Genomic DNA, 138336 nt, shown 5'->3' on the forward strand with positions numbered 1-138336 from the left:
CGAACTTGTAGCCAGCAGTGAATGAACTTCGTTATGTAGGTCCATTTTAGGCCATGCCCTATATCGCAATGTCAACAAAAGTGAAAAGAAATTCAATGGCTTCTTCCTTGGCCCATGCTATACCCTCCCACCAAGCATCATGAAAATCTGGCCTGTAGTTGTTATGTAGGTAACAATGATTTTAGATGCCAGAAGGGTTTTTGCCAACAGTGTCTTACTCTTCCACTTGCTCCTTTTTCAGGTAGACTTTGAGGACGTGATCGCCGAGCCTGCAGGGACCTACAGCTTTGACGGCGTGTGGAAAGCCAGCTTCACCACCTTCACTGTCACCAAGTACTGGTGCTACCGGCTGCTGACGGCGCTGGTCGGCATCCCCTTGGCGCTGATCTGGGGTATCTTCTTCGCCATCCTGTCCTTCATTCACATCTGGGCCGTGGTGCCGTGCGTCAAGAGCTACCTGATCGAGATCCACTGCGTCAGCCGCGTCTACTCCATCTGCGTGCACACCTTCTGCGACCCGCTGTTCGAGGCCATGGGCAAGTGCTTCAGCAGCATCCGAATCCGCACAACCAAGGAGGTGTAGCATCCACAAAGACGAGGAGGAGGATTAACGGAAAGAGGGGAGGGAAGATGGGAGGGCTAGAGCAACACAGATGGAGGGAAAAGTCAGAACAGGAAAGAAGAAGAAGAAAAATAGACCTCTGGAAAACGAGAGACTTTTCCAGAGCTGGGCGGGCTTGTTTGGAAGGGAAGGGGCGTGGTCACATGGCATCTGACCCCGCCTTTTTTTCCAACCAGCTGTTTTTTTCTCTCCGGTGTTGGTGTTACCAAACGGGTGGGCACAGGAAATCAAAGGGTCGATCTCCGGGGTTTTTGTTTGTTGTTTTGTTTGTGTGTTAGTTTTTTTAAATTTTTTTTTTATATTCCTCACTGTTAACTTTGTCCAGAAAGCAACCAAGCTCCGTATCTGTCTTCTGTTAGTTTTGCCACATGATGTAAATTCCTTCCATTCTTACCGTTTCAGTGGATTGCTTATCACTTCGATTGATTCATGTGAAGAGGGGATGTCAGGGTGTATCACCGTCTTCTCTCGCGCTTATTCCAGTTTGTTTTTTTTTGGAGCCATTGTGCAGGGCAGGATGGGTGGGTGTCGGGGGTTAGGAAGGTCAAAGCGGAGAGATAATGAGCGATGCCAAACTCAGCGAAAACAAAACAACCCCACAAGCCAAACAGCACAGCAACGCCCCTCCCTCTGCCCCCCATGACCTCCATAACCACACAACCCACCCCCCACCCCCTCCATGCGCCCGGCATCCCCGCAGTCTGACACTGAACCTGCCCTCGTTCCTGCATGCACCTGCGTCGCCTTGCCAGCAACTCGCCGTCCGCCACCGCCACGCCCCCGCCACACAGCCTTACAATGCAGAAAAGATCTGCAGCTCAGCTCACTCGCTCTGTGCCTCAGCTTCTTACTTCTCTTTTTCCAACAAAAAAAATTCCAGTGCAGGTTTCATCACCATTATCCTCCCGATTGCACGAGTGTGCCAGAGAATGTTAGCATTTGAATTTAGCATTCTTTCTGACCAATTTAGCCTTTCGTCTTTCAGTGAAGCTAAATGCTTTCAAATGCACATCATCATAGTTCCAAAGTGAATGTTTTTTGTTTCTACAGTATGAATATGAAGAACTTTGAGGGTTTACCTTCAATACCGTTGTTTTAATACCCTGTATGTACTGTATGTGTCGATGCAGAAAATGAGACTTTACAAGCTATGGCCTCATTCCAGTGCACTAATCTATGGGAAATTATTGTTAGTGAATAGCACTAATGAAGATCGCCTGTCTTTATTTGCAAAGGTAGTAGAGTACTAGCAGCTACTGTTGCACACACTGCACTTAGCATGTGCAGTTACAAGCTTGTGTGGAGTTTTATTTTTTACGCGCTGTGGTACTTACACAGGTTAATGCATTGGAATTAAGATAATGTGAGACGGAACGTGTGATTTTGAATGCATTTTAATGTGTTATTTGGTCATAAGTTTGCTCCATCCCCCTTTTTTGTCTTCCTAATTGTTGTTGTTGTTGTTGTTTTTAATTTCCCCAACTTGTTGGTTCTGCTGCCCTGCTTCTTGACTGTGGACACGATGCTGAAAAGCATCAAACTGATGCCTCCCAACCCAGAGATGGGTAAAGAGAGGGACGGTTGGGTGGGGGTTATGCAATGGGGTGGGTGTGGGTTATGTTTTATTGAGACACTAAACTCGCTTTGACTCCGTCACCTTCAGTCTACCTGCTGTCTTCTCACAGAGATGGTAATATCATAGCACCTGTTCCTTGAATTGAGTGTTTTTAAGCTCCAAAGGTGATATTTTTATAAGAAAATATGTTTTTCCTTCCTTGCTTTTAATGTACATTATCACGCCGCGCACATTAAAATTTAATATAATCCAATGTGCATTCGTTGTTGTTTTTTTTTATAATTTCTATTACCAAGATGGATAAAGTGATCAACAGCATGGGACTCTTATTAAAGTCAGATATTCAACGTAGATTTTTTTGTTATTTTTTACTTGTGATATTGAGTCATAGCAGATCTAATTGTGTAATGATTCACAGTAGATACTTGGTGACTGGTTTCTTTCATCTGTACTGCAGGAACCAGCCAGTTAAAGCTGGCTGGTCGCGGAAAAAATACACAAGAACGAAGTTAAAGCAAGAGCATCTGAACAAAAAATTCCAGCAGCAGCCCCCTCCAAACCCTCTGTAGTAGTTCTATCTGAGTCTGTGGAAGTAAAGCCTTTAGTGTTGCTCATGGGCTTCTTTTTTTTTTTTCCAGAGCCTGGCACAACATTTTCATGGTTACTCGATAAACAAATGAAAGTGTTGGGCAATGTTCATGGAGACTGGAGTCAAGTCACTTGGCTGCAGTCAAGTTCATTTCCAGCAAAGGCAGGCACGTAATTATGCCGCCTGAGGCAAGCCTGGACTCTCGCTGTAAACTATTGTTCAACAGTAACATGTTCAGGGATGATGTCAAGTCGACTTAACAGTGGTTCATTGTTTGAAACTTTCAAGGCTGATTTCAAGGATACGACGGATACAATAGAAAAGAGGAACAACGTGAGCTGTTAAATGCCGTCTCCAGTTTGCTGTTTTTTTAAAGTTTATTTTTAGGTCATTTTTAGGCCTTTACTGACAGGACAGCTGAAGAAATGAAAGGGGAGAGAGAGAGGGGGGAATGACATGAAGCAAGCGTTGAGGAGTAAACCTCTACATATGGGCGCCCGCTCTACCATCTGAGCTATCCGGGCTCCCACACCTCCAAGTTTTTGTTTCAATTCATGGATACATTAGTAGTAGCCAGTCCTCTCACATTTGAGTCACAGAGCTACACTAAATGGCCAAAAGTAAGTAAGGGCAGACAAACATCACAACCATGTGTGCCGGGTTCAAAATTAGCACCATCTACCAGTCATGGCTGGTAAAATTTGAACAATAACTCACTCGCCATTTAGTTGATGGACAAAAAAGTAAATTTTGAATCCTGCATATGTGACTGTTGAACATTTTCAAACCATTTATTCAACCATTAAGCTGCTGCTACAACATCATCCACTCTTCTGTGAAAACTTTCCACAAGATTTTGCAACCAGTCAGGTACCAATGTTGATTGACTGATGTTTAGTCCTGGAGTGTCCACATACTTTGGTTCTCAAAGACTCTTTGGATGAAAGCAAAAGTTCCATTAGCTGCACAATAAAAACATATTTTTAACCAGTCTCCTAAAATGTGACTATTAATCCAAGCAAAGATATTAGCCCAAAGTGCCCAGTTTTCATCGACAAAATGAAAAAGTTGATCATCATCATCATGTATGTTGATATGATATTTTTCCATTATGTTAGTTGATGTAATAACACATTTATATTTTTCTTGCATTGTCTAAAACGAGAGATACTACACTTATGATCATTATAATCTTTCACAATTTAGGAAACAGGGTGAAATCTGTTTTATTGTACAGCTGACGAAATAGTTTCTTTAAGAAATACCTTCAGAACTGTAATAAACACAGTACATGAGAAGCACAAACTGGGGCTAGATGTTGAACTTAAGTCACTAATAAGTTGACTAAACGAGACATATGCATGGACAGAAACAGTCTCAGTGGACTCCGACACTCAAGCATCATCGCAGTAACACATCCAAGCTGTGTCACAACAGAAAACTCCTGAGCAGGGTGCAAAAGGTCTTGGCTAGAGTAAAACCAGCACGGAAATTTCCAGTACTTCGCAGTGCTGGACCAAAGTAGACATAACAGGAGGATGAGAGAACACAGAGACGGCTCTGTTACCTCCATGCAGACGACAGGATTGGACAGTGGCACTTGTGAGCTAATGGCAATGACCTGATACAACCAGCGTGAGAAGTTACCACCAGCTGCTCAATGCTCCTCTGTGCGGTGGAGGTACGTTAACTTTGCCTGTTCTATCAGATATCATTTAGGGGTTCCGAATCTTTACTATAAACCTACGTGTCTGGTGAAATACTGAAGAATCAAAGGACCATAAGGCTTTTGTATGTTTTTACCAATTTGTCTACAAATCATGTAAAATGTATGTAATTTCCCTACCTTTCAGGTGGCTATTGGCTTCCATTCATTTATATACATTGGTGAAAAATTGAGTAAGACTTTACACACAGTTTAATAAAAAAAAAAAAAAAAAAAACACGTTTCAAGAGTGCAAATTGATTTTCAAACTGTACAGAATTTAAGGCAAATTCCTGGAATTAGAGACAAAAAAAATATCCAAAGCCCTATTTGCACAGGATTAGTATTACCTGGTGACCTCGAGTTATTTGTAATAATTACAGAGGTTGGCTGTGATCTTAATCCCGTGTGAATCGGCCATGTCTGTAATTTGTGAAGTAAAAAATTCCCTTGCAAATGACCTACCATATTGTAGTTACAGAGCAAAAGTTTGCAGAAACACTAATATTGTGTTTTTACTAGATATTGTGGCTCGTTGGTGGTTCAGCTGTCTGTACTAACTGTCCCCTCCTAAAAAAAGAAATCCTTCGGCTTGATCCTGTTCTCTACTATGTTTGCGTGTTCTCTCCAGCGGAGAAGGTGGATTAAAGACTCTAAACTACCAATAAATAAGAATATGATTGTGTGGATATCTGTGTTGAGCCTGAGCCTGGGGTGGAAAACTATCCTGGGTGTTATTTCGCCAAGTGCATGCTGGGAATGGCTCCTTCGTCCTGTGACTATGAATAGAAATGATAAGGTTGACAAAATAAATGCATGATCCCTGTGAATGAAAGTATAAAATAATGTTTGGGGTATTTTGTTATGATGTCTCCGGACTCTCCTCAGCTTTTACAATGCAACAGTTCCCTCTAGTGGGATAAATTGAAAAATGCAACAACCGGTATAAAATATATGGCCAAAAGTATGTGGACACCCATACTTTATATGTACTGTATATGTGATTGTTGAACATATCATTCCAAAACCATTATAGCCTTTAATACAATTTTATAACAGCCTCCAGTATTCTGGTGTCAGGCTCTACACCATAGTATTGAACCTGGCTGATGCACATGAGAATTAAAGTGAGGTCCAACACTGGTGTTGTGTGATCAGGTCTGGCTCACAGCCGAAGTTGGATGGAGTTGAGGTCAGGGTAGTCTAAATCCATGACGTTCCACTTCTGGTGCAGCCGGAAATTCGGATCCGGATGTCTCTCTTTTCGGCCAGATGTCCGTTACTTTCTGCTTTCTTTGGGTTGTAATTTTAAACTATGGTTTAGGACTTTGGTTAACTCCTCCTCAGATCTGTGTGGTCTAGACCTACTCTATCTGTAAAGTGTCTCAAGATAACTCGTTTATCTGTGTTTTTTGCCCCAACGGTGCCTTCCAGGCAGTGCTGCCTGGAAGGCACCATTGGGAGGCACTGGTTATCGTGAAGGTTAAGGTTAAGGTTAAGGTTAAGGTTAAGGTTAAGGTTAAAGTTAAGGTTAAGGTTAGGTGCCTTGAAGGCAGCGGTCGCAGCGCTGCCTGGAAGGAGCAGTTGGGGGCAAAAAACACCATCGAGCAGATAACTCTTGTTATGATTTGATACTATAAATAAAATTGAATTGAATTGAATCTGAATTTTCTATTGTCACGACTAAAACAACTTTTGAAGGTACACGCATTCCACCAAAAAGAAAGTTCCTTCCAGAGGCTATTTTGCAGAGGTGCTCTTGCTCTGTGCTAGTGCCTATAGCGCCGCTGAAGACAATTGTGATTGGTTTAAAGAAGTGCCAATAAACCAGAGCGATGTGTAGGTAGGTCTGGCAAAGCGTGACTAATTTCAGGACTCTGTGTGGGCCCAATGCAGTTGTTTATGGACGTGGCTGTGCACAGGGTCATTGTGGTGTTGAAACAAGAATGGGCTAAACCCATACTGATTCCTGGTGGTTGACTGTGATGACCCCTCCCACTCTGTGGGTGTCTCTTTGGTACTTTCCTTTCCCTGTCAGCTGTTTAGGAGGCAGGCTGAGTGGTAGACATGTGGCAGAAGGATCAGCAACACCGGAATCCACTCCTTCTGGTTGCCCTCCACATCAGGACGTCAGGACATGCAGTTCTCTCTATCTCTCTCTCTCTCTCTCTCTCTCTCTCTCTCTCTCTCTCTCTCTCTCTCTCTCTCTCTCTGTCCTCACAGCCAGCAGGGTTTGTTTTCGGTGCAGTTTTCCTTCGAGTTCTGTTAGCTTTGCTTTCCACACACAATACATTGGTTTTAATGTAATCCTTAGTGATGTGTGGTCTCCCTTATTTTTGTCTAGACTTTGAGCTGATAACACACACACACACTCACACACAAAGTGAAATCCAACTTTTGAAATCCCCACCATCTTGAATAGAATTCAACCCCCTGTGCAATATTCATTCTGTTTGCGATAGTTAATGTAAATAGGCTTTGAATGAATCAATCATACAGTATATATCAATAATATATCAATATCAAAATTGTATGTCTTTTTATGTGTACTGTTTTTCTTAATTGCCCCTTATATTTATTTACTTATTTTATTATATTTTAATATGTCCCTTACATTTTCTACTTACTGTTTTCCTTTAATGGAGCCTAATGAACTTGTATAACCCGGTGTGACAATAACCATCTTGAATCTTGTTTCTTGCCAGAAGGTTGGAAGCACACTGATGTCTAAAATATAAATGTGTGCTGTGGCATTTAGACATTTAGATGTCTTTCCACTTTAATCAGTCATGGAAGGGACAAGAGGTCCTAATAATATTGTTTGGTGCAAAGTAATTATTTGAATCGCTCTGGTTGTGCCGCGTTGTATCACATAACGCTGTGAGTGGCGGGAGGTTTGCATATTTAACATAAATAAATCAGTCATCAAAGTGTTGACTGTTTTATCTGCCCTCTTCAGATGATTTATTACATGTTTGGGATAAAATTCCTCTCCAAAGTGTGGCCGCAGTAGATTACACCAAAATGCTGTGGTTGTCAGCTGAACAAGCATCCTGTGGTTAAAGAGTGAGATACTGTAACAGCCAGATAACAGATGTAACAAACGTAAGGTAGACATGATGTTCGGTCTCTTCTGTCGATGAGGGAAAGGTGACACAACCATTGTGGCTTTTGAACCACCTGGAGCTGCAGGATCAGCAGCTGTTTCCTCTCTCTGCAGACACAGCAGTGATTAGACAGAGTTCTCGGGGATTCGGTGTGATTTGTTGCTGTCAAAATACATCAAGTCGAGACATTCACCTTCCCTGAAGATGGTGATTAAGGCCAGGTGCGGAGCTAGAAGGGGGACACGGGGTGGCACAGTTTTAAAATAAAAACAAGCGAAACTAATAATGAATGTGATGTTTTATTTGGCAGAATTGCATTGTGTTGTTCTATCCTCTCCAATATTTCCTATATTTCTAAGCAGATTTTCTATGCCTCAGCCCCCCCTTACTAATTGTAGTGCGTAGTTTCTGTCGTAATGACAACAAAACTGTTGACGTGATACAAGCGTGATCAATTTGCAATATTGCCCATAGTTAGTTGTGTTAGCCTTTATCTACTGAAGTTTCTTTGAGTTTAGTGGTCAGACTTTTGTGCCGGTTTTACGAAACCCTTTCCGATCTGAAGTTATACTTTCAGAATCCTGAAATTGTTTTGAAAAATTATCTGTTTCATCATTTAACCCTTGTATTATGTTAAGGGTCAATTTGTCCCATTTGCGTTTTTGTGTTGACCAAAATACTGGTTAACCTATCTTTTTCTTCATGAAATTTTATGACATTTCCTCATTTAGGGTCATGAAATCTGGACACACTGATGTGTAGTGGAATGTCTGTTCAGAGTTTGTACACAAAGATGATGTTTGCGGGTCATTTTGACCCGGAGACTTTCAACACCCATTTAGAACCAGGTGTGTGTCTGTGTGTGTGTGTCTGTGTGTGTGTGTGTGTGTGTGTGTGTGTGTGTGTGTGTGTGTGTGTGTGTGTGTGTGTGTGTGTGTGTGTGTGTAAAGTAGGAGGAGCTTTCTCGCGTTTGTCCTCTTCTCTGTTGTAATGTCATCTCTTTGACACGCACACTACAAAATTAGCTCCAAAAGGTTTGCAACTGAAGAAGTTTTAGCACAGTTTTTTGATGGTAATAGTGATGTAGAGGAAGAGGTTTCAGAATCAGAGGATCTTTCAGAGACCGAGAACAATGCTATTGATGATCCGGATTGTGAATTTTCCTATGATGAAGAGGATTCAGGGGACCAGTCTGGTGTAATATACATTAGCTAAAAACAATGGGCAGCAATCATCCTCAACATGGACAGCTAAAGATGGTAACATAAAATGGTCAACATCACCACACAGACTAACTGACTGTCATCAAAATGACTCCAAGCCCCACAAGATTTTCTGCCCCACTAGTTGATGATATTCAATCACCATTTCATCTCTTCATATCCCAACCAACAGATAGGATCATAGTGGACATAACCGACTTGTAGGGGAGGTGTGTATTTCAAGAGCCACTGGATCTTGCATGCATACATTGAAATCCTAGTCCTGCTGCATCAACCCATGCTCTGCAGTGCCACATTACATCCCGCAACGCCCTGCTGTGATGTTCATACGCACAGAGTAGTCAGGATCCAGTATTGGAGACTGCACTACTCAGTATGACACGATGTGCCCTGCTATGACATGAACTTCCACGATAACCTTCGAAGTCACTGTTCCATTATCTCTAATGTGACTATTATTGCCACTGTTCATCACATCAGCAACCGGCCCCGTCAGACACCACCTAACAAGAGTCTGGGTCTGCCGAGGTTTCTTCCTAAAAGGGAGTTTTTCCTCGCCACTGTCGCAACAGCCACTGCTAATGCTTGCTCTTGGGGGAGTTACTGTAATTGTTGGGGTTTTGGAATTTATAGAGTGTGGTCTAGACCTACTCTATCTGTAAAGTGTCTCGAGATAACTCTTGTTATGATTTGATACTATAAATAAAATTGAATTGAATTAAATTGAATAGTATTAGCTGGAGTGTACAAGTCAAAGGGAGAAGCAACTGCCAGTCTGTGGAATGACGAGAGTGGAAGGCCAATATTTCTAACAAAAATGTCTTTGGAGTCAATTCATACGAAAGCTTGGGTTCTCCGCAACACTAGAGCTGGTCGACGTGAAAGAGAAAAACTAGCTGAGATCAGAGATGTATGGGATAAATGGGTCAAAAATTTTACCTGTCTTGTAAAATCCTGGTGCCCATGTCACTGTAGATGAACACCTTGTTCCATTCAGGGGGCCCTGTCCCTTCTGACAGTACATGCCCAACAAGCCTGCCAAGTATGGCATCAAAATATGGGCATCCTAGGCCAAATCTAGCTATGCATGGAATATGCAAGTGTATACAGGAAATATTTTCACTAAATAATTGGTAAAAACAGTTTTGGGGGAAAAAATGTTTGTGATGAGGAAAAAAAGGTTGTTTTGAGTGTATTTACACTGTACGGGTCATTTTGACCCGTAACATCATCAATATAATTTTTTTTCAACATAATACGAGGGTTAAATGAGACAGCTACACTCAGTTAGCTGTCTCATTAACACAGACTGAAAAAAAAGACAGTGTCACAACCATGCAATCCACTTTACAGACTTTTGGTTTTGACCCAGATGTTCTTTTATTTTCTTTCTCTTGATTGAGTGAAATGGAAAGACTGAAAATATGATTTATATTTTACATCTTGTTCAATACCTACACATTTTCTCTGGATTACACAATCTTTCTTTTATTTTTTTTTGCAGGAGTGGATTTTTTTGCAGCCGGTTGCTGGTGACTCACAACTATCAGTGGGCGCTGACTGATTGCACATTCATCAGCAGAGCAGAGGAGCTGCAGCCGTCCTGATCTGTTAACAGACATCTGCGGCTGAAACACATTTCTGACAGTTTTTACAAAGCCAGCTTCTCGGGTCAAATCACACACACTGCCCTCTGTGTTCTCCAGCGTGTCCTCTTTATTTGGTTTCAACAAACAAACCCTCAGGGAAGCTGCTGCCCTGGTTTGCCCCGATCTCTCTCTCTCTCTCTCTCTCTCTCTCTCTCTCACTCAGACTCTCACACACTCACACACACACACACACACACACACTTTGCCTTCTGGACATCGAGTCTGAACTCATACAGAAATCAATAGAATTCATCATATTTGTCTTATCTTGTGTTTGTTGAATTTATAAAAAAAAACAGGAGTCATATACTGACAAATATGAACCTTAACTTGATACAAGGCATCTTTGATGATTTCCATTCGAGCAGAAAGGCACAGCATTTGCTTTTTTTGCTATGCTGCATTTTACTTTGTAATGGCTTGTACCAAAGTCTCTTTTCTCTCCAGTCTCTTAAATTTGCTCTGGTTATGATTTGATAGATTTACAGAAGCTCCTTTGTAACCATAGACTGTATGTTAATATTAACAGTCTATGTTTGTAACTAATGAAAACATGAACACACACACACAAAACACAAACACACAGACATTTTCACGCTCTGCCAGCTGTTACGGCAGTGAATGTTGAAAAATTATGAAGCGTACTACGACATCAAGTAAGAGGAAGGCTGGCACAGATCCATCCCATCAGGCTCAGCGTGCCCCCCCCTCCTCAGCACACCTGGTTCTCTGTAAGTCAGTCTTTGAAATCATACGTCACTTTTACCACATCTGTTTGAGACTATGTAATGTGACATCTTCCTTTGTTGATTCTGTCTCGAGTTTTGTTTCTGCACTGCATTTCCCAGAGATCACCCGTCAATCAACCGCTTTCCTCGGATAATGTCTTTATGACTTTGGCTTTTCTCCATCACTGCTCCTCTATTTGTTCAAAACAAACACATCACATCACTTTCATCACACAGGAGATTTTTTTCCCCAATGACAAACAACCCATTGTGTTCAGAACCGCTCAAAACGGCTTGTGTTGTAATTCTTAGTCTAATTGCCCATTAATGGTTTCTATTTTTGTTTTTAAATAAAACTATGAAAGCTGTTTTAAGGTTGAAATAGACACATAGTTTACCGATTTACATGTGAAGATATGTTGGCTATATACACGCTAAAACTTTTTTAAATGGAGTCTGGTGGGTTTAGCGCTAGCGACTTCAGAGCTGTTTCTGGTTAAACAGAAAGGTCACCAAGAGGTTGTAAAGGTCTATATGTGAAGGGATCCTTTCCATAATGTTGCCAGACACTTAGAATATTAATCTGAGCCTGTCAGTGGCGAAACCAGCACTTTTGTGAAGGTAAATATAAGCCGGACAATTGCCCTATTAACTTACATTGTAGCTTGTTTCACCGTTGCCAACTGCAGCGGTAATACTGGACCAATGTCAAAGATTGTGAGAGTGTGTGAGCGTATGTTTGCGGGTGTACACATGCATGTGTATGTAAGTGGGCGTGGATAAGTGTATTGCCTATTGTGATGTGATTTTACACATATTCTTGTAATGGAATGTCTGTGATGTAATGGTTTGTATTGTGTGTCTAATGTGGACCCCAGGAAGAGTAGCTGACTGCTACGGTATCAGCTAATGGGGATCCTTTTAATAAACAACAACAATAACTGTAACAACCACATCAAATAAATAATTTCATACTTACAGCAGATTACTATTTGCATTTAACCTTTGTGTTGTCCTCCCGGGTCAAAATTGGCCCAGTCTGTTTTTGCAGTTTGTTTTCAGTTAACATGGCTGATTGGACCTCTTCCCAGGACTTTGTGGGTGTGTCTAGGCTGATTGATCGACATATTCCTGACTCTCTTTTAGTTTTGTTGCTCCAGTTAGGGCAGGACAAATGACACCTTTATATTTCTTATTGATAGAAAATATTTGTGATCTAATAAATTCCCATCCAATCTCCAGCCCACTTTTAACCTGTGCAGAGTCTAATCAGCCAGATCAACTGAAGTCACATGTGTGGGTGTTTTAACAGATGTGGTAGATTGCAGGGAGAGGTGAGGGGAGTGGTAATCGAAGGGAGGTATATTGCGGCCCGTTGGCTCCACCCCCGAGCCTTTTATGGACTTCCTCTTCCAACAAGGAGAGGCTGGGATTAATTAGGTGATTGGGGTTTTGGAGGGAAAAGAGGAAAGCAGTAGCCTGGGTAAACCCTGACGAACTTCCGGCAAATTTGAGATTTGCTCTGCAGGTCAGTCTGGCGAAGAGCCCATTCAAACCCATTTCCAATGTCCTCAAAATTGAGGCACCAATCACAACCGTTGAGGCGGGCTTAACACCAATCACAACCGTTGAGGCGGGCTTTACGCGACGAGGATAGCGCAGCGACGGCTAGCAGCTTTTTGTTTACATTCAACATGACGGCTACCGAAGCCGTGCTTCACCAAGACCAGGGACCGGCAGGTCAGTCTGACATATGGCGATTTTATACCGGTCAATGCTATAATTAACTGACAACATAAGTTATACGAGTTACAGTTCTCAAGGACGCACGCACACACGGACAGAGACAGTCTCTTTTTCCTTTCTCTCAACTTCTCCGCCGTGTGTGGCGTGTACCCGCTCGCGGTGTGAAGCGCGTGTCCGCGCTATTCTTGCACATGTAGGGAGCCTCGTGAATTAACCTGCAACATATCAGCTGTTTGGAAATTCTTCAGCGTGTGTGCAGAAGATAACAAGTTAGCAATATGCAACACCTGCAAGGAGAAAGTAGGGCGTGGAGGGACCACACCAAAAACCAAAATCACATTTATTTTGTTGGATGTGAAAAGCGTCACCAGTATCGTTGGTCTGATTGGTTGAAGGACTATCCAATGAGCCCAGAGGCATTTGAGTGGCGTCCGTTGGTGACGCCCTTTTGGAAATGAACTGTCAATGAACCTTTCCCAGACCCACTCTCAGTTACAGCTGAGAAGGGTCTGGTGTTAACTACAAAAATCTAACCGCGGTCTAAGCTACCACGAGCTAATTTTAGCTAACGTTAGCTAGCATGTCAAACGGGGCTGTCAGTCTTTAAACGGCTCTGGAGCTAGTAAATCAGCACGTATACGTATAGGAGAATGGAAAGTCCCACGTCAATGTTAAAATAGCAAGGTGACCAGTAAAACTACAGCAGACGAATACCCTTGGCTAATTAAAAAAATAACTTAATTTAAGATGCTTCTTCAGGTTGGAGGTGGAGTAATAGGACGCTGAAAGAATGCTGGTTGCTGGCAAGCAGAGGCTGCACGGCACAGTTAGCTGTATTTCATTCTCCCTGTTCTTTCTTTAATGTGAAATGCTGTTTGAATTTCCAAGATAGAAACGTATTGCTGCCCTGGCTCTGTCGTGCCGGTTCCGACTCCATTGTGACTGATCACGGAGCTAATTTTTTCGATTTCATATCGGGGCTTCTGGAAAATGCGATAGAGTTGCCTTTTATTCAGAGTGAATAAACTTGTGAAACAGAGAAGTATCGTCAGGTAATCCATTGATTTCAACAATGTAACTTTATTCTAAATACCAACTATTTAAATTGTAACTGTAACGGAATACAGTTACTCATAATTTGTATTCTGAATACGTAACGCCGTTACATGTAATCCGTTACTCCCCAACACTGGACACCCACACCCCTGGGCTTGCCACACAGAGCATAAAGTATACGTTATCATTGCCATTAAAATGTTGTGTTACATCTTCTAAGCCAACTTCATTCCAATTTATCACCTCTCAGGTCGTCTGGGACAGGTCTGCTTTCTGTCCCCTGAGTCAGAAACATGGAGAAGCAGCGTTCAGTTTCTAAGCTCCACATATCTGGAACAAACTCCCAGAAAACTGCTGGTCCGCTGTAACTCTCAGTTCTTTTAAATCAAGGCTGAAGACCTTTCTTTTTGATGCTGCCTTTCTTTAAATAATTGTTCATTTCTTATACTGCACTGTAAGTTTTTAACATTTCATCTGTTTTAGATTTTTTTTTGTGGTTGTTTTTAACAGCTCTTTGGTGTTTTATGTAAAGCACTTTGAATTGCCCTGTTGCTGAAATCTGCTATACAAATAAAGCTGCCTTGCCTTGCCTTGCCTTGCCTTATTACAACTAGTTTTACACTTATTTTTAGAATTCATGGTCAATAAATCAAATTCATATGAAATTATACCTAATTTTTTAGTTAAAAAAGTTGACTAATAGTTAAGATAAGAGGAACATATGTGTTTCATGTAACCATTCATGATACTTTTGGGCAATTTAGTTAAAAGAAACCCATATTTTTTTATATCGAAACTGGAAAACAACATGAGGGTTAATTAAGGAGAATGAGAAAGAAGAGAATCAGTATACAGTACATACAGTATGGTAAGGGCAAATGTAAAAGCAGGATAAAGCCCAGACTGTGATTTCAGTGGTACTTAAAGGTGCAATATGTAATATTGTGTGTAATACTGGCAGCTAGCGGTTAAAATAGTTACTGCACTACCAATTCAAAATACTGGAGAGTCGTTTCCCCCGCCCCCTCCTGCTCAGTTCACGGGGGTTGCCAGGCTGAGACCGCAGCATTCACAACAATGTTGCTAGACGCTTTTCTCACATAGCCAGACATTACTCCACAGCACAGCGGAGTAGCTAACGGTAGATGCTAGTCTCACATAGCCAGACATTACTCCACAGCACAGCGGAGTAGCTAACGGTAGATGCTAGTCTCACATAGCCAGACATTACTCCACAGCACAGCGGAGTAGCTAACGGTAGATGCTGGCTATATTGACCGTCATAAAAGCCCGTGCTCACGCGGAGCTCTGTAACCAACTGACAGACACACTTTTTCGGCTTAAAATTACAGTATGAACCGCTAAAACATAACAACCTCACTGTCCTCTCCACACGCCAGTCAGGCACACTTCCTCGGCTTAGAATTACAATACGAAACGCTAAAAATACCAGTACCTTGCCGACGGAACACACTTCATTGGCTTAGAATTACGGCAACAATCGCTAAACACACCGCAAACTCACAGTCCTCTATTTCCGATTTACAGCCCCCCTCTGGTGGTTTAAAATAACTCACCGTTGTCGGCTCCAGCCGCTGAACTACACGTTGTAAACAGCCATGGGCTGCTTGCCTGGTCCTCCCGGTAACGTTAACAGTTAGCAGGGTTAGCATGGCGGCGTTAGCCAGGACCAGTCGGGATCACTTTACTGGCTGTGTCTCAATTGTTTTTGCGAGTAACCAACTCGCGTACTCTAGCTATATAATTCAATGTGAGTACACAAATGTTGAAATGACAAAAAATGCCCATCCCTAGTAGCTGTGATAAATTAGCCTGAAGCTAATGCTTACCTGTTCAGGAGAAAATAAACCAACTCTGCGTCCTTTTGGGCTCTAAGCTGTCTCCATCTTTCAAATACATCTCCAATATTTACCAGGGGGTTGTTACGTCTCTGGTCACGCAACTGTTAGAAACATGCTGTTTTCTTTTTTTTATGTCATGTAGAATCTATCTCCGTTGATCCTGTTCGTTTGTTTGCTGCTTTCATGGCTGTACTACCGTTACAGCTGTAGCGCGCTGGGTTTACGTTTTTACAGGTATTACTGGCAACCCGGCCTGCCTGTCAAACTGGGCCGTTGATAACAACACACAGATCAAAACATAAACATAAATTCCGTCACGGAATGTAAATTTCAAAAAGAAAAAATACTGACATTAGCATTGTTGTCAGAAAAGATAGTATTTCATTTTAACGTGTTTCCTAAATATCTGATGAGGCACTGGTGTCATTTTGGGATTTATTAAAGTACAAATATTACATATTGGACCTTTAACTGTGGTTTATTTCAGTCAAAGCTTCCACAGATAATCAACCAAGACGGGAGAGTTTACGAGCTCTTAAAGGCTTCCTATAAACTGAAAAAGACGAGGCAACACAGCCGAGGCAAATGGAAATGAAGCAATCTGGCACACGGAATACAGTCAAGACTTGAATCCATTGAATTTGCTTACATTACAGGAACAGGGAACTGATTTCACAGTAACTGATGTCAAAGAGCAAATACATTTGGTTTGTAAATCTTTAAATCTTTAACTGAGTTTCTTCACAAAACCAATGTCTTATTACAGCACATCAAAGTTTATCTGCTTTGAACGGCTGTTTTTTAATTTGATTTTCTGACATTTGAAACAAATGTCTACCAGTTTCTGAAATCCGTGGTGTCATTATCAGTCACTTATGACTCATGTAAATGTGTATCACGTCTTAAGAGCTGTCTAATAAACTGAAACATATCCACATTAATTCCACTGGGCTATATAATAATAATATTATTATTATTATTATATAGCCCAGTGGAACTTATTTATATAGCTCCTTTCTTGAAACCCAAGAACACTTTACAGAATGACTGTGGCTAAGCTAAAGGAGGTTGTAGGCTGTGGTAAGCAGGTGGGGTTTCAGGAGTTTTTTTTTTTTTTTAATGTCCAGGGATGTAGCATTTCGGATATCTGCAGGGAGGGTGTTTCCAGAGGGATGGGGCTGTAACACTAAAGGCCCTGTCTCTGAAGGGACAGAGTCTGGTGTGGGGAATGGAGAGCAGGCCAGCGTCTGAAGACCGCAGGTTTCGGGGTGGGGTGTATGGATGGAGGAGGTCGGAGGGGTACAGTGGGGCCAGGGCAAGGAGGGATTTGTAGTTGAGGAGGAGGATTTTATATGTGATGCTGGACTTAATTGGTAGCCAGTGAAGGTGGATGAGGGTTTATATCTCTTGTAAACCATGGCAGGGATACAGGGATATGAATGGACTATGGGATCTAAAAGCTATGTGTGAGCTTTTCTGAGCTGATACTGCTGCTTTTATCATATTTGTGCATACACCGATGGCTTTCGCCGAGTGTTGATACGCAACGTCACTCCATCTATCCCTGGACAGATTGGCAGATACAGACTTATTGACTGACAGTTTTCTTGCCTGTCTGCTGCAGTAACCATTTCCTGTAATGTATGAGATTATAATCTTTTGATTTCCTTTTTCATTCGGAGGGACTTCATCTGACACACAGGGAGTGGAAGAGGGGAGCACAATCTTTTTCTCCAGACGTCAAAATATGGAGTCTAGCCTTCCATCGTGGTGCTCTAATGGCTGCATGGCGAGCAGTAACCAAAAGGTGACAAAAGGTTCAATCAACAATATGAACATCAGTGAGCATGGCATGCGTACAAAAAAATAACAATGTTAAAAAGCAACATAGCACAAAATCTTCTATTTCTAATACAAAATAAAATCAACTTATTTCAAGAATTTCCCTTCTGTAGTTCAGTCCTTATTGTTCATATAGCTTCTAGATTTTACATCCAATTTAAAAAATTGGTCTCAGTCATTTTTGGCTGATATTCAACTGTCAATTTTGTCAACAAAACATGCAGAGATGCCAGTTTCTAACTCCCACCGTAGCAGAAAATCAAGGCAAAGCAGCTTTATTTGTACAGCACATTTCAGCAACAGGGCAATTCAAAGTCCTTTACATAAAAACGATTAAAAAAAATTAAAAACAGATCAAATACAAGAATAAAAGTTACAGTGCAGTGTAAGAAATTAAACATTGAAGAGCACTTTAAAACAAACATATAAAAGCAGATAAAATACGAGATTACTTTTAGTCTCCTTTTACATTCCACTATTGGTCCCCCTGGGACATGTGTCTTACTCTGTTTGCCACCCATTCTGGCGTGGAAAAAGTACTTTTATTATAAAATATAGTCATCACTATAAGTCTTTGTTTCTCTATTTGGAAAGGAAAAACTTTGCAAAACCCTTTTGGTTGAATTCACACTTTTTGTAATTAGATTTTGATTAGTGATCTCATGTCAACCGGTTGAAATTCACACTTTGTTGTAATTGGTGAGCTCTTCTCAACCCAAAACCCTATTGATTTGAAATTCACACTTATTTCATTTCAACCTTAAACCCTTTACTATTCGTAAAAGGCTGGTTTCTTAGTAAAACCCAGACAATGAAATCTGGAACCATAAAAGTAAAATAATACACAATAACAAACACACATCTGCACAAAAATTTCGTTGACTTTTGAATTTTGGTCAGGAAAAAAAACAACCATAATGCAATGCAGCTGCAGGGCAGGTAAAGATTTAATAAAAAGGTGCAACTTTTCCACAACAAGAAAATATCATTGTGGTATTATTTAGCTATCTTAGACATACTGGAGAGCACAGACATGAACTGAAATAACCATGTACACTCGCTATTTGTCAGAAGTCTTCTTTAACAGCCTCGACTCCTTGATGGTAGACACTAAACTGTCATCTGGTTGAGAGTTACTGCAGTATAGACAAGATAGCAAAAAAAAAAAACTCCATTGACCTATGTTTCATGTTACCTTTTGTGAAGTGCTCTGTCGTTATATTTCTCATGACCCGAAGTGAACCTGCTGAAGAAGCCTGTCTATGGAGATACACAGCTGAGTGATGAAGAGCACTTAAACGTACAAAATGTAACTTTCTGCCGCTAGGGGTCTCTCAACCAAAACAATGGACGGTAAAACTGGATTTTTGATGACGTTGGGAAGTTGCGTGGAATTATGGGAGTTTTTAGTGTTAAACACCTTCGCTGCCAGTTAGAATGCATCAGTTCACGGACGAGTTTACCCATTCAAGTTTATTCACGTTACGTTTTGTAACGTTTGTTCATGTTATTGTAATAAAATAGCTGCAGTTTCCCCAACATATTTACGTTTTTCTTGATTAGATTTTTATTTGTAGCTGACCAGTTAGCTAGTGAGCCAGCAAGCTAACAGTAGCCAGCAGCTAAAGCACAAAATATTTCACATATCAATGTCACCTTTTGGATGGTTTCAACACCGGGGCGGACGGGTTTTTTTTTAACGCTAGCTAGCTACTAAACGAGGCTGAGAGACGGGTGTGGGTGGGGATTGTCGGGGGAATCTCCGCGATAGCGAGCCAGGACGTTCGATGCCTGTTGTGCAGCAGCAGAACATCTCCCAGCTGACCGGAATTATCTCCCCTTCACTTTTCAGTAATGTTAACTTTTCGTTTTGGTGCTTAACCCACCTTTTGTCGGGTTAATTTAGCTAACCGTAAAGACAGCTAAACGCGAAGGGGGGAGAAATTCGGCAGGGACGAGATTTTCGGCACATACACCGGTAGCGCTACAGAGATGTAGCTAGCTACCGCTATGGATGGCCGCTGTTGTGACTCGGTGCTGGGTCTGATATAGTCTGTTTCCCGACGTTTAATTAAACTGCCGTTAGCGTCGTAAGCGCCAGGCACTGGAGATAAGTTCTGGCCGGGGGTTGCTGTAATGAAAGTAGCTGGCTGATAGCTGACTGGGGGCTAACGGTAACTAGCTAGCTTTATGTCCCGGGGCTGTTGTCAGTTGTCATCCCGACTGAGTCTCTCTGCGCCGGGGGAGTGAGGCAGACAGACCGGGGTGTGCTACTTTGGCTAAATTAGCATTAGATTAATCGTCTATCTACAGCTAACGTTAACGTTACTAGTGAAGTTATTCGTGGGTTAGCTCAGTCCTGTTAGCTGTGGTCGAAACAGTCCTACTAAAAATAACTTCATTAGTGTGTTGAACAATGTTGTAACCTCATAATGTTACCCACAAAGCTTTAGCATCAACATTAGCACATTGTAGTAAAGTCAAGGTGGTATCGATATTGAACTTTCAAAATAGATAAGATCTCTGTTGTATTACTGTGATAAAAAGTGGGATGTAATTAATCACAAAATGATGCTGTATGGCAAAAAAAAGCAGTATTGCGGTTACAAGTATTTTTTTTTCTGTGAAATTGTATGATTTACAATTACTCCTGAATGTATCATCTTGGTGCCAGTGTTCTGACGGAAGTTAGAGTAACTGGAGGGTGAAAGGTTATATGACGCGACTGACGGGCGACTAAAGGAAACGTGCCGTGTCTGAAAATAAAATAACAGATTTCTCTGGGTTTGACATTTGGTGGAAACATTTGGGATAGTGTAAGAACACAACTCATAAAAATATATAACATAGGTATGGTCATTTTTAGACATTTTAAAGCAGAAATGTTACATATTGTACCTTTAATCACTGCGCCGCCCATAGCGAGCTGAAAGAAGGTAAAGAGTCCATCCACAGGATGAAGCTGCGAGGGCCTCTGATGGGTCATGAGCATCAATCAGAGTTTACTGTCTCGGTCAGCAGTTAACCAGGGTTTGTATTGACCCTGCAGGTGATAAATAACCTCTGTTGGACTAGTTTTAGGGTTGACAGAAATGGGGAAATCAAGACTGAGTGCAGCCCTGCTCCTCCCTGATAATACCTGGAAATTAGCCTGACCTGAAGCTCCCCTCATGTCTCCAGAGACCAAAGAAATGCCTGTTCACCTAGTGCACCAGCAGATGGCGCCACAATGAGTCAGATTCCTGCCGTTGTGGTAGGATTTAAAGGGTCAGTTCAGCCAAATTATAAAAAATAAAAATAAAAAACATTGGTATTTAGTAATGCAGATAGTTTCGGTTTTAATGGCCCAGGTTTGGAGATACACTACATGGCCAAAAGTATGTGGACACTGAAATTTACAAACCCCTATGTGATTGTTACATATGTACTGTATGTATAATATATATATGTATATATGTTTATCTCATTCCAAAGCCACAGGCACCATTGCTATCTGCTTTTCTTGTTTCAGGCTTTTCAGCAGATTTTGGAACATGGCTGCAGGGATTTGGATGTTGGCGACAGATGTAGGGCGATAACACCCGGCTCGCAGTTATTGTTCCAGTTCATCCATTTAAAAAAATTAAATAAAATCAACAAGAACATGCATTTCCAGTAACAGTGTCCCTGTTTGTAATTTGGGTGCACTGTGCAATTTAATGCCACTTCACACACAAATTACTTCTTGATGTTTTTTTATGTCAGCTATGTGCAAAACATGCACAGAAAATAGGCATAGTTCTTGTGCTGCAGGTGTTGTGGTTGCAGGATTCAGATCATTCCTGCAGCGCATGTCATACTTTTAGGGTTGTGTGAGGTTCACAACCCAACCAACTTTTTCCTTTTTTCTTCTTCTTCTTCTTCTTCTTCTTCTTCTTCTTCTTCTTCTTCTTCTTCTTCTTCTTCTTCTTCTTCTCCTCCCCACCAAGAAATGGGGCCTGAGCCAAAATGGAGTTTACCACAACAGGAGCCACACAGACACACCCGTCGGCTATACAGTCAGACACACACACACACACACACCCTGTGTCAGACACACCCCTTGGCAACTGCGTCAGAACTGCCCCGAGGTAAGGCAAAACACAGTTGCTCTGGAAAAAAACAGACTACAAAGAGTGAAGGAGTGTGTTACTTCTCACTTCTTGCTCATCTCTAAGAAGTAAAAGAAGATTGAGCTTCAGGTGAAAGAGAGATACAGTAGAGGTTTTGTGTCATTTTTAGACAAAGTGGTTGCATAAAACAGCTTCTACAATTTCTGAGCTTCTGTTTGATCCTAATTATTAGCTTAGTTAGTCCGTGAGCCTAAAGGAATAATTCAACATTTGGGAAAATATGCGTATGCCGGGTGTCTCCACTGATTGCCTGGTAAACATCACGTTAACAACAAGACTCTTAAAAAGCCAATGCATCGTGGAAACCCATTTGTCCTGCACATAACCCCCCCCTGTAAAACCATGACTTGTTTGACTCTTCAATTTTTTTGTGCAGATTAAACAAACAAGATACAACACGTTAAAAGGTGCTGGCAGCTTGTTTTGACCTGTTTTCAGTCTTTACGCCAAGCGTAAGTAATCTAACTTTTGGCAGGAAAGTGAATAAATGTCCCAACTATTCCTTCTGTAAGCACTTATTTTTATAAATTCAGATCTTTGTTTTTTTCTGACATTTCCTCTGTCTTTCTGGTTTGTTTACTCAAAGTTAGTATTTTTGTGTTGCTCACCACCGAAGCTTCTTCTTCAGTGGTGCTTTGAGAAGAAAAAAGAAAAGGTTGATGATGTACAGTGACAGTTTGAGGGCTCTCTGGTGTTTTGTCAGAGGTTACAGTGTTTTCCTCTGGGAAATCAGGGAGCTGACAGTAGAAAAGGTTGATGAATTGGGTGGGAGGGAGGAAGGGGGGGTGGTTGTCCATCTCTATGTTTCAATTCTAAGAATGAATGTGGCAGACATGTAAAACTGGCCGTTCTATCATAAAAAACAGGAAAAAAGGGAAGAAGAGAGGAAACTGCCACTCTGTAGTGACACTTTAGCTCGCTGAAACCCTTATTTCATCCACATACAGAGTGATCTGTCTAGTTTTACAGAGAAGATGTGACCGATTCCATCACATCACTCATCACCCCACTTGAACACACTCGTCCCCCGGCTGTCTGTCTCATTAAACCCTCACATGTCACTGCGTCTGTCAGAAAGTGAGCGCAAACAGCCGTTGTGCTGCTCCTCGGAAGCTCTGTACCTAGTCATTCTCCGTCCACACTCTGTTATCAGGGTTTCCAGTTCTTCGTTCCTATTGCCCTCCTTTTCAGGAAGTGGGACAAAGGAATTTTTTGTGCCGGCCACTGTTGATTCATGAGCTGAGACACACACACACGCACACACACACACACACACACACACACACACACACACTCAGAGTTGGTTAAGTCTTTATAACTTAGCTCATTATGTATGGCTGAGTGAGCCGTTTTAACATGACAACCAGTAGTCTGACTCATAGGGCTGCTGGAGGAGAGTCAGGTGGAAGTTGGAGAAGAAAGAAAGTAATTCCTTTGTGTAGCCTATGCAACTTATTTTGGGGATTTTGTTGAATTTTGAACATTTATGGAGTTAAAATGGTCAGCCAGGGCATGTTGTGCTGTAAAAGATGCTTTATTAATGGTTTAAAGCCCCTACTTCAGAGTCCAGTTCAGTAATATTCAGATCTGCTGAATAAATCCCTCCAAACCAATTTTTGCTTTTAGGTAATTAAGAATGTACACGTAAAATATAATACTTTAGTACATAGCATGTGCTATCAAACTACAGAAAATAGTTACATCAAAGTCATTTGAGTTCTTTGAGGGCATTACACACAAACTTTTTGGCATTAAGTGATACATTAAAAAGCAGTACCTGGGACGTCTTTGGAAAAACTGGTTTTGTTGTAATTGGTGTTTCTGTGCCACATGATTACCACTAACTAGAGCTCATAATTCACTGTTTGCTCAGCTATCCTAGCTGTGTGGGTCTGTTTGGTCTCACCTGAACTCCACAGAGCGAGGAGCCGCAGCAGCACCTGGACGCGTCACAGAGTTTTGGAGAGAAAGAGGCGGAGCTTTTACGCGCCACGAGAGGAGCTGATGGGAGAGCGGTAGGAGCAGCAGCAGCGTGTTTCTGCTGGATGCAGTCAGTCAGTGTTGAGACTCACAGGTTTCAGCTGGCGATCAACGAACTAGAGTTGAACTACTTGGAAAACGGGCAAGGTCAGATTGAGGGAGTTAAAAAGCATCGGACTATTTTTTTTTTCTGGGAGTTTTATTTACGGAGAAGCGAAGAAAGATTCCACAGCGATCACTTTGGACTTGATGAAAAAGTCAAAGAAGTCCCGCTCTTGAAGACACCAGCGGAATATGATTTTGAATCAAGGGAACTTATAACACTGTTGCTCGCTAACAGGTGAGTTTATTATCCGCAAATGTTCTCACAGTTTCTTGATTTGACTTGCACTTTTTTTTCATTTCACTCAAACTGTAGTTCCATGCGTAAAAACGCAGAGACCCTGAAACTCCCAAGCCTCTCATTCTTCTCCTCCTCCTCTTCTGGATATCCCAGACTTTGAAATGTTTAGTTTTTTTTCTGGCTCCTATCATAATTTCACCAGCTTCCCATTTGTGTTTTCTGAGACCTTTCACCATGAGTCACTTTCCTCTCGAACTGAAAACATTTTCACTGTTTCCCACCGCCTTTTGTCCTTTAAAAACACAGCCGTGCGATGAGGAGGTCCATGTATTGTGTTTGGTGCAGGTGCGCAATAATATGCCCACTATTACTTATAATTGTAGACCAAAACAAGAAGATACTCACCTCACCATATCCTTCATAACAAAACTCTACTCTACTACTGCGTAATATTCTATAATGTGTGTTTTGGGTTCTTAATGTATACTCCTTTTATATATTTATTTTCGTCTATATTCCCTTTGTCCTCCTACAGTGTTGCCTCAGTCTCTTATATTATGTCTTTGGCACTTGTCAGTAATGGTATTTGCCTTAGACCTTCATAGGAGTTTGCCTATAAGCACCTGTTAGGTCTGTCTGTCTCTTCATAACACTGTGAGAATATAAAACCGAGCCTTCTCCCTCAGACTCGCTCTAAATACAAATGAGTTGCTATAACAGTGAGACATCAGTCATAAATCAGTCCAAAATGTGCACACAGGGGATCTCAGTGAGTTTATGCAACACTGCGGATATACATGCAAAAGCCAAACCCACTGTGCTGGAAGTTATTGCCTTGTTTTGGTTTACATCTGTTTAAACCACATGCAGATATAGGGGGCATGCAAATGCACCTTCTGCAAATTCTGTGGTGTTGCTCACCCACCCAACCCCCTCCCTCCGTCTGCTTAAAGCATCTCCCAGTGGATTACCATTTAGTTGCTGGGGTTATTTATCATTTTGCAGGATTGGTCCCCCTTGCCTTTACCCTCCAGCCTCTTTTGTTTTAATTGAGTTTATGTCCACTCCCTCGGGCCCCTTGCCGTCTAAACTTAGGCCCGTGGTCGCGTCGCCCTGCAGAGCGCGGGCTGCTCTCTGGGTGATTCACTGCTTCGCCTCTCGCTGTGGTCACTTGGGAACGGAGCTGAGCACCGCAGAAGTGCTCACCCAGGTCCCGCTGCTGGTTTGTCTAGGGTCAGTGGAGTCAGACGTAGGAGCACGGAGGATTAGGAGGCTGGTATTGAAGCATTGTGTCACCATAAAGCCTTCAGTCACTTCAGTATGAATGGTTTCACTGCTCGTGGTGAAGTGAGTAAACCCTGGTTTTATACCCTGACACAGTTCCATTTATGAGTCTCAAAAGGGATTTCGATGTCCCTCTATTTTCTCTTCAGTGGTCCCTATTCAGCGCAGACTGCGCCCTTTTTCCACACATTCACACTCCGGACAATCGAGGCCACCTATTCAGAGATATTTATGATTGATGTTTTGAGTTCTCTGTGTTCCAGCAGGAGTGTTTCACCAACTCATTTCTCATGTCTCTTATTTCTGGAACAGGATGAATCTCCGCTCGCTCCATGCCGTCATGCTGCTGTGGGCCTTGTGCCCCAGTGTGCAGTTCCAGTGTGATAAATCACCGGTGACCAACAAACTGAACCTCTCCGTCAACTACGAGCTGCCGACGTTCACTGCAGACTTCCCCATCCAGAACATGGTGACGCTTGACGGGATCATCTACGTCGGAGCCGTAAACCGAATCTACGCCCTGTCTCCGAACCTCACAAAGCTGTCGGAGTACCGCACGGGGCCGCTGCTTGCCAACGAGACCTGCGGCCAGAAACTGTCCAGCGCGAGCAGCAGCGGCGGCAGGGTGGACAACCACAACATCGCTTTGGTGGTGGAGAACATTTACGACAAGGGCTTGTACAGCTGCGGCTCGGCAGACAATGGCGTTTGCCGCCGCCACGTCCTGGACGACGACACTGGCCCGAAAACCGTAGACGAGCAGGTCTACTGCTTTGCTGACAGGGTGAGGCAACACAAGGGTCAACCCAGCGACTCAGATGTTGTGGTCAGCCCTTCCGGCTCTCAGGTACTCAACGTGGAAAGCAACGTCATCACGTTTTTCGTCGGGAACTCTGAGATCCCAGGCATGGGAAACACATCGGGCAGTGCGACACATCCTCATACCATTTCCCTGCGGAAGATGAAGACGAGCCAGAACGGCTTCACTTTCTTCTCCAGGCGCTCGTACATGGACTTAATTTCGCCTCTACGTGGAAACTACTACCTGCGATACGTTTACTCCTTCCACAGTGGACCTTTCACTTACTTCCTCACAGTGCAGCGGGTGAACAGGGACTCCCAGGCCTACCACACGCGCATTGTCCGTATGTGCTCCTCGGACCCCGTGATCCGCCGTTACGTGGAGATGCCCCTCGAATGCATCAGCACCGATAAAAGGCGGCGCCGCTCCGCGGAAGATGTGAAGGTATTCAACATCCTCCAGGCTGCCCACGTCACCAAAGTGGGCAATGACGTTGAGCTGCAGAAGCAGCTGAAAGTGGAGGAAGGCGATGACGTCCTGTTCGCCGCCTTTGCCCGGGGGAAGCCGAACTCTCCGGAGCCGACCCCTAACTCAGCCGTCTGCGTCATAACCCTGAAACACATCAACAACATGTTCAAGATGTACATGCAGAGGTGCAACACAGTAGACCCGTATCACTTCACTGGATCAGAGCAGAAGTCCTGCTACAATGTGGTAAGAGCTGGGAAGGGGTGGGGCTTACTGTGCATGGGTAGCCGTTGTAGAACTCCGACTTTGCATTTGTATTTTCTGAAAGGGAATATGGAAATGTTGCTCTTTCCTCAACTGTCAGAAAAGCACAAAAGAATATTTAAATCCAAAGCAAGATGGAAAGAAGACATTTGTCCTGCAGTTGTCTTCTTTCCTCAAGTTAAGTTTTTACCAAATTCTTCAACTAACGTAAGGAGAAATCAGTTATAAAAAGTGATTTCTCCTTACGTTAGTTATAAGTGTGCAGCTTGCACAAAGTTGTTTACAGTGCATTTGGTATAGTCTGTCTCGATGTCCAAGTCACTTGCTGTAAATTGCTAAATGCTTTGCTCGACAACTGTATATCAGACATTTACGCCATTACCTTTGCAGATGAGCAGAGCATCATCAGGATGCGGTTTTACGATGTCTTTCAGACACATAAAATAAGCCTCTATCAGTCATCTGTTGTAAATGCATGGCTTGGTTTTTATCTTTGAGAGTTATAGGCCCTGGCTGTTTATTCAGTAACTGGGTGGTCTCAGGTTTGGGCAGACAGTGTATTGAAGTCTACTGGACCTCTGTCCTTGTGTCCTTGTGTTCAAGTGTCCTTGAGCAAGACACTGAAGCTTGACCTCCTGACTTGTCCCCTGGCCTATGACCCCTCTGGTTAAGAGCATACATGCAGGTCTGCATAATAGCAACATGTGGAGAAACAAATCCCTGACGATAGTGTGTTGAATCCGTTTTAAAGATCCTTATGTGCCTGTTGATTGATTACCAGAAAGTGGAAAATGTTTCGAAGTTTTGGCTCTGTACAGCAGCACATTGGATTTGAAATGAAACAATGATGATGGTGTTAAAGGGCAGACTCTCTGTTTTAATTTGAGGCTTTTTACAACCATATTTGAAGAACAGTGTAGGACTCTTAGCCAGGTATCAAGACAATGATCCCAAACGTACAGAAAAGACCAGTGGAAACATCTTGACTGATAACTGGTTGGGTCAAAAGCCAGTTAAACGTGCAAAAGGACGATTGATTCCAGGTCTGGCAGAGCATCACAAGGGGAGATACCAAGTGTCTCACTAACGTATTTGGGTTGGAGACTTTAGACAGTTATTTAAAAAGGATATGAAAATCTGATGATGAAATATGGTGGTTTAATTTAAGTTCATTTCAATTTGTCCCATACATTTTGGCCTATTAAAACTGGATAACTATGTATAAATATGGCAACAGTTCCTTAACTTGTCATCTGATGTGGATGTAATCACCCTCAAATTAAAGCTGGATGTCAGCACTTTACCTCCTAAGCACTGCTTCAATTCATGTGCATTTTAATGAAGTAGAGCTGCAAAGGTTAATCGATTAGTTGTCAACCATTCAAATTATTCACCAACTGTTTTGATAACCGATTAAGTGGTTTGAGAAACTCTTTTATGGAAAAAGGTCTATGTTTTCTGATTATAGCTTCTTAAATGTGAATATTTTCTAGTTTTTGTACTCCTCTAGAACAGTTAAGTGGATATCTTTGAATTGTGGACAAAAACAGACATCAAGTAAACGCTGAATCGAGAAAATAATCAACCGATTAATCAACAATGGAAATAATCTTGAGTTTTAGCCTTACACAGAAGAAAACGTCCCCCCTTCCCTGTGCTCCTGCAAGCCAGTTCTTCCCTTGCCTGTAGTCACTCACCTCCAATCCATCAACATTGACTCAATCAATCGGTTGAATCACCTGATCAATAATGACATGAAGTTAACTGCTGACCACCTGGCCAAAGGTTCTGTCAATATGTTTACTGGCGCTGAAACCCTCACTGACTTCCTCTTTACTGAACCTCAGCATCAGTCAGGCAGTGGATTACCTTCGTCTCCTGGATATGTCATATGATTTATATCCTATGTTGTATGTTGTCAAAGGGCAAACACATACAGGAGTAATGGCAGAGTCCACCATCCACACTCCTGAAGAAGGTGTGTGTGTGTGTGTGTGTGTGTGTGTGTGTGTGTGTGTGTGTGTGTGTGTGTGTGTGTGTGTGTGTGTGTGTGTGTGTGTGTGTGTGTGTCCACTTTACATCACAGCTTATCATTATGAAAACAAGGCATCTATGTGTTTATGTTAATTTTGTATGGTATGAAAATCAACAGACTCTTGGAACTTTAAGTTGCATGATAAACAGCAAGTCTGCATTAAATGCGCCCTATGTTTTCTTTTGTAACACACTTCAGTCCTAATCCCCATTGTGTGTATCCTTGAAGCCTAACAAATGGTGAATGCATTTCCGCACTCATAAAACATTTGCAGAGCCATTGTTTTCAATATTTTAAAACCCTTATTGTTTATACACCTGTCTATATTGGCTAGTTGTCTTCTTCTTCCCTTCTTTTTTCCTGGTGCATTGCTTCATTTCTTGGTGATTTACCTCCACTACATGTCCATAACTGGAATGGCATGACCTGTCTTCTAATGTATGCACTGGTGCATCTACTTGGACGTACTAGTAGAGCACCACATACACACACAAAATAAACTGGATGGATTATACAACTCAAGTAAATTTGAAGAGCCTACACATTTCCATACTGCACAAAACTAAATGGAAACCAATGGCTGGGTGGAAAGATAATATAAATCTAAAATGTTTGCATCGCAAATTAGTTGGAAAAAGTGTAAAGTATACTGTAGCTAGGGAGCTATACATTGCAACACACAGTCCTTTAAGTTTAGTGCTGTATGTAGTGATCTGAAAGACGGGCTGCAGTGAAGAGATCAGACAGACAGACAGACAGACAGACATGGTGACATGTTAAAACGGATTCAAACCAGCTTTGCGAGTACATGGTGGGTGGGTGTTTGGGTACATCGGTACAGTCCATGACAGCTATCAGCGGCGGAGATCCACAGGGGAAAGTGAGGAATGCTGGGAGCTTGGGGGGGGGGGGGTTTCGGGGGCAGCGCATATCTGACTCTCAGCGAGCCGTGATGAATGGCTCGGGGATAACAGGGCATCAGCAGCTGGGCGGAAGATGATCCCCTGACCCGCTGGGGCAGCCGGCCACACTGGCGAGGCGTCTTCCCCACTCCCCTCCACCCCCACCTGTTACCAGCACCTGTGGGAAAGTGGAAGTCGCATCAGTAACACCAAAGAGCCTTTTTATCCGGGTTGATGTTTTCATGGGTAATCATGTCAATCAATCAATCAATCAACTTTATTCAAGACACAGAGGTCCATAGAAACAACACAATACAAATATATGTATAAATATGTCCTATGATCTTTCATTGACTTTCTAAGGCATCGCATCTTGTACGAGTATTCACTCAGTGACACCGCTCAAGAGAAACCTTTTTTAATTCAACATATTTCAGTTAGGGATGTCCTGAGGGATGATCCCAATCCGATTTTTCTTTTTTAAATATTGAATATCTGCAAATCCGAGTCCCAAGCATGCTGTATGCTTATTGGCTTACTGATGCTGATGAGATTTGCTCCTTAGGTATTGAAATTTGGTATTGAATGCGTTTTTAGATACTGGATACTAAGGAAAAAGTATTAAATTGGGTACCCAGCCCTACTGTTGGGGAAGCTGGAGTGCTGCAATTTGGGCACTTTTGTCACGGAGAATGATTTGAAAAAAAAGTTAAAAATAGTTTTGACGACCTTCAGGCAGATCGTCTGTCTCCTGGCGTCTTTGGTAAACAGATGTGAAAGGTTTTGTGTGATGTAATGCTTAACAGTGAATGTCCAAAAGTCCGAGACAGCCTTCAGCTGTGAACTGATTACTCACAGAGCCTGTTGTTGAGCTCCTGTTCACAGGATCAAAGCAAAAATCATCCTGTTACAAATCAAACAACTAATGCTTCAAACTGCTCCGGCTTCAAACTCTTTAACAAGAGTTGTACAAAGTGACAAATGCTGGGAAAATCTGAAAAACCCCCTGAAAACCCCAAACAGTGATTGTCTGCTGCCACCTCTTTGACAGTGACTGGCGGTATGAAAACTGTTGTTTTGATCACTCCGAGAGAGATTGTGCTATTCCATTATTAGACATTCTTTCCTCTTGACTCACTTGATTACCGGGTTGGCATGAGGTATGACATAAGTTTTGCAAGAGAGCATCTCTGTGCTGTATAATTATCATAGAATGCTTCCGACTCTGCGTCGCTTTACTATGTCTGTAAAAAACTTTAATTTAAACTATGCTGACTTCATTTTTTTTGCAGCTGCACTGTCCTCAACCAATGATACCTTTTTAGCACCTCCAACCCAAAAACTAGAACAGTCATGTTTTTTTCTCTGCAGGACTCATCAGAGACAAATGGCAAAAGAATCTTCTGTTTCAAATTTCTTCCAAACGTGCAGACGCAGCAGGTCAAGTGCTGAATCGCGCAGCCAAAAGAGCTTTTAACTCAGTGCTAAGCCGTTTTCCAAGTTCTATTTTATTGGTGACAGTCTTGCGTGTATCCTCTTGTCTTCAGCTGCCAGGTTAAGAAAAAAGCTGTAACGACAAAAGCCCATTGAACAACTACCCATCTGATGCTTGTGTTGTAAGCCTGAAGTTAAATGATCTAATCATAGCGCTGCTTAATAGATTTATGACTTGTATTCAGTGGCATATGGCAGGTTTGGTTATCATGAGGATTGGGAGAGATACGCGCGGCCATAAATTCATAAAAGGTGTAAACGCTTGGAGGAGGCATACTTATAGTAAGCACACAGGAGGTTATTTTTGTCGTTTGCTCCACCAAACTGTGTATTTGTGGTGGAAATCTCCCAATAAGGATCTGGATCTGGATGAGGGCGAAAGCCCAGCGTAAGAGCATGTTTGAAGTTTTTAAGTGGTGGTTGTCAGCTAAGACGTGCCTCTTAACTCCAGTTTAGGCAGCAAGATATGATAAATGTTGTCATGATGAGTGGCTCTCTCTATGGCTGTCTCGTGATGGATCAAATCTGCTGTTCTTATTGTTTCTACGGGGCCATTTCTGTCTTCACTTTGATGAAGAAACTGGAGACACAGTTGCTATTCTTAGCATGAGACGTTAAGTATGACTACTGATTCCTGTGCTTTAGTCAAAATTTAATTATGCTACATTTCTAGGTGCAGTTTATTTTTCAAATATTTTCAATTGAATCTGTATTTGTGGAGGCAGAGGCACATACACAAGCGTTCCTATCAAAAAGGCCTCAGTTGTTAGAGTTAGAGTCCATTCTATTATTTACAAAGGCCACATGGAAATGAATAATCACTAATCTTGGCAAACACACTAACAAATGTGAGTACTTAATGAGGCAGTGTGATACTTTTATTATTTTCCAAGCATGGATGCCAAAACTTAACCTGAGTCAAGTAACAATTTAATGTGATTAACCGATTTATTCTTGAACAAATATTCTTATTTTTTAGTAGCTTTCCACCTCTCATACCAAAAGCGCTCTTTAAACTATTGATCTGACCCCCGGAATGAGCTGTTGCCTGACAGTATCGAGTGTAAGAGTAAGAGTACGGCCATTTTGCTGGGTAATGTAGTGTGCAGAGCCATGGCAGGGATCTGGAGCGTCCCCAACACGCGTCGCCAGGCACCCGTTCCCATAAGTCTATTGAGGGAGCAGGAACATTTGAGACTAAAAATAAAGATCAGCCACGGGTCAAAATTATCATCGGATTACCATTGATTCCAGAAAAACCCACCAAATGCTGATTGCTTTTAAATTGAATCTTGGGCCTGATTGATTATAGTGTGTGTAATATAATTCCAGCTGGAAGACGCTTTTGACCGACAGTCATTTTAATTAGCCCGCCTGTTTTAATGAACAAGCTTTAAACAAGCAGCCACAGATGCCCATTGATTTTATGTTATTCTGTTAAGGAATTCCTAATAATTTCTGATTATGAAATACAATAAAGATGCAGTTACGGGACCTCCAAGATATATTTGGCTTTGCCAGTCAGTTGTTTGGTCACTAGATAAAATGGGATTTCATTTTATTTGCACATAAGAAATTAGCATTTAGCACTGAGTAACAGAATGTAGAAGGAGCATGCAGTAGAGGTTTTGCCTGTTGTAGGGCCTTACCAGGACAATGAAAGCTTTATACAGCATCAATGACAAGATGCACTGCATGCATATGCAACTCTTAAACAACTTATGGAGTTTAGTTGTGTTTTACATCTGTAAAAGCCACAGCTGGGAACTTGATTGAGGTCTAGTGGAGTATTAAGTATGGGATGCTGTGTGGACTAGTCAGAACCTCCTCCGCAGCGCTGTGAAGGAAGGTCTGGCAATGCTAGACTACAAAAATGGTGACTTGACAGACATGAAAGAAAGAAAGAAGGCTCCAGTTTTGACTTGGTTAAAAAAATTAATATTTCATGCATTTGTTGTAGTTTTCCAGTGACAGATAATGAGACCTGCAGCAGCCTGACAATAGATAGACTTAATACGGTGAATCTCTCAGTAATGCTGCTGATTCAATGGGTTCTGCTGTGGATTTTGGCCCCACATGCCCGAGCCTGCTCATGCCATCACTAAACTGGTATTTGTTCACTTAAACTCTCCCTCTGCATGAAACAGCCAGAACAGTAGACTCTCATGGGGCTGGAACACATAACATCGACATTACCGCCATCTAGAAGTAATATTCTGAAGTATATTTTAGATGCTGCACAGCAGATATTACACCCCAGAAAAGATAAGTAGATAAAGAGAAGTTGAATAATCAGATGTCACCTTTTATGTTGGTGTAGTCCTATGATCTTTGACATTTTGTCCTAAAAGACTGTACTACAAGACAAGACAGTTGGAACTTGCATGATAAAATACAGAATAATTAATATAATAATAATAATAAGTAATAATTTTCTTCTATTGGCAGCCAGAAAGTGCATTTTTTTTTGTATAACTCACCACAGTGGATTAAGATCTCAAACTGTTTTTCATTTCACTTCCAGGACATAAAGACATGAAGTCGGTGCTCCATGTACAGAGACGTAGATTTACAGTATAGAGAAACATGATTACAAAATTTAGTAATTAAAGTAGATAATTTAACGTTTGAATCGGAGAGAAAACTCAAAATTTGTCCCGTATGAACTTTGACTTTTCAAAAACATTTAGAAAACCAGAAAATATGAATCTTGTTTATCAGTTGTGTAGAAGGGCTGCCTCCTCGTAGTCAATTAGTTGATTAATCGGGAATTGTGGTCTCAAGATTTCTTATTAGTGATCTGATTAGTCATTTTTTTTATGCTCTTTAATTCAGAATTACTTATTTCCAAGAAACCTATGAGCAAATATTTGGTAAATGCAAGATTTAAAGCTATAGTGCGTAGTTTCTGTCGCATCCATGAGGAATTCTAAGTAATGACAACAAAACTGATGGCACATCCACATGATACAAGCCTTCCGTGACCGTGCACAGCCCCCACCCCTCCTCCAAGCAGTTGCTAGTAGCCGAGGAGGACACGGAGGATTTAAAAAAATATGATGGACTCTTCAGAAGACGTAATTATCTTCACTTAAGTTTCTGCTGATAGTCTTAATTAGCTTTGTAGCAACTATTTTGGCAATAGCTTGAATGTTAAGGTTCATTAATATAAAAAAAGTTACGCACTAAAGCTTTAAAAGGGGTGTTTTCGTATGATTCTTTGTGCAGTTTTACAGATCCGTCAATTAAATCAACTAATCGATTAGTCAACAAAGTCATGTAAGTGTTAGCCGACTTAGAGTTTCTTTAGGCGAGGACAGCCCTATTGGACAGTAAGAGTTGCTGATTTCCTGATTTGGAATCTACCAGGCACAGTTGTTGATGTATGCAAAATGTCTTCTTTCTTATCTTTATATCTGATTGTGTATAACAAGCGGAAATGATCTCTCAGATTCTATGTCTGTGGTATGCCACAACAGAAGCTAATTCTTCCAGGATGAGCACAAACATAAAAACAATGAAAATTAGCACTGAGGCATCACTGTCCATCCCGAGGGTTTTACACCCCAGTTGTCCCAGAGATTGTGTCCCACATGCCCGAGCCTGTCCATGCCATCACTAAGCCGGGTGCAGAACCCATCGGTGCTCTCAGTAAGCGGCGTGGGCGGGGGGGTCTCCAGCAGCAGCAGCAGCATACAGGAACCAACAAAAGAATGAAAATACTACGTTCCTGTCCCGTCCTGTCTTTTTTTACTCCTCGTAAGCCTCCGTTTTGATAAAGAAGACAAATGCACGTGTGTGTTTGTGATGAGATTGGATCGGCTGGGTTTCAGAAGCTTGCTTCTATCTCATAACACACACTTTTACACAGATCTTCAGGTGTATGTACACAAACACAGCAAAGTTAGACATTTTGTGGATGGATCAAGCTATATTTTTGGTGCTTTTTTTAAATAAACTTTATTTCTATAGCACTTTTCTTAACAAGGTTACAAAGTACTTTCCATAAAACGGCATATAAAAACCAAGAACACAACCAAAAACAATGAAATAAAATACAAAAAACAGAGGTATCATAAACTCCTAAGAAAATAAATAAGAAATATATATGTATAAATACATACATACATACATACTGTACATACATACATCCACACATACATATAGACCTACATGAACATATACATACACAGATATATTAAGTCAAATATATGTAAAGTGTCAGATTAGCTGCCATTAAATCTGCAAAAGCAGCAAATAGCAAATGTAATGCTTGGACAGTTTTAAATATTTTTGAGCTGAAACAATTAGAAAATGTGAAGTCCATCGACTGAATATTTCCAGCGACTGAAATGCGAATATTTGCTGACTTTCTTAATCTTCCATATATTAATCTAAACATATTTATTTTTCTTATGCCCTAACCCTTTAAATTTTTATTGATCTGACAATTTACAGATCAAGCGATTAATTAATTAGAGAAAATAATCAACCAATAATGAAAATAATCGTTAGTTGCAGCCCTAAAATATTAATTTCTGTGTTTATTTCAGGTTTCAGTAAAGAGTTTTAGTAAGAAAAGGAGTAAATCAAATAAGTCAGGAATAAAAATACAGTAGTTGGCAGCTTCAGTGCAACAATTAGCCGTATCAGAACGGTTCAGGCCGGTGCGAGCTGCGGTTTATTTGTAATAGCCTCATGGAAAACAGCCTTTGACCCGGCACACTCTCACTGGCCATATGGCGATATGTTTTCAGTGAAAGCTGGCAGCTGTGTGCGCCCCCCCCCCCCCTCCGCCCCCATCCCTCCACCCTCCTGTGGGCAGCTGCGTCACCTGGCAGCCGTGTCCAGACAGGTACCTGTGCGTGAGCACCCATATCCAGCTGCACAGCACATCAGGAAAAAAACACTTACTTTATTCAGTAGGGGTGTTGAAATAATTCATCGCATCGATGCATGGCGACGCATTCATGGACCACAGTCGATGATTGCCTAGTCTATATCCTTAGCGTTCCACTTCTGGAAAACTCCGCCGGATGCAAGTATTTTCCATTTTTCTTCTTTGAATTTTAAATTTTGTGGATTTATGAGGACCATATGGTTAACTGCTCCTCAGATCTGTGCATTGTAAATTGAGACAGCTAGCTGGACTATCTGTCCAATCTGAGTTTTCCCTCGCACGGCTATTTTACAGCGGCTCTGTGCAGAGTTTAGCACCGCCTGTGACGATTGTGATTGGTTTAAAGAAATGCCATTAAACCAGAGGACGATTTCCTCCCATCCCGAATGCTATGGAGTAGCCAGACCCTCCTTCAGAGCGCTTTGGAGGAAGGTCTGGCAAAGCGAGACTAATGATTGCCTAATGATAAAAAGGGGAGTTCATATATATCTGACTGCTTGAACTTGTTGATGAAAACCATGTATATATATAACAATACTGAGGAGGTGACCAATCGTGATGCATCGTGATATTGAATCGTTGACAGGATAATCATAATGAGACCAGTGAAGATTCACTCCCTTATTATTCAGTTTAAGGCTGTGTTCCGTGCCGCAGAGGGGACACTCAAAAAACCCACAGCGGGCATGATGCAGTGGCCAATCATGTGATCAGACTTGTCAGTGTGCTTTGAGCTATATGGTTTGAGGTGGTGTGAGATTCCCATACAGTAAACAGGAAACATCATTGCCTCTATCGCTGCCACAAGACAGTTTTAAACACTATGAGGGTAAAAAACGAAATGCAAGCCCTGATCTGCCCAGGAGTTTGTGTAATAGCAGAATGTTTCCTCCAACAACAAAGCACTCGCTATGTCGCCACACCACCCTGCGGAAAATCGGCGGATCACCTTTCTTGGTGTGAATGCTAGAGCTGGGCGATATGGAGAAAATCAAATATCACGATAGTTTGGACAAAACACCTCGATATCGATACTGTAGTGTTGACTATTGGTGCTTTCACAAAATATTTTCACAATGATATTTTTGACAAATACTCATCAGTAATGTGGATATAATGACTAAGTGGGTAAAGGCAAATAATAAAACAGCTAGAATAGTCTGATAAGTTCCGAAAATTACCTCACTTTACTGTAATGCAGCCTTTATAAACAGGAAAAGACACCACTTATACCATATTACGATATCCAAATTCTAAGACGACATCTAATCTTGTATCACAATATCGATATAATATCGATATATCGCCCACACCTAGTGAATGCCCACTAATGGTGTGATGCTAAATGTCACCCTTGAAAAGCTGTGGCAACCCTGACAAACCACAGTTTGATTCGTGCTTTAACGGATCATTAATCTTCTATCAAGGTTTTGATCACCATTCAGAATAACAGATTTCACAATGCTTTCATAGAAGATAAAAACTGTCACACATGGATTGCAGCAACTTTATTACAACATTCAGTCCTCCTCAGTAACATCGGGTCGACGTGAGATGTTCATGTCTGCAGGCATTTCCTGGACGGTTTTCTACATGATTTCACATCCACTCAATGTCAATGTTTAGTTTTGAATCCGTTGAGTTAATGATTAGCCCAGGATTTTGTTTTTTTTTGTTTTGCTGGAAAGCTGAAAGTGTGTGTAAATCCTTTTGCACAGGCTTTTGTATGCACATCTTATCTGTGTTCCCTAGATAAAGAGTAGAGTAGTAAATGTGCAAACCGCCAGTGCCTGCATGTCTTCCAATAAGCAGGGTGGGAAAGTACCATCAGCCGACATCAGCCAGACACTCTTCAATTTAGGCCACAGCTGATAAGATGTTTAGTGCTAACTACCACTCCTTTTGGATAAACACCTATCACTTGCGGGTTTTTCTTCTCATTTGTCACTTTTCAAATGGAGATTTTGCTGCTTTTCTCTCTTTTCATATAATTGTTTATTGATTATTGTGGGGGGTTTTGAGTGTTAATGGAACAACACCAGCAGTTAAACAATGTCAATTTGGCCTCTTGGAAGTTATTTTCCATATTTATTTCTCATTTTTTTCACTATTTTGTTTAAAATGTATATACAAAATGATTAATCCTTGGACAAAAACATCATCAGTTGCAACTCTACTTGAAACCTTCAAACATAGCTGGTGGAATTTTAAACCCATCCTTCGCTGTGGTTGGCTGATGGATAAAATACTTTGTTTCCGGGCCAATTACACAAAGTGCCTTGGTGATTATTGTTGCGTAGTCATCTTTCTGATTTGAAACAAATGCAAGGTAAATGAGATACTTATCTCAAATTCCATCCTATTGACAGACTCATTTCTGACTTAATGTTTGAAATGCTTTCCTTAGCAGCACGGAGGCATTTGCCAGCAGTGCCAGAAGACATTCATGATGCACTGTTTAGTATCAAATATGGAGGAGCTTTGCTCCGCTGAGCTTATGAGTCAAGGCCTCCAAGCTATTTCCTAATCAGCGGCATGCCTCCTTCTCTTCTATTTCACCACATGGTGATATCCTGCTCTGTATTGAAATGAGGCGTGTGGATGCTTATCTGTCATCCCCCGCGCTCTAAATGAAGGACCAAAAGCAATCTCCTTTTCTCCTGCTGATGTCCTGAGCAGCGGCCTCACCTCGACCCCAGATTGCTCTCATTTCCTTGGCTCTGGATCCTTCAAGCTTTGTCATAAGTTCTCAGTCTGGCCCTGTGAAACGCTCATAATCCCCAAGTTCACTAGAGCAGCAAATGGTCCAGGCAGGACTGCAGAACATAAATCTTACCTCATCTCCATATTTCTCAATCTTTAGTTCATGCAGTAAGGAGTACATAAAAAAGGGGAGATGTGGATTGTTTATGTGTATAGTCTGGTTGATGACTTGGTCGATACCACAAAAGAAACACAGACAGAAACCTTTGGCCGGTTCATTCTGTAGAACTCAATTTAACCCTTGTGTTGTCTTCCTGTCGACTTGTTGTCCTTTGCTTTATTCTGTGCTTTTGATGCTTTTTTTGTCACTTATTTTAACACTTTCTTTTTTTATTCATGGTCAGTAAACCTACTTTATATGACATACCTAATTTTTGAGTTAAAACAAAGCAGAAATCATGAATTATTATTGACTAATAGTTAAGATCAGAGGATGTTGAGTGGATCACAGACTGGTACGTCAACGTTTAGTCAGGATACTGACATTTTTTTGCTATTGCTATGAAATTGTAGCCTGGATGCCAGCCGAACTTAGCCCCGCCCACAACATTCGAGGTCTGACTAGAATCTGAGTATGACCATGTCAGGCTAATGAAATTGAATTAAACACCCAAAATTAAATGAAAGTAATCCTTGATTTTACGTTTATCGGTGTTTTAAGCCCCCAACATTGCACTAGGATTAGGCAATGATTAGGGTTAGGGTTGGGGTAGGGGGGTAGGGTTAGAGTTAGTGGTTAAGGGTTATAATTCTATGGCACTGGCCTCTTGATCCGAGGGGGAAAAAAAGGTAGATGGAAGTCTGAGAGAGTTGAATTGGCTGCTATTGAGTAGTGAGCAGTTGGGTTGGTAGTGTAGAGGCAGCTCTGTTTCTCCAAAACCGGGGGAGCGGAGTATGAACCCCAGGCAAGGTATATCCACCGGACCGCAGGACAGAAGAAAAACAACTGATCTGGGGCTGGGATGAGGTCTGGGTGTCCATTTTAGGGAGGGGGTTGGAGGGGCACCAGAGTGTTTAAAGTTTAACCAGAATAGGATTTTACGTTTATCTGTGTTTTAAGCCCCCAACATCTCCTTCCAGGCAGCGCTTCCTGGAAGGCACTAGGATTAGGCAATGGTTATGATTAGCGTTAAAGTTAGGGTTAGGTGCCTTGAAGTCAGTGGTCTCAGAGCTGTCTGAAAGGAGACGTTGGGGGCTTAAAACACCATCGTCTCAGAGATGGATGTCTCAAATAAAGCACAAATAAAACCCAAACCAACTGCATGTCTAGTTACCATCGAGTAAAAAAAGTGAGAAAGTGTTTTTTTCATCTATTGGGTGAACTGACCCTTTTACGTTTCTTCTGAACTTCTGTTCCATGTGAACAACCGGCTACATTTCCAGTCACTTATAGCTCTCCATATCAACCATTTCAAGTTGCTTCCTGAATACACAGACAACCAATCAAGCCACCTACATTTTCCTAACCAAATGGAAGTGGACAATGATGTCATTCCAGAGGAAGGTCTCCCCTCAGATCTGGACTAATCCACCCTGTTCCATTTAAACCAGTAATCCCCACACAATGCCAGCAAGGGATTATGTGGGAATGTGTTCTTAAGTAATGGAGGCAATGAGAGAAGAAACCCTCCTCCCCATCTCTCTATACGCACACTTGTATGGCTTTATCACTCTGCTGCGCTCCCAAACAATGCACCGCAAACAGAGAAGCTATCTAGTCAATCCCTAGCACACTAATGTCTCTGCAGGCTTTGATCTTATCCTCTTCATCGGTGACGGCTTGAATCATATTACAGGAGGAAGGCAAGCTCACACCTGAGAGGGCTGAGTAACTTTTTCTGGGAACTGGATGCTGGATTTTACGGTTATAACCCTAATTTTGTCAGCAGCTGGACTCTGCCTAGATTATTTTGGTTTAACAAGTGAGAAGAAAGTCTTAAAAATAACTTAACAGGTGCTTTTGGAAAACAGTTATTGGCTATTTTTAGTTTTATGGGAATACAGAATCAGTTTTTGTTAGGTTTGCAAACCTGACTAAACTGTTGTTTTGGAGGATAAATGACTCTCAGGTCAAGAAACCATTGTTATAGTTAGGTTGGTTGCTTCACACATCTTCCAGTCTGCACATTTTTTTAAGTTAAACATGGAACCATGCCCTCATCATGAAGTCAGTATAGTGACCTTCTCCAGTGCTGAGCATTAGATATTCTGGCTTCAGGCCTGGTGACTGAGTAAGGGAGCGCAAGCAGATGCAGCAACTTTACTCCAAACCCGATTCCTGAAGATCTCACATATTGCAACACTGCAAAGCCAGATGTCTACTTTCAGGGGTTTTACAAGTGTGGAAAAAGTAGCACAATGATGCATTGTTGCACTCCTGGTCAGCTCTCTGAGGACAGCGGCAATGCCGATTTGTTTGCTTAGTCAGGCAGTACGGAGACTCCAAAACATACGAACGGCTGCCACCTGCAAGCTGTCACGACATGCAGTGAAATATTTGATAGTGACTTCGTAAAGATATGCATCTATAAAAACCCTGTCTGTTTTCACCAGTGTTTTCATACGGTTTGGGCTGTTTGTGTGTCCATGGGATTTCACTGTTATATTTAGCTCTGTTGGTTTCCGTGCAAAGCTGCTGGAATATTACATTTACTTTTCTGTGTCACTTGGTGAAAAGGGGACAAATATGAAAGGCAGTGCCACTGAGCAAAGAACGTACATTCCCTCTAAAGGACAAATATCTATATTTCAGATTCCCCACTCTTGTGCTGTCGCTCTGCAGTCATTTGTTTTGCTTTCTTCATCTGGCTCTGAGATCTAGGAGTACGAACAAAGTTTTCTTTGCCAGCACAGCGCTTGCCAGAGATCTCATCTCATCCAGTGCCGTGCTGAGATGAGGAGGCCCGGGTGTCCAGACCTTATGCTGACCCTGGCTTGATAAGCTGTCTTGCTCCTGAAGCGCAGGCCACTGCTGTTTTACAACCTGAGGTTATCTGGCTGTTCCTCAACGGCTGCTGTTGGGCTGCGGCTCTCCAGCTGCTGTTTCCCTGCCTTACCTCATGGCCCCCGCAGTTCAATCATTCTCCAAGACAGAAAATTGCCCCTCAGATCTGACATAATACAAGAAGCAGAGCGAGACACTTATACTCATGAAGGCCGTATGCTTTAAATGGTAGTGAGAAGGCCAGAGGAGCTGTTTTTGGCAATTTCAGCTCACAGTGAAATCTTCAATGTGCAGTGAAATCTTCACAGTGTGTAGACTCTGCCAAGTGTCTGCACCGGTGGGTGGATTTGATTATTCCAGACTGCTAGGAAGCAGGAATTCTGGAACAAAAAGAGATTTGGCTGAATAACATTGAAAAATGACAGTTTTGTGCATGTCACCGCTTCAAATTGAATGTAGCATAAAGGGACCATTATTTTGACATTTTCCACGAAGCTGTTATGGCTGTGCACGGCAGAGCAGCTGTACTTTTAAACTCCACTCTGACCGTAGCAATCAATGGGAGAGGGTAACGCTAATGCTAATAAAGTCATGCGTATACAGTAGATGATTGGTGCTAACTGTCCGAAGCAGCCTCAACATTAAATCACTCCCCACCCCTTTACGTTCATGTCTTTCTATAACAAAGAGCACATATAGGAAAGGCAGCTGCTTTAGTAAATACGACTGATCGCTCTGCTTAGCTGCCAGATTGTTGATTGATCTGACCTCAGAAAGACATTAATGCTCTAAAATAATGTCCTGAGTGAGGAATATCCAGGCTGAAAAAGCAAAGCAAGACGTGCCGCTCATTTGCACCCAAAAATTACCCAGCGTCATAGCTCATTTAGTTACAGAGCAGTCTGAAAGTATTAAGACAGGGTGGTTGGGGCTGTTTACATCTATATTCATCCACATTATGCTTGTCGCCCTTTTTACCCTCGGGGGCTATATATATAAAAAGCACTGCAATATCTACACCGTTTATTTGATGTGAAGTGTTTCCCTAATTTATTGTGGTGAAGGCAGAGATATCCGAGACAGATATCTGAAAAAAACTGGACAAATTAAAGCCAGCCTGTCTGCATGGCTCGATACCACTATCATAAGCAAGAAGGTAGGAGCTTTTCTGGGTGTACTGACCGTTCAAAAGCTGAAAGCCAGCACCTAAACCTCCATTGTTTCACTTCAAATTGAATCTGTTAGAGCAGTGGTTCCCAATCCCTGATAATTCAAAATAACAATACATTTTGGAACTTTATGAACAATTTTGGGCTGTATTTGTGTCGTAATTAAATAGAACTTGGATGAGTCTTTGTGCTGCATATTTCATCATCTCGCTCTGTCACTCCCACAACAACATGATACTGATTTTAAACTACGAGTCAAGTCAGTGGCCCAAAGTGCTTTTGTTTCAAGGCAGATGGGTTAAGATCTGCCTCAATACAGGTAAACAACATTGAAGAAATAGAAGGTGGATAGCAAACATTAATACTAAATGTAGTACAAAACAACTGACATGATAAAACCAAAGTCACTTGTAATGAAATATGAAGTTACAGTTTTTTACAATTGCTTAAGCACGATTTTCAAAACAGGGCCCGTGTTTTCAAAACACTACACACAAGTAGCAAAACCACACACCCAATTAGCAAAACACCTTTGCACCTTTGCAAAATGAAACACTCTTGCAAAAATTATACACTAATTTATAAAAAACATATTTTGTTACCATATGAAACACACACCTTTCATTTGACTTAATGAAGTTTTAACCAGATACACACTGCTGTTGCTAACCTAAAACACTTTTAGCAATTCTACTTCTCAGTGATTAGAGTACTTTAAATGAAGTACACAGAGAAATTTACAATAAGTTCACCAAACACTACACAAGACCAATGCTGCAGACTGAGGAAATATAATTTATTTCTCTCCATATACCCATATCAGTCAACATGGAGAATCAACAACAAAACATGTCCCAGTTTTCATTCTACGACAGTAGTGTGCATAACACTGTTAGCTCCACAAACAACAAACCTAAAATATTCTATCCAGTACAGGTTACAATCACAGAAAAAACAGACAAAACAACAAAAAAAGATCTGAAAAAGTACAGAAAATACTAGACATTATCTCTTCGCCTAGCTGGATCCGGCCAAGAGAATTTCATCAACATCACAGGCGATATCCTCATTGGCAAGACAACGTGGGAAGAACCGTCTTGAATGTCAAATCCATCCTTGCACAGCTGCAGCGTAGATTTGGTCACAGGCGTCCTCCATGGCCTCAGTGAGGGGTACCTGAGCCTGGGGCCAGAGATCGTAAACCCTCGCGTGAATATGGGCCCCCTTCCTCCTTGTCGTTCTCGACCCTCAATCCTCATGTCCCAGGGATGGGTATCAAAAGTGCTGATATGGTGCATCCAATGAGAGGCTGATTACTGTAACTGTAGACAGATTTTCTTTTACCTGTTTCCTTGTCTAAATGTCCTTATGACAGATGCCGCTGTATATCTACTAAGATTTAGCTGACTCTCAGTCCAGTCTCCCTCAGCATCAATCCGTGGTTCACAACATGGTCCACTAGTGTGCCTCTACCTCTGTCTGGGCCTCTTCCTCTACCTCCTTTTCCTCCTCTGTGGATTCTCCCTCTCAATCTCATTCTTCTTCTTCTTCTTATGACATCTTATGATGATTTTGGTTGAAGGCAGGTGAACTTACCTGCTGCATTTTATATAGTGCTTAAACCCGATTGGTGTGTCTACAATTTAGCAGTCATGTGTTTGCGTACCTGGTGGCTGTGTTTAACCAATTGGTTCATGTGTGTTCATTTGAAAGCCTTTGCTTTGAAATTGCAAGGAAATGACATCATGATCAATTTCGGTGTCAAATGCATACAAGTGTGTTTAGTGTTTTGCAATCACTGTGTGTAATGTTTTGCAAAAAGTGTGAAGCTGACAATGTGCTTACAGTTGTGCAAATCTAGCCTAGTGTTTTGCTCCTTGAGTCTAAGGTTTTGCTAATTGTGGGAAAGTTTTAATTTTAGTGTGTAAGCAATTGTAAAAAACTGTAAGAGAAAAGGAATAAAATCAACAATAGATTAAAAAGCAGTGGGAGAAGGGTCATTAATGCAAGGTTAGTGTGATTAGCCAATCATCACTGTGTGCTCGTTCTTTTAGACAACTAGTGGGAGGGGTTGAAGGTTGGGAAGAAAATAAATCCTGAAAGAATATAGATTCTGATAATACAAATACAAAGATTTCAATAGGTGCTGGTACATATTTGTTGTCTTACAGTTTGTACCCTTTGGGAGCAAATGTGTACCCCATTGGACAATACTGGACATAAATGCTCTAGGGCTAAATTGCACTCTTTGAAATGGTACAAGTTTGGCCTTTAGAGCAGGGGCTCTCAAACCTATCCCTCAAAGGTTAGGGGTCCGGAACGATTGGCAATAAATATATATATAATCAACTCACTTTTAACTTTTAAGCAACAAACATTCAAGTTGAGTACTCAGTTTCCCTGGTCAGCTTTTGTACCGATTTGGGAACCGTTCCATGGAATTTAACTTTTAACAGCTTCTAGCAGTAAAAGTAAGGGCGCTTTAGTTGATTTATTGACGTTCTTTTTTGCTCACTTCAATGTTTTTAACAGGTTTTTTTTTTTTTGCCCTTTTTCAGTTTTTTCTTCACCTTTTCTCAAAGTTTTTTTTTTTTTTTTTTTTACTATTTTGGGATGTTTATTTGCCAGTTTCCTTCCTGTACATTCAACGTTCCTAATAATTTATTGATCAATAAAAAATTTATTTCAAAAGGGAAAACACTTAATAATGTCGTGGGCTGGGTCCGGATTGACTTGCCGTACCCTGTGATGGCAAATGTGTACTCAGTACAATATGAGAAACAGTCAAAAATAATGTTGGAAAAACTTGATTAACCTTTTTTTTTTTTTTTTTTAAACTACAGTAGAATAAGCTTCCTGCCTCACTTAGCCAGTAATAACCATCATGAGGGCTCCTGCCACAGCATCCTCACAGCAGATGTCACAACTATCGATGTGACCTCGGTATTTAAACAAATAAAAGTCAGGGAGAAAGGTGCGAGTCCGGTGGGAATGTTTTACTGTATGTCTGATGCGGAAAATGCAAGCCAAGCATGACAAGCCTGGGTTTATATGGTGTAATGTATCTCATATGTCAGGAGCTTTTATGAAACACCTAGGATAAGAGCTGCATGGATGTAACCTAATATCAATCGTCAACGAAAAAAAAAACATCCATCTGTTTTGTAAATACCTCGGAAATTGGCCTTCTTGATTTCATTTTTAGAAACTTTTCCATTTAAAAAATATTTTCTCTCAATATCTCATCTTTATCTGAAGGTAAGAATGTCTTAAGGAGTTGACCTGGTCTAATTCTCTTTGATCAGCGGACTGTAACTTTAGCTACTGTGTCAGTCTGACCGAAATGATTTGCAAGGCAACTCTGGAAAGCTCATCTGAAGAATGTCCTGTTGCCGTTAAGTAGAAGACGTGGAATCAAACGAAGTTCCCAGACAGAGCAGAAAATAGTGTCTTCTGCCCCCCCGATCACCCAACTCAGCAGTTCATCATTCTTCCCCTTGTTTTGAATCGCATAAATCCCCGATCTCCGAGAAGAAGAGGAGAAAAATATGTTGACACATGCAGGAAAATAAGTCGCTGTGTCAAGCAGCGATGAAAAATCCTCCCAAACTGTGTTCTCAGAGATGGTATTTTAGTCTCCTATTGGAGGCAGAGGAGACGGAGGATGCAGGATCATCATTCACTCAGCCAGGTTTCATACAGTTGGGGTGATTTAGTGGCGCTAAGAGGCTGGAAGCTGCATTGTTCCTGTGTGGGAGAAGCCTGGAGAACACACAACCAGATTATTTAGCTGTTAGAATGGGCTGTGCATTGATGTGTGTGTGCAGAGAGGTAAAGGAAATAGAAAAAAAGAGAGGAAGGTGGTCAGTCAAGAGAAGAATTGAAGTGGGGGTTGGGAGGGTAGGTGGGCGAAAGAGCAAAATTTTACTCGGGACCGGCCCAGAGGAAAAGGGGGAGAAACACAGAGAGGCTTTTTAACATTTTCATGAAGAAATAAGATCTTATTTTCAGTATATGGGCTAAACAAGGGAATACCTTTCTGTCCGTGATGTTTCCTGCTTTGGGGAGGAAGAGCGTTTGCACAGGAAGTGATTTGTTTTAAAAGAAATAAAGAATTTCGCAACGATCTGTGAGCTATTTTGGATGGTTGCAATTCGTGGGCAGTGCATCGTTGTGGGCAACAAATAAAACACAATTAGGCAATTAAAGGTAATTTCCCACTTCTTCCCTGGGAAAGACTTTACCAACACAGGCTCAAAAATGTTCATGCAATAAGCATGTGAAGTCTGGAAACGCAAATGACATGTTGTGAGCGTGGATAATGTACAAACCACTTATAGAATACCTCATCATAGACACCATCATTACCGTTTGTGTGAAAAGATCAGCTAATGGGTTAAAATGCGTAGGTTCTGTCGCCCCCATGAGGAATTCTAAGTAATGACAACAAAACTGTCGGCGCGTCCACATGATACAAGCCTTCCGTAATCGCGCACAGCCCCCCACCACTCCTCCACGCAGCTGCTAGTAGCCAAGGAGGACACGGAGGATTAAAAAAACATGATGGACTCTTCAGAAGAGGTTGTTATCTTCACTCAAGTTTCTGCGCGGGAAAGTCACCGGAAGCCACAATCTTCTGAAAATAGTCATACTGAGAAATCCAAAGAGAGTTGCGTGGAGCTGATAGTCTTTATTAGCTTTGTAGCAACTCATTTGGCAATGGCTTGAATGTAACGGAAGTTTATTGATATCCGAAAGTTACGCACTAAAGCTTTAAGGATCGGCAACTTGAATATCTTTGGTTCAGTTCAGTTCAGTCACTTCATTATCCCGAAAGGGAAACTTGATATGCAGTTGGGAGTGAAAAATAAAAAGAAACATACAAATAGACAGGACAACAATACAAAGACATGGGTACAAAAAAGGTTTCCTGTATGTAATACACACCATAATATTTATCACCACCGGAGCTCTAAAAACATTTAAAAAAAAAGAAAGTACTATATTATGTGCAAATTAAGCCGAGTTATTGCACATGGAACAAAGGAGTTTTTACTCCTATTGCTCTTGCACCGGGGTACTCTAAATCTGCGACCTGAGGGGAGTGTTTCGAACTCAGAGTGAAGTAGGTGGTTTGTACAGTCTAATATAGACCGGGCCTTGCGAAGTACTTGCTGGTCTGGTTGGTTTAAGGAGGACTCAAGGCAAGGCAGCTTTATTTGTATAGCACATTTCAGCAGCAAGGCAATTCAAAGTGCTTTACATAAAACATTAAAGAGCAGTTCAAAACAATTAAAACTTTGTGAAATAGAATATAAAAACAGCTCAAATAGAATAAGTCAAGTATGAAATACAAGAAGAAGGGCAGCACGTTGGCTCGGTGGTTAGCACTTCTGCCTCACAGCAAGTAACCACAGCAGAGTTGGACCCCCGGTCCGGGCAGGGCCTTTCTGTGGGGAGTTGGCATGTTCTCCCCCGTGTTTATGTGGGGTTTTCTCCGGGTGCTCCGGTTTCCTCCCACTGTAAAGACATGCATGCTAGGTAACTACAGTTGAAAAATTAGCCGTGCTTGCGCATTTACAGAAATGTTGATTAATGTGCATTGTCCTAATCAAATAAATTCAATCTTACAAGAATAGAAGTTACAGTGGAGTGTAAGAAATGAACAGTTACTTTAAAAAAGGCAGCATCAAACAGAAAGGTCTTCAGCCTTGATTGAGAGTTGATTCAAGCAATGTAGTATCGCACTTCTATAAAGTTGGGGGGCTCAGATCGATGTAGCAGAGGCTGACTTTGTTATCTGGTATGGTGGATAATCCCAAAAACACTGGATCTGGAAAGTGAACAGTGTGAAAATCAGCATACAAAGCATGTGAAGGAAAAAGCCATTTCTTCACATGGGTGTTTGTGTGACGATGGCCTTGTTGGTTAAAGTGTCACATCATTACATTTCGGGTTCCTTGCAAAACTGCTATCTGCTTTCACATTGCTTTACGTGTGTTTATCTCAACATTCATACATTCAGAGCAAAAAGACCTTTCAGTAGTTGCTACTCGCAGCCTCAAATGCTGGAAAATGACAGTGGTGGAATTTTACATGAAGGATGTTTTTTGGAAACCAGTGATTTTAGAAACCTCCAGTTTGCTGCCCCGCTGCATCAAGACGGCCACAGTGAGTGACACTATGAAGACTGTCATTTCTAAAATGGTGTCTATTTTGGAAAATATTCATACATGCTAAATGAATTCAAGATCCCATTTTTTTTTTACATTATCTGTTCATATGACAAACTGTATACTGCGAAGCATCGGAGGAAATGGCAAGTCAACTAAATAGGATTGTAAAATGTGTCCCAATCTCCACCTGAGCACTGTTTTTTTTTTTTTTTTTTTTTTTTTTTTTTTTTTTTTTTTGCAAAAGCTGGATGTCCAGTTTTGGAATCAAATGTGTCGAAGGGGTTTGAAATTGTGTCTGTGGAAAGTTCCCACTGTCTCATCTGCAATCTTTAGCTATTAGACTAAACACTGCACAATGATTACAACATACCGGTAATATATTAGTAATATTATCAGTACTACATCAGGTTCTTCAAAACGGCAAAGTCCAGATGTCATGAAATGAAAATATGTCCCTACAGTTGTGTTGTTTTCACGTTTCTGAAAACCTGGAGAAGTGTAATTTGACTATAATCTCCACATATTATTCTCCCGGTCTTCTGTTGGACCTGTTTATGTCCGAGGCCCCATTATAAACAAAGCTATAGTCCTGCCTGGCGTCTGGGGGGGGGCCACTCGAGGGCGAGGCCAGCTGCACTGCGAGCGCCAGAGTCTGTCCTCACCCTATTGTCAGCTTCTCTCTCTCCCTTAACTGTCCCTAACACCCTCACAGTCCCCTGCAGCAACACGCACACACAGACACATAAACACACATTAACACATGACTCCATGCACATGGTGCGACCAGCCACCTGCGTACTTAAACACACACCCACACACACACACACACCCACACACACAGGCACTTCACGGTAATTACAGCAACTGAGAGTCAGGTTGCAGAGTAACGTGCACCGTAAGTCCAGGTGGTGTACTGTAATGCGCGCCCCAACATTGCCGCAACAATGCACACACACGCACACAGACCTATTTGTGCACTCCACATTCCTTTGCATTTCACTTTCTCTAAAAAATGCATTTCCACACACCCCGACGACAACCAAACCTCTCCGCTGTCTGGAGTGCGCAATTGCACATGCACTCCGCCGGTCAAAGGTCTGTTATTCCAGTGAGAGAGCCAGCTGAGCGTCAGACAGACTTTGTGCATGTGTGCGAGTCTGCTCACTCGGGCTAAGCCTCCGCAACACGATGTGTATTTTTGTACATTAGCAGGAGCGCCTTTACCCTATTTTTGCACAGCAGTGACAGTGTTTGTACCCAAACCCTCTCCTGCCATTAACCCAGCCCATGGTTTACAATTCAGGCATTAGCGTGTCTATTCACATGAGACCCAGGGGCCACAGTGAGAGCATGAAAACGACATTAGGCCACGCAGATCACCTTTCACCCCCTTCTTGACTCTTCTGAGCAGTGCCGCAGGGTTAAGGAGCCCCACGACACCGAAACCCTATCGCCATGCCGTTGTTTTGGGGACAATGGCTGCTGGTTAAGTATGGGGCAAAAGGTGTACAATATTTCACGGATCTGCCCGACGGTGCCTGTTCTACGGCAAGAAGACACGTTCACAAAATGGCCTGAGAGATGTACAACATCAGGAGCACTTGCCAACACCGTAAATCTTCCAAAAGATGAATGTAAGAGAAAGGTGAAAAATGTGTTTTAAAACTTAACTTCAAATGGAATCCGTTCCGCCGTTAGGGCTGGGTATTAAACCTTAATACTGTCCTGATATGAACCAAACTGGTTCTGTAGCACCGACAGTGCCCTCACACTGTGTACCTATATATTTTTTTTTAATAAAAGTTGTTTGGTTGAAGCATCCAATGCCAGCTAAGCCTAGTGCATGTGGTTTTAGTTACCTGCAGGTTAAAAGATATCTTAATAGCTATCAAAACTGGACTGCATTTTATTAAAGTTGACAAGATTATAACCTCTATTTCAATGGCATTTTGATGACTATGTAACAGGTTCTGCAGGACCTCCTATCTTTTTAAAGCTCTTAAAATGGGGCTTCTTTGCTTGCGATTCGTAGCCCTGCACCTCGGAGCAAGATTTCAACCTTTTGAAACTCTTGTCGTTCGTACTCTGGTTTAGAAGCTGCTGCTAGCGTTAGAAAACCACCATTACACAGTTTTAGGATCAATAAAAGAAAACTTTTTGTGTCTAATTAGCTTGAAAGCTTATTGTGAATGTTTTGTATTTCTTTTTTGGGCTTTTATTTGATAGGAAAGCTAGGTGAGAAAGGGGGAAGACGTGTAGGAAATAGTCACAGGTCAGATTCAAACCCTGGACCTCTGCGTCGAGGCATAAGCCTCTCAGTATATGTGCGCCTGCTCTACCAACTGAGCCGACCCGGCCACAACAAACATTTTGTATTTCTGTTCATCACTGGCCATTGTAAACTGTTGTTCCAATACTGTGGTTGTCGATGGAGGTTGTCATGAATGATGAATATATATTTATAGTTAAAATAAAAAAGATCTCTGTTTCGTTCTCTTTGGCAGCAGATTTTGGATCTCACTTATACTTAAAGTTCGTCTGTAGTCATCACCCTTTTCTTTCTTTGTTCGGCCAGGGTGTGATTTTCCGTTGCTGCTCGTATTTAGCCGCTACAGAGCTCAGTCGTATAAGCGGCAGTTGGTAGACGTGTTTAGCCGCCAACAGGTGACTGCGAGCCTTGGGGGCCTCAGGGGGCCGTGGTAGTGGAGTTTAGCCAGAAAACGTGAGCGTCATTCCGCGAAGAATAAGATTGTGATTTGGATTAAAACACTCCCGAGGAACGAACCGAGTTTCCTGGGTGAAAGTCTTTTGTTTTTGCCGGGAAGTGAACTCCGCTCCCCGCATTGTTCAGTCCCTCCAGAAAAACGCGATTATACGATTGCATAATTCAATGCATAATCAGCCAAAGTCCACATATTGATGCGGGGGCCGCATTTTTTCAAATACGCTGCACTTTTGCCGCATAAATTGCAGATTTCCGCGCAAAATATGCGGGGCGAATGATTTCATAATCCCCGCATTTTCATTGCAAATAAATATCCCACATATTCCATCGCATTTTTTAAGAAAACATGCCGCGTAATCAAGGATTTTTGCCCGCAACAATCACAAAAAAAACTCCATATTTTTCTGGAAGGACTAATTGTTTTATGTTGACACCACGTTGTGCTATTTAATTTTGAGATTATTTTCCACTGAATATTAAAGTTCATAAATAAGTCTTTTGGCATGGCTGGCCCGAGTGGCACTTATCCACGGTATTGGAAAGGGGGATTTCATTCTTGTACATGTAGTTTTGTTGTGCATGATCAAAAAACATCACCCTGCTCGCAATGCTAGAAGAGACTGGAAAAAAACAGCATGCCTCTTCACACACGAGTAAAGTGAAGAGTGAGTCTGTAGCGTTAGCTCCGCCTACCCTCTCTTGCGGACCAATCACTGCTGGGTGATAAAATCCATCAGGAACTGTGCGCCGCTTGGGATTTTTCCCGGGAATGTCACCACAGACACCCAGTTCGTAAAACTGCAAACGCAAGGGCTTTCATCAGTGGGCCATAGACTTAATCACCATTGTGTTACCTCAATAGATTACAAATGAATACATTTATTATACATGTAAATCTTTGAGATTATTACTTGAAATTCTTGTTTCTTCTATGTGTAAGAATTTATTTATGGAGGAACCTGTTTGCCTCTGTTTGACGCCCTCTAAAACTCTCTCTCCGTGCCAAGAAAAAGCCGCGGACAGCAGCAGCGGAGCTTCAAACGAAGCTTGTCAAAACAGCCTTTCCACTGTCCAATTTCATTTGCCTTGATCCTCAGGAATACCTTAGCAGAGGCAGAGGAATGCCTCCAAGACCTTTTCCACTTCTCCCTCCCATCGTCCTGCTCCGCTTCAGCAAACAACCCAAAGTCCTGTTTGTTTGCTCTGAAAATAATCAGCCCAGGGGACTGTTTTTTGAGCCGCGTGGCATAATCTCCACAGTGATGACGTCTCTATCTGTTGTAGTTTTGAGAAGTGGAAGAGTTTTGGCAGATTCCCATATTGGAGTGCAAGTGAATCGTATTTTACACTAAATGTCTGGGTGAAAGTAGACACACACAGATCCACAGATCAAAGGCAACCTTTCCATCATGTTTGAAGAATGTTTCTTCTGCTTTTATCAACCCCTGGTCCATGTCTTTATCTAATTTCAACTCAATTTCAGTCACAAACTGTCATTTCTTATACGGTTTGCGCTCCTCCAGTAATTCAGTGCAGATCAGCTGGCTGCACCACCTCACAGCTGTGCGTTTGGCATAAAAACATTCGACCTTTCAGCCAGCTTTCAATTTCCTCCACATTTTTCCCTGGGATTGACTTCACCATTGTCTCTCTAACTGCCGCCGTTGGCCTTGAGGACATTTCATTTGACCAAGGTTTGCTTTGCTGCGCGCTTGTCAGTTAGCCAGCTTTCTCTGCTCTCCTCGGCTCCCCTCTCCACGCGGCCCTGTTCGTCCCGGCTATGTAATTTCACCAAGAAAGAAACTGTCCTGATTTATTTCTCCCACCATTGTTCTCTTCATCTTCAAAGCTCGCCTTTTGAGATCTACACTAAACAAATGATGCCGCATGTTTCACACAAACCACAAATAACGGCTTAATGACCCAGACAGTGCTTTAGGTAGAGGCAGAAAGAGACCACGAGTCTGTTTGTGATTAAAATCCACTTCTTTTGATGCAACACGTGATTTACACTTTAAGTCACAACAAAAGGTAGAAACCAAGGTCACAACATATCTGTGAGGAGAGCAAATCAGTCAGGAGTTTCCTGCTAAAACTGAACGCATTACTGGCTCTGTGTGGCACTTTGAAAGAAGCCGTCCACAGGTCCTCATAATCATTCTACCTGTACTCCCTCACCCCCCACCCCCCCTACTTGTGACTCCAGTGAAGAGGTCACGATCCAATGAAGCTGAGAAAACAACAGAAAGCTCCGGCCTGGTCAGGCAATCAGGTCAAGGACCTTAAGAGCCATAAGAGGCCCGCCACCCTCTGGGTCATTAATAATTAATGAAACCTGAGGCTGGGACAGGACGCCATGACTAAACACAAAAAGAGCCGGAGCAATGAGAGAGCAGTAAGGGGAGAGGGGGGAGGGCGGGTACTGATAGAGAAAAGGCCCAGAATCCAGCTCGGTCTACAGTCTGTGCATTCACTGTATGCTCCAAAGGCTCCAGACACAACAATCTGCACAACCCAGCGACGTTTGAAAATCCCAAAAGTGGAGCGGGAGGGACAGATTTTGGTTATACACTCAAGTGAGGAAGGAGAAGAGAAAGAAGGGGGTTGCGAAAGAGAGAAAATAAAGTGGGGTTGCCCATTGGATAGGGAAAACGTTTTTTTTTTTTGTTCATGGAATGAAAAACAGCATGAAAGTCTTCTTGCTGTTTCCCATGAAATCCTGCCGTCCTTAAACTTCTATTCAACAAAGCGTGTACTCGCCCTAGAGGTACTATCACGCCGAGACCTCCATTACGAGCACGGCCTGATGAAAGAGTAGCTAAGGGGGGCTTAGGAGGTTTGGTTCTTAACCCTCCCCCATCGGGCCAGAAATGAAAGAAGATAGTTTGACATGATATTATATAACCAGTAGTTTTTAGGAGGGGCTATGTGTTTGGATAAGGCGATCTAATCTTGCTGACGATTCACAGAATATATGGTGTACAGTGCATTATCTTATATTTGTGGCAAACAGCTTCAGTCTTTACTGCTTCCAGCTTTTCATTCTTATGCAAGTTCACTACTTAGAAGTGGACGTTTTTTTTAACGTTAAACATGACCACACTGACGTTGCCGATATTTCTTGGCTGCACCCAATGTCATATCAATATCATGGCTGTAACCGCAATAAGAAACACTCTCTCCACTGTTATTCTTACTGTATATCTTGTTATTCTTGGGGCACACCACAGGGAAAACTAATGCATTTGATTATTTTTTTTTTTTTTTGCAGAGTTCATCGGACGACTGCGACCCACATGAGGGAATCCATGAAGGGAAAGAGGGCAAGTACCGCCTGCAGGTGACCCAGTTTGTCCAAAGGCTGGAGTACTGGCACAAAGAGCTGACCAACACCTTGGTTACCTCTATCACTGTGATGCCGGTACATGGCCGCGCAGTGGCATACCTGGGCACCGCCGACGGACGCCACATACAGGTAAAGAAATCATGTTGTTTGTGTCTTTAGTGATTTTTTTTTTGATTTTTTTTTTACAAAAAAAGTGTCTTTAAAAGACTGGCAGGAACCTCATTTGCATGTAAAATACCAGCAGTTAGGCGTAAACAGAGAGCCTGAGGCCACAGCAGGCAGTGTGGTTTCCACCTCTTGTTGTTCATGTAAATTTGGCAGGATGTTGGTACATGAGGAGTGTAAGCGCCCTGCTGGAGACACAACACACATCAGCTCCAGGTGCCTCTGCTAGAGGCATGTTGGGGGAAACTATGACCAGGCACCCAGGACCTTTCTGTTTGCACAATTTGCTTACCTTTGACCTGTGCTCAGTGAGCCTCCAAAAAGCCCACGTTCCAGTTTGCCATCTGAGCAAACAGTCCCATTTTGCCTATCGTTGTACAAACCAACAGCGGATTACAACCTCCTGATTTCTTTTTTTCAGCTGCTTTCACCGTCTCATACATGACCTGTCAATACTGCTTTAGGGGATTTTAGTCATGGGAATGGTTTTAGTCATGGGATAACTTCAATTAAGGCGGGAAAGTGCATATTTTACGTGTCTTGTTTAAGGACAGTTTGAGAGAATACATACAATAATTTTTTACTTTAACAGCACAGATAACATGGGCAGACACAGGAGGGGGTTTAGTTTTGTGAGTCTGAATAACGTGGAGCAATAATTTAGATTCCGTTTTGAGCAATTTTTGCATGTCAATCTATCATAAAGACTCCGACTCCCCTCTTCCATAATTAATATGCAGTCATTTGTCTTGGTGACACTGGTGGAGTGAAAGCGCTGGTACACACGAGGCAGGGTCAAGGCCTCACATAATGGACAAAATAATGGAAACTCCTAAAAAGGTCTGGATATTAAATACCACATACACCGAAGTGGCCTTAACCTTCTTGCTTTCCTCCACTTCTCTTCCTTTTTTGTTAAAGGTTACTGTATGCGCTCTTTCCATCAAGATATGCATCCTTGAGCCCTGGCCTTGATTGCAAGTTATCTCTTAACTGCAGCGCTGACATTTAAACTCACTTTCAGAAGCTTTAATTAGCAGTTTTTGCTGAGACTGTGAGAGAGATTTAAAGTGTCTATATAGTCTTGTCAGAGACGGAGATCACTCTTGCATTTAGAAGGTATTTGGCTTCTAAGTTAGCACTGTTTTTGTAATTTGCAGGTCAAAAGACGTTGAGGTTAAAATAAGGCTTAATTCGGTTGAAATATGAAGATTTTACATACAACTGTCTCTTGAAATATAGTCATTCAAATGCATTTTAAACAGTGGCTGTATGTAACTTAGATGTCTAAAAAAACTTTCCCTTCTCAAACAAATAGCCCTGTTTTAGACACAATAAATCACTCAGTGTTAAGAGAGAATATGTTTCAAATCACCCAATCAGTGTTAAGAGAGAATATATTTTCATGACTGCCCAGACTAATACCTGGCACATGAAATAGATTTGTAGCTTTTAGTGCCAGTTAAAATGCTGATTTGGCCTGTTGGAGGTCCGTTTTGTTTTGAAGAGTCCTACAAACTGCTGATCATCAGGGTAAAATTTAGCATTTTGGCATCTAGCATTAATTAAGTCAATATGACTAGCCTTTGTAGCTGCATGTCACACTGTGACTCACTGTGCTCACTTTCCCTCTCTTTTCATGTGGTCACTTATTTTTGCCCATCCACTCTAACTGTACACTGAATGCATGCAATGGTTACAGCTGCAAAGTACAGCGATATGTGCATTGGTCCCGTGCTGGACCCAAAAAACGACAAGGAATGGAATAACGTGCAAGAAGTGAAAGCTGAATTACCTCACGTGTTTTTGAAAAACAAGAATGAAAAGACATGCATGGAGAAGAGAAAAAAAAAATACAGGCGAGAGAGCCGTGGAAAAAAGGAGCCAACAGCTGCACGGAATGGGATGGAGGGAGGGGTAGAGGCGGTGGTAGTGGGGTGCGAGGGGGCTTACAAGCCGAACGGCACGTTAATGCTGAACGACGGGCTTCGCTGACACGTTCCCTCGCACGGCATTTTCTGCTCAGCGAGCTTCCCGTGCAGCTGTCGCTGTTCTCTACCGTCGACCCCCTCCCAGACCCTCCTTAGGTTTTTTTTGTGGTAAGCTGAATTGGCTGTAGTTCATTGTTTTAGCTGAAGGGGTTTAGAAGGTCTGAAGAGGAGAGCAGCTGCCCTGCACTGCAAAACTTTCCATTTTATCAAATGTGTTCTGCCTCATCATCTGAGACACAAAGGGAGGGAGACGGAAAGTTGTGACAGAATGAACCGAACACTGATATTTCTTAACTTTTATTAGCTATCAGTCCTACGTAGACGTTGGTGAAATTATCTCTAATGGTGATAACATTGATTGATTTAGCAATACAGATTTATGTGTGGTCGTGCAGGTGAAACCGACTACAAACTGAATAGATTTGATTCGAGGCGAGTTATAAGATATTAGATGGAGAAAGAGCAAGGAAAGAAGGTGGAGGCAGAAAAAGAGACATCAAAAGCGGAAGAAAAGTCGGGGAGAAAGAGACACAGTAGGAAAGAAACCTAAGACAAAAAAAAGGAATGGATTACAAGGGACGATGAAATGGTAGTAGGCCTACCGAACCTGAAGAGGAAAATGAGAAAAGGAAAATAACTGAGGGAGAAACGGAACAGTGATTTTTTTGTTGTTTTTAATTTTCCGGCTCATTTTCACTGACATCCTCCATCTCATTCATATATTTACATTTTCAAACTGCCCCAGTCTTATTTTCGTGGCTTCTCATGGCTTATTTTTCTGGTAATTTGGCAAAATCAGAAGACGATAGTACAGATTTTAAACATACCCGCAGTTTGGCCAAACTTGTTGGAAGATAAAAGGAAGCTGAACAGTAACAGTTACCCAAACAGCCATCACAGACCGACTTCCTGATTTAATTCTCACCTACAGTACTGTACTACGGTGGCCGAGATGGTTCAACACAAACGCAAAAGCCACAACACAAACGCAAAAGCCACAACACAAACGCAAAAGCCACAATACAAACGCAAAAGCTACAACACAAACGCAAAAGCCATAACACAAACGCAAAAGCCATAACACAAACGCAAAAGCCACAACACAAACGCAAAAGCCATAACACAAACGCAAAAGCCACAACACAAACGCAAAAGCCACAACACAAACGCAAAAGCCAAAACACAAACGCAAAAGCTACAACACAAACGCAAAGTTATAACACAAACGCAAAGCCAAAACACAAACGCAAAAAAACACAAACGCAAAGCCACAACACAAACGCAAAAGCAAAAAAAACGCAAAGTTACAACACAAACGCAAAAAAGCCACAACACAAACGCAAAAGCCACAACACAAACGCGCAAAGCCAAAACACAAACGCAAAGCCATAACACAAGCAAAAAGTTAAACACAAAAAAAGCCACAACACAAACGCAAAAGCTACAACACAAATGCAAAAGCTGCAACCAAACACAAACGCACACAAGCGCCAAAACCACAACGGCAAATACAAAAGCCACAACACAACGCGCAAAAACACAATACGCAAAAGCTAAAACACAAATGCAAAAGCTACAACACAAACGCAAAAGCCACAACACAAGGCTTGTGACAATCACATTGCAACAGTAATCATAATGAGCAAGGAACCATGTTTCACTTACTTCTCAAACAAACCAGAACTTTCCTCCTCCGGCTCCGTTTGTCAACCACATCTGCTTCCAGCTTATATATTTATGTTGTGGCTTTTGCGTTTGTGTTTTAGCTTTTGCGTTTGTGTTGTGGCTTTTGCGTTTGTGTTGTGTCTTTTGCATTTGTGTTGTGGCTGTTGCGTTTGTGTTTTAGCTTTTGCGTTTGTGTTGTGGCTTTTGCGTTTGTGTTGTGTCTTTTGCATGTGTTGTGGCTGTTGCGTTTGTGTTTTAGCTTTTTCGTTTGTGTTGTGGCTTTTGCGTTTGTGTTGTAGCATTTGCATTTGTGTTGTAGCTTTTGCGTTTGTATTGTGGCTTTTGCGTTTGTGTTTTAGCTTTTGCGTTTGTGTTGTGGCTTTTGCGTTTGTGTTGTGACTTTTGCATTTGTGTTGTGGCTGTTGCGTTTGTGTTTTAGCTTTTGCGTTTGTGTTGTGGCTTTTGCGTTTGTGTTGTGTCTTTTGCATGTGTTGTGGCTGTTGCGTTTGTGTTTTAGCTTTTTCGTTTGTGTTGTGGCTTTTGCGTTTGTGTTGTAGCATTTGTGTTGTGGATTTTGCATTTGTGTTGTGGCTTTTGCGTTTGTGTTGTAGCTTTTGCCATTGTGTTGTGGCTTTTGCGTTTGTGTTGTAGCTTTTGCGTTTGTGTTGTGGCTTTTGCGTTTGTGTTGTAGCGTTTGTGTTGTGGCTTTTGCGTTTGTGTTGTAGGTTTTGTATTTGTGTTTTAGCTTTTGTGTTTGTGGTGTGGCTTTTGTATTTGTGTTGAACCGTCTCGGCCACCGTACTGTACTGTACTATAGCCGAAGATAGGTAAGCACAGTTTTCCTGTAAAATGAGGGATTATTACCCATATGTCTGTTTCAACACACTTTTGGTTAGTGGCTTAGCTGTTCTGGCTAAACTTGTTGAGTCTGAACATTTGTGTTTTTTTTTTTGCCCTGTACAGTACTTCCATGTCGCCTTGTTTCCAGATAGCACCACTTAACTTTATTGAGTAAAATGTTTGTTTTAATAACATGGTAGAAATCAATGATAACAATGATAACAGAAATGCTAGATAGAAATGATAACAAAAGACCCAAGTTGGAATTACCTAGGCTTATACATCAAGCCAAACCTAGCTGCTCAAAGGTATCCGGGTGTGACTGCAGTGTCTCATTTGCTTTCCCCTAGTTGCTGATTTTCCAAGGCTTGCATTTAAACTGACGACCCTGCGGCCATAAGCTACAGTAGGAATCTGTGAGAGGAGGTCATTTCATTGTTTGTACGACAAAAAGAACCTGTCAACTTTGCACGTATTTGAGTTTCCTGGTCGCTCCCAGCGGACTAGACAAGAGGGAATATGGAGCTGAGGCAGTGAAAGAAAAAGAGCGTTGTCCCCCGCCAATGAACTCCACTCTGGCTCAGGAAGTGTTTCCCTCGGCTCTAGTTGGGCCACTGTGGGAATAAGACAGTGGCCGTGTTTAGATGCCAAACTCCCCCCTCCCCCCCGGCTTGCTTAATACAATAAGCTGTAATTTACACCGCTATTACCTCCAGAGAGATGCCTGTTGTATGGCTTCGTCCCCAGCGGAAAGCCACCCATTATACTCGCTGTTGCAAAGCTAACGTTGATCATGAGGCTCAAACAGTGGAAGGAATGACTCGGGAAAACAAGGCATTTCTGAGGGTGAGGCGAGGGTGAGGCGAGGGTGAGGCGGGGGGGAACGGTGTATCAGCCAACCAACAAAAATCACATTTAAAGTTTACAATGCAGAGTGTTATTAGTATTTACTGGAATCACACACACATTCCACTACTCCCTTCCCTTGCAGTGTCTCGTCAGTGCTTTGTTTTTGGAGGATATATGGCATTGCTGCTCCATCCTGACAGGGCAGAAAAGAAATTTGTGTGCCCATGCACTATATCTATTTGTGTGTGTATAAATATTTGCGTGTGCGTTGGGGGTGAATGGTTTAATTTATAGGGCGTCATGTAACTGGAGCAACCACACACCCCATTAGAGATCCTGTTCTGTTCTGTTTGCTCCCAGGCCTGTAATTGCAGCGTAACCGCAAATGATAAATGCTGTTCCAGGTGTGTGTGTGTGTGTGTGTGTGTGTGTGTGTGTGTGTGTGTGTGTGTGTGTGTGTGTGTGTGTGTGTGTGTGTGTGTGTGTGTGTGTGTGTGTGTGTGTGTGTGTGTGTGTGTGATAGAACTAAGTGGGAACAGTGTGTTCATCAGTCTGGGTATCTTTATGTTTAAGTTTAACATGTGTCTTATTGAATGTGTTTGTGTGTAAGTCCTATGTATGTATGTATGTGTGTGTGTGTGTGTGTGTGTGTGTGTGTGTGTGTGTCTGTGTGTGTGTCTGAAATACTTCCCAACATGTCTCAGAAGACACAATGGTTCCACCGGTTGCTGCATCATCTGGCTCTGTGCACCCAAACCAGTTGTCTCACATCTCTTTCAACCTGCTCAACTATGGTAGAAGTTACCAGCTAGATTTAAAGCCTCTTTTACAAGTTATTTCTTTCAATTGAAAGAAGTTGAACTCAGGATTACTGCTTATCAGGAAACAGACAGTGATGTTATGTTGTAAAGGTTGAAGCTGACCGATATTGTTTTTTCCATCCAACTCTCAAAAAGATAACAAAAATGGAATTTCCCCAAATATCACGTGTAAAAGTGTTTACTTGACTTTGTTATACTTCACTACTCAGTAGAGATGGTCCGATACCGATACCAGTATCGGTATACGCTCCGATACTGAAATCATTTCACACATCCATACAGGGATAGTAGTATACAGTTGTTAAAACATAATAAAATATATGACACACTGGTATCGGATCGGTACTCGGTATTGGCCGATACGCAAGTTCAGGTATCTGAATCGGTATCGGGAAGCAAAAAAAGGTATCGGGCCATCTCTACTATTCAGGACGTTTTCACACCTGGAGTTCGTTTCGCTCTGGTTCAGATCAGTTGAGGAGTTTGTAAACTTGGAGCGATTTCCCCTTGGTTCAGTTTCGTTTCACACCTGGAAAAATCCAACCGTACCAAAATGCGTCACTACAAACCACGCAAGAACATTCGTTCCGCTTTTTGGTCAGATGTGTCACTTGGTCTGGGTCGAGCAAGAAAGTAAATACAGGAAGAAGGTCCTGTGTTCTGGACTAGTGCATAAACTAGTGCATCTTCATGGTCAAACCAGCTCATTTCATTCAAATAGTCTGACGTTGTCACCGAGACTTCGCTCTGCTCCTTGCCGTTGTCTGTCTCCAACTTTAGCGGCGGCTGGTTTGACCAGTACCGAGCTGTTTAGCTCTGACTTGCGGAGTACACATACAGTAGTTGGTGTGGTTTGAGGTCGGATCACATTCTCACCCTGTTGCTGAAATGTGCTATATAAATAAAGTTGCCTTGCCTTAAAATCATTTTAACTAAATGATGATTTTTTATTTTTATTTTTTTGAAGTTTTAGTTTCCTGTCAAATGGCATATAATGGGGGTTGTTTCTTAACCAACCCCACACCTTTGACAGGGTGGACATTTTTACTTGCCAAAACATATCTAACTAATTGATTAATCAATCCATAATGGCTGCATTCCAATTCAGTGTTCTAGGGCAAGGGCCCTGATATTGTACAGTTTATGCAGTCTGACTGACACACAGACAGATTGTTAGTTACGCCTGTGCTTTTTCTGCTATGAGAGAAAGGTAAGACATTTTTTTTCTCAACCGTGACACTGGACTAAGAGGAAATATCGTAATGAAATGATTTCAATGCAACTCTGCTTAAAGCCAAAGTCCAGTGAAGGGAATGCCCAAGAAAAGATGACACAATCTGGATCGTATTCCTTCAACCAACTCCCTCTCAAGGTGTGCTGGTGCAGCACCAAAAAACTTGTTGATGTCTTCCACTTTTTCATCCCCGAGGCTTGATTTGTCCTCAGGAAATTCTGTGGATCTATTGTTGTGTATGCCAGACTCCGTATAATCTTTCCTTCTTCTTTAATTCATGGTGTGTATCAGTGTACAGCGTTGTGAAGCATTTCAAATAAACACAGCAACGTTGGAAAAACAGCGGTGACGACACAGACGAGTGAACAAAATCACACATCCTAACCAGGTGTCCTCAGCTGACCTGTGATGATGTTGGCTGCTTTTTAAAAAAAAAAATTCGATTCATGGGCAACAAACACCAAATATCTTGCAAACCAGGCACCTCTTGGCTTACAGTACTTCTCTTTGACTTGATTTGATTGTACTGCATCTTTAGCGACAGATGTAGCCAGTGTATAAGCCCTGCAAGTTTGGCTGCATCCACAAGAAGTTGAAGTACTAACTGGTGGAGAGAAAAATATTGGTTATTTGTTGAGAAATATAAAGGACTGACTGCAGCAGGCCATACAAGCCACCAATAGTTTGTCCATTGGTGACTTAAATGTCTCAGAAGGTTCTTAATAAAGCTGTGCCAGAGTCATGACAGTGTTGTTGCCGTTACATTAGTAACGAAATTCCGCCAGATCTCCTTGTTTTCGGCCGGAGGTCCATCACCTTACGCTTTCCTTGTGTTGGAATTTTTTAACTCTGGTCGATTTTATGAAGACTATGGTTAACTGCTCCTCAGATCTCTGCAGGGTAAATCCAGACAGCTAGCTAGACTATCTGTCCAATCTGAGTTTTCTGTTGCACGACTAAAACAACTTTTGAACGTACACACGTTCCACCAAAACAAACCAGAGCACGTTTTCCTCCCATCCCTGAATGCTGTGTGGACTAGCCAGACCCTCCTCCGCAGCGCTGTGGAGGAAGGTCTGGCAAAGCGAGACTACCGTTACATTAACAAATGCCCCTTTGAGACAATTGCAATGACGTGTCCTCTTTCTTTCAGGTGCTGTTCTCCCGATTTGCCGCTCCTCACGTCAACATCCGCCTGGACTCGAGACCCGTCTCCGCCAGTGTAGCCCTGCTGGACGCGGACGGCTCAAACGGAACCCTGCTAATGGCCACAGGGAACAAGGTGCAGTGTTGTAATGTAACAAAGTACAAATATTTCGCTTCTGTACTTAAGTAGAATTTTCATGTATCTGTACTTTACTTAATTATTCATATTCCTGAAAACATTCCCTTTTACTCCACTACATCTCCTAAATAAAATGTATACTTTTACTCCACTGCATTTCCCTTAAGCCTCTTAGTAACTCGTTACTACAAAATAAAATCGGAAGAAATTTGTTACACCGGAAAAAAGCAGGTTTGGCGAATCATTGCTCCTAAATTGCTAAGATAAGGCACCCTCCATTCCAGTCGGTGATCTAATGCCTGTTTGTTGCCAAGCAGCAAAAAAAAAACATAGGCCAAAACTAAAGAAGAAGAGGAGGCAGCATAATGACTGATAGTATCATGGAAGCACCTGCTGCAGGCTCTGCGGCCATGTTAACGATGACCACCACGCCAACAGTGGTGATGAAGATAGCGTTACACACCTTTGGCCATAAAGTTCATAATCAAAGTTTTTTTTTACTTTTACTTCTAATACTTATGTACATTTAATATCAGAAAATTACTTTTGATAATTAAGGACAGTAAATATCAGATACTTTAAGACTTTTACTCAAGTAATATTTTAAAAGGAGACTTTATCTTCTACCAAAGTCATTTTCTGGTAAGATACTTGTACTTTTACTCAAGTATTGCTTTCAAGTACTTTATAGAAGACTGACAAGGTGGGATTAGAACCACAAAGGACAAAAATGTACCTTTTGGCGCTTTCCTCAGCAAAATGGGGAGAGGTTCGAGAACAACGTTGAGCCTTGTAGAGACATATTGCTATCCTACACATTCGGTCGTTTAAGACAGTCCTGTGTTCATCTCTGAACCATAACAAGTTTCATATATTATTGAGAAGAAAAAAACACTCCTTCACCAAAAGCAAAGAAACAACAGTGAATGCGGAGTAGAGACACCAGATAAAAGAGAATAATGTTCCTAGAGGCTTACCGCAAGGGTTCTGCTACCAACCACTGACTCTAATCCATTTGTGGCTGAGGGGAAATACTTTGTTTGTGTGTTGGGGACAGAAATGAAGACACACACAACTGACTTGTCTTACATCTTCCTCTTCCTAGATCACTATGGTCCCTCTGATAGGGCCCGGCTGTGGTCAGCTGACCACCTGTACTTCCTGTTTGTTGTCGTCACGGGTGACAGAATGTGGCTGGTGCGATGGACGCTGCACCAGAGCTAACCAGTGTCCCTCCTCCTCCCTCTGGACCCAGGACTACTGCACACCCGTCATCACTAAGGTAACCACAGCGACTTGTCAGCATGGTTATAATCAGAGCAGGAGACTTACTTTTTGGTTTATCAGTGTTTTAAGCCCCTCCAACATCTCCTTCCAGGCAGGCACTAGGATTAGGCAATGGTTATGGTTAGGGTTGAGGTTAGGGTTAGGTGCCTTGAAGTCAATGGTCGCAGCGCTGCCTGGAAGGAGACGTTGGGGGGCTTAAAACACCATTGAGCCACTTTTTTACGAATTCATCACTGGCCGCCTTCACTATTTTGTCAGCAAAATATATTTTTGGAATACACAATATGTATTCAATACTTGACCGTCCCAGAATTAGCTCAATAGCTTGATTTCATCAGAAGGGAAGGGCAGGCGAATCCACAAAGGAGTTGTGGTATCAAATGTTATGCTTCTGGTACTAAGAATAATCCTAGAAATTAAAAACACTTTCCATTTTTTTTTAAAATGACATCATTCAAAACATACCAAACATAATGGCAATGTGACAACTTTTAAACTCTGGCCTTCTTGAGTGTATAAACTTATAGCCCTGATGTGCCCGGCTATGACATGAACTACTACGACTACCATTGTAGTCACTGTTCTATTATCTTTATTGTGACTATTATTGCCACTGTTCATCACACCCTCAACCGGCCCCGTCAGACACCACCTACCAAAAGCCTGGGTCTACCGAGGTTTCTTCCTAAAAGGGAGTTTCTCCTCGCCACTGTCGCAAAAGCCACTGCTAATGCTTGCTCTTGGGGGAATTACTGAAATTGTTGGGTCTTTGTAAATTATAGAGCGTGGTCTAGACCTACTCTATCTGTAAAGTGTCTCAAGATAACTCTTGTTATGATTTGATACTATAAATAAAATTGAATTGAATTATCAATTCTTAACAATCGTTCACTTCACTGCGGTTTCCAAAACCTGAACCTAAAAGTAAACCTGACAAACTTCTGAGTAACTTTGGTTTGCCAGGACGCTCTCTCTCTCTCTCTCTCTCTCTCTCTCTCTCTCTCTCTCTCTCTCTCTCTCTCTCTCTCTCTCTCTCTCTCTCTACTCTCCTTCCAAAAACAGCTCCCATAACCGAGTCTGTTGAAGCTGAGATCTGTAGGTTTGCACTGTATTTGTCTCTACAGTGTTGCGTTTGTGAAGGCCACGGTGATTCCTGAAATACCAGCCCTTTTACAGCACCACTGTCCTATTGTACTTAACACTGCTCTGACATTGTGAGGCTTTACTGAGCTCAGTGTGGGTGGTGTTTATTCTTTCTGGCTTTACTGTTGCACCCAATGCGGTCAGAGTGTCTCCATGTCAAACAAAAACACAACACCAAGATACCTCCGCTGCCCCTAAACGCAACAAAATGTTTAATGGGACGAGAACCTGTAAAAAAACACCTCTTCCTCTGGGACAATTTTAACAGATCTGTAACTGACTGCAGAAAGGTTGTATGGATGTTTCTTGTACAAGACTACAAAATGTTATTTCCCAGGTGTCCTAGTTTACTTTTCTTAAATCTCATATCAGGATACTCATCTGTATCACTTCCTTTCAGAGTTGTTGACACTTATGTCAAAATAAAATTGAAATAAAACCCCTTAATTTAAGTAGATATTGGAAATAAATAGGAGGACAATGGTTCAACACACAATGATTAACAAACTGCACAACACTGCTTTACTTCTTAGGTCTCAGAACATCATTTTATAAGACCTAATTTATTCCAAAAGTTGTATTGATTTGGAGAAACATTACTTCTACTCCACTGGTGTAGTTGATGAAAGGAATTATTAAGGGCTGCAACTGGCGAGTATTTTCATTGTCAAATAATCTGTCGATCATTTTCTCGATTCGTCGATTAGTTTGGTCTATATGTCCAGGTGTCAGAAAATGATGAAAAATGTTGATTAGTGTTTTCCAAAGCCCGGAATGACATCCTCAAATGTTTTATTTTGTCCATTTACATTTATGACCTTTTTAAGAAGCTGAAATCTGATCATTTTTACTCCTGTTTTTCTTAAGAAATGACTCCAACCAGGGGCGATTCTAGGATCAGACTTTTAGGGGGGCTCAGCCCCTAATGAGAATGTGACACGGATACATTGCCTTGCAAAAAAAAAAAGAAGCTAAATCAGTCATTTTATTAGCCGATAATCTCTGAGCTAGCTACTGAACAACAACAACATCAGCTAACTTTTTTGACACTATTAACACTATGATGGAACTAAACCTGAAACTTTCTAAGTCATAACGACCAATTTGACACAAAGTTCTAACATTCAGAAATTGAACTTGCTTACGTTCCAATATGGGTTCTAATCTGCACCATGAAATGACCAATTTCTTCTCTGGGAACTACCAACGTTAAACTTCACAACCGTTTCTGTTAACCCTTTCCTTGACTGGGTTAGAGGTGCACAGCATCGGCGACAGACACACAGGATATTAAACCTGTTTTAAGCCCTTTTAAACCTCTAATTGTTTGTCCTATGTCACTAACAGACAAGTTCTCAAACTCACTTTGAAGCACCAAAATTGTAAAAAAAAAAAAAAAAAGAGTTTAGTTTTTTATTATTATAATTTTTAGGGGAGCTGAGATGAAATTTAGGGCCCTAAAAAAAGGTCTAAAATCGCCAGTGACTCCAACAGATTAATCGATTATGAAAATAGTTGGCGATTAATGTAATAGTTGACAACTAATCGATTCATCTTTGCAGCTCTATAATTGTATAGATGTATATTGGTACTGAGGAGCATTTCATTATGATGATCTCGGACCGATGAGTAAATGTTTAAAATGTAAATGTTCCTTGTGTGTGCATTAGATTTTTCCAACCTCTGGACCAATACGAGGCTCCACAGTGGTGACGATGTGCGGCAGCAACTTCGGCTTCGACAAGACGGAGAGCTTCAAGGCTTCTCTGGTAACAGTGGAGGTGGCAGGAGCTCCCTGCAAACTGCCCAGACAAGACAACATCAACAGGTGTGTGTGTGTGTGTGTGTGTGTGTGTGTGTGTGTGTGTGTGTGTGTGTGTGTGTGTGTGTGTGTGTGTGTGTGTGTGTGTGTGTGAGAAAAGTTAACCTTTAGATTAGAGCTGGGCAATATATCGATATATATATATATCGTGATATGAGACTAGATACTGTATCGTCTTAGATTTTGGATGTTCTAATATCGTATGACATAAGTGTTGTCTTTTCCTGGTTTTAAAGGCTGCATTACAGTAAAGTGATGTCATTTTCTGAACTTACCAGACTGTTGTAACTGTTCTATTATTTGCCTTTACCCACTTAATCATTATATCAACATTACGGATGATTATTTATCAAAACTCTCATTGTGTAAATATTTTGTGAAAGCACCAATAGCCAGCACCACAATATCGTTGCGGTATCGATATCGAGGTATATTGAGGATATTCGAGGTATACACTGATTCACAAATATCGTGATATTTGATTTTCTCCATATCGCCCAGCCCTACTTTAGATATAATATTTAGATCTCATTCACAGTAAACTGGTATCAGTGCAGTATTAGGATCCTCCGTAGCTTCCACTAAGTTGTTGCTAGTCTTTCAGGGGTACACATAAAAAATGAAAAATAAAACTGCAACCGCAATTTAAAATTCACATGAATCGGAGAAGTGTGTGTGTGTGTGTGTGTGTGTGTGTGTGTGTGTGTGTGTGTGTGTGTGTGTGTGTGTGTGTGTGTGTGTGTGTGTGTGTGTGTGTGTGTGTGTGCGTTTTGCAAAATTGTTGATGCACTAGTTTTTGTATGCTAGTGTGCATACTTTGTGCATTTGCGCAGTATCTGAAAAGCCATCTTAGGGAGGCAGGTAGAGACAGAGTGAGTGTGTGTGTGTGTGTGTGTGTGTGTGTGTGTGTGTGTGTGTGTGTGTGTGTGTGTGTGTGTGTGTGTGTGTGTGTGTGTGTGTGTGTGTGTGAAGTGGTGGGTGTTTACCAGATAAAGGGACCCATACACTGGCGTCTTATAGGGGCAGAGCAGGAGTTTAATAGAACTTATTGTGTTGAAGGAAGAATGTTAAGAAGCCCCACCCCCCCTCCTCTCGCAGTCTGCCGCATTCAACACATGACTCCCCTAACTGAAAAATTGCTGGGAAAAATCGCTGCATCCAGACTTTCCACTCACCCATATCCACTGGGACCATGTCCCATTCAAAAGCCCCTTTTGCTACAAACAACCTCATTACAAATGGGGGGCGGAGGGGGGGGAACACCACCAACCCAATCCCAAGATGAAGATCGCCTCTTTGTGCATTACTGCTGGGCAGTGGATCATCATTGAATTAGGATAAATGCTTGGTGGCTGCGGCAGGGTATAATGCCGTGTCTGTGTGTTGTCTGGGGGGTTGTGTTTAGGTGGACTGAGATGCAGTGTACCCCGGTGTTCAGTGGGAACTTCACCCCATCAGGACACACAGTGAGGGTCACCAGTGGCCATAAGGTAGCCACAATGGAGGGCTTCACCTTCGTGGTAAGAATGCCATTTTCCCTTGTTTTTGGATGCACTTTGTGAAAAGTCTGTGTTAAAATAATCAATTATCTCGTTAAAAATCGATCTTTGTTTAAGTGAACTGATATTGATCAATAAAATCTCCAAATCATTTTTTTTTTTGTTTTGTTAAAAATGTCATGTGAGGTAAAAAGTAATTTAAACCAACTTTTTGGGTGTCAGTTCTTAATGTAAACATTAACCTGGTGCATTATAAAAGGTATTTGAGGGCTGCTTCTTACTTTGTACTATTTACAGCATAAGTTCTCTGAGAATCACTTTTATATCCGAGCAAAATTGGTATTGTAACTGAAATTTCTCTAACCTAATTGATATCGAATTGGAAATGTAATTGAATCGGGACCTTGTGAATTGGAATTAAATTGATTCAGGAACTTATTGGCGATACCCAGCCCTAGAAAAATCTGTGTATTGTGTGAAGTGGTTTATGAATCGATTTGTCTGACAGGATTTACAGTGAGTCAGCATTTACACTTCATGAGAAGTGAAAGCAAAGTGCTAGGATCTAAACATTAGACAGAGTTAATTGAAAGTGTCTGGTGGTCTCTGCGTCCAGGACCCTGTGATCCACGAAATCTTCCCGACATTCGGGCCAAAGTCCGGAAACACCATGCTGACCATCAGGGGAGCCTTCCTGGATACTGGGAACAAGCGAGAGGTGACCGTAGGGAAAGTAGCCTGTAAGATCCAGAGGTCAGTTCACAGTCCCTTTTTTTTTAATCCTTTCTTTTCTTTCTCTTTTTCTTTCTGTTTCTCATTCTCTTTGCCTCCCACACTGCATAACAGCAACAGCTCTTTAAAATCAAGTTTGCATGTCAAGTGGTTGTTCTATTTTCTCTGCCTATTTCTTTCTTTCTTAGAAAGGAATTACGGAGGTTGTACAGTTCGGTACATATGTACTGCAGAGGGATTGTGTTTGTTACACATACTCAAATGTGTCTTGACAGTGCTGTAAGTTTACTGGGAACATGTTGCCTGTGAACTGGAGGGCCGGTCAAAGGTCTTTCTGTCTTTCTTTTTCTCTTGCTTTTCCTGCTCTTGTCCTCATTCTGTCTCCTCTCCCGCTCAATCAGCAATTATCTGCAGGACTTATACAAGATAAATGCATGAATGGCATCCCTGAACACTAGACAGCTACAGCGGATAACCGATTCCATTTTAAATGACAGCTTGCACCCTTTTGCAGAATAAGTTTCAGCTTCTCCCTTCTGGAAAAAGGGTTTTTTAGTTCCAAACGATATAAAAAAAAAACTTTGTTCCAGCGGCAATCACACTGATAAACAAGCTGTAAGAAATATTGCACAATTTGCACAGCCTGTATTTGTGTAGGCCTGTGTGTTATTTATTTATTCATTTATTGTTTTTTAGATTTTATGGTGGTCAGCCATAAGTCATTTCATTGGTATTAATTAGATATTCTTGATTAGCACTGGAGAATTTTAACTGTTTTATTTATTTTCCCATTATATGTTGTTTGTGGTGTTTAATACTCTGTCATTTTCACTGGGCAACAAATTTACCTACCAATACAAATAAAGTAACCTGAACCTGAATAGTGGATAATGGCTACCACGGTTACATACTACCACCACAATATATCCTGTGTGTTTACTCATTCCCCTCATCCTAACCTCCACCATCAGCTTGTCGTCCGCCATGCTTACCTGTAAGACGCCTCCACACGCAGTTCCCTCCAAGCTCCCCGTGAAGCTGACGGTGGATTCAGTGGAGCTCCACGCGCCCGTGCAGTTCACCTACAACGAGGACCCCATCATCAAAAGCATCCAGCCGTCACGCTCCTTCGTCAGGTCAGAGTTCTAGTCATTCAGAGTGGCATTTTCTTATCGTTGTGTTTTCCATACAAGGTTGAACCCCAGAAAAGCTGTTAGGCCCGTTGGCAAATGTCTTTTTTTGACGAGAGCCCAGCTGGGGCCACTCGCAGATTGATGGCAGCATTAATGTAGAGCCAAATAGTTTCTGTGATAACAGAATCATGGATGGAATCATGAAAATTGAGAATTTAAAAAACCTATAAGACAGATTCTATAGAGGTTTACATTAAGTCAATGCTAAAAGCTTACTGGAACATTTTAAAATATGACTACAGTACGTCTAAGTTTCCAACCGAGCCGCCCCACTGTAATTAGTTTTAAAAACTTTTTTTTCCCCAGTGGCTTAGGCCTGATGGGGGGCAACTTAGGCCCGGTGGGCCACCAGGCTTGCAATACACTTGGGGAAAACCATGTCTTAGTCTATATCGACAACGATTCATTTAGGGGATTGCTCCGGTGCTGCCAGACGATCCGCCTTATGTCCGTTACCTTCCTCTTTCTGCAGGGTGAATCCAGACAGCTAGCTAGACTATCTGTCCAATCTAAGTTTTCTGTTGCATGACTAAAACAACTTTTGAACGTACACGTTCCACCAAAACAAGTTCCTTCCCGAGGCTACTTTGCAGAGGCACCGTCATTGCGTCCGGCGCGTAGCACCGCCCGAGATGATTGTGATTGGTTTAAAGAAATGCCAATAAACCAGAGCACGTTTTTCTCCCATCCGCAATGTTTTGTGGACTAGACAGACCTTCCTCCGCAGCATTGTGGATGACGGTCTGGCAATGCGAGACTATGTACTCCACATCTGTGTGGCAGCCAGCACTGACCTGCTGACACTTTGGGATTGTCAGAAATGGTTTGGATATCAGTATTTGTCATCATCAACTCGATAAATTTCCTCCAAAATTTGAGCTCTTGCATGCTTCTTTACCTCAGGGAGGTAACAGAGAGAGAAAGCGAGGGCGAATGTGACTGAGAACTTCTGCGGATGAAGCGAGACAGATTGATGCTTTAGTTTTACAGCAGGAGGAAACGGTTTTCAGTCTTATCGTTGTGTCCTCCACATCTGTGGGACACTTTGGGATTGTCAGAAATGGTTTGGATATCAGTATTTGTCAATGTCAACTTGATTCATTTCCTCCAAATGTAAGCCCATGCTCTTTCTTCACTTAACACCAAAAGGAGGCACAAGAGGGAAAAGAAGCAAGGGCTAATGTGCCTGAGAATATCTGCAGATGAGACGAGACAGATTTCTGCTTTTAGTTTTACAGCAGGAGGAAAGGAGTGGGAGGTGACGAGTGGCTAAACTGCTAACGCTAACAGCAGGTCCCTCCCAGTGGGGATCTACTGTGTCTCTGCCTGGTGCTCATGCTAACTTCCGATCTCATTCCCCCCCATTCTCACTGTAGCGGAGGCTGCACGGTGTCGGCTCACGGCTCCTTCCTCCAGTCCGGCCTCCAGCCCCAGATGGTCCTCACCACCGGTCAGGATGCTGAGGTCTTCCAAGTGGTGAGTACAAATAAAAAAGGTCTCATATCCCAAAATGAGATATCTATCATTTGGATTATAAAGTTTGCACAATCTGAGTTCAGGTTAAGCCTTGGTGGAGCAAAGAAAGACCAATCTACAGTCTAGATCCTCTCCTGAGAAACATTTCCCTCGTGGCTATTTTGAGAAAAAAAGGACCTTTTCCTGAAACTCAAGAATATGTATTTTTTATTTAACCTAGGAATTTCCTTGAGATTAAAATCTCTTTTTCGAGAGAGACCAGGTTTTGGCTCCTGCCTCCCAAAACATCCCTGCTCCTGAGGTAATACTTCTTAGGGTGCTAACAGATCTTGCAGTACAGTGCAAGGCTAATATGTCAACCATTCACCAATCAGCCTCAATAACTGATATTACAAAATGTAATTTTAGACATTTATTTACTATTTTATTCATATATTATGCTACTTTTGTGAACCCACAACGTTTGTGAACTCATTTCAAGCACCAAAACAATTGAGTGTAGGTTTATTTTCACAAGAGATTTAAGAAATATTTCCGCTTTAGCGCCAAATCATCTCTTTATACATTGCTCTGGAACAATTTTGGGCTTCAACATCCAGAAAGCTGAGTTTGGTCTGAACATTTTGATATGGAACACATGGGGATGAGGTTATACGCAAATACCCTTAAAAGGAGAATTCAAGAAGGTAACTAAAAATGCCCTTAGACCTCAGAGGGTTAATATCCAAATTAGCAATTGCAATGGGATTTTCATTTAACGCTACCAACATTTAAACTATATTTGTGTACATAGAGAAATAAGAGTTAGAGAAATGAACAAGCAGGAGATCATTGCTGCTTTGGAGACAGGCTTATTTCCTTTCTGGCGTTTGCATCTCTGAACGTCTCCTATACAGCCATCACACCAACATCATGCACTTTTCTGGAGATGAAGTGGAAACGTGAATAAATGACTTAGTTCCTGAGTTCAGCTCCTCTGGCTCCTTATGTGGTTTTATGAGATCCATTAGAAATATAAAATGAAACAACAGGCAAAATGGGAAAATAAACATTTCGAAGACCTTGCTGCCGCATGCATGGTATTGTGATTATACATACTTACGCCCCCCCCTGAAAACCATCTAGAAGAAAAAAGAATACTTCTTGACAATGGAAAAGAGCTGGACAAACACACGAAGAAGGGAAATGGAAAATCCACAGTCAGATCTGTAGGATCCAGCTGTCACCTCTGACTCACGCACAGTAGCAGAGCGAGGCCTTTTCGGATGCTGTGGCTCTCCTTGCCTCCGTCAGACGCTATTCTACTTATCGCAGAAAAAACTGATATTGCATGCTTGAAAGCACGTCATCGCTCTCTTAGACCGGCTGGCCTTTACAGCGACAAGGCCTGGAGGTGTTTTAAATTATCCGACCCTGACACTCACCAAGCTTTCACCGTGCTATCTGCAGGCCGTTAAAAAGGTCTGGAATCGATGTAGCTTAATTATTAGGGCCTTTAAAATGTGTAAAATGTATATAAAATGTCATCCAGGTCAGAAGTCAAAGGAAACAGTGCTTGGTTTTACTTAGATGTAAGACATTTTAAGGTTTCATCAGAGCCAAGTTACACCTACAGCTTATATATTGTATCATAGGATCATAGATGGACCGGGAGGGGGGGTGGGGGGGATGCACGTTGTCATCTTTTAGGTTAAATGTACTTGTTCCCACCTGTCCACGTCAAAAAAAAATTTTTACGAATAAAAGTCAATCTTTGAAGGACAATTCCGGCGCAAAATGAACCTAATAACACGTGTCCCGAGTCCACCCTTCTCTGGGATATGTTTTCATGCTAATCGAATGTGACCAGTTTTAGCAGCACACCGCTAATTAGCTTATAACGCTAGTTGTCGGGGCACGGGTAAAGTAAAAAGAAATCGCTATTCGCACGATCAGTCGAATGACAAATGCCATGCTTGAGCTATGTTACTGGTTACGCAGCGTTTGGCGTTCGACTGATTGTGCGATTAGCATGAAAACATATCCCAGAAAATGGCTGACTCGGTACACGTCTTTAACCCTTAGGTTCATTTTGCGCCGCAATTGTCCTTTAAATGTAAATATTTTCTAATTTATTTACTCCTCTATGACAGTACACTGAATATCTTTGAGTTGTGGACAAAACAAGACATTTGTGGACGTCATTTTGGGCATTTGGAAAACGCTGATCTGACATTTTTCACAATTTTCGGACATTTTATAGATTAAATAGCTACTCGATTTCTCTTGAAAAAAAATTCTAAAGTTGTTCCTCCAATTTCAACACACTGAAAAACATCTTGAGGACTTTGAACAACTTGTAACCAGAGGTAGAAAGTAACAAATTACAATTACTCACGTTACTGTAATTGAGTTGTATTTTTGTGTACATTTACGTGCAACAGTAGTTTTTAAAATCTGGTTTTGTTGTAAAGTATTGTACTTTGCTACATTTTAAAGCACATATATTACTGAGCATAAAAAGAAAGGTCTCCAATGTCGTTTTGCGCCATTGCTTTGGCATAGTACCTGTCAACAAATTGAAAGCGGCTTCGTGCCCTTATCAAAATGCAAAAGACTGTGATTTAATTCAATAAGTATAATAAGTATACCTCCCCTAGCTGTTAAAAAGTAACTAAGTAACCCTTACTCATTTTAAATGAGCTACTTTTTACTTTTACTGGAGTAGATTTTCATACCGGTAATTTGACTTGTACTTAAGTAAAAGTTCATCAACGTAACGGTACTTTTACTTCAGTAGAATATTTTTGTACTCTTTCCACCTCTGCTTGTAGCTTGTTAGAAGCTTTGTAAGAGTGAAGGTGACTTCTTTTTTGATTGAGTCATAACAAACCAGCGGAGGTGTGTTGTTCTGTGTCGCTGTGGGATGTTTGCCTTAGGGAGGCGGTTTGAGGACAAGCAGTGCTTTGTAATGATGTTATCTGTCATCCTGAAGCACACGCTGCTCCAGGTTCAGTCAGGAGATAAAAATACGCTCAGTATACGCACACACACGCGCACACACACACTGACACACACACGCACTGACACAGAACACGTTCTCTTATGGAATTATGACATGAGACTTCCATCTTATATCTTAGCGCCACAATATCCCTTTATCTCAAGTCTGTCTTACTTCTCTTGTTGCCTCTCACTGTTTTTTCTGACACACACACACACACACACACACACTGACACAGAACACATTCTCTTATGGAACTATGAAATTAGACTTTTATCTTAAATCTTAGTGCCATAAAATCCCTTTATTTTCATTCTGTCTTACTTCGATTGTTGCCTCTCTGTTTTTTCTCACTCACACACTCTCTCACACACACACACACACACGCACACATACACTGACACACAACATGTTCTCTTATGGAACTATGAAATTAGACTTTCATCTTAAATCTTAGTGCCATAATATCCCTTTATTTTCATTCTGTCTTACTTCGATTGTTGCCTCTCTGTTTTTTTCTCACTCACACACTCTCTCACACACACACACACACACACACACACACACACACACACACACACCCTGACACAGAACATGTTCTCTTATGGAATTATGAAATGAGACTTCCATCTTAAATCTTAGCATCACAATATCACTTTATCTCCAATCTGTCTTACTTCTCTTGTTGCCTCTCTCGGTTTTCTTTTCTCACACACACACACACACACTCTCTCACACACACACACACACACACTCCCAGCAGTGTCTCATCTTTCAGTTTCCCTTTCCCTGGTCATTGACCTGTGTTCAGGTCAGCGGTTGATGGGTTTCTGGAGAGCTCGGGCTTCGATACACACAAACAGCTTGAACAAACTAAAATCAGGTTTATGACGCGGAAATTGCTGCTTCGAATCCCCGGTTCACCTGGCACATATCGGTGATCCTCGAGCTCTTAACTTCCAGCTCCAGTGGACGTGCTCTGAGGGTCGACAGTAGACCATTGTTGCCGTGCGTGTGATCTTGTGCGTCTGTGTGAGGCGAAGCGGTTTGCTTGGTCACCTCTCTCTGGATGAATAAAGGTTAAAAAAACAAACAGCTGACAGGTCAAAAAAAGGTCGGGCAACCTGGACATTTTAAGGCGGTACATAATTACATTACATACAGTACATATATATGTATATGTGTATATATATATATATATATATATATATATATATATATATATATATATATATATATATATATATATATATATATATATATATATATATTCTTTAATATATTTCTCAGTACTGGCAGAAGGTGAAGCTGTGTCGAAAGTGTGAAAGTTTACCTCCCCCTCTCTTGTGTGTGTGTGTGTGTGTGTATATAGTTATGTCATGTCTCTTTCTTTCATAGTTGTCCTTTGAAAAAAAGAAATAGACAATGAATAAATGAAAATAGGACTAAGACTATTTTTGTTGCTACTTTGTTTTAAAGAGCTTTGGAAATGGACCATTGCTTGTATATCTATATATATTTCCTGTGGATGTATTAACAATGCATTTTGAAAGAAGAAAAAAAAGGTTAAAAGGATGAAATAGTGCCTTTACAGATGGGGAAAAAAAAACAAAGCGTGTTTAGTTAGTTTAGTTAGTTTGACTCATAGTTAGGTCTGTTTGGCCAGTGAGTAACATAGGACAGATCAGAACCTCCTGTTTATGATACTTTGCTCACTGATTTAGAACACGAGGTTGACCAACTGGAACGGTGTTTCAGGTGCCAGCCAATCACAAACAAGTAGTTTCTGTTACCAGGATCTCCTGTTATTAAACATACACTTGTTTTTTAGGATACGTTGAAAGTTCCAGCCAAGTTTCCTGGGTGTAATTTCACCTGTAATCTTAGATTGAGTAGGGTCATTCGGTGTGTTCAAATGTTCTTTATGTGTCTCCTGGTGCTGCTGCATTGCAAGTTTACACTGGGGGTAGTCAGAGTTCACTTCACTTTCAAGTCAAAAAACATGCTGTGACTCTTTAAAATCATGCAAACTACCAAACTTTGGAAACGCTTTTTTTTTTTAAATCCCCTCTGTTAAGATGTGAATGACAAACGGCTCTCGGATGACTGAAAGGTGGTGTGTCAAAGCGAGCCCTCGCCCCGATAGTTTATTGTACAAAGTTTTTAGCTTGAGAGAGAGAGAGCGAGAGAGAGAGACTGAGAGAGAGAGAGAGAGACTGAGAGAGAGAGAGACTGAGAGAGAGAGAGACTGAGAGAGACAGAATGCAAGCAAGCAGCCTGTATAAAATAAGGCTATCATTACTAATGATTTAGGATGGGATCATGCCCCGTAGGGCCACAGCTGTCGCCTGTTAAATTCCTTCCAGTAAACGGGATGAGTTCAGGCTCAGCCTGGGAAGGGACAGTATAAGTGTCTTATTGTCTTAACCCCTCAAAATAGAGGCAGGGATCCTGCACAAACTGACATCCCAGAGGTTTCCATCGCCAGCGGAACGGCACCGTGGGTAATGTGAGCCAGCCTCTCGTGCCTCCCAGAGCTGCGTACGTAAACCTGAACGACGGCCCGTGCGACCACAGCAGCAGAATGATGGCGAAAATCTGTTCTCCAGTCGGACAAAAATCTATCAGATCTTCACACCAAAGCAGATTGGAGAGAGGAAGAAAACCAAGACTTGCTTAAAGCCCACAGCAGAGGTCCAGGGGTCTAAGTTGTAGTATGAAAGAAAAAAAAAAAACACCCAGTGTTGACTTGATATCTGCCTCTCAGATCTCCAGTAAAGCCTGGTCTCAGCCAATATCGGCTTTCCCACAAACATGAAAGAGGTTTTTTTTTTTTTTACGATCCGTCGTGAAAAGCTGGCATGGTCACAAAGCCAAAGGGGGCTGCACATACACAAAAAAACAGCAAAAAAAAAAAATCTCTGAATTTCCATCTATCACTCACAAAGCTGAGTTCATACCAGCATAACATACTTCATACCAGCTTTGCTTTGCACCATCACAGATCGTTTTGGTTTAACTAGAGGCTTCACCGTAGCCAGACACCTGTCGCCTGCATTCACAAACTGGCTTGTTTCGTGTCAGATGCCTCTTCCTATCTCATCCCCAGCGGGCTCACCCCTTCCAGCTGACACCTGAACGCCTCATGGAGCCTCCCTTTCGTTCAGTTGATGGATTACACATCGCTCTGTCAGGTTTTTAAACCCGTTAAGTAGATATTGAATAGTGGCATTAACATGGAAAACAAGTTGTATTTAACGGAGGTCTTTAAGCTTGTTACACACAACAGCTACAGCAAAACAAAGGGCATTCATTTAGTTCTTGTGTGGGAAAAAATGTATTCATTTACGTCTACTGCAACATCACACATTTCATATAGGGACATTCCATTAAAAATACTGCTCAAGGGCGCCGAGGTAGCTCAGTTGGTAGAGCAGGCGCCCATATATAGAGGTTTACTCCTCGACGCAGAGGGGCCAGGTTCAACTCCGAGCTGCTGCCCTTTGCTGCATGTCATTCCCCCCCTCTCTCTCTCTTTCTCTCCCCTTTCATGTCTTCAGCTGTCCTGTCAAATAAAGGCCTAAAAATGCCCATTATCTAAAAAAAAAAAAAACTGCTCAAAACTACTGTAACTATGACGAGATCATTTAATCTGGAAACCTTTTGGTGTATTAGTAGTTATATAACTTTATACTGGGCCCAATAGGGCCTGACTATTTGTATTGCAAAACATCCTGTGAATCCAGTACTGGCAGAAATTAATCCTAGTAACTGATTTGCAATGTTGCTTGCTAAGGCAAAAAATGGCAAAGACAGAGAGCCACCTCGGTATAAACATCATAGCAAAACTGACAGTTGACGACCCTCATGTGCCATGTAGTTTGTTGTGCGTAGCATGAGACGTCCTAATAGGACATTATTCTGAATATAATGTTTGGTTTTGGAACAATTAGGCACTGCACAGAGAGTGTGTGTGGGATTTCCAACTTACTTAAATGAGTTTTAAAAAGGCCAAATAATTTTGGATTAACACCTGTTAATCTGTAACTCAGAAAGTATCAATAAGTGATTCATGATTGTAGTTTAGTGTTAGTCATTTGCACAATGGTAAAACATTAGAGAGTTTAAAGTCTAGAAAGCCAACAGAGATAGCACTAAAGACCATCTTGCAATGGGATCACACTAGCCGCGACACCAACATTGGGCCAAGGACGGAAAGTTGGGGGGCCTTTCCCTACTTCCAGTGCCCTTGCTTGGACCAAACCCATTATCGAACTCTGCCTTTATTTTGATCTCAACTACACCCTGGTAAGGTTTAGTGACAAAATCTGGGCACAGACAGACAGACAGACAGACAGACAGACAGACAGACAGACAGACAGACAGACAGACAGACAGACAGACAGACTCAAAACCGCCTCTTTGGTAGTTGGTAGGTGTCTCCAGGCCCACATCACACACAGACTCGCAAGGTGAAAACAATGGCTGGTAATAAAGTTACGAGATGCAGAACACATTATGTGCAGTCACAAAAATATCCACTGCAGAACAAGTGAGAGTGAAATGTACACTTACAAATCAAGATAATGAGCAAAGACACAGCTGAATAAATGAAAACACAGCACAGTAGGAAAGACCGGAAAACTGCGCTGGTATAAATCACTCTAGATTTGACAGGCACTTTTGTACGTGGGAGCTCCGTTATGACTTTGCTTTTTCGCAGGCTGTTACGCTAATGATCCTTCAGGGACGGCGGAGGTTTTGGGATCGCTGGTTCTCTCATCACCCCCACAGTAAAGCTCTCGGCCCGCTCTCTGAGCGATTGTATTTACAGCTGCTGCCGACCTACAGCCCTTCACCTCCTCTCCTTTTAAATTTGAGGAGACATCCATTGAACAATGGAACTGACTGAGGTTTCCACTAATTCACAGGATATTTTTCCTTTCGCCGCACCCCTGGGAGGTTGGGTGGAATGGGAGGGGGGGGGTTACCCTAGAGTCCTGCTCTACTCACTCTTTATTGGTGTGTGGAGGTTAATTGGATTGCTTTTGTTTGGTGACCCGAGTGCTCCCCTCACACACACATGGACACATTCAGTATGTATGTGTGTGTTTTCAATGCGCTTATGTCTTGGGTCTTTCAATTACAGTGTGGTCCAGACACACAGTAAAGTGTCCTGAGATAACTTCTGTTATGATTTGACGCCATGAATAAAACGGCATTGAATTGAATTTGTTGAATGCTTGTGTTCGAGCGCTTGCGGATGCACGCAACTTCCAGTGTGCGTTTGTGCGCGTCCACCTGGGATTGAGAAGTGCATAGGAACATTTTAGCAATACATCGACATAGCTGCTGCTACTAAAGTGACTTTCTGTGGAGTCAGTAGTCAGAAGTATTACAAACTTTACAGACCATAGTTCATAGGCCTGGGGTTCCCAACTGGTCTAAGCCTTGGGGTCCACATAGGCTGCCATTGTGTCTGTTTTGTTTCACAAAATGAAGCTATAGTGCTGTTGTCAGTATCAGTACTGCAATGAGAACGTGCAACAAGCCATTATTAAACCACTGAGCAACTTTTTTTCCCTGCCTCCTGTCCTCACGTAATGTCAACTCAAGGACACATCTACCTTTTGTAGCCCAAAAGATAAACACACACCATCATTGGCCACCGCAGCGCAAATATCCGCATCAATCTGTTAGCACGCAGCCAAACAAGTCTGGTTTGTTCTGAGTGCACCTGTGTAGAGGAATAACAAGCCATATTGATATTTGCTTTGCATAATTAATAAACCACTACTAATTAACTTGTCTGTGATCCTGAAGAGTGAAACAGCATATTGACAGGCACTAAATGGGATAACCGATCATTTTATAAACACTTTTGGCCTCTTACACGCTCCTTTTACTGTTGCTTGTCAAGTCATATCAACAACAGCTTTCGGATAAGTGTACCCTCTTATTTTTCTTTTATAGTCTGTCTATTGATTTTCTTGTTTCTGGGAAAGTTGCCCAAGATCCGATCCCAGTAACACCCCCATTTGGATGCTGTTCCCTTCCAAGACAAGGCTCCCTCCCCTATTTACTACATTTTGTAAGAGTGTGAGATAAGGCTGATGATGAAAATTAGTTGCACTAAAGTCAACTAAATTCACCATAGTAATAAACTATGAGGAGACTAAACATTTAAAGCTATAGTGCGTAGTTTCTGTCTCCCCCATGAGGAATTCTTAGTAATGACGACAAAACTGTCAGCGCGTCGACATACAAGCAGTTGCTAGTAGCCAAGGAGGAAATGGAGGATTAAAAAAACGTAATGGACTCTTCAGAAGAGCTAATAATCTTCACTCGAGTTTCTGCGTGGGAAAGTCACCGGACGCCACAAACTTCTGAACATAGCCATACTGAGAAACACAGAGAGAGTTGTGTTGAGCTGATAGTCTTAATTAGCTTTGTAGCAACTCATTTGGCAATGGCTTGAACGTTCGTTAATATTAAAAAGTTACGCACTAAAGCTTTAAAGGCTCATTTTGGTATTTTTCAACCTGGAACCCATTTCCCCATGTATTGATGTCTAAGTAACAAGTGTGAACAAAAATCATTGGTCCAGTTTTGAGCAAGAACGCTGTAACCAGCAGCCGCGAACCGGACTGCAATGTAATCCTATAGGGCAAATGTGCATCAGTTTCCGTCCACTGAAAGTGCTGTTTTTGCCACGGACACAGGTTCCCAAATTACCTTTTATGTCCACTAGCCAAATGGCTAGTTAATGTTCAAATTGTACCAGCCAAAAAATAGATTACTGTTGTTTTTTGGGCTGGTAAGTGAAAAAAATCTACCAGCCACTTGCATATTTATTTAACACTGGACCAATTTCTAAGATTGTTGTTCCCATCAGTCACTTAGACACAAAACATAGGAAAATACGTTCCAGGTTGAAATAAAAAAAGAAGTTACAGTGTTGTATATTTCACCTATACCATACTTTCTTCTGCACAACTTAATTTACCTCATGTGAGCTTCTTGCTTTGTGTCATACAGTATGTATATACATATATACATACATACATACATACATACAGTGCATGCTGTAATTCAAGAATGTTACACAGGCAGTCCAGCTCTCAAGTACATGTTCCTCTTGAGCAACCGATACAAGGCCGATTCTAACGTTAGAGCAGTCACCGAAGGTTTAGATCATTGCCATGTAAACACAAGGGACGTCTGACCTCAGCGTCTTTTTTTCCCCCCGTTCGATACCTGTGTTCTCTTGAGACAAAGATGAAACACCTCAATAAAAAAGGACTTAGGTTGTTTCTGTCTCTCACTGGGCGGTTCTTAATGAGCACAAAAGCTGGTAATTCTATGTGGGCTGAATCCAACACGGGATAAGAAACTCTGTTGTGCCCTCGGGCCATGCGTGTAAACACTGCAGTATCTGAAACAGGCGGTGCCTCACTTAGTTTATGTTGAGTATAAAAGAAGCTGCCAAACTGAGGATTACTGCATGGTTGTTCTACTATGTGACTGAGTGAAGACCTGGAGGGTGTGTTTTTTAGTGTGAGTATTCTGAGTACTCTTAATGCATGTATACAGTATCTCACAAAAGTGAGTACACCCCTCACATTTTAGTAAATATGTCATTATATCTTCTAATGGGACAACACTGAAGAAATGGCACTTTGCTACAATGTAAAGTATTACGTTTACAGCTTGTATAATAGTGTAAATGTGCTGTCCCCTCAACATAACTCAACACACAGCCATTAATGTCTAAGCCACTGGCAACAAAAGTGAGTACAGCCCTATGTTAAATTCCCATAGAGGCAGGCAGATTTTTATTTTTAAAGGCCAGTTATTTGATAGATCCAGGATACTATGCATCCTGATAAAGTTCCCTTGGCCTTTTGAATTAAAATAGCCCCCCACATCATCACATACCCTTCACCATACCTAGAGATTGGCATGGGGTACTTTCCATAAAATCATGTCTCAATGCAAATCAAACCAGCTATTAGGCTAACTGAAATAAAACCATGCCAATCTCTAGGTATGGTGAAGGGTATGTGATGATGGGGGGCTATTTTAATTCCAAAGGCCAAGGGAACTTTATCAGGATGCATAGTATCCTGGATCTATCAAATAACTGGCCTTTCAAAATATAGATCTGCCTGCCTCTATGGGAATTTAACATAGGGGTGTACTTACTTTTGTTGCCAGCGGTTTAGACATTAATGGCTGTGTGTTGAGTTATGTTGAGGGGACAGCACATTTACACCATTATACAAGCTGTAAACTTAATACTTTACATTGTAGCAAAGTGTCATTTCTTCAGTGTTGTCCCATTAAAAGATATAATGAAATATTTACTAAAATGTGAGGGATGTACTCACTTTTGTGAGATACTGTATATACAGTGTACGGAACAGTTTTGGTCTTCACTTCTTCCAGGGACTATTTTAGCTGTAGGATCAGGTTGAATTAGGATGAGCTTTAGGTTAGGGTAAGGGCTGATGTTTGATATGTAGCAGTGATGGTTCATTTTAGGGAGCAGAGGTTAGACGGTCAGTAAAGGGTTTTCACCAGTACAGTGTTTTCCTAGACAGTGTTTGCGAGTGTGTTTTCTAGGGCTGCAACGGTTACTTTCATTGTCGATTAATATGTTGATTGTTTTCTCGATTAATCGATTAGTAGTTTGGTCTATACAATTCCAGAAAATGGTGAAAAAATGTGGATCAGTGTTTCCCAAAGCCCAAGATGACGTCCTCAAATGTCTTGTTTGTCCACAACTCAAAGATATTCAGTTTACTGTGACAGAGGAGAGAAGAAAGTAGAAAATATTTACATTTAAGAAGCTGGAATCAGAGAATTTTTACTTTTTTTTTTTTTTATAAAAATGACTCAAACCGATTAATCGAGTTGACTATGGTTTGCAATAAAACGTAAAAAAATTAAAATAAAAAAAACGTACTCCATCAAGAAGAAAATTTGTGTACGTATACAATAAAATTATAAGTGGTATTCCCATTTTGTTAGTAAGAAAACAAGGGAGATACAATGCCCTTAATGAGGTAAAAGCAAGGGATAATATTCAGTAGTTACAGGTGGTGGTGCCTTCTTTAGTCGTGCTCAAGTGGCTGCGACCACCCATACATTGCCCTCCAACTTCCCTGAATACATCAAAACGTCTGGCAACATTGTTTCCTAATAAGCTTAAAAGTCTGTGTAGATTCCTGACTAAAGCTATTTGCATTTCGACACCACTCACCAGACACACAGACATGAACAATACCAAACAAGTGGGACAGTAGAGCGGTGGACAATTATACAAACAAATCCAGCAACATTTACTTAACCCTAATGCAGGTTTCATTTTTTTAAAAGTGGAACAATTATGCTTTTGCGTGTTTCCTATCGTATGATTTTCATGTTAAACACGGCCAAAACGTCAAGGTATTTTCGAGAAAATCCCCTTGAGATTTCCCACTGTTCTGAACGCTCCGGTTTCAACAGTTTTTTCTACTCTCGACTAATATAAGTGTTACGCAACTCCAAGCCCGCTTTCTGTGATTGGTCATCTGCTCCAGCCAGGCAGGACTGGAGTTTTTTTTTATTTTTAAAAAAAGCTACTGTGGTGTTAACATTGTCGCATGTAGCTGCATGCTAACCGCAGTAAAAGATGTAATCTTGGCTTCCAATGTTTTTAAATTCTCCCCAATTTCAGGTCACATAACTCCTGAAACATTTCCGGTTATGTAGTATTTGGTTTAGAAGCTACTACTTTCCAGGTGATTTTTCACAGTAGAAAGTCAGGAAGTCTTAAAGAGACAGTCTTAAGAGCTCCAACAGAGCATCTCACACAGGTGCAGCAGCCATGTTTTTTCAACATTAAAGCATGTAAACATGTTCCAGTAGAATCACAAAATTCAAGTATGAACCTGAAAATGCTATATAATATTATAGGTCCACTTTAAAACCTGCATTTGTACATTACAGGTTTTCTAACCTGCGTGTTTTTGTCTGTCTGGGTTTCCCGACTGCCTGTCTCCTCTAGAGCTGTGTGTACGCTGAGAACCGGACGTCCATCCAGTGCACCACGCCCTCTCTGGCCAAACTGGCTCTGCAGCCGCCTGTGGTCACCAAGGTGGCGTTCGTCCTGGACGGCTACTCCACAGACCAGTGGGACCTGATCTACGTGGAGGATCCCCACTTCCAAGACCCCAAGCTCACATCCAAGGACAACAAGAGCATCGTGGAACTCAAGGTAAGACAACATCCTCCGTCTACAGCTCCATTATAATGATAAAAAAAAGGCTCAGTTGTCAATTGTACAAAGATTGGTTGTTTTAAAAAAGAAGACTTTGACTTGTTTACTTTCAATGTCTTTCATTTACTCTATATCGAGGACGTTTATTTCTGGGATTGTTCAGGTGCTGCCCTAAATTCCGCCGGATGTCCCTTGTTTCAGCCGGTTGTCCATCACCTTCTACTTTCTTTGTGTTGGCGTTCTAACCTCCGGTGGATTTCTGAGGACTATGGTTAACTGCTCCTCAGATCTCTGCAGGGTAAATCCAGACAGCTAGCTAGACTATCTGTCCAATCTGAGTTTTCTGTTGCACGACTAAAACAACCTTTGAACGTTCACGTTCCACCAAAACAAGTTCCTTCCCGAGGCTACTTTGCAGAGTCACCGTGGCTCCGTCCGGCACATAGCGCCACCCAAGACGATTGTGATTGGTTTAAAGAAATGCCGATAAACCAGAGCACGTTTTTCTCCCATCCCGGAATGCTGTGTGGACTAGCCAGAACTTCCTCTGCAGCTCTGTGGTGGAAAATCTGGCAATGTGAGACTACTCTAATGTTAGAAAAAAATATCACGGAAAAATAAGGGTTAGATGCAGAACTGCATCCTTTGGTAAAAGATTAAAGGTCTTGCTCATGAGATCTCCAGCAGGCCAGACACTTCCAGGAACAGGTGCAGAAACTCAAGACACCTAAAGAAACTCTAATCTTTGACTTTAAGGTTGTTAAGTAAGAAAGTCTCCATGTGGTAAAAGCTTACCACAGGACTGCAGGGGGTACGTGACATTTTTTGCAAAATGTTTTTCAGTTACAAGGCTGTAGTTACTACTACTGTCATTTTCTTTTCTTTTTTCAAAGTTTTTGTCCCTGTTTTTGAAGGTTTTGTGTCGCTTGTTTTGACCTATTCTTGCCTTTCTTCCTTTTTTCTACTGTCCTTTTATTTTCTTCAAAGTTTTTTTTCTCTTTTTTCAAAGTTTGTCGCTTATTTGAATTTTTTGTCACTTAAGTCGCACTAGTGTTGCCTTCCTTCTTTCTACTGTTTTTTTTTTCAAAGTTTGCAGTACTATTTTCGACCTATTCTTGCCTTACTTTCTTCTTTCTACCATCTTTTCCCAAGGTTTTGTTTAAAAAAAAAAAGAAGAATCTGCATTTAAATGTTGCAGTTGTTTAGTAAATCTATCGCTGACATCGCTGTTGTTCCTCCTTTATATATAGACTTTTTTTTGTTTTCTACCAAAAACTATTCGCGCTGGTTAGGGGGTACATGGCTTAAAAAACTGTTCAAAGGGGGTACATTATTGAAATAACTTGAGAACCACTGGTTTAGTTGATCAAATCAACTCCACAGATTTGTTATATTTTGACTTTCATTTTCATTCAGAGTTCTAGTTTATAGAACTTTACTGAATGAGATGAATTCACAATTTGGAACCAGGTTGATGTTCATTCTGCTGGTCGGTGCACTTTGCCTCCTATTCCACACGGTAACACGTACAGTCGGGTACGTACCGGGTCAAGTTGGGAAGGAAACAATACTAAAAGAAAAACAGGAAGTGGAGTCTGTTTCCCATCGTCTACCCCCATCCCTTCCCCACTGCTACACCTCTCTATGTATTCTCTCTGTTGACTTGCATTGTTCTGCCTGCCGAGGTCAAAGCTCTTGACATTAATGCTGCTTTTCAAACAAGCCACCACATTCCCCAGAGCCTGTTTTAGGAACACAATGAAATACATATTTCTCCTCTTTTCTTTCTTTCATTTTTTTTTTTTTTTTGTTGACTGCTGCTTGACAGTTTGTGGCAGCTGTGCTGAACCTCTCGCAGGGGATCCTGGCTGCATTTTTTTTCCCTTCTTTCTCCTTTTTCCCAGACGTGACCTTGGCCCCGATGCTAAATCCACCACCAACCCAACCTATTTCCCCCCTTCATCCCTCCCTCCAGCCCAGACAAACCTCCAGTTTTTACCCAGTGGGGGGGGGGATGGTAGCACTGAAAAACATTTAACATCATCTGATAACCCTGGCCTCCAGTAAAGGGCCAATGCTGGGCTCATTTAGCACCATCTGATAACTCTAGCCCCAAAAAAGGCTGACAATAAAAGACAAATAAAGGAATATTTAGCTCTAACTGACATCTCTGCACCAGTATGGCTGAACATGAAGGAACCAGGCTGTTGATTTTGGCATGTGGCCAGGCTCTTATCACTGCCGATCATTTCACGGGAGACTGAGATCTCACTTCCAATTAACATTGTAACAAATCATTCAGAGTGACTTGTGTTACTGCGACGGTTCTTTAATAACTTTATTAACTTGTCTTGTCTACTGCGTAGGAACACCCTGAAGAAGGACTGTACTGGATGATCTTGTTGTCTTTGTGTGTGTCCTAATTGCAAGCAAGTGGGTGAATTATTGGTTTGTGTTGCTCTGTTAGAAGACAGGGTGTGTGTGTGTGTGTGTGTGTGTGTGTGTGTGTGTGTGTGTGTGTGTGTGTGTGTGTGTGTGTGTGTGTGCGAACAGGTGCGGGCCTCCACTCTGTGTCAAATTGGAAAATCCCAAGCTATCACGCAAGGAATGTGATCATTCCCTTTATTGCCTCCTGCTGCACTCAAACAAGTGTGTTTATGTGTGAGACAGAGAGAGAGATGGAATCAGCGGAACAAAAAGTGAACGAGGAGAGAAAACACGGGAACAAGAACAAGTCTGAGAGGGGAGAAAAAGAACAGATTAGGTTGTGTTGTTCTCTCGCCGCTTCCCGTCAAACGACACACACTCACTGGGTCGGTTACACACACTCACGTGGACAACTGCTGTGTGTGCTTCCAGTCAGATCTCAGAGGGGGTGTTTGCTGTCGTCTCGCTAGGGGTCACACGACTAGAATAAGTTGCTCTGTCTTACTTAAATCCAAAGCAGCAAGCTCAGTTCGTACGTCAGTCCTTTTGATCTCTATGAATCATGATGAACTCTGCCAGAAAGAGAGACCTGCACGTAAGCCAGTATTACTTCACCTCGCTTCCTGTTGTCTACTCTCTTTTCCAACAGATTTGAAGCCTTCTGCTTCCAAATCCCAATATGTCCTAAACAAGCCATGGTGTTATTACTAAAAAAATGACTTCAGACTATTTAATGTATGTCATTTTGTCAATCCTGCACCGATGTCACTTACTGGCCTTTTTAAAAGTCCCACAAATCGTTAGAAGGCTGCACTAGTCAACTTTAAAGAGTGTGAATGTTTTGGACTCCAATACAGAGGTCTGTAAATTGCAAAGAACGCACTTATGTGGCCTGTGATTGATGAGTAAACTTTACCAAACAGCTCCCACCTTGCCATCCTTGACAGCAGTCTTCCACTCTAAACTTTATGCAACTTGACTGTATGTCCGTACAAAATTAAATAGTGCGCCTTAGGGCCCAAAAAAACGAAGAAAGTGCCCCACACGGGCACAGTATACATATAATACGGACCTTACAACTTAATTATTATTATTATTAAATGACATGTCATTTAGCTGACGCTTTTATCCAAAGCGGCTTCCAATTAAGTGCTTTCAACCTTGAAGGTACAAACTCCGGACAACAAGTAGTAAGTGCAAGTACATTAGCCTCAAATAAATGAGCCAAACAAAGAGCTATTTGAAAGTGCAGCTGTCATTTTTTATTTATTTTTTTCCATCATCATCCAAGGCGCAGTTGGAAGAGATGTGTTTTTAGCATTCGGCAAAAGAAGATGCGTAGGCTTTCAGCCATCGTGATGTCAATAGGGAGCTCATTCCACCATTTAAGAGCCAGGACAGCAAACAGTCGTGATTTCGTCGAGTGATTAGTTGTCCCTCGCTGTGAGGGGCCAGCAAGCAGTTTGGCTGATGCAGAGCGGAGTGGGCGGGTTGGGGTATAGGGTTTGACCATGTCCTGGATGTATGCTGGGGCTTATCCGTTCGTGGCCCTGTATGCAAGTACTAGTGTGTTGAAATGGATGCGGGCAGCAACTGGTAACCAGTGAAAAGAGAGGAGGAGCGGAGGAGCGGTGTAGCGTGAGAGAACTTGGGGAGCTTGAAGACCAGTCGAGCTGCAGGGGCTGGATGGCACAAGGGGAGTAGACTTAATCTTAAAGAGGGTCAGTGTACATAACAGGGACTCTGCTGGCCAAAGAGCTCACCCCTAAGGCTCTGTATTCTGTTCCTGTTGTGTGCACCAGTATTCCCAAAATGTGTGAAATCCCATTTCTGTCCACTGTTTTATGTTGGTGAGATGCAGTTTGTATCGAGACACTCCTTGCTCCTTGATTTTTTTTACTCATCCTTTTCTTCCCGTCAGACCTCACCTGACAGCAGCATTTCATTTGCACCTTAGGCAGTATCTTTTCCAGGAAAATCACAAAGGCGCTTTATTTTTGACATTTTATTTTGCACATTTTATTTTGCACTTGTAATGGTTTGTCGCCATCTTATTTAGTAATTAACCATTTGGTTTGTTCCATCTACTGTCTGGATGCGCTGACCTTAGTGTCTGGATGCGCTGACCTTAGTGACAGTCGCTTGTAACGTTGCTGACCTCAACCCTTTTTCAACTGTTGACCTCATGTGTCTCAATCTTTTTTTTTTTTTTCTCTCCCCCCTGGATCTTAATCCCTATTTCTATCTCACCTTCTCTCTCTCGTTCCTCTCCCTTTCCCTCCGCTGCAGGGTGACCACATGGACAGGGAGGCGATGAAGTGTCAGGTTCTGACCGTGTCCAACCACAGCTGTGAGACTCTGACTCTGATCGGGAACACTCTGGAGTGCCTGGTCCCCACCGAGCTGCAGGCCGCCACCGCCAACGGGCTGCAGGTGGAGGTGAGACACGCCTGCCGTTTACAGACACCAACGCACATGCAGTGTGAGAGCAGAAAAGTTCCAGTTTTTTTTTCTTTTGTTCTTAGCAGCAGTCAGTTTGGAGTTCTTGTTGTTTTTTTCTTCTCCTTTTTAATGGTTTAACCTTTTATACCTTTTTAACCCTATTGCCTATATTATTTGTTTTCACTTTAGGTTAAGCTCTGCACTTTGACACAAACACACAAACATTAACATATTTGCATTGCTCATGCACACTACGAAGCCATTGAAAGAGATTCATACACAGGTGCACACACCTATGCATACACACCTCCTCTTCATGGCCTTGGTCAACAAAGACACTTTCTTTAATTAACACCTTTTTGTTTCTAGAGAAACCCAGCAAACCACTTATACATATACACCTACACACCCACTCACACACACAAACACACACACACACACACACACACACACTCTTCACTTAAATCAATAGACATCTTGTTCCAGCTTCCCTGAATGTTTACAGCAAAGAAAAGTGTGTGTGTGTGTGTGTGTGTGTGTGTGTGTGTGTGTGTGTGTGTGTGTGTGTGTGTGTGTGTGTGTGTGTGTGTGTGTGTGTGTGTGTGTGTGTGTGTGTGTGTGTGTGTGTGTCTGTGTGTGTGTTTGAAGTGGCAGTGAAGGGTGTGTGTGTGTGTGTGTGTCAGGTGTGTCAGGTGTGTGTGTCAGGGTGTGTTAAACTGTTTATTGATGTTCAGATTGATTTAATTTGCATGTTAGTGAATGAGCTCATCGTTCATTTGAAGTAAAGAACACGAAGCGTATGCAAACAGGTTTCTTATCCAGTAATGAGAGTGTTGTAAAAACACACCGGTACCTTGTAAAAACAGTAAGTTAATTAATCAACTGTTGAAATTTCCCCCTATTAAAATTGTAATTATTATTTTTTTTAAACCTTTTGAAAGAAAATCTACCAACATGGTGAGATGATTCACACCTTTATACAATTCAAATTTGCTTGTTTCAAACATTTAAAAACCAGAAATTATCAAATGATCAAACGACTCTTTATGATGGAGGATTTTTGCAGCGATGGCGCTATTCACATATTGATAACCCTAGTTTCTATGAGCACCAATTTTCCTCTGAACGAGATATTGTGTATCAAACATCTGCTCTGAGTAGAAGTGGATGCAATACAGCAGAGATCCATAAAGCCACTTAATAATGCACTCGTATGAAATTCCCCCACTGTTTCACAAAAGGAATTTTAGCAATAAAAGGTATCATATCATATCACAGCACCTGCTTCTGGAGGAGGAGGAGGCTGACTCGCCACATAGCAACACCAGAACACACAGTGCTGATAGATGGACAGAGTATGCGCACAGTTGTTTATAGTCATGATGATTTCCAGACTTTTTGATTGAATTTGACTTGAGTTACAAATGAATAACATTCTGCTATTCAAGGTTTTATCCAATTTCTTTCCTAATTTTTTTATTCATTTGGACCCAGGTTGGCATTTATCAAACAGGAAGTAAGGACTGTATGAGTTTTCGGTAACAAAACGGGAGCATTCTGCCATCGGCCATATTGAGCTCTTCATTCTGCGCTGTGGGACGTTCAAGGGAAACAGCACATTCCTTCGGCGTTCCAGATCGTTTACAGGAGACTTCAATAACTCTCCTGTCCTAATGCAGTCCCTTATAAAAAAGCAGCTCCGGGAGAGTTTATTACACAGCGTGTTGAGTGAAAGGGCTCAGCATCCAGCTGTCTTGTCACTTGAATGTAAGTCAAGCGTCGTCTGAGTCGTGAGAAGGAGACGTACTGTACAGAAATGCCCCCCCTCCCCCCTCCTCCGCACACTGTCTTTTATTAATGAGGGGTTAAACAGGACAGACGTTTATCATCTGTAGTCTTGCATTCCAATCTCCACAGCACTGTGGAGTAAGGGTTTGGCTACACCACGCATCCATTCTGGGATAGGAGGAAAAAAAACTCTGGGTTGTTTCTTTAAACCAATCACAACAGTCTTGGGCAGCGCTAAGCTCCGGTCGAAGCGACTGTGCCTCTCCTGAATAGTCTCGGGAAGGAGCATTTCAGTGGAGCATTAGCACGCCGCAAAAAGAAAACGCCGCATACAATACTGAAAGAAGCTAACTGCTCACACAATATATTAATGTGAGCTATTTAAATTAGCTGGATACGTGGTTAAACGTAATTTGCTTTTATCAGTCTATCTCCGTGTGTATGTTGTCCATTGCATATCCCCACAAATCAGTCCCAAAACCTAAACAGATTCCTTGTAAATCTTTACAATTACTCACCGAAACAACCCTGAGCCCTTTGCCTGTTTGTTAGATAATGTGTAGTCTATATCCATGATGTTCCACTTCCGCGATTGCTTCCTTCCCGACGGAAATTCCGCCGGATTTCACTCATTTAGGCCGGATATCCGTTGCCTTGGCGTTCTAAACTCCGGTGGATTTGTGAGGACTATGGTTAACTGCTCCTCAGATCTCTGCAGGGTAAATCCAGACAGCTAGCTAGACTATCTGTCCAATCAGAGTTTTCTGTTGCACGACTAAAACAACTTTTGAACGTACAAATGTTCCACCAAAACAAGTTCCTTCCCGAGCCTACTTTGCAGAGGCGCCGTTGCTTTCGTCCAGCGTTTAGCGCCGCCCCAAGACGATTGTTATTGGTTTAAAGAAATGCCAATAAACCAGAGCATGTTTCTCTCCCATCAAGGAATGCTGTGTGGACTAGCCAGACCCTCCTCCGCAGCGCTGTGGAGGAAGGTCTGGCAAAGCGAGACTATGTCCTCCATTTAGAGAGTTTAAAATCTAACAGAGCCATCCAACTTATTTTTACCTTAATAACCGTAAATATAATCAATATATGACTTTGTTATAGCTTTTGGTTCCTTACGCGCCATTGAAAAATTCCAGTTGGGTAAATAAGAGTTTATTGCCTTTCGTTTTCAAGTCTATTTCTTTGTTTGGTGTATTTTAAAAAATGTAAGTAGAACTAGTTGAGAGAAAGATATTGCTATAGATAATAACTCTGAAGGTGCATTGAACATCACACATTAATTATGCACACTGTTAAATCTCAAACATTACAGATTTGGTTTCTGTTAAACCAGTGCACATTCTTTTTATTTTGAGAGTTCCTCAGTAAATGTAACATCCTTGTTTGCAACAAACAGCCTCCGACATCGCAGTGGGTTATTAGAGGTTTGATAAGAGAAATGTCCAACCTTTATGATACAAACTAATATTAGATGCTGCGCTTCAGACGTCTTCATGTCATCCTTAAAGATAATATCCAGTGGTCGCCTTCTGGTGAACAGCGGCGTGCTCCAGACCGGACCTTATCAGCCTCATCGCTGTTGACTTGTGAACTGGCCTTCAAAAGGAAAGCCTGTATCTCAGGGGATGGTCTGCCAATATCCCTTAGCTCCACAAACCAACACACAGACACACACACACAAACACACACACACACACCACACAACCTCCAGACATGCCCAGACACACACACCCACCGTCCCCTTTGTAGAGTAGAAACCTCATTTCCAATAAACCTAATAATGGCAGAAGCAATATCACTGATGTAATCTGCCTCCAGACTCTGTGTGTGTGTGTGTGTGTGTGTGTGTGTGTGTGTGTGTGTGTGTGTGTGTGTGTGTGTGTGTGTGTGTGTGTGTGTGCGTGCGTGCGTGCTTGTGCATTTGCGCGCGTGTGTGTGTAATATTGCATAGCATATGTCTAAATGCCAGTTCCGTGCCTTTTAAATGCTTGTGTACAGTATATCCCATGCATGATATACTGCATGTGTCATGCGTACATGTTTATCAAGCATCTGCCTACATCTATAGTGCAGTGTGTAGGAGTCAAGACAGTTCTGTACCAGAGAGTACCATCATTTTAGAAAAACCATGAACTTGAGTATTGAGTCATCATATTTAATATTTAGTGTCATTTAGTGTCGACGCAGAAGGTCCAGGATTTGATTCTGACCTGTGCATGTCTTCTCTCTCTCTCTCTCTCTCTCTCTCTCTCTCTCTCTCTCTCTCTCTCTCTCTCTCTCTCTCTCTCTCCCCCTTTCATATCTCAGCTTTCCTATCCAATAAAGGCAGAAATGTCCAAAAATAAAAAGAATAAATGGATCCAGTATGGATTTAATACCAAACAAGTAAAGCTGAAAGTGTGCACATTAGCTTTATAGTGAAATGTTTTGTGAAAAATGAAAAAATGTCTCACTGCCCAAACGTATTTCATTGTCATTTTAATATTTAAAACTTAATACTTAATAGTAAGATTTAGGGTTAAAAGTAAAATTTATATTTTTGGACCAAACTTAAGTCACTTAAGTCTGTGTCTAAATATATTACGCACATAAAGCGGTCCTTCCAGAAAAATTTGAGTTTTTTGAGAAAAAATGAGTTTTTTTGTGGGCAAAAATCCTTGAATATGCGGCATGTTTTCTTAAAAAATGCGATGGAATATGCGGGATATTTATGCAATTGTATGCGATGAAATTGCGGAAACTTGCAAAAACTGCGGTTCGATGAAAAAGATTGTTCATGTCGCATAATTACATCACTTCATAACGTCACTTCATAACGTCACTTCATAACGTCACTTCATAACGTTCCCATGGCAACAGAGGAAAATGGCTGCTCTTGTGTGAAGTAAACGCAAAATTTTCAACTTTCTGTTAAGATATATGTGACTTTTTTGTAACGAAATGCGGGGATTATGAAATCATGCAAGCCCCGCATATTTTGCGCGGAAATCGACAATTTATGCGGCGAAAGTGCGCCTTATTTGAAAAAAATGCGGCCCCCGCATGAAATATGCGGACTTTGGCTGATTATGCATTGAATTATGCGATCACATAATCGCGTTTTTCTGGAGGGACTGTCAGTAACTGACCTCTGACCTTCCTGTATGGATAGTAGTTCAGTAGTAATTATCAGTGTTACATTTCACTTCCTTCACTCTTATGACACCCCAAACCCCTTGACTTGTTCCAGTGGCGCCAGGCGGACTCCATCAGGCATCTGGGCAAGGTGACGCTGGCCCAGGAGCAGGACTACGCCGGCCTGATCGTGGGCTGCGTGTGTGTCAGCCTGCTGCTGCTGCTGCTGGGATCGCTGCTCATGTGGAGGAGGAACAAACACATTGACGGTAAGAGCGGAGATGTCAGGTTGTGGTAGGGGGGGGTCATTGGGTCAAAGGTCAGTTCACTTCTGGGACTTCTGCCATTCTAAACTCAGCCCTGATCTCAGACAAGGGCCCATTGATTTCACAGTCCTTTGTGATGTTCTCTTCTGGTCAAATGCAAATGTTTCCAGCAACGAGGTTATGGCAGGAATATTGGCGAGCCGAGTGAATTTTAACCCTCGTGTTGTCTTCCCGTCGACCACGAACTTGTTGTCCATCCAGGTCAAAAGTGAATTAGAATTTTTTGGTGCTTTTTTCAGCGTTTTTGGCTCTTTTCTTTATGCTTTGACACTTTTTAAAACGTTTTTGTCACTTTTTTTATTTTTAAATGAATGGTCAATAAACCTAATTTATATGACATTGTACCTAATTTTTGAGTTAAAAAAGCAGAAATTCTGAATTATTTTGACTAGTAGTTAAGATCAAAGGATGTTGAGTGAATCACAAACTGGTTTATGTCAAACTTTATTCACAATACTGTTCTAAAATCATTTAAACATGTTCATAAAATTGAATGAAACACCTAAATTTCAATAAAAGTAATCATTAATTTTACATGCAAAAATTGTTGTATGGGTTCCATACAACGTACATCCATGCATCCATGTTATTTTTGGGCATTTTGTTTCAAAGAAACCCAGATTTCTGATATAAAAACTTTTAAAACAGGGACAACAGGAGGGTTAAGTACTTACTACTTTAGTACTACTCTTATAAGTTAGAAATAAGCAAATGTAATCAGAGGCAAATATGTAAATTGTAAAAAAAATAAAATAAATTGTAAAAAAACAATGTGAGTGAATCGAGATGAAGTATTTCATATTTTAAATATTTTGAAGTCAAATTGAAAGTGAATTGACCCCAGCCCTGACATGTTAGCCTGTTAATTCAGTTAATGTGTGTCTTTGCGTGCGTTCGTGCGTGCGTGTGTGTGTGTTATTGTGCGTGTGATCATATATTTGCATACATGCGGCTGGAGGTCAGTGTGTCTTCTCTAACCCGTGTGCATGTGTGTCTGCTGGGTTTAGTTTTGCCTGGTGGGTTCACAGTGAGTTTGTGTGTGGGGCGCACTGGTGAAACGCTTGGCCTTTCTTAGTAATTCTCTCATCTCTCCCCCTCCCCTTTTATCTTCTACCTCTCCCTTTATCTCTTGCTCTCTTTTCATCACTTGTTTCCCGTCCCTCTCTCTCATTCTCTCTCTGTCTCATCACCTTGTCTCTCCCTCTCACCTTTCTTTCTACGCGCTCCTTATTCCCTTATGTCTCTATCATTCCATCTTCTTCTTCTTCTTCTTCTTCTTCTTCTTCTTCTTCTTCTTCTTCTTCTTCTTCTTCTTCTCCCCCCTCCCTCTACTTCTAGATCTGTCTGAGGTGTGGTATGATGGGCGGGGTCACATCCAGCATCTGGACAGGCTGGCTAACGCGAGGAGCGTCAGCCCCACTAACGAAATGGTCTCCCACGAGTCAGTCGACTATAGAACAACCCTGCTGGAGGGTACGTCAACCAGATAAGCCCCTCCCTTTTCTTCCCCCGTCCCACCTCCCTCCCTCCCTCCCTCCCCCCCCCATCTACCTGCTTCGCTCCCCGTGGGGCTGAAGGCTATGCTAGCGGTGCATGCCTTACATGTTCTGAACTAACACCTGCAGCCTTGAGGAAATGTAAGTTTCTCAAAGAATTTTGGTGATTTTTTTTTTTTTTTGATCCACTGATCAAAATCATTCTTGTACCAGTGTAGATCATCATAACCCCCACTGTTACCGCTCCCTGCCAACTCTGGAACACTGCCATGACTTACAGTGAATGAATTATCAATTTGATTGACGCAGTTTTTGTCTGTGTGGCGATTTTCTCGACTTATCGATCGGTTGATTTTATAAACGGATCTGTAAATCTGACTTTCTTCACAAAGAATCATGCAAAAGCACCATTCAGCATGAAAAAAGCATTAAAAGTGAAAAGACTAAACGACCAAAGAAATCGTATTTGTCAAACACTTTGACGTTAAATATATTTACCTTCATTTGATTTGTCCGCTGCAGAGGGATTTTAAGCTGAAGACGATCTTCCGTCACGGAAAAGCATCCCTACTTGTTCAACTGTCATGTCATTTTATGTTATTTTCAGCACAGAAAGATAGCTGCCAGTGAGACATGGATAATCGTGGAGTCTGTGTTCTCTTTCCTCTCAAGTAAACTGACCAACAGGCCAGTGTTCCTCAACTTTCATGTAATGTAAACGAGTCCCCTGTGGTTCTGGTTTCCTAAGCTTAAATCCTGAGGGCATTAGGGGGGCTCCATGTATTATGATACTGATTATGATGGGCAGAGCAATTTTCCTGCTGCTAAAAAGTGACTTGAAAGGCCTAAAACCTGAGTAGATAGACTTACAAATGAACTCACGCTTGTCCACAGGTAGACTTGGGGTGTAGGTTCAGTGGTTAAAAATCCATAGATAGTCCATATTTGAGCCCACCATTTATGTCTGTAAGTCCTCCTTCTCCTCTTCTTTGGATAATATTTTGATATTTCTGCATGCCATATTTTTTGCATTTCTTTTCCTTCCACTAACAACAGCTGAGGGCAAATCAGAAACGTTGTTTTTCCAGCTCAGCTACCCTCCAACACCGTGTCAAGTCGCTCGGTTCTTTTTTTTTTTTGATCCTGTAACACACCTTGACCTGTGGGGGGCCCCGCTGATACACTCGCTGACCTTTGACCTCCCTCCATCCCTTCCTTTTTGCTTCCCCAGACCAGGGCACAGACAGGCCCGAGACGTGCCGCGGGGCTCCTCCCATCTACGGGGGCAACGGGGAGCTGCTCTCTCCCAGACTGGGGACACTGGGAGGCGGGATGGGTCGGGGAATCGAGGGCGAGCTGGTGTCCCCTCTACTGATGGCCCCGGTCCACATCGACCCGTCATGCCTCCACCCAGACCTGCTGACTGAGGTGCAGCATGTGGTGATCGCCCGGGAGCAGCTGCTGCTCCACCTCAACCAAGTCATCGGCAGAGGTCGGTCACAGAAACCCTTTCTCTACTGTTAGAATAGATCATTTTTAAAGTATTACATATCACTGGTTCTCTCTGGTGGTTATGCTTTTTTTTTTTTTTTTTTTTGCTAAAATAACTTTTTTCACTTCTTACTCAAACATGAATGAATGAATCATTTTCATTATTGTGTCATGCATTAGAAAAAATATGCCTAGCCCAAACAGGCCTACAAGACGCCATTGTTTACAGCATGGGATCCAGATACCAGAATAGCAACATTAATTACATATATCACACAAATGAACCTTCTTGTCCTTGTTTCATGCTTTAGAGACAAAAGTCGCCAATTTATATACATTCCATTTAAACAAACACTCCATTTTGTTGTCCTCAGTACAGCAAAAACATTGTCGGATTTTGAACAGACATTTCATTTAAGATGGGTGTTCCTAAACCTTTAGTGAGTAACTTTTTGATATTAATGAACGTCCATTACAATTTAAGCCATTGCCAGATGAGTTGCTACAAAGCTAATTAAGACTATCCGCTCCACACAACTCTCTCTGTATCTCTCAGCATGGCTGCGTTCAGAAGATTGTGGCATCCGGTGACTTTTGCTGCGCAGAATCTCGAGTGAAGTTAATGACCTCTTCTGAAGAGTCCATCATGTTTTTGTAATCCTCCGTGTCTTCCTTGGCTATAGCAACTGCGTGGAGGAGTGGTGGGGGCGCATGCGTGGTCACGGAAGGCTTGGGTCATGTGGACACACCAACAGTTTTGTTGTCATTACTTAGAATTCCTCATGGGGGCGACAGAAACTATAGCACACTATACACTATAGCTTTAACTCATCATAATAAGGACAAATACAAAAGAAAATGTCAAACAATTTAATCAGTGTGTTTTTCACTGTATTTTCTGTTAATGTCTTTTTTTATTGTAGGTATTTTTTTATTTTTCTGTTCATAACAACCCAGTTCTTCTTCTACTTACTCAAAACTAAGTAGTTCATATGTTAGAGTGGTTACCCACCAAGTGGAAGGTTGGTGGTTCAATTCCCTCTACCTGCAGTCCCATGTTGATGTGTCCTTTCGCAAAACACTGAACCCTGAATTGCTCCAGATAGTGCTCCATCGGTGTGTGAGTGTTTTTCTGAAGAGCAGGTGTAGGGCTGTGCAATTAATCTACATTTAAACAAGAGGAAATGTAAAATCCATGATTTTCTTGTGCTTTTCCTGGCAATTTTCTTGGATTTTGTTTTCCAGGAAGGGGCTACTTGCTGCTAATGTGCTAAATAAAGTAGCAAAGCAGACATTTATATAGCTGACAAAGTTATGTATAATGATCCAGTCAATACAAACTGCAGTGTCAATGCTTTTAAAGCTTTGAAATAATACCAAAAACATTATTTCTCCGCAAACAATTCACGACGGGATTGTATCTGATGTGGTGTGGTACTTTTATCCAGCGAGCTCAGATTAAATGTGAGATTTATGTAAAGCTATACAAAGGCTAAAGTCGCCCACAAAGAGCTCAATTGCCTGCTTAATCAAACTGCAAGCTTGACATGCAGACACAAATTCGCCTCACTTTGTGCCGCTTTGATAGCAGGGTCAGTCCCATAGATCAAATTCAACATCAAGAAAAGAAAGACCCCCAAACCAACCCTCTGCCCCCTTCAGCTGAATGATCCCCCGAAGAAAAGAGCCTGGATTTCGAAGGCAGGATTTTGAAAGTGGCGTAGGATGATTTTTCACAGCTAGTATTCCCAGGCTCCATTGTTGGGAGTCGTAATCCAACACCCTCAGCCATCTGCAAGGACGTGATAGGAGAACGCCGCGCTTATTTTATTCTTGCACCCCTCCCAGTCTGGGGCAAGCCCTCATGTCTTAAGAGATATAATTCAATAAAATGCACAATAACTCAAGGGGGATTGGCATGGGCGTTTAGCTTGCGTGGGGTATAAATGAATAAAGCTTCATACTGGGTTACTTGAGGGGGCAGATTTAGTGTGAGGGTGATGGTAACTTAAGAGAATCAAAATTAGCTGTTAAAGGTGTGAAAACAGGCAAAACATACAAGTCTCACACATAGGCAGAAATCAATGCTGTGTATCATACATAATATACTGTATAATTGTAGTAAAGTAGTAAAAATAAATACAAACTCAAACAAAGTTCTAAGTGTAGAAACATTTTGAGTGCCCCCTCCCTTGCCTCGCAGTGGTTTGGTCCACTGCTTGGTTTTCTTCTTACGTTAACGGTAACAGAAGTCCAGTGGGAGAGGAGGAATCGCGTCAGTAAGGAGGCTGGCAAGGCTGTTTTATTCACTTTAAACATCGGATAAAGTGATTCTTTTCTCTAGCCTTCCGAGCCTTACTGGAGTTCCACAACTACTGTACACATATCTTATATAAGCTGGGTTCCCCCACCTGCTAGGTCCCACTTAACCCTGTATACAAGTATGTATTATTTGTGTCCCTATCAGTAATTGCTCTTAAGAAAGTATGTATTTATTTACGCCCATGGTCTCACGTACATGTTTTCCAACCAGACAGTCGTTTACCATCAAACACATAAAAGGCTGCATGCACGATATGAAGTCACCTTGATTGTTGTGCTCTAATTTTTATGTGTGAGCACTGCACAGAAATATTTTTTATCTGATTTCTGGAACTGCTGTGATCATGGAGCCAACATGATCTTAATCATAGTGGCTCTGTCAAGAAAAAAGCCTTCAACAAGCCAAGATAGAAGTGAAGGATGCTGTAATTTGCACTACATTCAAAAATGGCCTTTAATGGCTGTACTGTAAACTACATTGGTAATCTAGATGTGCCATACAGCTTTTACCATTCATGGGAAAGATTTAGAAACTGTGGTTTACTTGCTCATCTGTTAGTACATAAAGCAACAAGCCATGACCAGAATCTAATTAGTTTTTTGGGCATTTTCGGCCTTTATTTTGATAGGACAGCTGAAGACATGAAAGGGGAGAGAGAGGTGGGGAATGACATGCAGCAAAAGGCCGCAGGTCAGAGTCGAACCCGGGCCTGCTGCGTTGAGGACTAAACCTCTATTTATGGGCACCCACTCTACCAACTGAGCTATCCGGGCACCCAAATTAGTTTTAGTTTTAAACATGTATTGGCCAAGTATCTTAACATATATAACATGAGCGTATATAGTTGATCCTCAGTACCTCTCAATGTACTTCTGCGCAGTGCCAAAATAAATGTACATGCTGTATTGATGTTTCTTAGTCATAGTGAAATGCAGATGGTGCTGCTGCAGTGTCACCAGTGAAGCATCCCATTTTGATGTCTGCTGTCTATATGCTTGGGCCTCAGGGGTTCGAGTAACCCACCACATTTAACAAACTCTTTTAAATGTTTTCCAACCAGGTTTGTGAATAACAAGAAATAGCAAGTTTTCAAAAGAAGAAATCAATTCCCCTGGGAACGACAATAAAATTGCTGGTTAACCTCCTGAGTTTCCCACTGATCCTGGCTGCTATTGTTCGCCTGCTTCACAGCTGGACCTCATGGTCATTCAGACAGAAAGTGGTGCATCTCTTCAGAGAGGCTTATTTAGTGTGGGGTGAATACAATGTTATATGGAAAAACTTTACAGGTTTGAACTCGAAGCTATTCAATTCACTGATGCTGACTAATTCTGACTAACCTAATAAGCATCATGTTGTAACCTGCAGGTCACTTCGGCTGTGTCTTCCATGGAACTCTGCTGGAGCTAGACGGGCAGAAGCAGCACTGTGCTGTCAAGTCCTTGAACCGTAAGTACAAACCCCCTTTACATGTACAGTACAAAGGGGCGTACTGATAGGCGTAATTTACAGGGGGGATGGGGGAAGGGGGGGAACAATCATGCTCTGGCACGGTTCAAGGCAACTGGGCCAAAGCCTTTAGAAATAAGGAAAGTGAAACGTTTTCCCCTTAAGTGATGCAATGCAAGTACAGTGTGTTAAGCGTAAAAGATTTTTTTTTGCAACTCTCTACTTAACATTTATCATTTTTTACTCCCATTCATCTGTACCTTCATCTTAGAACAAGAGCTTCAGCAGTTTTACTGGAGAAGTTTGGGGGTGAAATCCTCTGCATGAAAGGGTTTCGTGATGGTGACTTTTCACATAGCATGGAGTGTTGCAGCTTCCATTTATAGTTGGAAGTTGAAAATGGGAATTACATGATTTCTGATGTCATGAATACCTCCAGTTAGAGCCGAAATAGGCTAAGGCCATGTTCACACTTGGTGTCCTTTTTTTGACAAGAAGAAGTTGTAGTTTTGGTTCCATAAAGCAGCCGAGAGCGTCTTTTGTTGCTAGCGCTGCTAACGTTAGATGAAACAAAGCGGTGAAGCGAGCTAGAGAAAGAACAGAGAGAGGGAGAGCGATGCTACTTACGTCAGATAAGACAAAGCTAGTTCCAAATCCTGCTTAAGGCCCCTAAAATTCTAGGGTTTGTTTTTTTGCTCAAGAGTGCCAGAAACATTTAACTACACATTTTTAATTTAGCCAACTATTGTTGCCGTGTCTGTGTTTTGATTTTAAATAAAAAAAGGCTTTTCAAAAGCATACAGGCTTGTAAAAAAATGTATTTGTTAACTGAATGGGAAGCCATGTTTACTGTATGTACAGTAACGTCTTGTCATGAGCTAAGGTTTAACAAAATGCTCCTGACATCCGACTTAAAGTAACATTTTATGTTTTGTTTTCATTTTTTATGGTCACTGAGGAGTCCCTAGTCGTGACTCGCAATCAAATGCAGCACTGGTTTTTCAGATTCCCCCTCACACACACACACACACACACACACACACACACACACACACTCCTTGTCCAAACATATCCACATCCAACAATAATTATTCCAACCTACATCTGCTTATATTGCATACTTATTGCATGATATCACAACGCTCCAATAGCATTAAGGAGCTCATCTCATCAGAGCCTTGAATCCTTCTGGGCTGAGTTGATGGTGATGAATGAGCGTCCGATGGTGAGGACGGCATTAGGGTCCCCCCTAATCATGTAACCTGTCAGTTGGACCAGGGAGATTGATGCTGGAGTAATATGGAGGAAAGCCCAGTGCAGTCACAAGGAGCCACCGACCATAGTGGGATGGGATGAGCTCGGCCTGCTGCCGGCTTGGTCCTCTGGGATTTATTGACCTTTTTTTATTAAGTTTAGTGATTTCTAAGGAGTACTATGTCATTGTTGTTTGCGTTCTTTTGTTACATTGGAGACCTTGAGTTGGTGCTTTTATCCCAATATAAGACAAGTTGTTGAAAGTGCAGGAGCCAGAGACGCTTACTGCATTTCGAGAAAGATTAGTGTATGATAGAGAAAGTTATATCCACACAGCAATGACGTCTTTTGTGTCGTTAACTTTCAAATTGAGGCTCTGAAATCAAATGTCATCTCTCATTTACCGAATGATACTTAATGACTGTCATAAACATTCAAAACAAACTCCTAAACGGTTGTGACAGTGTCATGTCAGTCTTATGCACACCCCTTCGAATAAAGTGTCACCACACAGTAATGGCATCATTTTTCAAATTGTGGCTCTGAAATCAAATGTCATCTCTTTGTATCTTTGGGGTCTAACCTCAGGTGAAGGCCACTCTGCTGGTTTGTCCAGCTCTAAAGAGCTTCCATCTCTAACCAGATTACAGCAGAGTCAGTGGGGCTAAAGTGCGGGACATCAGACGCAGAGATGCAATTGGCAAATGGGAATTTGGCGCGGGTCAGGTCTGGGTGAGGATATTCAGGGAGTTTGTTTTTTTATTTATTTTTTTATTACCATCAGCATCCTTTTTTTCCCCCAAAGGTTTATAAGGAATGTCCTTCCTGCTAATGTCAGTACAGCAGAGTTGCTCCATGTTGCAACTTTAGTCTGAAAGATCTTTTCAATACCCAACATCGCCGAATCTCCCTGTACGTTACTTTCTCTAGAACAGAGATCTTCAACTAGGCAGTCCTTCCAGAAAAATTTCAGTTTTTTTGATTGTTGCGGGAAAAAATCCTTGATTATGCGGTAAATTTTCTTAAAAAATGCGATGGAATATGCGTGATATTTATGCAATTGTATGCGATGAAATTGCGGGAACTTGCAAAAATTGCGGTTTGATGAAAAAGAGAAAAAAAAGTGATTCCCCAACACCCTGCTTTTCGATGATGTTCACGTCGCGTAATTACGTCACTTCATAACGTCACTTCATAACGTTCCCATGGCAACAGGGGAAAATGGCTGCTCTTGTGTGAAGTAAACGCAACATATTTCAACTTTCTGCTAGGATATATGTGACTTTTTTGCAACGAAAATGCAAGGATTATGAAATCATGCAAGGCCCGCATATTTTGCGCGGAAATCTGCAATTATGCGGCGAAAATGCGGCATATATAAATATGCAGACTTTGGCTGATTATGCATTGAATTATGCGATCGCATAATCATGTTTTTCTGGAGGGACTGCCTAGGGAGTCCTCAGAGTCACTGCAGGGGGCTGCCAAATTATTGTTTAATGCTTTTTTATATTTTTAGGATCAACTTTTGTATTTATAAATTTTTTTTACATACAGAACAGACAAATACAACTGAACAAGAACAATAACCCTCTCCCGCCAATTTGACTTGTTGAATCAGTCGGACTCAATGACCAGTTACCGTAAATGACGAGCGGGAGGAGCATGACTAAGCCTCTCAAAATCTGACGAAAATCTTTTGTCGATCTGAAGTGAAGACAAATTCAGCAACTGCATGGCCTATTTCTCGCTTCAAATGTTTTCAGAAACACGTTTCTGTGAACTATTTTAGTACAATACGAGATCGTAATCCAAACAAGCCGCCATTATGGTCTGGCTTTGAAATTCGGGAGAAGCCAGACCCATGTGACGCGTTCGTCCAATCAGCGGCCAGTTTTAGTTTTTTTGGGCAACAATAGCGCTGCCTGCTGTTATGGAGACGTATTACGTCTCGCGCACGCGCGCAGAACGTACGCTCAAGTCGGTGTTGCTTCGGTGTGTTCCGAGGCACTTTTTTGACCAACTCGGTTAGACTGATCAGTCCGACTGCCTTTTTCTGCCTTTTTTGGGTTGGTGTGTCAGAGCCTTTAGGCGTCCCGACCCCCATGTTGAGAACCACTGCTCTAAAACACAACTGTTAAAATGGTAATGTTTTTTCTTTTCTTTTCTTTTCCTGATAAAGGCATCACAGATCTGGAAGAGGTGTCCCAGTTCCTGAAGGAAGGGATCATCATGAAGGACTTCAGCCACCCAAACGTTCTCTCTCTGCTGGGAATCTGCCTGCCGCCAGAGGGCTCGCCGCTGGTGGTTCTGCCCTACATGAAGCACGGCGACCTGCGCAACTTCATTCGCGATGAAGGACATGTATGGACACACTCCAGATGTTACGATTTATTTACAGCACATACATAGAGATTGGCATGGTTTTATTTCAGTTAGCCTAATAGCTGGTTTGATTTGCATTGAGAGATGATCTTAAGTACCCCATGCCAATCTCTAGGTATGGTGAAGGGTATGTGATGATGTGGGGGGGCTATTTTAATTCTTAAGGCCAAGGGAACTTTATCAGGATGCATAGTATCCTGGATCCATAAAATAACTGGCCTTTAAAAATAAAAATCTGCCTGCCTCTATGGGAATTTAACATAGGTGTGTACTGACTTATGCTCCCTGTATTTTAAGGAAAAACATTTATTTATTTATGATACATTATTCATTCACAAAAAAAATTGGTGTCTTTAAAAGGTTGAATTTTTCCTAATTTTTTTAATTAAGGTATGTATACTTATGAGCAGCACTGTGTGTATATATATATATATATATATATATATATATATATATATATATATATATATATATATATATATATAGGAGATGTGGAAAAAAATAGAACTTTAAGATAATGTGCAAAACAGCGATTGCAACTGAGATGTACAGTACATCCTGCATAGATCAGTCAACACAGTACAAGTTGATCTAATAATAATTTGAAACCCAGCCAGTTATTTTGTCTCATAGAACTTTGATGATTGTTTTTACCCACAGAACCCAACAGTGAAGGACCTGATGGGCTTCGGGCTGCAGGTGGCCAGAGGGATGGAGTATCTGGCCAGCAAGAAGTTTGTCCACAGAGACCTGGCTGCCAGGAACTGCATGTAAGTTCACATCTATTCATTCAACATCACACGAGTGTGTTTTATATATAGAGCAAAGTACAATAGATGGGACTAAAATAGAATTAAATACAGCTGGGAAGGGAAAGAGAACAGAAAAGATATAGTACTGCGTAGGAGATGAGAAAGAATACAAGAGAAGGAGAAAATTGGGAAGGGTTGATTAGTTTTAAGATCAAAGAGAAGAGCAAAGTAAAAAAAAAAGAACTACAATAAAAAGTCCTTTCTTTGCCCCGACAGGCTGGATGAGAGCTACACAGTGAAGGTGGCAGACTTCGGACTGGCCAGAGACGTTTATGATAAAGAATATTACAGCGTCCACAACAAGAGTGGAGTCAAGCTGCCCGTCAAGTGGATGGCTCTGGAGAGTCTGCAGACACACAAGTTCACACCCAAGTCCGACGTGGTGAGGACTGTTACACAACAACTGCAAACGTAATGGAAATAACTTCATAAAAGTCTGGATTAGCAGAAGTACGTATTCCAGCATAAATCCTGACATCCGGCGCAATGCCAGGCTTTGCCCCGTCCGCTTCTTATCATTGTGTGTTGCCATTCTCAAAATCCCTTAGCTACGGGAAACCACAACACAACCTTCGATCTACACTGAAAATGGCAACTTTGGAAGACATTTGGGATCGTGCAACAAGGCAGGGTTGCTCGGTTCTTTCGGTGAACGCTTGTACAGATTTACAAAAGACTATGTTTACGGCATTTACTATCTAACTTGGGCGTTTTGGGACAGATTGGTGGGGATTGCTGTGGACAAAGTAACGTTACACGTGGCGATACATTGGCAACAGCAAATTATGTTTTACACATATTGAGCTAATTTAAATAGCTCACGTTACTGTATTGTGTGAACAGTTAACTGGGGGCGGCTATGGCTGTGGGGCGGCTGTGACTCAGTAGTAGAGCGGTTGCCTGCCAATCGGAAGGTTGGTGGTTCAATCCTTGGCCCTGCAGTCCCATGTCGAAGTGTCCTTGGGCAAGACACTGAACCCCGAGCTGCGCATCGGAGTGTAAATGTGTGTGACTGATTATCTGATGAGCAGGTGGCACCTTGTACGGCAGCCTCGGCCACAGTGTATGAATGGTGAATGGTTCCTGTACCATGTTAAAGCACTTTGAGTAGTCGTTGAGACTAGAAAAGTGCTATATAAGAACAGTCCATTTAATTTAATATTAAATGTTGCATTTTTTTTTTTTCGGGGTGCAAATGTTCCACCAACACAAGTTTCTTCCCGAGACAATTTAGCAGAGCCACGCTCACTGCGTCCGGAGTTTAGCGCCGCCCAAGACCATTGGGATTGGTTTAACCCTTGTATTGTCTTCCTGTCGACCATGCAACTTTTTGTTTGTCTGGGTCAAAATTTGAGTTGTTCTTTTTCGACATTTGTCACTTTTCCCGGGATTTTCGTAATGTAATTTTTTTTTACGTTTTTTGTCACTTTTTACGATGGTTTTGTAGATTTTTGTTTTTTCAGCACTTTATTGATGTTTTCGTCTGTTTTTTTGCTGCATTTCTGAAGCTTTTTCTGGAATTTTTGACACTTTTATCAACGTTCTTTTGTCATTTATTTTTTTTTTTTTAAATGCTATAACATTTTATAAAACACACACATTCAATGAAAGTAGTGGACTGATCATTTATTTTACTTGTGAAGAGCTTTGTATGGAAGCACCCGCGTTATTTTCTTTGACAATTTGGTCGAAAGAAACACAAATTTCTTACTCCACAGTGCTGTGGAGATTGGTCTGGCAATGCAAGACTGGTAAAAGGACAACAGTGAGAGTTCAATTTTCTTGTCTTTACTATAGTGGTCATTTGGCGTGTTGCTATGGGAACTGATGACCCGTGGCGCCCCACCGTATTCGGACGTGAACTCCTTCGACATCACCGTGTTCCTCCTGCAGGGGAGGAGGCTGCTGCAGCCCGAGTTCTGCCCTGACGCCCTGTAAGTACACACACACACCCACACACACACACACACAATCACACCCACACACACTTACACTCCCATATATATATATATATATATATATATATATATATATATATATGCTTATACTCACCTGTCATTCACCTCCTCTAGCAAAGTGCCACGGCTAAGTTAGTGTGAGTGATAAAGTGTAGAGCTGCACTTAAATACATCATGAGGAGAGAGCGAGAGTCTTAAAATCAGGAGAGAGCAGCAGGGGGAAAAAGGTGGAGGTGAAAGAGCTGTATAAGCAATGGAAGTCATAAATAAAAACCACTCAGGTTTCGATCATCCATCATCTACCTCAGCAACAGTCTGAAACCCGCTCACGGTCGAGCGTTACATCTCATCACAGCTGTGGGTCAAGTGAAAGTCACTTTTCTTGCTTCACCGCTAAAGCACAAAGAAAGTTTGGAAAATGAAATCCAGTGCCAGTATAGTATTTTTTTATTTGTCTCTTTTTTTTTTTTTTTTTTTTGCCGTGGTAATTAAGTGCAGCCACTCTTTTCTTGAGCTTTCCGTCAACACTTTTTGAGTTTTATTTGGATCTGTTCACAGCCGAGATTGCCAGACTATCAATGTTTAGAAAAAGTTCTCTTTTCTGCTGATAAAATTCTGCCAAACCTGACGTGGCTGAAAAACAAAACAAAAAGAGCAACCTCTTTGAGTAATGAGCGATAGAAAGAAACAAAACTTACAGTTATTTATATAAAATGTCACATCAAATCGCAGGAAAGTATTTCAGTGTCAGGACAGCTCACGCATCCGCTCGCTTACTCGTGGATTTGTCTTTGTCCATTTAAGTCCGACCCACCGGTGAGTGAAGTGAAACGGACGCCAAGGGTGATCTCATACGGTGCAGATAACATCAGGAGTGTTCACTGCATGTCTATATAGTGTGTGTGTGTGTGTGTGGAAACTAGAGGTCGAGTGGGAGTGTTCAGGTGAGGGAGGTAGAGGCCCAAAAAGTTCCCAAGCTGTAAATTAAACCGAGACATCGGGGGGTGATGCACATCTGCAAACATTCCCGCAATTCTTCACTCCCGATCGTTCGCAGGGTGTTTTGGTGATAGCAGTCGCTGGCAGATACCTTGGACCTGTCGTAATCAGGGGGGGGGGGGGCATTTTTCTTCATTTTTAACAGTGATAGGGTGGCAAGTCAGGAAAAGAAAAACAATAATGGTAATAAGAGAGACGTCAACTTCTGACAGGGGTGAAGAGTTTTGATAAAAGACGACTGATTGTTGGTGTGACAGTTATCTTTGAGACACGTTGCGAGGGAGGAATAACTTCACTGAACCTTTGACTGCTGAGTGATGAAATGAACTATTAGTTTAGATTGTTGAATTTAAGAGTGAAGCCCCTCTGATAGAGTTAAAAACATAAAGTTACCTCCTAGGCCTCCTGCACACTGCCTGCGTGGCGTCTGCGTGGCGTTTTCTACGTCTTTGCACACCAGAAACGTGTCTGACGCGGCGCTGCTGCTGCTAGCCTCGTCTCTACACATTTATGTTTCCCATAAACATAAAGATATACTGATCTGATTACAGCAAAGACAAACGTCGGCAGTATTGACAGCAAAATATAGGCTACAGAATATTTCCTTTTGTATTGACCGGTGCAATAGTTGAAAATCGATAATTATTTATTATTTTTTTAATTACATTTATACCTGCATTTATGTCAAAACCTAGAGACTTTCTAACATCCAAATGTCATTTATTAAATGTATTTTTGTCTAAATGACATATAAACATCTTTTCCTATTGTATTTTGCCTGTAAACGCTTCCAACACGCTTCCGTGTTGCTTGAAAAATAGGCGTCGGTCCTATTTCTAGCATGCATACGTTTTTTGTCACAAAATAAATAAACACAGTGGAAATAAACACATTGTCTTTAATGGAAACCTAATGACTCCGCCGCAGTTCCGGAGCGGATCCGCAGACGTTCCGCAGTTGGTGGAAATGACCAGTTAGGAACGATATGACAGAACATTTTAGTGGTTTTGAAACCTTGACTTTTTCAAACCACGGTATACCTTGAAACCAGTAACTGGCCCATGCCTAGTCTCTTGTTCAACCAACAGACCCGACCCAAAGAAGAACAGTTTTTTTCCAAAAGACATAACCAATTTGAACTCACATTTGCACTGACTTCACAGTCTCAGAACTGTGCACCATACCCATACCCCTTTTTTTGCACTACTTATTTTATTCCATGTTGTTATATTTATCACATGTTGGCACTGGAAAATAAGTTGCTTTCAATCTCATTGTACATGTGTATGACAATAAAAGGCATTCTATTCTAAAATATTAAACCGAGAAAAGCAGTTAACGTTCAAATTTAAGACGCTGAAAAAAAGACTCCTCTCCCTCCCTCTCCCCCGCAGCTACACGCTGATGATCGAGTGTTGGCATCCGAAGCCCGAGCGGCGGCCCTCCTTCCACGAGCTGGTGTCCCGCATCGCCACCATCTTCTCCAGCTTCAGCGGCGAGCACTACGTCCTGCTCAACACCACCTACGTCAACATCGAAAAGATGAGCCCTTACCCCTCGCTCCTCGCCTACTCCACCAACACCCCCACCGTCGTCGCGTCCTCCTTCATGTCTTCCTCATCCGACCCCTCCACCTCCACGTCGCTGCCAACCATGTCCCCCCTCTTTTGCCACGTGGAGCGAGACTGCTGCACCTGAGAGAGAGAGAGAGAGAGAGAGAGAGAGAGAGAGAGAGAGAGAGAGAGAGAGAGAGAGAGAGAGAGAATGGAGGGAAGGTGGAAAAAGACTCAGACACTGAGAAACAAAAAGGAGCAAAGGAAGAAAGCAGCGAGGCGATGAAGAACTACTGTACGTACTGGCCAAACACTGGACCCTGTAGGCTGAGGGGGGGGGAAAAAACAACAGTTTCGAGAGCTTTGACTGTTCACTCAATGTACATAGATCGTCTGACCTTTGACCCCTTTCGAAACCATCGCCAGACCACAGGGTTCTCCATGAACTATAGGGGCTGACCTTATGGACTTTTCTGGCCTTTTATCGACCCCCGAGGAGCAGGAGATCAGTCTTTCCTGCTTCTCTCTACATGACCATTACAACACAGGGAACTCCTCCTCAAAGAGTCCCAGCGGACAAAGGCCACTGTCAAGCAAGCACAACGCTATTCATCAAACACCCCCCCCCCACCAAAAAAAAACGAAATCTCATTGACTGCTGTACCCACACAGGGAGAGGATAGATTTTCTGCGTCTGCTCCTCTCTGGGTGGCACATGTGCTCCGATACGCGGATGTGGCTCAGAACCTTTTTTTCGCTCTCTGTAATGTGAATGTTTGACAAATGGGCCGTGTTATTGTGTCGTATAGAAAATGTCACACCTCCAGCGCCCCCGCGCTCAAAGAGAGAGAACGCCGGGCTGCTTTGATAGATTGCGGCGCCTCGGGTTAAGTAAACCCAGGCACTGTGGAGGTCGATGATGGTTGGAAGGTAACCGGGGAACATCAGTGTAGGTGTAAGGTGGGATGTGGGAAAGAGAAACCACCCCTCTGCTGCCTGCGTGCAGTTCACTGGATGCTTTTATTTGTGTAATTACATTTTGGACAATTAGCTTTTGATGTGCTTGGAGGAAGAAAAAAAAAACATCTGGCAGTCTCCTTGTGACTCACCTGCGTGAAATCCCCAGATGTTTCCCAGTGCAAAGGGTCAGAAGCACCCTTGATTTCCTCCTCTCTTTTTTTTTATTTTTTTAAACCTGAAATATCCCATCATGTCAGAACAGTACAACTATGACAACATGCACACGCCTGGAAAGAACAAGGAGAACCAATAAGAACTATGTCCTGGGATTTTTTCGCTAACCGTATGTCAGATTTTGTCTCTTTTTCGTATATCTTACATTTTATTGGCAGAGAACACGCTGTACCTGATAAAATGATACCTAGACAAAGGACACGAGGGTTCCCTGAGACCTAAAAGTTCATCTTTGACATTTTATTACCTAAATAACTTGTGGTCCAAATTCCAACAAAGAGCTTGTGGTCCCATAAAGATTTCACTGAGAGCTTCAAGTAAAAACATTTTTTACCTCAAAGGGTCCTTGTGTTCATCTGGCTTCTAACCAGGAGTGTGTTGTTATGTGACTAAGTGACAGCTGTATACCACTGTAACTTCATGACGACGCATTAAGTCATTATGAAGATATATTTCAATGTTAAAAGGCCGTGCCAGTGTGTTTGCAAGTTTCAGCTTCTTAAACCCGACTCATGTACAATTTTTTTTTCCTCAAAGCATGCTAATTCAGTTTTTAGTCCGTTCCAGGCAGCTGCTGGCTCCCATTCATTACTGCACAGTAGGATATTCAGATTCTCGCTTGAGTTGTGTAATCCATCACAGGCAACATCAAGTCAACGTTAAGTTTTGTCACTGATATTCTATTACTGTTGTGCGGCAATGTAGTTAAAGTGCAAATAGATGTATTGTAAGTGTGTACAGCGTGTCACACTGTAAGGCAGAGATTAGGGATTCTTTTCACTGTCGTAAAATGTCAGAAAATGGTGAAAGATGTGGATCAGTGTTTCCCAAAGCCCAAGATGACGTCCTCAAATGTCTTGTTTTCAAAGATATTCAGTTTACTGTCATAGAAGAGTGAAGAAACCTAGAAAATATTCACATTTAAGAAGCTGCAGTGAGAGAAGTTTTCGTTTTTTTCCAGAAAAAATAACTCCAACCGATTTCTTAATTGATTATTAAAATAGTTGGCGATTCGTTGAATAGTTGACAACTAATCGATTCAGCTCTAGAGTTGGGCCAATTGACGATCATAACGACGATTGACAATTGAAAAGACGTATGCCAAAGGCCCCTGAGGATTTATTTTTGGGAACATGTATCATAAAATGTATACAAATCCTTATCAGTTTGCTGTAGTAATATAGGCATACAACTTATTTCCTAAATATGAGTTTTACAGAACCCTTTTTAGCAGAACTTCTTAATTCCACGCATTCTTTTTCTCATCAAAAAGTGGCATCTACGTTACCCACAATGCAACTTGACCGTCCACAGTTCAGTAAGGACATTCAGGTGTTTCAGACATTATGCTAGCCTCGATCCACTACCAACAGCCGCCTCTAGTGACATCACTTGAGGCATTTTGTCAGGGCCACGTTCAGCCCCGACAAAACGTCGCAACACTGGTTTTTGTTTAAGCGTTGAACACCCTGTTGTTACCAGGAGTTTACAGACACGTCTCTGCTGATTGGGTATCAACTGTGACACAGCCAATAAACGAGAGACACACCCACCAAACGAGAGAAAGAAAGAAAGAAAGAAGAAAGCAGTTGCACTCATTGACATATATATAAAATGGACCAATAGCCCCCGTTGCTCTGGACGGAGACCAGTGAAGGCTATTAGAAGCACTTTTCCGGTGATCTCTTGCTTTACTGCGCAGCCTCCAACTGACAGAGACAACGTAAATGTGACACGAGCAACGTGTCTGAAAGTTGTAAGTCTTCTGGTAGCTGTGCGAAGAGAAATCTCAATCATTTCTAATCTTACGGAGAGTGTAGGTATATGTAAGGAGATAACATGGGCACAGGCTAATTATTGCGAACTAACATGCTAGTTAACATTAGTAATTAAACCTAAACAGCTCATGTACAGTAAGTCGATACTGCCTGCGAGCTTCTCTTGTACTATACGGTAATTCCTCTACTGTGCGACAGTAAGTCACTTGGTTATGACCCAATCGTTAGCCTATTTTTACAAAAGCGTCTGCTACGGAGCCATAACGTGAGGTACAAGGTAATGGAGCCTTTTATACATTGTCGTGTTTCTTTAGAAATAAACAATGGCCAAATAGAGTCTTTAAACGCTTCAGATGTAAAGTTATTCACAGTCAAGTGACGTAAAAAAAATGGAATGCTAACAAGAGGTGATCGCTTTGTAGCAACAAAATGGCGCCATCGGAGGTTCGAGTTCTGAAGCGAAGCTTACCCCCTTGGTTGCCCGCCGTGTCACACCGTTCCGAGGAAACATGTCGTTCAACCAGGAAACCGTAGCAACACGGTGCACGCCGTTGTGAGCTTGAACGTGCCCCTGGTAACATTTATGACTAAAATATAAAACGTCTGCTTCCTTCAGGGCATTCCCTATGTGTTCTATCTATATAAGTATATATCTATACTTTGATGAATTACACAACTCAAGCACCTTTCAAGAGTTCTCATATTGTACAGAAATGAACGGAAACTAATGGCTGCTTTCAACAATGGAAAAAAACAACATTTTCTAAAACACATGAGGGTGATTTACAAAGTGGTTAGCTGGGATGCAAATTGCACAATATTGGTCGCAAATGTGCTAAAACTTGCAAACCACTGCTGATGTTTATGCCCCCCTTTTATGTTTGCTTTGTGTAGCAGGTTATGTTTTTATCATTTTATCTGAATGGCTGCTGATGTGACTGGGCCATTGACGGACAGGTATGAATGTTTGCTATGACAAGAAAATTGCTGTACTATATTTTTGTATTGATGATGAGCCTCTTCTTTAAGACCGGTGGTGAGTGAATAGTGCCACGAACAATTGAACAAAGCCACCTAATCAATCTTTTCTTTTTTTTTACTAGACGAAACCACTGCCATTTTGTAAATAAAGAGAAGGTATCGTGGGGGGGGGGTCCGCGTGGGCTAGCAGCATGCGTCTGATGATAAACACGTGGTCGCGGATTCTCATTCAGCTCGACAGCTAGATCACCGCAAAAAACAGTCGAGAACGTAGAGTTGAACAAAGCGGAGCCACCTCACACCCCCCGCACGATGCCCAAAGACTGCTGTCACTTTGATCGTGTGATTCTCCACCACTTTGTGCTTAACACTGTCTGTTACTTGTGTGCGTATGTAAGATTTTGTTGTACATAAAAAAAAAAAATATCCTGAAGGTACATGTTCCTATGTAATGTCAAATCAACTCTTGTCAGTCTAATAAAGCTATACTAGCAGAGCTAGAACTTTTCTTTTTATCTTTTGTTTTACAAGACAAGCAGCTCAAACCTGCCCTGGAGGCAAACGTAAAGCACGGCTGTACAGTGTAGAACTTTAATTACAAGTACCCGTGGTGTAAATTACTATCTGCTCACATAGTTTGTTCCTGCGTCATACTTTCCATACGGTGGGTATTGTGCAATCGATGTGCAGCAGCCACTTAGTCAAAAATGCCCGTTTGTGGCCGGTTGGCTCAGTTGGTGGAGCGGGCGCACATATGCGGAGCTTCTCAGTCCCTCCCCCCCCCCCCTTCCTGAAAAAGCCCACGGTCTCCTAAGCTCTTCCCCCCACAAGGGAGAATGACTGCACGAGCAGTGATTGACACACAGTTAGACACCCCCCCCTGGCCATGATTGGTGCATCTGAACAGGGAGCGGTGGATTTTTGCAAATCTCACTACAAGCTGTAGGTGGAGCCAGAGGAGCTGGATTTTTATTTTAATGACCTGCTTCATGTAGTTCTACTGGAACATAGGGGCAGTTTCAGCAAATATGACAGAAAGTTAGTTTTATAAGTCTTACCTACTGCATATTTAAGTAACATCTTCAATGCAGGACTTTTACTTGTAACAGAGTATTTTTACAGTGTGGTATTAGTACTTTTACTTAAGTAAAGGATCTGAGTACGTCTTCCACTGGTTGGCCTTTAAACCTTCAAACTCCATGCTTGCGCAACATTTTGAGCACACAGTCCTTGCATTTTGTTTCTACCTTTTGTTGACAGAAAGAAGAAACCCTTTTTTTTGTTCCCACTGGTTGGTAGTGACCTCTGACCCTTCACCTCTAGCCCCCCCTCATTTCTTCTTATCCCTGTAAATACTGCGGTCTAGACTTCCCCCTCCCTCTGGTGAACTGAGCCGTGACCGTGGCTTTCAGGACAGGTTGTCCTTTTTGCAGTTGCTGGGCAACCCGAAAGATTTGTAAAGAACCTGGTCTGTATAAAAATGAGAGAACACAGGCTTTTAGGGTTATATTTGAATACATTTCTACTCTTGAAAGACTGGACCCTTATGCCTTTGTGTGACGGTTGAGAAAAACAGATTTTAAAGGTGCTACATTTAGCATGTTAGCATCAATAAATCACGACAGCTTAAAAAGGAGAAGATAAAAGACAAAATTAGACGGCTTCAAAATCAATTTTTCACATTGTGCCAGCAGGATGTATGGCTCCTTTATGGCACAAATGGAAATGCTTAGTGGCACAAATCTGAATTCTATTGTTCTGAAATAAGGTTGAAAATGATTGATTGGATATTGAACATCAATATCCAATCAATCATTTTCAACCTTTTGTCTATAAAAATGAGAGAACACAGGCTTTTGAGCCATATTTGAATACTGAATACTTTTCTACTCTTGAGAGACTGGACTCTGAGGTCTCTCTGGGGCCATTGATCCTCCTAAACTGTTGCGAAAAAGAGATTTTAAAGTTGCTACATTTAACATGTTAGCATCAATAAATCACGACCAAATAAAATGGAGAAGATAAAAGATCAAATTAGATGCAATTACAATCAATTTTTCACATTGTGTGCCAACAAGGTCTATGGCTCATTTATGGCACAAATCAAAAAGAAAGTTGATTGGATATTGGTGTTTAAGCATGCTTTTAGCTCAAGTTTGTATCTCAAAGAGCAATAATTGAACAATATAATGAAAATACAATGTAACCCAAACATTGCAACTGAGGGCAAAGCATAGGATCTCAGTGTTTTTACAATACATCCCATGACTAGAATAAGCACTCAAAGTGCTAGGAAAATGAGTTTAATACTGAAGAAGATAATAATGTGTTTTATGAAACATTATTTCTAGACAAACAGATCAAGTAGGCAAGAAGATAAGAAAGGGGGAAGCACTTCATGTTAAATGTCATGACCCCCGGGGGGCTTTCAAATCCTCCACAGTACACAATTCAAACTATGTGGGTATGACTGAGAGGATATTAATTAATTTCTTAATTCCAGAGAAACATACATGTCTTATACCACCTGCAGCAATACACAGTAGAAGGTGTGGCCCACAGTGTCTCCTTTGATAAGGTGAGGTGAAGAGAATCTCCTATTTGTAACGTAGTCTATATCCTTGACGAATTTCTGAGGACTATGGTTAACTCCTCCTCAGATCTCTGCAGGGTAAATCCAGACAGCTAGCTAGACTATCTGTCCAATCAGAGTTTTCTGTTGCACGACTAAAACAACTTTTAAACCTTCACACGTTCCACCAAAATCAAATTCTTTCCCGAGGCTATTTTACAGAGGCGCGGGGGCTCCGTCCGGCACATAGCGCAACCCATGACGAATGGGATTGGTTAAAAGAAATGCCGATAAACCAGAACACGTTTCTATCCCATCCCGGGAATGCTGTGTGGACTAGCCAGACCCTCCTCCGCAGCGCTGCGGAGGAAGGTCTGGCAAAGCGAGACTAGGCTGAGAGAAACAGATGTAGTTGAGAAAGCTGTGGTGGAATTTTCCAGACCATCAGGACAACACGGCCCGTCAGATTAGTAGTTATCTTCCACCTTGCTGAAGTATCTTTGCCTCCAGGCTTAAATTATCCCAGCGAAAGCCATGTTAAGCCCCGGCTAACACGAGCATGAGGCATGTCTGTCTTTGCATCTCACTCTTAGCATCCATCTCGCCTGCCACACCAGGCTTGTCTTTCATCTCCCTTCACTCTCAGTCCTTCACTCAGCCGCCCCCAGTGCTACTGGTGTCCTCTCATCAGGAGTTTGAGAGTTTGTTTTGACACAGTAAAGCCTTTTGTATGCATGTGTGACACAAAAGGCATTTATATTTCTTGACAAAATCAGTGACATTTAGTAACTTTAATAACTGAAATTGTGTTTCTACCAGTTTTATGCACTCTATGGTTTCTCCCTGTATCAACAATGCTTCTGTGCTAAATATGCAATGCAAGACTGACTTCTTAAGTGCTTTTAGTGGCATACTTTTCTCTTAGAATTGTTCTAAAACACATGATACGACATGAAAACTTAAAGACACACTATTGTAATTTAAAAGGTGTCTAATACTATTATGAATACTCAAAAATGTTTTGCATAAAGTAAATGCAATCTTTTGTATGCATGCGTGACGCAAAAGGCATTTATATTTCTTTACAAAGTCAGAAATTAAGTCACTTTATTGCCTAAAATTGTGTCTCTACCAGTTTTATACAGTCTATGGTTTCTCCCTGTATCAACAATGCTTCTGTGTTAATTATGCAATGCAAGACTGACTTCTTAAGTGTTTTTAGTGGCTCACTTTTCTACTAGAATTGTTCGAAAACACATGAGACGACATGAACAATAATGATCTTTTGTGTGCGTTACATAATGACACACTAACAATCTCACATCAGCCTCTCCACTCCCTGTTTCTAATCTTCTCTCCAAAGTCAACTCCAGCAGCCTTTAATTCTCCCCCACTGTTCTCTACCTGTGTCAGTTTGTTTTTGGGTGTCCTTCTGTGTTTGCCTGTCTCCCTGGTGTAAGTGATACATGCTAAAAACGTGGCCACACAAGTGTTCAAAGAGAGGACAGGTGCGGCTGTTGATAGGATCAGTTAAAAGTTAAACTGGATGCAGTCATCAGGTGATTCAGCAGCATTGGTATGTGTGTCAGAGGGGCTGCTGAACCCAAACACACACACACACACACACACACACACACACACACTGACTACGCACTTGCATGTACAGTATGCACACAGACATATCATATGAAAGTGATTGTCCACAAAAACAAATGTTTTTGAATATCAAAACACTGACCTGTAGGTTTGAGAGGTGGCTGTTAAACCTTTCTAGTTTCCTCTTTGACGAAGAACGGATTGAATTCAGTCAGTTACCAACAGATGTCAACCAAGGTTTTCACAACTGCTTTATACTTCTTCTCCACTGCATTTCAGAGGGAAATATGTATTTCATTACTTTCATGTGACAGCTGTAGTAACTAGTTACTTTGGATGTTGTAATTTGTTGAAAAGGGAATTTAGGAAACAGCGAGAGACACAAAGGATTGTCGATCCAAATCGATGCAGCAGAGATAGAAATTTCTCTATGGATCAAGCTCCAAAAAACCTTGGGTCCTACATTTCCCATAATCCAACTCAAAACATCTTCTGATAGACATCCCCCCCCCCCCCCCTCTCCTTGGCAGATAAATGTCACGATCATTTAAACTCCACAATTTCGGTTTGGAACGAAGGCTTTCTGTCATAAATTAGTTTAAATTAGTAATTAGTCTGCGAGCCCAAATTGAGATAACCGTGATGATGAACATTGTGCAAAGCCACAGAAGATATCATGCAGCTGTTTTCACAGGCTGCGTATCTACTCCTCATGATGAGTAAACTGAAATCAATGCGAAAGATTTGTGGAGTTCCCCTTTAATTGGTTCAAATGTGCTTTACCTCGTCCAGCTACAACAACAATAAACGTATGCATTCATTGATCATTAATAATCCAGTGTCACAATCCAATATACGGTTGATACTTTAAGTACATTTTGCTGATTATATTTCTGTACTTTTATATTGTTTAGTTTACATTTAAAAAAAAAAAACTTGCCATCATCAGGATTAGTTGTAACTGACGTGAATTTATGTTGATACTTTTCAATGTTCTCTGTGATGGAGGAAACTGCATACTTACAGCCTCATTTCGAGCAAGAAAGGGGAGGGGGGGTTGATACTTGAAATATCTTGGGTGAGTATCATTGTAGAGCACACATGCACACACACACACACACACACACACACACACACACACCTTATCATCTGATAAAGCAGAAAGTTACTACCATTCTGACCTGCTAAGTCAACTCACATTCTCATTAAACTGTTAATGAGTTTTGGCCAATGAGAGACCAGGGAGGTAGATGGCACAGAGTGGTAAAGTATGCCAATCACCCCCCAAACACAGACACACACACACACAGACACACACACACACACACACAAATACACACACATCTCAGATACCTCGGCCACCTTCATTAAGGATTCCCATCAGATATTTCATGGTTTAGTTACTATTGAATCTATCAGGATAAAACTTGAATGCCACAGCAGATAGGCTTGTTTTTGGATCGTTGGCGCCCCCTATTGATTCTGCATTGTTTCTGCACCTTCATGGACACTTCATCCAGCATTTGTGTACTGGACAAAATAATGGGAACACCACATGAAAGAGAAGTACTGTAACTTTGAAGCATTGTTGCACTGCAGCTGCAACAGTGAGTCATAGATTGGCTGCTGAATTACAGCATTTATCAGTTATAAAAGATTACAATTAGTACTTGATGTGATGTGTGAGTTCATAAAACATCAAGGGTTGAATTATAGAGTTCCAACGAGGCAAACGTCAGCGTCCGCAAGCCAGGAAGAAAATCTGTTTTCCTCTCTTGTACATGTTGTCCATTTCAGGAGCACCTGCTTTATTTTGCTTATTATTTTCCAAGAACTTTTTCTCTTTTAAATTGGCCAAAGTAAGTCTGAATTGCTCTTACTACAATCCATGTTGGATCAATATGTCAAAATCTTGACAGTGGTTTTCTAGGAGTGGAAAAGCCATGTCTATCTCCAGGTGCATTAGTCACATAAACTGACAACAAAATGATTAAATATCCAAGTCAACCGTTCTCTAAATCAGGATAGAATAAGTCACATAAACTGCATCAGCAAAAAAACTGTAGTCGCAAATCAAACTTCACTGACAGATGTGATAGACAGCTAGCAAGGGTATTTCTAAATGTCACACAAGCCTCACTAATCAGGACAGAATGGAATCAGCTCCTCTGTGAACCATAAAAACGTAGCATCGTGAACTTCACGGAGCCGGAATTTATGGCAGGGCTGCCATTTGAAAAATACTTCTGTGCAACTAAAGCACACAGAAACACATAACCTGGGGTAAAGAGAACAAAACGTGGAGCCCTGAGCACTGGAGAACAGTAATTGAGTATGATGAGTCATCCTTCACCCTACTTATACAGTCTTGTGAAAAAATGAGGACACCCATGCTAAAGTTGACTAAAAAGAGGAATAAAAAAAAATCATCTTTTGGAAATTGATCTTAATGCCTTAATTAAAAAAATGAGGAAAAATTCAACCTTTAAGGACACCAATTTTGTTTGTGAATGAATAATGTATCGTAAATAAATAAATGTTCTTCCTTAAAATACAGGGGGCATAAGTGAGTACACCCCTATGTTAAATTCCCATAGAGGCAGGCAGATTTTTATTTTTAAAGGCCAGTTATTTCATGGATCAGGATACTATGCATCCTGATAAAGTTCCCTTGGCCTTTGGAATTAAAATAGCCCCCCACATCATCACATACCCTTCACCATACCTAAAGATTGGCATGGTTTTATTTCAGTTAGCCTAATAGCTGGTTTGATTTGCATTGAGAAATGATCTTATGGAAAGTACCCCATGCCAATCTTTAGGTATGGTGAAGGGTATGTGATGATGTGTGGGGGCTATTTAATTCCAAAGGCCAAGGGAACTTTATCAGGATGCATAGTATCCTGGATCCATGAAATAACTGGCCTTTAAAAATAAACATCTGCCTGCCTCTATGGGAATTTAACATAGGGGTGTACTTACTTATGCCCCCTGTATTTTAAGGAAGAACATTTATTTATTTACGATACATTATTCATTCACAAAGAAAATTGGTGTCCTTAAAGGTTGGATTTTTCCTCATTTTTTTATTAAGGCATTAAGATCAATTTGCAAAAGATGATTTTTGTATTCCTTTTTAGTCAACTTTAGCATGGGTGTCCTAAGTTTTTCACATGACTGTAAACAGGTTTACACTGGGATGTCATTTAAAAATCTCATTTGTTTGTACTATTTCACACTGACAATATATTGCCAACTTTTTCCATAAGAGTGCAGTGATGTTCAAATGGGATGATAAAGCATTTGATTTAATCCTTATAATGTATTTAATGATTTTAATTATCAGGTTTGAACCTCACTGAACTATTGGGTGGGTGTGTATTTTTTACTCTTTTATGCATTAGCCGCATCAATACCTACCTCCTGTGTCCCCGCAAAAACTGGAAGAAATTTCCCCTTGAAGATCTGTGCAGCACCTAAAGCCACCCATTTCATAACATATATAACATTTAGGGAAAAATAATATATGCTTTTCTGAAGTTTAGAAGAAGAAAGGGAAAAGATCCTAGTTGTGACCCTTGCCCCTTTGTCTCCCCATGTGATCCGGTACATGCATTTTGTGTTAAGACGTGGAGTTCTACTTTTATGAATCTTCTTTCAAAATATTATGTTAATGTGGATATTTCTAAAGTAAGAAACATCAAAGGTGATTCAAGCGCTACAACCAAAGGCTTGAGTCGGCCGTTGTGTTAAAACATAACATGATTTCTGTGTTTTCCTTCACAATGAATCATCACAACGTGTGTTTCCAGTTGATGAACACCTCACTTAGGTGTAGATTTCTTCTTTCCTCCGTAGACGCTATATATCAAATACAGACCTGTTTCTACTTTCAACAAATCATCATGTGAGCTATTTCTCACATTTTTCACCTTCAGCTGCAGAGTGTGTGTGTGTATGTGTGTGTGTGTGTGTGTGTGTGTGTGTGTGTGAGTGTGAGTGAGGCCAAAATCCACAATTCAACATTTGGTCCAGGTACTTTATGGCGAGCACCTCTTAAATTCAGACTTTCAGTACAGGCTTGTTGGCTGAGGATGTTCATTCCAGCATCCAGTCTGCTCCAAGGCAAGCAGACCTTTACTGTATGACCCTGGAGATGAGTTGAGAAAAAAAATGTTGATTACATTTTCTTTCGTTTTTTTGTCTGTTTCTCTGCGGTCTTTACAGACTTTTGCTTCTTACAGGTGAGAGGAGAAACCTAACATATACAGTATTTGACAGAGGAGTAATTTAGCATTGAACATCATTTCATTCATTCATTTGTCATTTCATCGTGGCGCAAGTGTCTGAGCACTTAAACTAGAAATGTAAACTTGAATTCTCAAATTTCTCATTGACTAACCAGTCTGGAATCACTCAGACAACAATGTAATCGCTGTGAAAGGGCCGATAATCAGGACTGGGAGTGCTGGTGTACCAAAGAATTCCAGGGGAGTGTGATCACAGCCAGACTGGCGTTGAAAGCCCATATCTGTGGCTTAGTGGGGCACCAAAGTCCCACAAGGCCATTTGGAGGGTTGGAGGTGGATGTGGTATTTTTGTAATCCAGTAGTGGGTCTCAATATTTTCAGCCAGAAAGAAGTTCAAGCTCTTTTGTTTAAATACATAGCTGGTGACAAAAGCATCATCAAAAGCCAGCCAATAACATGCAAAGAAATCAGCAAATTAATCAAAAAGAAAAATGAAAGGAAAGATACACATTTAACATGAAAGTCATACAGCCATATTTGCAGTTCTTTGAGGCTTGGACCCAATAGTGCTTCGAGCTAACATGTTAGATGCTTTTGTCACCGGCTATGTGTTTAAACAAAAGGGCTTGAACTTCGTTCATGCTCACAAAGACAATACATTTTAGTTTACCGTTTTAGCATGCTAACATCTGCCAATTAACACTAAACACAACGTGTAGCTCAGGCTGATGGGAAAGTCATTAGCTTTGCAGGTATTTCATACACAAACCAAAGTATTGGACAAAAATCCAATTTTGACGCGAAGATGGCATGAGGGGAAAAGTTAAGGGATCACCAAAGTTATTATGATTCATCCTGAAGGGGGCTGCAGAATGCACAGTGCTTGAATATGAACCAAATTCAATATTAAGCCATACTATTACTGTCAAGATGTCAATAACAGCAACAGATGTTGAGATATTCTCGCATTGCCAGGCCCTCCTCCACAGCGCTGCGAAAGAAGGTCTGGCTTGTCCACACAGCATTCCAGGATAGGAGAAAAACGTGCTCTGGTAGACAGTCAATTGTGCTCAATCACAATCCTCATGGGCGGAGCTGAGCGCCGCATGGAGCCCCGCTGCCTCTGCAAAATAGCCTCGTGAAGGAACTTGTTTTGGTGGAACGCGTACGTTCAAAAGTCATCCGGCCAAAAAGAGTGACATCTGGCGGAGTTTCCAGAAGCAATACCAGAAGTGGAACGTCGTGGATATAGACTAATGTTGAGATATGCATATATCATCTGACCAAAAACCATATCCTGACCTCACCCAGATGTTCCTACCTGCAGGTTTAACCCTTATGTTGTCTTCCTGTCCACCATGAACTTTTTCAAAATTGAAAATGAACTTTTTCTGGCACTTTTTTTTAATTCATGGTCAATAATCCTAATTTAAATGACATTATACCTAATTTGTGAGTTAGAAAAAGCAGAAATTATGAACTATTTTGACTAATAGTTAAGATCAGACAATGTTGAGTGAATCACAGACTGGTTTAAGTTTGGTCAGGATACTGTTAAAACCTTTTTTTTTTTTCAAATGCTATAAAATTGAATAAAAACACCCAAAATTCAATGAAAGTAATCATTAATTTTACCTGCAAAGAATATTGTATGGGTTCCTACAACATACATGCATGCATCCAAGTTTTTTTGGGGGCAATGTGGTTGAAAGAAACCCATATTTCTAAAATAAAAAACTTTGGAAAACGGGTCAAATTTGACCCCAGGACAGCGCTTCAGCTCAACTGTGCGAACTCTCATCCATCTGCGTTGCTGCTGTCCGCATTTCAACACCGCAGCTATTGAACTGGCACAAAGCAGACCACAGCAGATACTGTCAGGAGGTGTGGAGATACCGTCTCACTCGTCCCCATGGTGCTGCCTCCTTCCACTTTCATGCTCTGCCAAGAAGACATTTCTCACACTGATACTCGGATAGCTGGAGAACAGAGAGGGACACAATCACTCAGCGTGGTATAACCAAAATGATACTCGCACACAAAGGTTGTGCTGCTTTTTTTTTATCTTAACACTTCATCATTCTGCATCTTTAATACCTCAACCTTTTTAGTGCCTTTTGAGTCTGCTGGTTGATTATTGTCCAAGTGGGAACGATGTAATGAGTATCCGAGGTGACTAACCAGTGGCTGGGGGTGAGTCACAGAGCGGCCCCCCCTTTTCAGAAGCAGAGAAACTGAGTTCTCAATGCCCCCTTTGGTCCCCAGAGGTGATGAGTGGCTCCAGTGTTGACACAATGGCGGGACTGCAGGCCATTCAAGTTCGAGGCAGATTACAGGGCATTTAAAGCCCCTCCCTCCTCCCCCTCACTCCCCCAGCGTGCCTCATCCTCCCAAATCTGAAGAAGCACAATTATTCAGCCACTGGTGCCTCACTAAGAAGGGACCTGAAACCCCTGTGATCATTCTGGGCTTCATCAATCATAATTTAAGTTTCTATGTGAAAAGCACAAGATATGTTTAGCATAGTGAGGAGCAAGTGAGAAACAAATACTATGATCCCCTTTAAGTCCCTTCTTAAAACATACTTTTATTGAACAACCTTTCCTTATTTATTTTTGTAGCTTGAACCTCCTTTGAACTGTCTTTTTTTTCTTTGAAAAAAAATGTTTTTCCTTTTCATACCTACATTGTACATGTTATTACACACCAAATACTTTATATGTGTTTTTTTTTTTTAAATCCTTATGTGTTTATCTCTGGTCTGTTTTCATTTTTGCAGTTTTGTGAAGCACTTTGTAATGTGGATTTTGAAAAGGACTCTATAGATAAAGATTTATTATTATTATTATTATTATTATTATTATTATTATTATAAATAAAAATAAAGGCACTGAAAAAATTGGACATGTTTCAGATCTGTAATGATAGATACAGTAATGGCACATGGATTAAAGAGAAGGTGAAGGATGGACAGAGTCAGGCTTGTTGTAAGACACTGTATAGTACCGAAGTGACCCCACCTAATCAAACACAGGGATACAGTGTTGGCATGACATGAAGACTGATTCTTACAAAGGAGGGATAAATTACAGTCTTGGAGGGAGAGGGAAAGGTCACAGAATTGGGGAAGTACGTAGCTGTCAGGCAGCAATTTAGTTTGAAGGATTCATTTTGTAGCTCATTGAGGGTGTGACTTAACATTACCTCATAAATCTAGCTGTGAATAACAACCTCGCTAGAAAAACACACAAAAAAGGTTGCTGTGATGTACCTGTAGGCATTTTAGTAATGTTAAAGTAGAGCTGGAAGGTCTAATAAAGTAGCCTGGGAAAACCCTGACGAACTTCTGGCAAATTTGAGATTTGCTCTGCAAGTCAGTCTGGCCAAAAGCCCATTCAAACCCATTTCCAATTATTCCAAATCGAGGCACCAATCCCAACCGTTGAGGCGTTTTTTACATGATGATGATAGCGCAGCGACCGCAAGCAGCTTTTTGTTTACATTCAACCAAGGGGGTAAGCTTCACTTCAGAACTCGAACCTCCTATGGCGCCATTTTGATGCTACAAAGCGATCACATCCCGTTAGCATCCCATTGACTGCCATTCATTTTGACTTCACTTGACAGCGAATAACTTTACATCTGAAGCGTTTAAAGACTCTATTTGTCCATTGTTTATTTCTAAAGAAACACGACAATGTATAAAAGGCTCCATTACCTTGTATCTCACGTTATGGAGACGCTTTTATAAAAATAGGCTAACGATTGTGTCACATAGTAGAGGAATTACCATATAGTACAGGAGAAGCTTGCAGGTAGTTTTGACTTACATGAGTTGTTTAGGGTTAATTACTAATGTTAACTAGCAATTTAGTTAGCAATAACAGCTGTGCCTATGTTATCTCCTTACATATACCTACGCTCTCCGTCTCTGTAAGATTGGGAATGATTGAGATTTCTCTTGGCACAGCTACCAGAAGACTTACAACTTTCAGACACGTTGCTCACGTCACATCTACGTTGTCTCTCTCAGTTGGAGGCTGCGCAGTAACGCTCAGCGATCACCAGAAAAGTGCTTCTAATAGCCTTCACTGGTCTCTGTCCAGAACAACAGGATCTGTTGGTCCATTCTTATATACTGTCTATGGCAGCAACCCGTCGATGTAGCTGTTGCCGCTACATCACCAGTAGACCAAACGGTTGTTGGTCTGATTGGTCGAAGGACTATCCTTGCGCCCAGAGGCATTTGAGCGGTGTCCGTTGGTGACGCCATCCATCCATCCATCCATCTTCGTCCGCTTATCCGGTGTCGGGTCGCGGGGGGAGCAGCTCCAGCAGGGGACCCCAAACTTCCCTTTCCCGAGCCACATTAACCAGCTCCGACTGGGGGATCCCGAGGCGTTCCCAGGCCAGGTTGGAGATATAATCCCTCCACCTAGTCCTGGGTCTTCCCGAGGCCTCCTCCCAGCTGGGCGTGCCTGGAACACCTCCCTAGGGAGGCGCCCAGGGGCATCCTTACCAGATGCCCGAACCACCTCAACTGGCTCCTTTCGGCGCAAAGGAGCATCGGCTCTACTCCGAGCTCCTCACGGATGACTGAGCTTGTCACCCTATCTCTAAGGGAGACGCCAGCCACCCTCCTGAGGAAACCCATTTCGCCGCTTGTACCCTGGATCTCGTTCTTTTCGGTCATGACCCAGCCTTCATGACCATAGGTGAGGGTAGGAACGAAAACTGACCGGTAGATCGAGAGCTTTGCCTTCTGGCTCAGCTTTCTTTTCGTCTGGCGGTGCGATAGATTGAATGCAATACCGCACCCGCTGCGCCCGATTCTCCGACCAATCTCCCGCTCCATTGTCCCTCACTCGCGAACAAAACCCCAAGGTACTTGAACTCCTTCACTTGGGGTAAGGACTCATTCCCTACCTGGAGAAGGCATTCCATCGGTTTCCTGCTGAGAACCATGGCCTCCGATTTAGAGGTGCTGATCCTCATCCCAACCGCTTCACACTCGGTTGCGAACCGATCCAGTGAGTGCTGAAGGTCGCAGGCCGATGATGCCATCAGGACCACATCATCTGCAAAGAGCAGCGATGAGATCCCCAGCCCACCAAACTGCAACCCCTCCCCACCCTGACTACGCCTCGATATCCTGTCCATAAATATTACAAACAGGATTGGTGACAAAGCGCAGCCCTGGCGGAGGCCAACCCTCACCTGAAACGAGTCCGACTTACTACCGAGAACCCGGACACAGCTCTCACTTTGGTCATACAGAGATTGGATGGCCCTGAGTAGAGACCCCTCACCCCATACTCCCGCAGCACCTCCCACAGTATCTCCCGGGGGACCCGGTCATACGCCTTCTCCAAATCCACAAAACACATGTAGACCGGTTGGGCATACTCCCAGGCTCCCTCCAGGATCCTTGCGAGAGTGAAGAGCTGGTCCGTTGTTCCACGACCAGGACGGAATCCGCATTGTTCCTCCTCAACCCGAGGTTCGACTATCGGCCGAACCCTCCTTTCCAGCACCTTGGAGTAGACTTTACCAGGGAGGCTGAGAAGTGTGATACCCCTATAATTGGCACACACCTCTGGTCCCCCCTTTTTAAAAAGGGGAACCACCACCCCAGTCTGCCACTCCTTTGGCACCGTCCCAGACTTCCACGCAATGTTGAAGAGGCGTGTCAACCAGGACAGCCCCTCCACACCCAGAGCCTTGAGCATTTCTGGACGGATCTCATCAATCCCCGGGGCTTTGCCACTGTGGAGTTGGTGACGCCCCTTTGGAAATGGGCTGTGAATGAAACTTTTCCCAGACCCACTCTCAGTTACTGAGAAGGGTCTGGTGTCAGCCAGGCTACTAATAAGGGTTACATTTTGTTAAAAGGTTACTGTGTTACAGCACTGTCTTGTTTTCAGCATTATAGTCTCTACTCCAGTGGTAGATGTATGTAACTAAGTACATTTTATGCAACTTCATGATTCTATGCATTGCTTTTACTAAGTAAGCAAAGTATTCAGGGGTTGTAAAATGGAGAATTTTATTCCCATTGGTATTGCTACTGTACTTTTACCTGAGTAAATGATCTGAAAGGTACGGAGGCCCTAAGGGGACATGACATTACTTTTTCTTTTTTTTCTTGTGCTTACAAAAAACTTTCTGGTGCACACAAGATACTCTCTAGTGTTCACCAAATACTTTCTAATGTGCGTGAGAAACTTTCTCGTGCTCGCGCAAAAGTATCTTGTGCGCACCAGAAACCAATCTAAGGCTAGCAAAACGATGCTAACAAAGTTCTGCTAACATTATGTGGCTAAAGTTAATATTTCACATTCACAGCATGAAATCAGTTAACAGTTGCCTTAACATACTGTACATATCTGTCTATATGGTTCATACTGAATATCCATATTTATTCTGTTTATCTTATAATATATTCTGTTAATACACTGCATATATCTATATTATTCTTACTACTATTATAATGTTACTGTTACTACATTGCACATATCTGTACATGTTGTTCATACATTGTTCATATTACATAGCCATATGAGATGATTGAGAAGGTGTGTTGGTGTGCGGATTGTTACGGTGATGGATTGCGAAAATGTTGTTGATTTACCTACGATGTAGATAGATGAACAAAGGATTTGGATCGTGAGGGATTGGAGAAGTATTGTTGTGTATATTGGTTGTCCTGTTGTGGGAATGTATAATGAATGAAGAAACGACTTGAGGTGAATGAGGGGTAGGAAACATTACAAGCTTCGGCTTCATCCTGCTCCTTTTCGGACTATTTTTTTTTTTGAAATTGGAAATTGCAATAGTATTTTTAATATTAGTTGTAAGCACTATGTATTTTCTTTTTTTCCCTTTGTGTGTTACTACACACTTTTTGTTTTGTATGTGTGGGTATGTATGTGTGTATGTATATGTATGTGTGTTTGTATAGCTATGTGTGTGTATGGGTATTTGTGTGCATATGTGTGTGCATGGGTTTGTGGGCATGTGTATGTGTATACAGTATATATATATATATATATATATATATATATATATATATATATATATATATGTATATGTGGGTACAAACTGTATGTGTGTGTATATGTGTATGTATATGTGTGTGTATATGTATATATATATATGTGTATGTATGTATGTGTGTATGTATATGTGTATATATATATATATATATATATATATATTTTTTTTTTTTATTTAGTTTTGTTCAAAATAAAAATTAATGAAATGAAATGAAAAAATATTTATTCTGCTCTTACAAGGTAACTGCTAATACACTGCACATATTTATATTTAATTTATATTACTCAAAACCACCTTCTGTAAACCAGCTGTATACACTACTGTCTACACTGCACTATATTTCTTGTCCTGTCTATACTAGTATATCACATTGCACTTTTCTGCTCTTGTTGCACTTCTGGTTGGACGTAAACTGCATTTCGGAGTTTTTTTGTGATTGTTGCGGGCAAAAATCCTTGATTATGCGGCACGTTTTCTTAAAAGATGCGATGGAATATGCGGGATATTTATGCAATTTTATGCGATGAAATTGCGGGAACTTGCAAAAATTGCGGGAACTTGCAAATACTGCGGTTTGATTAAAAAGAGAAAAAAAAGTGATTCCCCAAACACCCTGCTTTTCGATAATGTTTTTCTCAACATTTTTCAACTTTCTGCTAAGATATATGTGACTTTTTTCTAACGAAAATGCGGGGATTATGAAATCATGCAAGCCCCGCATATTTTGCGCGGAAATCGCCAATTTATGCGGCAAAAGTGCGGCGTATTTGAAAAAATGTTTTTCTGGAGGGACTGATATCGTTGTCTTTGTACTTGTGCTCTGCACAATCACAATACATTTAAATCTAATCTAATCTAATCTAACAACTTTGTTGATGACACTATCAGGTCATTTTTATTGCGTTTTCAGGAATATGAATAGACCTACCTCCTCCTCGGCAGCCATTCTGACTGCTACTCAGATTGGTCTCCCGTGCGCACCAGAAAGTATCTTGTGTGCACCAGAAAAAAAAAATCACATGTCCCTTTAGGGGCTCCATATAAAGGTTCCTCCACAACTGAAGGCAACAAATACTGATGTTGACATCCAGATTGGAATTAGGTTTGTGTGTTTCTGCATATAGAAGTGTCATAGTGGATCAGGAAGATGCAATGAACAAGACTTCTAGAACAGTCCTTTTAACCTATACCAGACTTCCTTAAAATGAGTTATTTGAACCTCCTAAAGCTAACAGTCATTTTACCATCTGTGATAATATTTAACAAAACTCTCTTTCTGTCTCACCCTCCCTCTGTCTCAGTGTGGCTACGGTCTTGTTGTATTGAGTATTAAGTTACATGTTGTCTTTTTTTGCTGGCAGCGTGAAAGGGAATGAGTCACAGTGAAACTGATCTCATTCCTCTTACAAGCAGAAAAGTATTTTTCTTTTTTCTTTTTTTAAACAAAAAGTCTTAGCTCGCCATCTAGTGGTGACAGCATATCTGGGTAATCACAGGACTTCCCCAGATTTTTGTGATGATGCAGAAGACTTATACCCTAGGGTGTAATTTCCACTGGACAGGGACATGTCCCCTCCCTTTCAAAATCCCCCCCCCCCATCCTGGATTTTGCATCAACATAGTACCTATAAATGTATAAAGTTACACCCTTGCTTATACCTTAATACATTTTCTTCATGGATGAGAGGGGAACGCTTTCTTTTAATAACTCTCGTTTATTGCATCTTATGAACGAGGTGCACTTGAGCAAAGCACCAAAGCTCAGGTGGAAATGTGAAGGATTACGTTAACATAAAAAAATATTGCTGTAAAAAACATGCATGCTTAGTCAGGTTGAATTTGATAAAAGATGCTTAATAAAGATATATTTAATATTAAATTAAAAGCACCTCAATGTGCTTATTTGTGCTGACAGGTGCTGGCATATAGAGGGAGAAGGCTTTTCTGACTTGACACACATTAACATTAAAGACTGCACAATTTACAACACAAGATAACACCAAGTTTCAAGTTTATTTTATTTATATAGAACTTTAAAACCAAACAAGTTTTGCACCAAAGATACAAACAAAAGTTAAAACCCATGCAATCAGATAAAAACAGAAACAAAAACAATTATGAAATCATGAAAGATTGGAGCCCTGCATGCTCTGTGACTCTATTAGAATAATACATGACTAAATGCTACAATTGAGAAGCCAACAGAAGAAAGTGTTCCTTGTATTCTATCCAATTGTTTTCATATTTTATCATTGTTTTCAACTGTATTCATGTTTCTTGATTGCTGCTGTGCGTGTGCTTTTATCTTTCAATTTTTCTACTATTTTATTATTTTTTTATTGTTATGCACCAAAACACCAAGGCAAATTCCTTATATGTGAAAACCTGTCAATAAACTAGATTCTGATGTATTTATTGATCCCCAGGAGGAAGGTTTTGCATTACACCAGATAGATAGACAGGTAGATAAGAGAAAACATTTAGGAATAACAAATAGAAATAGGAATTAGAAATCTTTACAGTAGGCTACACACTACCTTAGGCCAGTGTATAGGCCTACATAAATCAAATGTCTGTGCAAAACCAATAGTGCAGTTATTTGATTAATTACTGAATCATGCGAATGCATGATCTTTATTTGAACTAGCCAGAGCTACCACTGCTAGCCTACTGCAGCTCCAGTCACCAAAAACACACACACACACACACACACACACACACAGACAGACAGTGACAGAGCATCAATCAAAACCATGACTGCTGAGCTGCTCAACCAAGCTGGGAATCCACCCAGGCGGTGACGTCACTGGGCTCTGACAAGCTGGTGGTGCCGGAAGAAAAGATGGCGGATCATGAGGAGCAGCTATCCGACGAGGAAAAGGTAAGAAGCCTATTTAATCACTAGATAAACTGATGCCGGGGGACGTTAACGCTCGAAATTTCGAGTGGCATTTTGAGGCTGTCTCTCCGGGCATCCTGGCGTCGACCGGCTTGATCAAATGCGGAGAAAACCCAGGCCTCAGCAGAACCGCTGCTGCTTCTGCTCTTATTATTTTTAGCTCAACTTCCGCTCATTTGCAAATTCTGAAACGGTGGCTCCTTGTACGGACCTGACTCAAAATAGGAACCGTGTACATATTATAAATCCACCTAGCATTACCTCCCACACCTTTCTTGTTCTGTGGACATGTCGTTTACCCCCCACCCCCCAGGGTCTCTGGTTGCTTGTGTTATGGAAGTTTTCACACACCTAAGATCGCTAGCTTGTTAGTTTAGCATAGCCACAGCCTGCTAGCTAGACTTAACTAACACGCCCTTTTCGCTGTTTGATACCGCTTTTCTGTCGTTACATAAAAAAAATATATTGGAAGTGCTGGATTGTCAGATTATATTATGCAGAGCAGGATTTAATTCGCCGTGTGACAGCTACCATAGGTATTCTACACGCTAGCTTGCTAGCCACTGTACCTCTGATGAGTAACGTTAGCGTTTCACAGACTGTAGAAAGATGTGGGAACTATGAGCTCCAGTTGGTCAACGACATGATGAAAACGACCCAACAATCAACGTTACAGTTCACAACCTGTATTCATATGTGCTCTTCCCATTTTACAAGTATATATCTACAGCTATAAAGGTCTCACACCAACATTTTATTTATTAAAAAAACAACTGTGTAACCGAAAACTGTTATGCAAACTCGGTAGTTCAAGCTGGTACTGTTAGCAGGGTTTGTACCCCATTACACCACTGCTAGTGTCTGGCAGTACTAGCACTGTTCATTTTCTCATTTCCTTAAAAGAGCAAAGACACAGCCAATACCTTGAGACAGCACGAGTGCACAGCAGTATGTGTCTGCAGGAATCCTACTTAGAGCTGGGCAATATATTGATATTATATCGATATCGTTATATGAGACTAGATATCGTCTTAGGTTTTGAATATCGTAATATGACATAAGTGTTGTCTTTTCCTGGTTTTAAAGGCTGCATTACAGTAAAGTTATGTCATTTTCTGAACTTACCAGACTGTTGTAACTGTTTCTATTATTTGCCTTTACCCACTTAGTCATTATATCCACATTACTGATGATTATTTATCAAAAATATCATTGTGTAAATATTTTGTGAAAGCACCGATAGTCAACACTACAATATCGTTGCGGTATCGATATTGAGGTATTTGGTCAAAAATATCGTGATATTTGATTTTCTCCATATCGCCCAGCCCTAATCCTACTTGCATTTCATTTTTATGTCCTGGTAAATGGGTTGATTTTATCTTTGCAATCTCTATTCATGTCACACTTTAGTCTCTCTGTTAAGCTTGGTTTGTCTTTCGGTTATGCACATTGGAAGCCGCTTTGAGAGAGGCAAATCAGTGTGTTAACTGCTGCTTGGATTTGTCACTGTTGGTCAGACTTTGTAGGCATATTTTAGACATCTCCATGAGATGGGATTGCTTGTGATGTGTATTTAACATTTTGAAAAAGGTTTTGTTAATTAAATGAGTCAACGATTACATACAAAAATAGTCAGTAAATGGATAAATAGTTAAAAACAAGTCACGGTTGCAGGCTTCTTGTCATTCTTAATGGGTACCTGATACAGTGTGTTGTGTCTTTTTCTCACCTTAAAGCCAAAATTGCTGTCAAGCTTGTTGATATCACAGTAAACCGGTTATGAGCATTCTTCTTGATAAATGGTTATGTAATACACCATTCAGAGTTATAACAAGGCCTGACTTTATTTTCTTCTGTTCCACATCAGCCTGAGTCACAAGTTTGTTAAAGTTCAGGCAGCTCATTGACCCGCGGGTGTGACAGCGTCATGCCCATCAGCACACAGGCATCAGCTGTTAGCTAAGCGTTTTATTACAGGGCTAGGGTGTGTAGGCGAGCGACTGTGGCCACTTTGGGATTTTGTTTTGTACTAGCTTCACCTTAAATACAGTGTTCAGGTGGTGTGTGAAGCTGCGGTTAAATTATTAGCAACTTTAGGTGTAGGTGCTGTCCCCACCACATTGGTTTCAACATTGGTCAAGCCACTTTCACTTTTTGACCAGACAGTCTGATTTTGTTGAGGTGAAAGAATAAAAGTTGGCGACCTGCTAGGCTGACTGGTAGAGAAACAGGCACAGCCAACACGCAGTATTTAGCTGGTGGAAGCTGTTTATTTCCGTCTCTGAATATGATTGGTGCCGGACCAAGTGGGCTACATTATGCGTCCATCCACTGTGTGTTGTGCTGTTAAAAGCAGAGTGTTTCCATGCACACACAAGGCTGTCCCTACAGTGCACTAGCTCAGAGCAATCAGCCATCTACTCTGGCCCCTCAGCCTTTATAGAGAAGCTCAGAGGGAGGAAATGAGCGTTTTCATCTGCCTAACACTGACAGTCGGTAATAATTTGCAAAGTCCACTACTAGTCAATTTTAAATAACTATTTCACTGGCTAGCCATGATTTGTAGAATAAAAGAAAAACTCCAAATAATGTTTGATGACCTGACAGAGACTAGTAGAGTGGAGCTGGGCAATATATTGATATTATATCAATATCGTGATATGAGACTAGATATCGTCTTAGATTTTGGATATCGTAATATGGCATAAGTGTTGTCTTTTCCTGGTTTTAAAGGCTGCATTACAGTAAAAAAGATGTCATTTTCTGAACTTACCAGACTGTTGTAACTTTTCTGTTATTTGCCTTTAACCACTTAATCATTATATCCACATTACTGATAATTATTTATTATTTATCAAAAATCTCAGTTGGTCAAGGCAGTTGGCCACTTTGCTCGTTTGAAAGCCATGATGTCTCTCTCTCTCTCATGGGTGGGCCAAATTCTCTGGGTGGGCAAAGCAGAGAAAGGGGAGGTAACCTTGCTCCTTATGACCTCATAAGGAGAAGATTCCAGATCGGCCCATCTGAGCTTTCATTTTCTCAAAGGCAGAGCAGGATACCCAGGGCTCGGTTTACACCTATCACCATTTCTAGCCACTGGGGGGCCATAGGCAGGCTGGGGGAACTCATATTAATGTTAAAAAACTTCATAAAGTGAAGTTTTAATGCTATGGGACCTTTTAAAGACAGGACAGGAAAGGGGAGGGGAGGGTGGGGCGGACGACATGCAGCAAAGGACATTAACTCACACTCTACTGGGTAAGCAGGAGCTTTTACTTGGTGGGAATCCTAACTTGCTATGATGTGACATTAGGCTCGTTCGAGATGAACTGCGCCTCGCCTGTAAAGCGGACGAGAGCAGGCGGCAGCAGCGGGGGGCGGTGACAAAAGTCCGCTATCAAGTCGGACAGTTTTCCAGCTGATTCCAGCAGCATTCAGGATGAACAGGAAGTGACACAAACACTGTGGTTCAATTCCGATTTAA

At 41.6% G+C, this 138336-nt stretch overlaps 3 protein-coding genes across 4 annotated transcripts in view; all 3 read left to right on the plus strand.

Moving 5' to 3' along the window:
* cav1 (caveolin 1) overlaps nt 1–2455 on the plus strand; it is a 12627-nt gene extending 10172 nt beyond the window's left edge. Inside the window, exon 3 of the mRNA XM_028586080.1 lies at nt 242–2455. Coding sequence (XP_028441881.1) covers nt 242–583 — 342 coding nt within the window. The 3' untranslated portion in view covers nt 584–2455. The remainder of the gene's footprint in view (nt 1–241) is intronic.
* A 21417-nt stretch (nt 2456–23872) lies between these two features.
* met (MET proto-oncogene, receptor tyrosine kinase) lies at nt 23873–113164 on the plus strand. Of its 2 annotated transcripts, XM_028586202.1 has the most exons (21): nt 23873–24176; nt 25776–26979; nt 55377–55580; nt 64170–64298; nt 65407–65583; nt 68402–68559; nt 69959–70073; nt 70669–70805; nt 71756–71920; nt 73354–73453; nt 86488–86697; nt 91417–91566; nt 96593–96746; nt 98142–98276; nt 99531–99791; nt 103482–103562; nt 106999–107180; nt 107862–107971; nt 108230–108395; nt 109811–109947; nt 112365–113164. In XM_028586202.1, the coding sequence occupies exons 1-21, from the start codon at nt 23902–23904 to the stop codon at nt 112666–112668; spliced, it is 4554 nt and encodes a 1517-aa protein (XP_028442003.1). In that variant the 5' UTR covers nt 23873–23901; the 3' UTR covers nt 112669–113164. The 2 variants fall into 2 exon arrangements, with proteins under 2 accessions (XP_028442003.1, XP_028442004.1); XM_028586203.1 differs by lacking the exon at nt 98142–98276.
* A 21547-nt stretch (nt 113165–134711) lies between these two features.
* LOC114560172 (F-actin-capping protein subunit alpha-2) overlaps nt 134712–138336 on the plus strand; it is a 37153-nt gene continuing 33528 nt past the window's right edge. The window contains exon 1 of the mRNA XM_028585347.1: nt 134712–134831. Coding sequence (XP_028441148.1) covers nt 134793–134831 — 39 coding nt within the window. The 5' untranslated portion in view covers nt 134712–134792. The remainder of the gene's footprint in view (nt 134832–138336) is intronic.

The sequence above is a fragment of the Perca flavescens genome, chromosome 8, assembly GCF_004354835.1.
Source record: "Perca flavescens isolate YP-PL-M2 chromosome 8, PFLA_1.0, whole genome shotgun sequence".
In the NCBI taxonomy this organism is placed as follows: domain Eukaryota; kingdom Metazoa; phylum Chordata; class Actinopteri; order Perciformes; family Percidae; genus Perca; species Perca flavescens.

Bases quoted from the DNA above. Each gene is read 5' to 3' on its own strand.
- met (XM_028586202.1), top strand. From the start codon at position 23,902: ATGCAGTCAGTCAGTGTTGAGACTCACAGGTTTCAGCTGGCGATCAAC. The intron at 26,980-55,376 runs GTAAGAGCTGGG...TTTTTTTTGCAG, and splicing joins AGAAGTCCTGCTACAATGTG to AGTTCATCGGACGACTGCGA. The intron at 64,299-65,406 runs GTGCAGTGTTGT...TCCTCTTCCTAG, and splicing joins TAATGGCCACAGGGAACAAG to ATCACTATGGTCCCTCTGAT.